Source organism: Thamnophis sirtalis, unplaced genomic scaffold, assembly GCF_051295495.1.
Source record: "Thamnophis sirtalis isolate CommonGarterSnake01/CBP01778 unplaced genomic scaffold, rThaSir2_p1.2 scaffold_3, whole genome shotgun sequence".
Lineage (NCBI taxonomy): Eukaryota > Metazoa > Chordata > Lepidosauria > Squamata > Natricidae > Thamnophis > Thamnophis sirtalis.
This window is the reverse complement of record NW_028261383.1, coordinates 64,062,901-64,184,796: the sequence shown is the minus strand read 5'-3', so window position 1 is coordinate 64,184,796 and position 121,896 is coordinate 64,062,901. Positions and strand designations below refer to the sequence as shown.

General features: G+C 39.7%; 3 protein-coding genes across 4 annotated transcripts; 1 reads left to right on the top strand and 2 right to left on the bottom strand.

Annotated features, from left to right (window-relative positions):
• Positions 1-294: 294 nt before the first annotated feature.
• Positions 295-1,536, bottom strand: H1-10 (H1.10 linker histone). Its single transcript, XM_014063712.2, has one exon. The coding sequence runs from the start codon at positions 1,354-1,356 to the stop codon at positions 679-681; it is 678 nt and encodes a 225-aa protein (XP_013919187.1). The 5' UTR covers positions 1,357-1,536; the 3' UTR covers positions 295-678.
• A 14,766-nt stretch (positions 1,537-16,302) lies between these two features.
• On the bottom strand, positions 16,303-37,799 carry RAB7A (RAB7A, member RAS oncogene family). 2 transcript variants are annotated; one of them, XM_087708986.1, is made up of 6 exons: positions 37,644-37,799; positions 23,111-23,199; positions 20,037-20,163; positions 18,162-18,380; positions 17,705-17,833; positions 16,303-17,248 (listed from the first exon to the last, which is right to left on the bottom strand). In XM_087708986.1, the coding sequence occupies exons 2-6, from the start codon at positions 23,161-23,163 to the stop codon at positions 17,153-17,155; spliced, it is 624 nt and encodes a 207-aa protein (XP_087565112.1). In that variant the 5' UTR covers positions 23,164-23,199; positions 37,644-37,799; the 3' UTR covers positions 16,303-17,152. The 2 variants fall into 2 exon arrangements, with proteins under 2 accessions (XP_087565112.1, XP_087565113.1); XM_087708987.1 differs by lacking the exon at positions 37,644-37,799 and adding an exon at positions 37,045-37,168.
• An 8,377-nt stretch (positions 37,800-46,176) lies between these two features.
• Positions 46,177-61,706, top strand: RPN1 (ribophorin I). The gene is made up of 10 exons (XM_014063706.2): positions 46,177-46,528; positions 48,835-48,899; positions 49,385-49,691; positions 50,453-50,662; positions 52,870-53,062; positions 54,876-54,975; positions 58,136-58,274; positions 58,491-58,610; positions 59,331-59,576; positions 60,871-61,706. Exons 1-10 carry the CDS (start codon positions 46,292-46,294, stop codon positions 61,051-61,053), a joined length of 1,800 nt encoding a protein of 599 aa, XP_013919181.2. The 5' UTR covers positions 46,177-46,291; the 3' UTR covers positions 61,054-61,706.
• Positions 61,707-121,896: the final 60,190 nt, after the last annotated feature.

Sequence of the window (121,896 nt, the reverse complement as noted above, 5' to 3'; positions counted from 1 at the left end):
AGTCTCCGAGGTAAAAATCAGCTACTCTGCTGGTCACTTGGTCCCATGCGACCGCACCCCCACCCCCGAATCCCGCATGCAAGCGCCGCCAGCACTTCAGGCCCAGGAACTGGGCGGACGCCGGTGCATCCAACAGGCTGTTGCCATGGCATCCCAGCCTTTAAAGAGGGGGCGATCGAGACTGCTGGTAGTTCAAACTTTAGAATCCACCAAGAGTGACCCCCTCACCTCCCACTTCAGTAAAATTGGGGGCTGATGAAGAGGGACAGAACCTCGCCCAGATATGGGGGGGGGAAGGAAGAAGAAAGTATTTACAACGACATCACGCTACTTTTGCAGAACACAAAAGCAGAAAAAGCAAGCTTCCAATGGCAACCATATTCCAATAAAAAAAGAAAAAGGGGGCGAGGTTGAAGGTAACAACCCCTTTCCAACGATCCAAAATGTCCCAATGATCTCGACGGGTCTGTGGTTGAAAGCGAAGTGCTAATTTACACAGGCTCGCCCTTCCGAGGGAAGAAATGACGCAGAAATAGGGCCAAAAAAAAGACAAAAAATTAAGAAAATATCAAAGCTGGAAACATGGCTCTGTGCTTGTGAGCTAAAAGTCAAGTGTCGTCGGGGCGAAAGACAACGGAGGCGGCATCTTCTTCCCTCCAAGTCGGAGGCCGGCCAGTCTCATTTCCTGCTCTTGAGAGCCTTGGGCTTCGCCGATTTTTTCACCTTCTTGGCGCTGGGGGAAGCCACGCTCTTCTTGGGGGCTTTCTTCGCTTTCACCTTCTCTTTCTTGGGGGTCCCGCCGCCCGCGCCTTTCTTGTGCGATTTCTTCTCCAGCTTCTTGGTCTTGGCGACGGGCTTCTTCTCAACCTTTCGCGAAGTGGATGCGACGACGACCACCTTCTTGTGGGATTTGGCGTGGGAGCCGCCGCCGCCACCGCCTCCTCCGGCGCCTCCTTCGCTTCCCCCCTCCAGCTTTTTCCTGTTGAGCTTGAAGGAGCCGTTGGCGCCGGTGCCTTTCACTTGGAGCAAAGTGTCGTTTTGCACCAGCGCCTTGATGGAGTATTTGAGGTAGGTCCGCCCGTTTTGCTGGTCGAACCAAGCCACTTTCTTGGCTTCGTTGTAGATTTTGGCCAGCGAGGAGCCATTACGCTCGCCCAGTTTGCGGATGGATTCCACCACTAGCTGACTGTACTTGCCAGGCTGGTTCTTTTTCTTATTGTTTTTCTTCTTCTTGGATGGAGACAGTGCCGACACGACACCTTTGGCTTTCCTGGCCGCCCCTTTCTTTTCCGGAGCCAGAGGCGCCTCTTCTGCTTCGGTCAGCGGCAGGTCAGCTTCTTCCAGTTCAACAGACATGCTGGAAAAAAAACGCGCTGGCTTTCAGTCCAAAAGTGTTGGGGACAAACTCGGCTTGATTCTCGGAGCTTTTTTCCCCTGCGGGGCTGCTCTCGGTAGCGGGGCGCCGGATCAGCAGAGACGAGAAACAATCAGAGCGACCGTGCACGGCTATGCTCAACACCGCCTGAGAAAAGCAATCTGCCTGGGCGGGCTTCGGCACCGCTCTTTATATGCGTCAGGAGCGGACCATGTTGAGAACAACAACAGGGAGCGAGAAGGCAAGCTCTGAATTGTGCTTTTTGTGGCCCCTTCGCCGAGCTCTCTTGCACGCGTCCGGGGCCGCAGGGACGAGATGCCGTTGCCATCTGCTGCTCCCGACGGTACCTGATCCAGCTGCCTGGGTGCCACAGTTTTCTGGACCCGGGAAAGGCTCTTCAGAGGCGATTTTAAAGGCGCACCCTATACTAGGGAAAGACAGAGGATAGGGGCGCCCTATATGGAGGGCTCTGCGCCTCCTAGAAAGAGCCCCAGCTCTCGGGGAGCGCGGGGCTCGGATAGGAAAGCGGGGCCTGCGGGTCTCTGTCCGGTCGGGGGGCGCTGACGAACCTCGGGGGGAGCGCTAGCCCGGGGTTAATTTGTTGTAACTAACACACTGGACGCCCTCACGTGGTCGGCTGCAGCAGCACGGAGCCGGCGAGCAGTTTTCAGGGGGGTCCCCGCCCGAACTGGAGGGGCCGTGACTCAAGATACTGCGGGGTTCAGAAAGGGCAGGATTTGGCCCGCCGGGGCCCCACAAATGGCAGCGGTCATCATGCCGTAACCCGAGTGCGGAACTGAGTAGAATCCCTACCCGCATCAAGTCCTGGTGAATTGGGTTTTTTGGGTCTAGAGTTTAAAAAAAAACCCAACCCAAATAATGTGGCAGGGAAAGGGACGCTGTTGGTATAAAACCTTTGAGGCCAGAGGGATAGAAAGTTGCAGCTTACACACTGGTGAAACGAGCGATGAGCGACCATCTTTCGGACAGAATTGGGAGAAGCCAAAAGGTGGTCAGCAGGGGCGCAAATTTCTCGCGCCGACTTTGGGATTCGGTCTGCATTGGGATGGGTGGCAGGACGGCAGCTCCTTTAAATTACTGGCGGTGACGGGGCTTGAACTTGGAGCAAGGTGGGCACACATGTTTAAATGCGTTTGCCCGCTCGCTTTTTTCAAATCACGAAAACTTTGGAAAGCAGCGCGGCGCTAGGGAGCGCAACGGGGGGGGAGGGTCACCCCTTCCTCTTCCCACCCTCCTTTCGGCTGAAGAAGGGAGGGAAGAGAAGCACCCCTTTAAGTCGCGGACGGCATGGGGAGATTGGCGGCGGGAAAGCGGGAGAGCCATCGTCGCTTAATGGCGGAGGAGAGCCGGATTTCCAGACACACCTTCCATTCCCCGGTTTCTGAGAAAACAGAATTTTGGAAAAGAAGGGCGACATTTCTGAGAGGACGCCTGTTATGCCTTCTTCTTTTGCCTAGCAACCGCCTTCCGAACCCCGCATTTTGGAGCCGGCTGCGGAAGGCGGGCGCGGGGAGTATTTGCTTGTGTTTTTGTGTGGTTTGAAATGAGAGCGGGGGAAAATCCCTGTAGGAGGCGGTGAGCGGGTTGCTCGCTTTAAAGCCGCTGCAGCTGGAGAACAGAGCGAGAGAGAGGAAGGGGGGAAAACGTGGAGAGAAGCAGAATTAAAGTGAAATGTCGCCGCTAAGAGAAAGAAGGTTCGTCTCTCCACGGATTCTTAAGGCTGCTCCTACTGCTGCTGCCTGCATCCCCATGGACTGGGGCCACCACAAAAATTGCCACCCTGCCAGTGGCGGATTAAGGCTCCTTGATGCCCTAAGCATTGACAAATCTTGGTGCCCCCCCCCTTTTGAACATAATGAAGGGGAATAGTAATAAGGATACAAACTTGTAGGTTTCAGTAGAAACATTTGTTTTCTCTAACACACCTATATTATGTCTTGTATTTGTAAGGTATCTGGCAAATGTCATATCCTTGCCATTTGAACTCTCATCAATCTGCACTCTATGGGCATAGAACTTATCCCGGAAAGGAGCTGTAAAACTGACAGTTTTGGTATGTCCCCCTTCTGCTTAAGAACCATCTCACCTTTGATCTGTGCCCTTCACAATAGGGGGTCAAATGGCCAATCCTGGGAACAGATGAAATAGATAATGCTGATAAGGCTAGTGAGGAGTATTGTAAAGCCATGATGTTTTATGATGCCTCTAACTGTATAAAAAGGAGCTACACTTTCTCTGAAGGGTAGTTCTTCCTGCATATCCTTGGGGTATGTTGGGAACAACTGACCATTATGTCTTTAAGCTTTGATCAAAGATTAAACGCCGATTGTTATTCAAGCCTCCTCATGTTTAAGTCTCATGTTTGGCTCATTGTGACTTGGATGTGTTCTCAAACTTCTATGGGTCTCATCTATACATACTGTACAAATCTGTCTTTTCCCTCTTTCTCAACTTCGTGATGCCCACTTTGGGCCTGATGCTCTAAGCATGTGCTTAGTCTGCTTAATGGTTAATATACCACTGCACCCCACGCTTGCTCTGCTCTCACTTAATGCTAAAAGGCCAAACGCGGAGCAGAGCGACGAGAGGAGTCTCATGATCGGGGACAGTCGGCGGGCCAACTGCGCCATCCCTCCCGCCTCTTCAACCCGTCGTACTCTCGCAGAGCCTCCCCGCGCCTGGATTTAAGAATGGAGTTTGCGCAGAAAAGAACTCGTGGTCGGTGAGCATCGCTGCAGCTGTTGATTTGGGACTCCGGTGGATTGAACCCAGAAGGTTGTTCACGATTTAAACGAGCAAGAATTGGGGCCCGAGAAATAGATTTTTTGTTATGCAGTTTGCTAGAAAGCGCCTTCTGTATTTGATAATCGCTGGAGATTCAGGTTTTTAAACACCGAAAGGAGTCAGAGCTGCTTGGTTCTAATCCGAAGATTAGAAACTTTTTCTAAGGGCTGAGATCCTGGGCTTTTCTTGCGTGGTCTTTGGCTGCTTAGATGGCTTCTCTCAAAACTTTGCAAAGAAATCAATTTCCCCCTCTCACCTGCATCTGACTTAGCCATTAGATCAGCTTTCCACACTCAGATGCTTGCAGACTCCCAGAATCCCAATAATGTGCTTAAACACATTCGTTTTAACCTTAATAGCACTTAGACTTCTATACCGCTTCACAGTGCTTTTACAACCCTCTCTAAGCGGTTTACAGAGTCAGCTTATGCTGTACTTAACTTCCTGTTAAAAGGAAGTTGAAAGCTTGTTGGTTTTGATGACCAAGTGTTCAGCAATTTTCTAGTAGCTATTTTGTACCTGTATGTTTTAGCAATATTAAGAAATTCTTTAGCAATTTTAATATCTTTTTTAATATCTTGCTCAGTAACAACCACAATACTTGTAAATCATTCACCCAGCTGAACTGAGAGATTAGGTTCTACATTGGAATACAGATAGTCCTTACTTTACAACAGTTCACTTTAGTGACTGTTCAAAGTTACAACAGCACTGAAAAGAGTGACATATGACCATTTTTCAAACTTATGACCGTTGCAGCATCTCCATGGTCATGTGATTTACATTCAGATGCTTCACAACTGATTCACATTTATGACAGTTGCAGTGAGCATCCCAGAATCAATTATGGTGTAACCAGAATAAGAACAATCTTTTGGGTGGAGCTTGATGTACTTCCTCTAGTCTTGCCAATTTTTGTGTGAAATGCATGCTGGGAGAGTATCAGCCAAGTTCCATTGCATGAATTGCCATTTTTCAGACAGCAAGCACTAAACATGACTTGGGGATGGCAGCCAATCAGAGATTTGGAAATGCCTTCAGCATGTCCTGTGATTGGCGCTGCTGCTTTTTCAACTGGTCTTAATTTCTAACTTTTTGAGGACTGAAAACCAGGAAAGGCATGAGAGGGAGCAAATATGTGACTCCTCACATAAATGCTGTGATTTATGTGCTTGTGTCAGATGTTAGTACATAAGCACGCAAGGCTGACATTTGCTTGACTACTTCAACATGTGTGCATCCTCATTTTGCCATCATTGTGGTTTCCTTTAGATACCTCTTCTGGGAATTATTCCACTTGGACAGGTTTTGGGCATTTGCATAACATGAATTGTCTGTTCTGAATTAATAATTCTTTTCTCCCTTATTGCTAACTGAGCTTTGGTGTACTTTTTTACATTATTATTTCATTACAAGAGAGAGACAGAAACCAATAGAATCTAGACCCCTAAATAAAATTAACAAATATAATCAGTAGGAAAATATAATTCCATAAAAATGTATTTTAAAATGAATAAATAATACAATAACAGTTGGAAGGGACCTTGGAGATCTTCCAGTCCAGTGATGGTGAACCGTTTTGTAAACGCAGGCCAAAGTTGTGTGTCTGTGTGCATGTGTGTGTGATAGCACGTGCATGGCCCACACCCACAATGCAATGTGCCCCACGCGCATGTGCGCGCGATTCCTCATGTGCAGGGGGGGGAGTTTTTGTCCTTCCCGGGCTTCAGGAAAACCTCGGAGCCTGGGGAGGGCAAAAAACCGGAGGTTCGGAAGTATTCCGTTTCCGGAGGCCCTTTTCACCCTCCCAAGGCTCTGGAGGCTTTCCTGAAGCCCAGGGAGGGCAAAAATGGCCTCCCCCGGCCCTCTGGAAGGCCAAAAATCAGCTGGTTGGTGCGCACATGTGTGCTGGAGCTGGCTCATGTGCCAGCAGATCTAGGTTTATGTTTCACCTGTGGCACATATGCCATAGGTTTGCTATTACGGTTCTAGTCCAAGCCCTTACTCAAGCAACAGGGCCTATACCATTCACTAATGGATACTCAATTTCTTCTTGAAAACCTTCAGTGATGGAGCACCCAGAATTTCTCAAGGCAAACCATTTCACTGATTGCACTTTTAGGAAATTTCTCTTAAATCTAGGTTGGAGCTCTCTTTAATGATCTTCCACTCATTAACGTCTTGTTCTGCCCTCAGGTGCTTTAGAGCAGTGGTCCCCAACCTTTTTATCGCCGCGGACCAGTCAGCCTTTGATAATTTTACCGTGGCCCGCTGAGCGCGTCGATGACCAGCGCTAGTAGCGTAGCCTTGTGCAGGCACAGTTCAGTATGGCTAGCGTAGATAGCGTAGCACAAACTGCGCCTACGCAAAGCTACGCTACTAGCGCTGTCTACACTAGCCCTACGTAGCTGCGCAGGCGCTCTTAGGTTTTTTTCAGGAATCGGCCGGCCGCTGCAGTGATCATGGCCCCCGGCCGCTGCAGCAATCATGGCCCCCGGCCGCTGCGCGGCCCGGTGCCAGGTACTCCACGGCCTGGCACCGGTCCGCGGACCGGGGGTTGGGGATCACTGCTTTAGAGAATAAGTTGACCCTTTCTTTTCTAACTGCCCCTCAATATTGGAAGACTGTTATCATGTCACCTCTGGTCCTTCTGTTTGTTAGACTAGATATATCAGTTCCCGCAACTGTTTATCATATGGCAGCGATGGCGAACCTTTTCTGGCTCGCGTGCCATAAGTGGGGGGAGCGCAGGGGGGTCGTGTATGGGTGTGCTGCACCCATAATGCAATGTGACACCCCCCAGTGCACATGTGTGCACTACAGGTGCTCCCCCCATTTTTTGCATGCTTTATTCGCCTTCTCCAGGCTCCAGAGGCTTTATGGGAACCTGGGGAGGGCGAAAATAGCTTCCCCCGCCCTCTGGAGGCTTCAGGGACCTTCAGGAGGCTTCCCTGAAGCCTCCGGAGCAGTCAAAACGACCCTCCGAGCAAAGCGGAAGTCACTTCCGGTTTGCTTAGAGGGTTGTTTTAAGCGCTCCGAAAGCTTCAAGGACCTTCAGGAGGCTCCCTGAAGCCTTCGGAGCAGTCAAAACGACCCTCCGCGGAGGTCTGTTCCTGAACTTCTAGTTTGCCCTTAGGGCCAGTTTTTTGCGCTCCAGAGTCTTCAGGGAAGCTCATGAAGCTTCCGGGGGGGGGGGTGTGTGCTCTTTTCGCCCTCCCCAGGCTCCTATAAAGCCTCTGGAGCCTGGGGAAGGTGAAAAATGGCTTTAAAAAAGGTTGAACTCAGCTGGCCAGCACACACATGCCCTGACAAATGGCTCTGTGTGCCACCTGTGGCACATGTGCCATAGGTTCGCCATCCCCGTCATATGGTTTAGTCTACAGTCCCATGCTCAAAAAATCCAAAGTTCTTCATAAACTAATGTATTTCAGGTTTTGAGTACACATGTTCAGCACTACACACTTCCTAAAATCATCTTATAATAACGTATTACATCAAAACAGGAAAACTATAGAACAAATTTGCACTGTGTCAGATTAAATTTTCAGCAATGAGAAGTTGACATCCAACCTTTTCTAAGCATAGGCTGATATATCCAACACACATAGAAAACATTTTGGGGGTATTCACATAGAAGACCTATTAATCCTGTATGACTCAAGTTTTGTACATAATGCAAATTCGGAATATTACAAATTCTTGTCTTGATAAGATAGAAGTTCAGCTTCATGTACACAGTCTTATTTCCCAGAGATATTAGATACATACAAATTCAAATTACTACTGATTGTTTAACAAACGTATGAAGCTATAATATCTTTGGAAAGAGTGTTCTGTGACCTGTAAAGAATTTCCAGATGTTATAAAGTGTCATGTCACTCACCAATCCCCTCTGATCACATGATCAACAATCTGGAATTTAGCAACCTATTTGTATTTACAACCATTTGCCAAATGCCCTTCAATCATGTGATCACGTGATCAAAAAAGAGCCATGGTGGCCAGTGGTTAGAATGCAGTATTGCAGTCTAATTTTGCCAACTGCCAACAATTCGATTCACACCAGCTCAAGGTTGACTCAGCCTTCTAGGTTGGTAAAATGAGGAGCCAGACTGGTGGGAGCAATATGCTGACTCTCTAAACCGTTCAAAGAGAGTTGTAGAGCACTGTGAAGTGGTATATAAGTGCTATTGCTACCACCATTTGCAACCTTCTCTGCTAGCTTCCCCAGAAAGTCAAGAAAGCTGGCAGGGAAGGTTGCAAGCTGCTGCTGCTGCTGCTGCCTGTTAAAGGAATCCCTCTTGTCTGGGAGTGGAGGGGAGGCAGCAAAAGGCAGCCTATGCTCTGGGGATAGAATATCTCAACTCCATATGGACTTGAAATTCCTTCCTGCCCGGACAGCTCTTTGAAAGGGCTGCCCTCCAGGAGGGATCTCGGCTGAGCTTTCAACCCACCAAAAAATTTCCTCTCCCCTCCATCCACTGAGTTGAGAATCCTTTCTTGGGCTGTAGGAATGGAATTAAACCCTGAAGGAATGTAATCATGTTCCTGCAGTCTGGTGAAAGATTTCCCTCAAGAGGGGAGGGGAAACCTCTTTGTCAGAGTGTAGAAAAACTTAAAATCCTGAAGATTTTAGCTGTATTCTTGCAATTTAATGAAGAATCCCGACCCGTGGACCCTCTCAGGGCCTCTCTCACCTCTACCTTCTAAAGCAGTGCACACTTCTTAAATGAAAACCACTTAATGACCCTGGGCATGTGATCTTGCAACTGCTTCACCCAACATCAGATTGTCGTAAGACAAATATTACCTGCAGTGTTATCTACATATTAAGTAAAAGCAAAGTGAAAATCTACATATTTTCTTTTTTACCCTCTTCTCCTGGATGCCACAAAAGTGTATGTTGTAGAAACTGGGACAATCTGTAGATTAAATTAGCACAAAGTAGATTTAAAACCTTAACATGGCACATAGTATACTTCCACAGTGTTTAATAATAAATAAGGCTGCATACACTTGATCTGGAACACCAAAAGATTTTTTTCAGATTGTTCTCCATAACTTCTTACGGTATTTATCACTAAATCATCAGTTATAATTAATCTGTTTACTGCAGAACAGAACTGCAGAACAGAACTGATGAATCAAAAGCCTGTTGATGGTGCTTTATTAAAAATGAGAAAGGAACACCATTTCCCAACTTCTTTGACATTAAAAAAAAATCTCTTACTCTGAGCAATATAAGAAAAAAGAAAAATGAACTGGGATTTTTTTTTAAATTAAAATTTGGCAATGGCAAATAATTTCTAGCCAAGAGTATTTGAAAAAGTATCTCATATAATCACTAAGGGCTCAGCCAGACTCAAGAACATATTTAGCTTTATATAACGGGTAGATGTTGGAAAAACATATAATATTTAGTTCTTGTGTATTCAGCACCTTTAACATTCTGTTATCAGAGAGGATCTTGAGCTTACAAATTTTGAGGAAGTGAATAAAAGTTCTTAGGACTACCAAAGTAGACACATATATATTAGATCCGCATGCCTTTTAGTTATGACTATCAGATGTGATATGTGGCTGGGTTCAAGCTGTTGTAAATTCCTCCTATCTACTGTATACAGTAGAGACAGTAAATTCCAGTTTCAAAGCAGGCTGAAAAAAGTGGAGTTTCAGATGTCTTCCAAGTTAAGATACAGTATTGAGATGACTTTGATTGGTATTGTGGATGATTTCAGGATGGTCTAGAATCAGGTCCTATTTGATCTCTCAGTGACCATCTATGCTCTGGTTAGTCACAAGGTTTTTTGAAAAGAAGGCACTTTCAGATCTGCCCCAAAACTTAGGCATTTAGGAAAGAAATACCTGTCAGGCACCTTATTTCAGCAGTTTCTTACCTTCATAGTTTGTAATGGGAGAGAAGCCTTCACTTTGCTTTATTAGTGAACGAAGTTCAACGCATGAGTAGAATAATTGTCCATGATTCCAAAAATGCTGCTTCTAAAGTACAGCTCTTTATTACATTCATGGATTGACATTATGCCCAACTCTTTACCTGAAAAGAATGTTTAAATCCTGTATTTGGAATGTGATACTTATAGAGGTAAAAGGACCCAAAAGCAGAACATGTATAGAGCAGTGATGGTGAACCTTTGTGGCACTGAATGCAAAAAAGGTCGCATGGAAACATTGCGTGTGTGCATGCGCTCATCAGGGCCACACTCCAGAAAAGCCGAACTTCTGGCTTCTAGCGTGCATGTGTGCATGACCTGATGATCATCTGGCCAGCGAGCATGCACACCAATTTTTGGCACTGCCTGATGTGTGAAGAGATCACACTCCAGAAAAGCTGAACTTCCAGGTTCTGGCGCGCATGCGCACACTAGTTTTTGGCACTGCCCCACGCGTGAAGGACACTGATAGTCACGCATGCATGCATGCCAGAAAGTCGGAAGACAAATAGGCAAGGCCACACGTGCTAGGCGACATGGCTTTGTGTGCCACTTTGGGCACGCATGCCATAGGTTCATCATCATGGGTATAGGGACTTCTATCAAGCCCCTAAATTTCAAGTGAACATATGTGGGGTTTTTTTCTATCATTCTGAACCTGCAGACATAGTTTTGCATACAAAGTAAATGCAATAAACATTTTGTAACCAGATGTTAATAACCCAAGCGCCAAATCGATCTGGCGAAATTAGTACAACCTTCCTTTAATTAAGCACAGTCATCCATCAGGACCCCCAAACTGCCTGTCATCTGGAATGGGCTTCTCCCTGAGATGTGAGAGGCCCCCCACCCTGCTAACGTTTTAAAAAAGGCCTAAAGACGGGGATCTTTACTAGGCCTTAGTAAGGATGATTCAAGCCTCCTTTTAAGCTTTGTTTCCACACAATTTGTTATTCTGCCATCTCTAGCCCTTTTTGTGCCTTGCTTTTGTTGTTTTCATGTTTTAAATCATTTGCAAACTGACCAGTGTCTCTGAAAATTCTGTGGAACATAAATTCAATAAATAATAAAATAACAGAACCCTACAATCTTCATCACTTCATATTTTGCTTAGTCAAGAAAAAACAGGAAGTTGTGACTCATGCAGACCAGGTTATAATATTTTTGAAACTTTTAAAAAAATCAAAGTACAGTATTCAAGGTATAATAAAGTATTCAAGAACCTTTGTTGTTTTGTTGGGCTCTGACTGAATGATAGACCTTGAATTCTGAGTATAAGATGCCCAATGAAAAAATATTCTTCTTGTAGTCCTGTGACATTTTCACACTAGGTCCATTAGAAAAGAAAACTATACAAGTAAACAAACTTAATGGTTACTAATCACTTGAGACTCCAAAGAGGAAAAGAACAATTTATCTTCTTGTATTGATTGGTAACATATTAGGGCACTAATGTATTGGATTCAAACAACTGTGCTATATTGAGGGCAAGTGGCCTGAAGGCTTTCTGCATAACCTTTAACCTCATGAATCCAGAGGGAACAGGGCTTATGCAATCATCAAATTTCCTGTACAGCAGAATTTATAGCTTTTCCTGCATTCATTTAATGAATAATGGCATGCTGCTTACATTTATTCCATTGATTTTACATACCCTGAATCAATAATGCTTATGGGGCGAAACCCTCTGTTGTCTCAGAGACTATTATAGACTTTTTAAAGCAATGTTAGATACTGAATGTTGTCTTCTCCCTTCCTGTGCAGCTTAAGTTATTCCAACTTTTTAATTATTTTTCTCTCATCTATGTAGTGGAATCTCCCTCGGCACATTCAATCATAGAAGTTAAGATATAGAAGGGATCACATAGTCCACGGCTGTCAAATTCATGGCGTCACATTGCCATCACGTGATGTTTCGTGACACTCGTTTCCTTCGCAGGTATGGGTGTGGCCTGCACATGATGCATGTGGCCCGTGGGCCGCCAGTTTGACACCCCTGACCTAGTCCAACCCTATCCAGTATAGCAACCGATTACTACAGCATCCTTGTCTGCTTATATACTTCCAGAAAAGGAGATACTACTTCTCAAGGCAGTTCCATTGTTTAATAGCTGGTATGATCAATGCCCAGATGAAATCTACTTCCTTGTCATTTAAACTCACTGCTTTTTCTCCTGGCTTTTGGAACAAAACTGAACATTTTTCTCCACCTCCTAGGTGACAGCCCTTCAGATATTTGAAGACAGCCAACATTTCTCCATATAACACTAATGTTGGGTGACCACATAGATACCTCTCAACAATTCCTCATGTTTTCCACCAGACCCTTTAAAATATTAACTGCTGAAGGTGATAAACATCCTTTCTAAAATACAGTGCCCCAATGCACCCCATTGCCGGCAATGTTTGAAAGCAGTCAGATCGAAACAGAATGAGTTCTGTTGATCTTGAGACTTAACTCCCCATTGAAGCAACATAGGGTAGTATTTGTATTTTTCACATGTCCATAAATGCTGATTCCCTATTCCCTATTTCTCAATTGAAATTCAACTTGGTTTCTGAACAGCTTCTGAAGATCTTGTTGAAACCTGGTCCTTTTCTATAAAGCACCTGCGTATTCACTCTCTCCCCCTTTATAGTTTGCAAAACCAACAATCATATTTTAAACTCTTCATTTATTAAATTCCCCAACAGAGACACAAATGCTCTATGCTGAAGATGATAGTGAGACTTACTACTGATGCTATAGCAGTAGTGCTTCCTCCTGCCCTAATGTGAAATTTATATACATACACTCATTATTCATACATGAAGAATAATTTTACACCTGTATTATCATATTCTTCTGTGGAATTTCTTGGCCTCCTAAAATGACAGATTGTAAGGTGAACAAAACAATTGCCAGTGAAAAGAAAAAGCCAAGCAAGTTTATGTTTAAGATATTATATTTCTCATGATTGCCTATAATTTAAATACAACTCTAAAAAGAAACAATGTTAATCAATAGTTTTGAATCACTATCACTATATCTCTCTTTAGGGGTTATCTAGTTTAAAGATAGATTGTGGTAGATTTTGTAACCCATGCTGAATTCTTCTCTGACTATGCTTCTGATGTGCAACTATTTTTTTCACACCAATTGCAATCAGGAAACCTTCCAAAGCGTAGAATATTATATAAAAAAGCCTTAATAGTTTTTGAAAAAGAAAACTTTCTATTCTCTTACACCTGAAAAAAATTCTCAATATATTGCAGCCTTTGGAGCCAACAAAATGCCTCAGTGAAAATAAGATGGTCTAGTCCTGTCCTTCATGAAAACGATGCTAAGGAATAAAAATAACTCAACAATTCTTCTGTGTCCTGTTTCTTCTCTTAGTGAGAACACTAATGTGAGTCGTCATCCTTCTGCACATCCTAAAAAGCTTGGCATAGAAAATTACAGTTTTCTGTCCAAATATGTATCTTGTCTGACATTTATAAATTGTGGATAAAAAGCTTTTCATAACAAGACAAAACTCCAGGTACCAAATGCTTTTCCGCATGATTCTGATCAAAACATGTTTAGCAGCAATGATCCATGTGGAAATCAGAGTATTTGTCAACAGGAAACCAAAGCCCAGACACTGACCATGCATTCAATCCATGCTAAAGACCCAGTCTTCACAATGATGGTTGATCATATACCTAGGACATGCTCCCACCAGAACCTATGAGCAACAGCGGCAGATTAAGAGTAACATTTCATAAAATACTATCTGACCTGAGCTAAATTACAGCTGCATTCATATGATTCTGCATAGGCAGAATCATATGCAAGACAAATGGAAGTTATTATTTTGGGAAGAACAAAAACAAACTAAACCACTTTAGATTTTATATACTTCAGTTTAGCTCAGTTCAATATGCAGAAAACATGCCAGGGGCTTTTGTAATGTGTGTCAAATTCTTAATTAGATACCTTAATTATCACAAGTTGGTATACATAATGTCGAGAACTTTTAGACATTTTAATATAAACCTCTAGTTAATTGGAAAAAGGAAAGCAAGGTTTCCAACATTCTGTACTACGCCCTTCTTTTGGAACAAAATTACATAAATATGAATTGCAAAAATAAAACTACAAACCCAAAGATAGAACAAGAAGAGAAGCACATGCACTTGAAGGGCCAATGTCTGCTTCATCATGATCCTTATTTCTTTCTTATTAAGTACTAGGTGGAGAGTTTTGGGAAGTGGGAGTAAGCAGTATTCCAGGAAGTGACTCTTACACAAACCAACTGCCATCCATCCCTCTTAAGCCACTTTCAGGACAACACAATCATGGCCTAATGAGATCCTGACAGGACTTGCCATACTACCTTAAGCAATAATATGACTCATGATTTATTCAATTTTAGCTTATCAGAATTGCTTAATAACTGCAACTTATTTGACAAGATAATTAAATGTTCTTCATGGAAGATATGAATTCCATCACTTTACAATTTAACTGGCACAATAAGTTTGATTATAATGTTTATGCAAGCAACATCCAATGCCCAAGTTGGCTTTGTTCATTTCAATGAATTATTCTGAGGAGCAGAGTACGCATCAACTTTACATATTCACCAAATTGAAGAGAGTGATAAAGCAAATAATCTGCCATTCACATTTAATAGCAGGAAATATAATGACCAATAACATTTGTTCAGGAATTTTTCTTTCTAGAACGCCAAGTTTTTCACTACCACAAAGCAGAAGCTACTACCTAAGGACAAAATAGAGTTATAATCTCAAAGAACTGAGAAACCAATAATTTTCATTTTGGTCTCTTTGTTAATTTGAAATTATACTCTATAAGCAACATTTCTTTAACCTCTTTTAAGAACTACCATATTTTTAAGTTAGCCATCTCCCCATTTTTAGAATTACAATTAGGATCTTCGGATGTTATCTTATGCGTCACCTGAAATTTTGGATACCACTGTTTGAAATGACATTTCCTATCATTCAAAGTCAGCTCTGTCTTGTAAAGTTAAGTCAAATCATATCCATATTGGTGCAATCTACTGACATTATCCTATTGCAGAGGTGTCAAATGCATTGTCACGGTGACATCATGTGACATGTTGGGAATTTGCTAAACCGGACTGGGCATGGCCAGCACGTGATGCATCCAGCCTGCAGGCCAGGAGTTTGACAGCCCTGTCCTACTGGAATTGCTTCTTCAGAGGCAATCTTTCTTTAGCTCACGTGCCTTCTGGAGACCTGCTTTAGAGAATTGTGGCTTCCCTAGTAGATTTTTAAGGAAACTGGAAATCCCCAAGAGTTAGAAATAGTTTCAAAATAGGAAGATCATGGCACTTATAATGTCTAATTCCGCTTGAGTGACATACAACAAACCAATTGTACTATTAGAAATGTGGTTTCCAATCTCTACAGATAATCCTGAAACTGTTAAAAAAATCCTTGTTACACCTGATGTTAGGAACAGACTTTCACTATTAGATATGAATTGGCCTCTCCCATTTTCATATTTGTTCTCCAAAACCTAAAAGCTTCTGGAGTAAATCTGGGAGCACATATTGGGTAAGTCTGAGTCAATGACGTTCATTGACTAGATGACTGACATAATTTAATATAACTCAACTGTGAATATGGTCTGTATACATTTCTGTCATATAGTTTCTCCCTTTTATCACTTGTTTCTTTCTCAAAATCTTGAGTGGAAAACCTATATTTGGCAACCGTTCTCTGGCAAACCATTATCATTATGTGAACACTGGATAAAAACATAAAATTGGTTCTGAAGCGCCAGCTTCCACAAGGAGAAACATAGAAACAGGGAGCAAGAATGTTTGTTCTTGTTAAGTTTATTGGCGTGTTCTTTACAGAAGAGTTCTGGCTACATACTAGAGTGTAGACTTCAGGTGGAGGGGGGTGGGGTATAGAAATGCTCCATTCAAGAAAACTACAAATGCAAGGATAAGTAAGAGGGCAGAACAAAATGGCCAGGATTTCATTAGAGGAAAGGGACGTTAAGAGGAGGAAGAGGAAAGGACACTTTGCAATTAAGAGTGACTGTCACTACCCAGATGGAGCTGTATCTACAAGAGTCGGATATTCCATGTTAAAATTCCTCTTTACACATTTGTAGAGTAACTGTGAAGGGGTTAAAAGGAAACAAAGCAATCATTTTGAAAACTGTATTTAATTTCTGAAGTCCAATAGTCCGGCACGCAAAATCATGCATTTGAAAATTTTCCACTACAAATAAGCCAGATAATATTTTTCAAGGAGATGAAGCTTTTTGGCTCGTAAATCAATAAAAATGTTTACATAATTCTTGCTTCTACTGTACAGAATACTGTCTCTATTTGGACTTGTGCTGCTAGCACGCTGCATTTCACAAGTGTCCTGTTCATTTCCTAAACAGCTTGTGTTTCAGTACTTAAACATGTAATTCAAGAATTTTACACTAATTTATACATTTAATCGGTTGCATATATTAACATGTACTATAAGATTCTTTTTTCCTAAAGAAGCCATTACATAATATGTGGATACTGTAAAAAGATCTGATTAGTTAAAAGTAACAAGCATTAACAGATACATACAAAACTCAACCTAGTGGGACTGAGTGCTGAGCTTGCAATGAACTATGAGTAATCACCCTTTCCAGTTGCCGCCTTCACGGGGAAACACAAGACAATTAAAGGGAAATCGTTACAGTGTATCTGTACACAGTTTCTTTCCAAGGGACATCTGGATGTAGCTTAAGTTCCAAATGTATAAGAGGTTCCTTTTTAATAACTAGAGGAGAAAGGTCTGCTACCATAAAAATGTAATGGGATGTATGATTACTGATGAAGTTGTGGGGAGGAATGAATGGGTTTACAAGTTGTTCACGATCAGGGGGCAATTTGGCCTCTGGAAATGGTATCTTTATTTCCCCCAGGAGAGGAGAAGGGCCATTTATGGTTGAAGGCCTAAGTGTGATATCGGTTTGTGAAGGACTGTGCTTAATCCCTCCAGCCCCACCTCAGCAGCTACAGCTCTCCGCAGAAGCCTTCGCTCGGTCGTTCTTGTCTAATTTGATAGGTTCCGGAAATTCATTGTAAAGCTCCACTTCAGTTTCCTACCAGGAAAGAAGACAGAGATCATCAACTACAGTTCAAAATTACTTTGCTCAAGTTGACCAGTTCCTGCTTTGGGAATAGGAGGCATGCAAGCTTAGTGTAATTTCCAAGGAATACATTGTCTCCAAACTATCCCTTAAAAAGAAACTCTAAGCCTTTCCTGCCATGGATGGCACTGAGTACTGGAAGCGAAAGGTAGCTCATTCGGCTATTTTTTTAAACAAATCAATCCTAATGACACTAAAGATCCCACAGAAGATTCCCCCCCCCCCAAAAAAAATAGAATGTTAAAATATTGCAAACAAGCTGGTTATTTGGAAAAGTAAACTGGATGACTGCTAATATATAAAAGACACAGCAATGGCTGTTACAGTCTATAGCCAGCCATCAGAAAGTTTGATCTTATAAGGGGGATATGAATTGATTGCCAATAGGAGGCACTAGGCAGGGCTCACCTGTTTAAGTGCATTTCGTGCAATTGTTTGGAAAGCTTGTTCCACATTAATGGCCTCCTTCGCACTGGTTTCAAAGTAAGGAATATTGTTTTTGCTGTAGCACCAGGCCTGTGCTCGTTTTGTGGTAACCTGGTAACACAGGAAGGTTATTTTAATTCAGTTAAGTTCATACATTCCTATTAATCAGCAACCCTTTGTTTATTACAAAGAACTCCACATTATTTCCTAAGCTGCAGAGGTCATGAGTGCTGAGAAATCTTTGCACACCCAAAGTTTCTTCCCAAAGCAATGTTATTCTATTTACATTCTCAAAAGCAGATATTTTATTCATGTACTTTGGTATCACATTTCGCAAAATATCCAGTCTGAAAATCTGGTTGTTAATTTGCAATCCATCCTTGGGTGGGTGGGTGGGGGCATCTGCTCTGGTTCTACTTCAATGTAGCATCCCACTTACTTGTCTATTTTCTAAGTCAATCTTGTTTCCCAGCACAACAAAAGGAAAGTTCTCAGGATCTCGTGGACTGGCTTGAATGAGAAATTCGTCTCGCCAGCTATCAAGAGTTTTAAATGTGTTGGGAGCCGTTACATCAAAAACCAGCACGCAGCAGTCCGCTCCCCTGTAGAAGGCAACTCCCAAAGACTGAAACCGTTCTTGCCCTGCTGTATCCCATATCTGCAAAGAGAAGAACACAGTAGCTTAATTGCAAATTGTCTGTTCAAATCAAAGAGAATCTGATGCTTTAAAATGTGGGATCAGCTATACTCCTCTCTTTATTTAGTGACCCTGTGTTCTTGCCTTTTGTCTTTGAAACACTCTCTGCATACCTAAGAACTCTGGGGAATAAATTGGATTCACAGTCAGATGAAGAGACCCCACATTAAAGAGGCTGTCAGCTTCCCTCTAGAAATGCAGGGGTGGAAAAGGAAGTTGGCTTTAGATCTACTCCTCTTTCTTTTATTTATAGAACCAATGTAAGGTTTTAATCATATCAGCCCAATTTCTTCACTACCACAAATAAGGAATGCCAAAGTAAACCCAGACCTCCTTTTGAGTACTGTGGTTCTGGGATAACTTATCTCCTCCCTTGGGGATGAGGAGCACTTGGGAAATTAAGTCTCTTTTGCTGCTGCTCCCACCATCCCTTTGTTACAAACTAGTTTCTTCCTTCCCCACTTGTTTTTACTATGGAATTCACAGTGGAAGAATGTCTCCCGAGCTATCTTTATAACCACTCTAGAATAGAATAGGACAAGATGTGTGATCTAATGAGATCTATTAATATTTGAACTGGAAATTCTGAAGACTAGCCTGATATTATCCATTACCGTGTTTCCCCAAAAATAAGACAGCGTCTTATTTTCTTTTGACCCCCAAAATAAACGCTTTGCCTTATTTTTAGGGAGGTCTTATTATTTTTGAGGTGCAGGAGGTGGCGAGCGTGGTCACCTCATGGCTGCTGCTGCATTGCAATATTTTTGGGGAAGGCTTATTTTAGCATATGTGTTCAAAAGCTCGACTGGGCTTATTATCTGGGGAGGTCTTATTTTCAGGGAAACAGGTAGGTACAGCAATAGTAAGATCCCATAATTAAAGATGAGTAGCAGAATTTGACAATCAATTCATTATCTTTATAATTATCAAATAACAGGAAACACGAACTATGTTAGATCTGAAATCTTTCTAAGATGGCCAGTTTATCAAATCAAGTCAATTCCCATATTGCAAGGTAACTTTAATCTGTAGCTTTTTTTGCATGCAGTTTAGTTTGACTGTAGTCAGCTTGCCATAAAAATAAAACAAAATGATGACACGAAAAGCATCCATAGGTAGTCATTAAAAACAAAGCCATTTAGTAAAAATTACGGCTATCATTAGAAAGACTTTGCTACCTGCATGTCCTCCTAAACAGGACTGTCTTTACCATTATTTTCTAAAATACATAAGGATCCATCCATCCTCAGAGGTAGGCTGGAATAGTAGGAGTCACTACTGAGATGGTCATGCCCTGGATGCTGACCCCTCTGATCTCTTCTCAGATGCGTATACTGGGAAAATGTTGTCTCTATCAGACCATTTGGGTGGGGAGAGGATGTCCCATAGTAATAAGCAAAAGCATATGTTTGTCCTAATTTCAAATTTATGAAGTTTGTGTTTCTGAAGGCCCCACACTATCTTGTTAAGATTTTTAAATTACAGCTGAACTTGCCCATCCTCTGCAAAATCTGGGGGAAAAAACCCGTAAGAAATGTTCTATATGTTGGCATACATTAAATAATGGAAAACAGAAATGGGGTCTTCTATAAGAAAATGCTAAAAGCACACTCTTACCTGCATTGTGACTAATCTGTCATCCACCATCACCTCCTTGGTCAGGAAGTCTGCTCCTATTGTAGCTTTGTATTGATTACTGAATTTCTTGTTAACATACTGATTCATAAGAGATGTCTTTCCCACCCTATGCAAACAGAAAATAATTCAAGCGATGGAAAACAATAGCACAAGCTCAGTAATAATATATTCAATCCAAATTTATAATCTTGGGCAGATAAAATGCTAGTTTGCATGCATCTCCTTTTGTTTTTTCATCTAAGTCCTTGACTTATGACTGACTGCTTAACAACTATTCAAAGTTACAACCAAGTTTACAAAAAGGAGACTTGTGACCTAGACCCAAAGTTCCAACAGTATGAATGCACTTTGGGCACTTGGCATCAGGGCTGCATTTATGGCCATCTGCAGCATCCCACAACCACATGGCACATTTTATGATGACTTTGCCAAAAACTGGCACTTATTTCCAGTTTTCAGCAAAACAGTGCCATAGTGAACAATGGGTTTGCTTAACTCATGCTGCAAAAATGTCATTAAAATGGCACACACCATTGCTATCATAACTTAACTACTGCATGCATCTTCATTTCTACAATTAATACAACCTATTTATATTTATGTTTTGAGGTCAACTCAACTGACAGTAAGCCTGCAACTGATTCATTTAGAAATTACTTATTGAACTAGGGTCAGGAATACATTATCCTGTACCTACAGAAGTCTCTGTTCCAGATATCCCATAATCTACATCAACAGATTGGAAGAATGCTTTTATGTGTTCTTTATGACAGCATGTTTCTATTTACCATTTCTAGAATACAGTAGAAATAAGTAACTGGTCATACCATGTTAATTATAAACTTTAATCACTCAATGGCTCAAAATTGATTTATGAATCAAGCTTAGTCTACAGTCTTCCAGATGTGTTGTAATAATACTATCACCCACATTGGTCAAAGGAATAAAATTATGAATTCTATTACTTGAATTCTGTAGCTACATCTGTTGATTGCAAGATTTACGAGAAGGAATAAAAGGATTCCTTCAGCTGCAGCTTTCCTATAACTGAAAGATAGCACTTTGCCACATACAGGTAGTCCCTAACTTACAACCGACCATTTAACAACTTTGCAAAGTTATAGTGGACATGGAATGTTTTATAGTCTGTAAAGCACTTCTGGTTATCATAAAGGATCTCACTTTTCCATCTCCTTGTGATTGCCATCACATATGTGAATATGTGACCACATTTTGGGTGTGTGGCAATCAGCTGGCATTTATGGCAGGTTGCCAAGTGAGCCATAATCATGTGTTTGCAACTTGCAATCTTCTCTGCTGGCTTCTTCAGAAGTCAATAGAGAAGCCAGCAGGGAAGATTACAAGCGAAGAAGATAAAAGGATTTGAGGTCTGTTCCAGCAGTGCTCTGAGGGATTTCCTGTCATTTCCATGTGGAAAGGGGAAATTCCTTGGTGGGCTTCAGCAATGGACCTTATTTAGCAATTATTCAAAGTTACAACAGCATTGAAAAAAGTGACATACAATTGGTTCTCGCACTTAGGACTGACTTAGCATCCCTAGAGTCATGTGATCAAAACTTGAGTGCTTGGCAATTGGCATGTATTTATGATGGTAACAGCATTCTGGGGTCATGTGATCTCCATTCATGACTTTCCCAGTTGGCTTCTAACAAATAAAATCAATGGGGGGAGGGGGGAGCTGGATTAATTTAATGATATGATTCACTTAACAAATGGGGTCATTCACATAACAACTGTGGCAAAAACGTTTTAAGATCAGGCATGACTCCAACTGTATCCACTGAGCAACCAAAGTTCTGGTCTCAATTGTGGCTGTATGTCAAAGACTATCCATATTATCATTTGATAAACTATTATGCCTTATTACAGTGGCTGCTGCTCAGATGGTATGCATATATCGATGAGATTAGGAAACCTCGATGCCTCCGATAAATAAGAATGATGTAAAATTACAGTATTTATTTCAAGACCATTTCACTTCCAAATGTTTTTTACATGGATGTTCATGATTGTGGGAACATTATCTGAATCTCTAGCTTAATGACATTAGATTCAAGTACGCAAGTGGGATTTCTTTTTACCAATCACAATAACTGAAAAAGTCTCAAAGATGCATTGAGTACTTCATACTGATCTGATCTTACTGATTATATATCATCTGATTAATGATCAAAGTACAACTGACTTACTGTTTCATAGTTTGTATACTATTTTACTAGCATACAAATATATTTGTATACTATATAATTAATATATTAATAGTATTATATTCCATATACTAGTATATTAATATTATTTTAATATCAGCATCTTTTATATTTTAACTGGCATGATCTTGTGACATACATTGCTGATTGAATTATGTGTTTTTAAACCTTTAATATGACCAATGTTTATTGTTTGTACTTTTGATGTATATTGGACAGATACACACTTCTTGTCATATGGGTAGCTACATAAATTTGATAATTATACCTAGATAACTATCTTTGAAAGGTAGCCAAGCATTGGATTTCAATTTTTTCTAGTCTGTCACATCTACTTCTTATGTAAAGCTTAAAAAAGGAAACAAAAAGCTAGCTTTTACTCCATGCACTATACTTTAAGCAATGAGAACTACTTTGCTAGAATCACAGACAAAATGCTTTGACAATTTATTCAGTGCTCCCAATCCCTGTTTACTGCTGGTTTCTTATCTTACCCGGAAATTATTTTTTAATATATTTTTTCACATTTTTGTTGCTTTAAGAATCGTATGCTCATACGCTTTGCATGATATGTACTTTGTTAGGCTAGATATTTATGCTATGTTCAGTGCCCTTCTTTTGCAAAACTTTGTAAGCTGAAAGATTTTCCATAATTCTTCATTACATTTCAATTGCAGCAAAGCTTACATTTCTATATTATCTTGGGTGTTTTGTATGGCTTAGTGCAACACAATTCTCTTTGCTGACCATTTTTAAGCAATGCTTAAACCCATGCTTGGACATTCCAAGCAGCACCTAGGAGAATATTATTATACTAATACTTACCCCGAATCTCCAAGAATGATGACTTTGAGTAATACTTTCTTTCTAGAAGTCATTATTACAGAATTCAGATGAATATTCAAGTGCACTTACTAGACAAAAAGAAATTACAATATAAACATCTTACTCTGCAATCCATTTGCTTTTACAGACAAGTCAAAATACAGGTAACATATTAATATTTCATATCTTTGCAAACTAGGTACTAGGTATATTGCTTTCTCAAAACAGATGTAAAGATGGAACCACTTCATTGCAAAAAAAAGCCTCTGTTTGGCTACTGATCAAATCCAGAGAATGCTTAGCTATTCAACTTAAGTGCCCCATAAAGTATAAAAGCAGGAAGGAAAGATTCCCCAGAAACTTCACTAATGCTGAATGCTAGCCATCTTAAAAGCATTCCAACATTTTCCTTTTTGGCTTAAACAGAAAAAATAGCCTTAGTTATCTTCTTAAAGCTGGTACGAAAAATTGTTTTAAGTTTCAGGTTAATAGTCTCAGAAATTCCTCTGTGAAAGAATGTTAGTCCTACCAGAGATTCAATTTGAGAGAAAAGTCCATAATTCTTATTTTTGTTAAGAAGTGCTTACTACAGCTTTGACACACACACACACACACACACACACAGCTTAATTCCAATATGAGAACAAGTGGAAAAGAGAATGAAGTACAGCAAAATTGTACATTAGGCATAACCTTTGAGGTTACATGAAACATTTGCTCTGCAACTGTCTAAGTATAATTATGCAATCTACTGTGAACTGAAATTCCAACCAAGTATAGAATAGCAGCTTCATTTAAAATGTCCAACAAGGCTATGATTATTAGGCTTGTAAATTGTGAAGACCTGTTAGTACCTATATTCTGCTGTGTAAGTTTCACAAATGTTGAACATTAAAGAAAATACCATTATGGATTGCAAGCTCCTTAATGTAGATATAATGCTGCAGGGAAACATTGCGTGCCAAAAAAAGGAAGTGTCCAAATGCAAAAGTAGCAGCTAGTTTAAAAAATATTAAGGCACAGTTGAATCATTTGTCTTTCAAGAAGAAACTAGAAGAACAAATCATAAGGTGAAATTTTAATGTAGGGCGCAGTGTTCCATTATTTCCCAAATTCTAGTACCGCATTTTTCTGAGTATAAGATGCACTTCCCCCCTAAAAATTTCAGTATGTCTTATAGACAGAATATGGGCCTATTTTTGGGTTCTTGAACCCTCTGCTCATCACCTTTTCTCCTTCCCTGGCCCCCAGAAGCACCCCGCAGTGCTCTGCATGGCCCATTTTTGCTAAAAATGGACCCATTTTTGGTCTCCTGAACCCTCCATACATCATGTTTTCGCTCTCCCCGCCCCTAGAAGCAATCTGCAGGCCAATAATGGGCCTGATTTCTGTCTGCAAAGTGCTTCTGGCAGCCGGGGTGGGTGAAAACGTGATGTGCAGAGGCCAAAAACTATTTGTTTGTTTGTTTTCTTCTGCTAAATCTAGGAGCATCTTATAGTCAAAAAATACGGTAAATCAAAGAGGACTTGATCATAGCAAACCATGCTAACAATTTGAGTCATTTGCATCATGACATCATCACACAAACGATAAATGCAGTACTGCAGTATTCAAATACTCTCTCTTTGAGGGATATGGGTGCTCATAAATATGAAATTTAAATAATAAATGAAATAAAGTTGCAATGACATTTAGTTCCCTTCCAAGAAAGTCCATTGCACTGAGTAAATCATGGTTTTATTGTACTGCTCTAAAAAATAAAACTAGCCCTTATTTTTAAAAGACCACCTAACATGGGATTCATTTCCTCCATGTTATCTTCAATGATGGGGATTCAATGTATTAAGATTCTGTTGATTCAAATAATTTTTCTTTCAGATGTTTGAATTATGAATACAACTTTGAAAGCCACAGCTCTCACGTAAACTTTTTGTTCATGACAGCACTGCTTTCCAAATGCCAATGGAGCTACTCAGTACCAGCAGAGCACAACTGCAATTATTAACACTTACATGATTAAATGCTACTACTATAACAACGCAAAATTAATTAACACCTACTTCAGTTAGCAACTACAAGGCTTAACCTTGGTTCAGAAAGCATTTAAACATACCCAGGGGGAAAATCTTTGTAATTTTAATACAAATTAGTCAAAGAACTTTCAATAGAATTCAGATATCAATCAGTAAAATTGAGGCATTCATTTATTTATTAGACAAACCCTGCAGTCTTGCCACCCTTACCACCTTCAAGGAAAAACATCCAGGATACAATAGTATAAGGATTATAAAAACAATAATAAATATTGAAAAATATTTTTAGAGAGTATCAATAACTTTATGGCATTATCTTCATTAATTAAAAAATCTTTCTGGAACAGCTTTTTAAAAAATTGCATCCCAAAGACAAAAAGGGTCAGAGCAGATCTCTGGTGGTAAAGTATTCAGCAAAAAAGGGACTTGGTTGTTTTCCTGCAGATGTTGCATTACCCAACTAGGTAACATCTGTGCTACTGATGATGATGCCTTGGAAATCATAATGACTAGCACTGATTATGTTATCTAGTTTGGGTACTGAAACCTCTGCAAGAAAACAATCAAGCTCAGAGACCACCAAGGGCTTCTCATTTCAACCTGAGCTGCAAAGATTCTCCTTTATTGGTAAACAAAGGGACTATTTGTGTGGAAATTATCTCCTAAATCTCCTCCTTCTAATCTGCCAAATTGGGAACTACTAACATTATTCATAAAACATTATGTAATGTTATCAAGTGTGCACTTTCCTATAAATTTTAACACATTTAACTGGTAAAAATTCCATGAAAAAATACCATTTTTAAAGATAAAATGAGGCCTTATCAATAGTGCCTTTGATATAATCTATGAAATTTGAAACATCTATAAAAAATTAGCACTCTATACCAGCAGCCAGTCATAGTTATTACAAATATAAAAAGTCCTTACATTAACAATTAGTTAATGTATACCATACTCTTGTCCATATCCTTTTGGAGTTATGGTTTATTTCTGACAAAATTGTATTTCATAGGAAGCTAATTACTCAAAGTTTCATCATTGTACTATTTTGAGAAAAACGGATACTGTAAATCAATATTTTCCAATTAGTAGCTTTCAGTATGTAGATTTCAACCCTCAAAATACTCAATCACAGTACCACAATTTAAAAGTGTTACATATTCCAAATTTGTTCAGTTTAGAAAAGACATTTGTGGCTATTTTAAGGTATGACTCCATTGTTGATTTATTTCTTCTAAGGCATACCAGTCTATATGTAAGTTCATTTTCCCAACTAAATAACTTTGCTAAATGCCTTAGCATACAACACTAAACTTTGGAGGGGGATTTTGAATTCCAGTCATGTGATGATATAGGGGATTTAATGAACTGTTTGCTATTTTGATAAAGATAACAAAGGTGAGAATAATTGAATTTTAGTATTTGCACATATGAAGTAAGCTTTATTGATAATTATATTTTTTTATTGCTGTATTTCTCTTTATTCCCTCAGGTTACCATAGGAACAATACTTGGCACAAGTCTGCACAATCAGATTACAACATGTGTGGGCTCAGAATGCTTAATCACATTCCTTCCTTCATGGAGAAAGCACTTCATAATTTCTTTTCGCTATAAGATCTTACTTTTATAGAAGTGTGATTTTAAACTCAAGGTTTGCTAGTTCCTCTGAAAGAGAGTATGAAGTTGAACAGTATTTATTCTATGGATTCTGAATGAAGACAGATCAAAGTGATTCCTTGGATGAGAATCATGATACCAACTGTATCTTCCTCAAACCAAGCAGTAAAGCAGGGGTGTCAAACTCAAGGTCCGTGGGCCAAATTTGGCCCACAGATGCTTAGTCTGGCTCATGGGGCCACCCTGGAAACAGCGAAGGGCTGGCCTATGGTGCTTGTGCCAGTGAAAACGCCCCCCCCCCCCCAAACTCTGTTTTCGCTGGCAGTGGGTTGCAGGAAGTTGTCGCAGCTGAAAATGGAGCTCAGAAGTCTGTTTTCTATGTCAGAGTGCTCAGGCCACCACAGGTGCTCCAAAAGGAAAGATGTTGAGCTGGCCATGCTCACCCTGGCCAAGCCCCCCCTGCCCCAAGGTCAAACACAATTCTGATGCGGCCCTCAATGAAATCAAGTTTGACACTCCTGCTGTAAGGACATTAATAAGCTTCCCACTGTAATTTAAAATAAGGTTTACCTGGGAATAGCCTTGGCAAGAATGATCATGATGGTTATTTCCAATTATTCTCTATAAAGAACTTATAAGAATCATTCTGTATAGTTTTCCATAGAAAGTTTAAGACTATCCTTAGTGCAACAATGAACAGTGAGCGAACCTTCCAGTCCAGAAACTTCCATATAATAGAAATAGCACTTAGACTTATATACCACTTCTCTCTAACCAATTAACAATCTCAGCATATTGGCCCCAACAATCTGGGTCCTCATTTTACCCACCTCGGATGGAAGGCTGAGTCAACCTTGAACCGGTGAAAATCGAATTGCCAGCAGCGGGTAGAATTAGCCTGCAATACTGCATTGTAACCACTGCGCCACCACAACTCATAAGGGCAGATGCACTCTCTTACATGTATCCACTTTTACTTCTTCAATAAACATTGATTTTTCTCAAACTATACCCTATCCATTACTTTTTTTCAAGCATTTGCACATCTAGAAATTGCTCCATTCATTTCCCCATTTCTACTTTTGATTATTTACCATATAACTTGCAATCATACACTCCATTTTTCCATCAAGCACAGCTCAGTCATAATTTTGGGATCCATGCTTGTTACGGCCATGTAATCTAACTTTCTGAGCATTAATTCTCAGCCAAAAATGCAGCATGGCTTACAAAGAACATTCGCATCTTTAAATATTTTAATAAATATGCTAAATAATCAATAGAATACATTCTTTTACTATTTATTCAGTATCAAACCATTAAAGCATTCTATTTATTCTCACACATTTACTTCCTCTTATATACCAATCTTATATTCAGCAGCCATCTTTTAATTCCATTGCCATGGGGGGAAAAATCCATAATTCCAATCTATTTCCTTTATTCCATATCTTCTCTTTTAACTTTAATTGTTCCTTACTTTCTCTAATTAATTTATTTAACAGCATAACAGAAGGGATCGTGGAGGTTTTCTAGTCCAACAACTACTCAAGCAGGAGACTTCTACCGACAAACGGCTGTCCAATCTCTTCTTAAAAACCTCCAGTTATGATGGAGCACCTACTTCAGTTAGCAACTATCATTTTCTCTACACACATATTTTCCTTTCACTCTTGGTTTTGCATCAATACTTCTTATCCACAGCTTCTTCTACTTTATCATTCTACCAAACATGCTAGTTCGTACTTCTCAGCATAACTCCATGTACTTTAATGCTTTTCTGTCATACAGTTCTTTCCCTCTGGTCCAATTAGCTTCCACCCACTCTTCTCTTACATTCACTTTTGATTCAATTTTGTTGGATGATTAATCTATCTTCTAATACCTTTTCCATTCCATCAAGTATGGATCAGACCTTAGAGGAACTGTTTTGTAATGGTTCTGATTTTTGTCCTATGTATACTCACGCAGCCCATGGTATTGGGGAAATGTTTGAATCTACATAGATTGTTGACGCCCATAAGTTTCTCCTTGTACAGTGTACAAAATCCATATAAAATTACTTAAAAATATTGATTTGGAGTAAATTGAGGATACCTAGCTCATTACTTCTTACTACAAAATCCAAAAGAAACATAACATTACTTTTATCTGAATACGGATGAGGAAAAGCAAACTGAAATCAAGTCAGAGAATATGGTGAAGCTGTTGATAAGGGGAAACCAGAATCAGGGATTGAGGTGGTCATTTTGAATTGCGCACCCCTGGAAAACAGATTTGCATCTGAGAGTGCTCCTTATCCCCAATATATTTACTATTTATTTACTATTAATTCTTATTGTTTGTAATTTTTATTGTTATGGCTTTATTTTCACAATTCAATCAATAGCAATAGCAGTTCAACTTATATACCGCTTCATAGGGCTTTTAGCCCTCTCTAAGCGGTTTACAGAGTCAGCATATTGTCCCCATAGTCTGGGTCCTCATTTCACCCAGCTCGGAAGGATGGAAGGCTGAGTCAACCTTGAGCCAGTGAGATTTGAACCGCCAAACTGCAGATAGCAGTCAGCTGAAGTGGCCTGTAGTACTGCACTCTAACCACTGCGCCACCTCGGCTCTAAATCAACCCACAGACACAACAACTCTACTTTAGCCTAGTATAATATGTTAAATGAACCCAACTATTAAGTTAGGTCAGTGTTTTTCAACCACTGTGCCGCGGCACACTAGTGTGCCGTGACATAGTGTAAGGTGTGCCGTGGGAAAATTACTTTATATATAGTCAATATAGGCACAGAATTAATTTTTTTAAACATTTTCTAATGGTGGTGTGCCTCGTGATTTTTTTCATGAAAAAAGTGTGCCTTTGCACAAAAAAGGTTGAAAAACACTGAGTTAGGTAAAGTGTGTCATTTGCTCATAGGCAGTATTATGTAATTTTTACTTAGTTCTACATTACAAAAATACTGGTTCTGAATTAGTCATACTTGTTGCAGTCATTGTTCCTGCTAAAAATATATTCTCCCATAAATTTCACAATATTTAGTAATTTTACTGGTTTTCCTTCAAGTCTTTTTCCCGCAGAAGACTTTAGGGAATTGAATAATCTTGCCAGGATTTAATTATTTGTCTAACAATAATGGAAAATCAGACTAATAGATTTGAGAAGACATGTTACATTTGACAGCACCCACTAAAAGCAACACTTAAAAAATCAGCTGCATCTTTACCTATATATCCTTGATGCTGGCAAAATACTCTTACAAAAAAGCACACCTTTAAGCAGCAACAAAGGTATCATCATCAGGCAGCCTTAAACGCAGCTGCTGCATCAATTTTTCATTTTTATTAAAAAAAACAGATCATAAACAAATATGCTTGCAGCAAGATATGCCAGGCTAGTTAAGTATTGTACTAAAAACTACTAAGTCTATGAAATAGCTGTATGAAAAGCTATGCTATTTCAATACAGGTAGTCTTCAACTTACAACCATTTGTTAGTGACCATTTGAAATTACAACAGCACTGATAAAGGTAACTTAAAATTTGTCCTCATGCTTACAATTGTAGCAGTATCCCCATGGTCACCTGATCAAAATTTGGTTGCTTGGCAACCAGCATGTATTTATGATAGCTGCAGTTCCTGGGGTCATTTGATCACCATTTGTGATCTACCCAGATGACTTCCAATGGAAAAATCAATGGGAAGTTATATTCAGTTAACAACCATGGCAAACAAAAGTAAATTTGAGTATGACTCACTTAACTTGCTTAGCAACAGAAATTCTGATCCCAATTGTGATTATAAGTGAGATCTACCTATACACTATTTGGTTATAACACCTACCCTAAGCTTTCACTACACAAATGTGCTTTATCTAGTAGAGCTCCCTGAACCAGCTCTCTATATGCTGAGTTTAAATATTTGAAAAACTCATCAGCAATGCTAATCTGAAAAGTAGGGAAATGTTAGCTGAGTGAAAATCTTTTCTGACTGGTGCATTTCAAAAGTGTTAATTACAACTTTCACAGTAGCTAAACATTTCTCCTATATTTTAGATATCTTAACTGCTGAGCATTAGTTTGCACAATGCTTAAGTCCTCAAATAGTAAATGTTCCAGTTCTAAGTAACACTAGCAAGAATTTAAGCTCTCTATACATTGCCCATACTTTTGCTTAAAGGGATGCTTACACTCATTAAATATTAATATTTAGAGAATGCAATTTGTCTGCTTGAAGCAATTTCACCATGCATCTCAAGTAGCTATGCTGGTAGCAGCTTCATTTTCCACTCTCCGTTTATAACTTAACCAAAACTGTGATCAAGAGCAGCCAAGAAAACTGAAATATAATTGGCATGAGTGCCAGCATTATTGCCTCTATTTGTCTAAAATCCGCTTCTGAATATCTCACTGCCTACCACAGCTATTTATGGTGTCAATATAAATAGAATCATATTCTAGAGTGAACTAAAAAAAGAGATATTAATTGGCACTTAACGCATTCAATTATCTTCCAAAGAATACCATCAGCACTCTTAAGCTTGCAATTTCCATATATTATAAATTGCAATTTCCATCTATTGAGTATGATCAAATATCAGACTATAGAAACCTGGAATGATCTAGATTAGAAAAACAAGAATAAAACATGAAAAGCTAATGGCAGACATAAACGAGTGCTTTCTTAAATAGAATACTGCAAGATTTCGACATTAATTCCCTCAAAAGAGATGCCTAACAGTATATAAGTGTATCTGAATTTAAAGGATCTGAATGGAGTACAAAAGTCTTCAGCTGAACCCTGGTAAGACTGGATGGTTCCTACAAAGATTATGCCATCTTTGGTGCTAGATGGCAAGGCACTGCCCCAGGCAGACCCAGCATGTAATCTGGGACTCCTCAAGATTCATGATTCCTGCTCAAAAAATATGTTGTAATTGTAGCTGGGAAAGTATTTGCATTGCATTCCATTACAACAGGCAGAGAAGGAATAGTAAGGGTTTTATTGATTGGTAGTTGTATTTGATGGGTACCAAGAGATGGCCTTCTCCGTTATGCCTTATGGAACAATATCCCCACCAAAGTTAGGATAGCTCTTTTTGTTATTGTTTAGGAATTCCATTAAGACCCCAGGCAATGGAAAATAGAGAAATTCTTGATGGCTCAACTATGATTGATATTCTTGCTCTCTGTGAAGTTTGTATATTTTAAATGTGTTGATAATTTAAATTAAAATTATGACATTTATAATTAGTTTTATCTGTTGTTTTATTCAATTGTTGTATCTACCCAGAGTCACTTTATGTGAGATAACTGGTCATATAAATGTGATTGATAAAGCCAATGTTTTTAGTAATGCTGGCAGAGGCTAAATGGTCTTGTTGTATTCGGGTCTTTTCCCGTGTAAGATTGAGATTGTCTTGGCAACGTTTTGGCGAGGTCTTACTCGCCATCTTCAGGCTGGGTTTTGGGCTTAAAACACCAGCCTGAGGATGGCGAGTGAGACCTCGCTGAAACGTTGCCAAGCAGTCTCAATCTTATATGGGAAAAGACCCAAATACAACGAGACCAGTATACTTACACCCGTGAAAATCTACAAACACACACACACACGGACACAATAGTGTAAATCCAATATTGCTCCAAATTTGATAGGGGATCTGACAAATCATAGTTTAGAACAGTGTTTTTCAACCTTTTTTGTGCAAAGGCACACTTTTTTCATGAAAAAAATCACAAGGCACACCACCATTAGAAAACGTTAAAAAATTTTAACTCTGTGCCTATATTGACTATATATAAAGTGTTTTTCCCACGGCACACCTTACACTATGTCACGGCACACTAGTGTGCCGCGGCACAGTGGTTGAAAAACACTGGTTTAGAACAGCTCTGTAAATACAACATGATAAACAACAATCAAAACAAATTGCATTACTTGGTGTAATGTGTTTCTCAGAGCTATTAGCTGGCAGCTGAGCAAGATACAGAAGTAACTTGTAAAGAAGAGAGCAATTAAAATAGCAATGTGGAAGAATTAAGTGAATGAGGGATTTGTCTAACACAAAATAGTTATCAGGCTAGAGACATCGTGAGACCATGAGTTTTAAGTATGAAACCAGTTATGTGACTTTGGACTCTCACTATTCTCATTCTACAGCCCTAGGAAACCACTTCTGAAAATGTTCTCAAGAAAACTGCAGGGACTTGTTCAGGCAGTTGCCAAGACTGACCTGAAGGCAGAGGTGGAGGCACATGAGCATTTGGGAAAGAAAAAACATGTTAACAGACAAGGCCACTACCAACTTTGCCTATTACTGTGGACTAGTCATAATTCACATTTTATGAAAGTTCAGTAATAGCATCTTTTAATTAAATAATATTGATGATTTCTCATCATACTTATGAAATTAGATGGGACTTAGGATTCCAATAATGTGTCACTGCCTATTTAATATTGCTTCTATATTAATGGTGAAAGGTCTAAAATTGATCTCAGCATGAATTGCACTGTTATTTGATATGAAATTGACACTGCTAAGTGATAGGAAAAGTATCATTCTGTCAACAAACACTGAGTTATCTACTTCTAAACAAAACTAATATAGCCTTTTCACATTATAGCTTTGTTTATAACTACTTGTTACTCCATTTATATGGTTACCTCAGGAATACTGTAATCACCTGTCTTCCATGCCTACTCATTCTATTGTCAGAGAGAATATACCAGTATAAGCTCTTCAAGTTCAACATTTATGAGTGAGTAGCAATGAAATTTAATTATGTACTTATCCTCAGATTTAAAAGAAATTACCCCACTTCTGACCAAATAAATAAACCTGGTTTTGCCATACATGCGTTTAACATAAATTATGTTTTCAGATGCCTTCAAGTTAGTGGGGGCTCCTGGTCATTGACTGGACTAGAAGTGGTTTGACATTGCCTTCTTCCTAAAACTGAGAGATAGCAGTATGGCCAAAGTTATCTAGCTGATTTGCTGCCACATATCTCTTGGTTTCAAGCATGATGCTTTAACCACTACACAAAAACCTGTCTCTTAGTGAGTAGTCCAGGAACATAGAACATTGCCTTACAACAAATCAGATTTGCAGTTCAATAGTGTCAATATTGATTGGAAACAATTCTCCATATTTTTTATATCTACAATATTTTGTTGCAAATCAGATGCCCCATCATTGTCCTCTTGTGTAATCTGTTGTAGACAATTCTTAAACCTATGAAAATATATTCATAAATAATATATGCAAAATCTCCATCAGAAAAAGCTTGAACTAATCTTATCAAGTAGTTAGACTCACAATAATGAGTTATAAAGTTTATAAATATCCATGGTGAGAAAAATCTGTTTTTGGTTCCTAGTAATCACACTCAACTTATTTTTTCTGAGGTGAACTCACAGTCAGAGTAATGTGATGGTTAAACCATCTGATTGATACCAGGTAAACTCAGATACTAATACATCCTTAGCCATGAAAACTACTGGATGATGTTGGGCAGCCAATCTAATAGGGTTGTTGTAGGGAGGGAAAAAGAAAGAGAAATGCTATGTATGCTATCCTAAGCTCTTGAATACAAATACAGGTTATTTGGCAAATAAAGGTCATTTTCCAATTACACAAAACACATTTTAGAACTATCCAACCATTGCAGTGCCATAAATTGACTGGTAACACTAGGATACTGCTCTAAGCTATGGGGGAGATGGCCAAAAGTACTATAACATCCAATCAATATATTTGTTTTGTAATAATTTTTAAGGATAACAAAGACATATTTAACATAAAAGTATGCTGTTGAGTTCAACACTTTTAATATGCCACTTTAACTTTTAAAATGAATTGGGGGGAAATTAAGAGTTTGAAAGTACAACCTAGTATACCTTAAGGGAGATACCAATACACATATTATATACTATTTTAAATAGAAGGTACTATAAGGTTGGCCTTTATTTATAGTCCAAGAACAAGTTCAAATATAGGCATAGTATCATAAGATTTTGCATAGTATCATAAGATTCTGTAATTGGTCTAGAAGCTACTATGGATTTGCTCACACTAACAACAGTTCTATAGCATTAGATGCAAGTCTCCTACAGATCCGCCACTACTCAAAACTTCACCTGTATGAAGCAACAACTAAGCTTTATATATTAGGATGTAAGGATATGTTTGTATTATTTGCCAACAATTTTCAGTACAATAAACCAACAATTCTCAAGCTATGGGTTAGGATCCTGAAAACAGGGGTGAGGCCAAGGGTATAATTTTTGAAAACATTGCACAGGTAGGATTGGAAATGCTGTCAAAATTTAATTCTGGGATTTGCTAATTTTTCATGGGCAAGCTCTAGAGGGCAGTATTGATACTACAAAATTTAATAACCTTGTTGAGTTTAAATTGAACTATTAAAGGAGTGTATTTATTCCCTGCCATTGTCTCATGGGTGTTTTTCTTCTTTTTCAAAAGGCAACTGGGTTGTTTTTCCTTGAGGAAAGAAGAAAACTTTTTGCTTCTCATCCAGGAAGCGTCACCATCTATCCTTCCATCACCACTGATGAAACTTCTTGGATGAGAAGCAAAATATTTTCTTCAAGGAAAAACCAGCCCAATTGCCTTTTGAAAAAAGCACCTGAGATAGCTATGACTTACATGACTGAGAATGTCCAGACATTCCTTGCCATTATTCATAGAAAGTTATCCAATTGAAATATCTACTTTGAATAATTGATGTCTTAAAATTTATTTCTTTTCAGTTATATTAACTGAATTTTAAGGCAAAGCATATGACAAACCTCGCCTTTACAGAAATTGATTACTACAGAGCCTATTTTCTATATCACAATTTCCAAAGCAATAGCTTGTATATACCAGTTTCTCTTAGAAACACTTGATGACATTTAATCCCTAGATAAATTGCACTTAACTACTCATGAACTAAATCATGTGCTTAATCAGCTGCTGCAATCACAAGGAAGGACAGCATATTTGCTCTTCCCAGCTAAGGAGGGAAAACATAGAACAGGATATATACATGGATTCCATTTAATATAGTTTAATTTTACTACCAGTAACTTAATAAAAAAATTTACTTTGAGAGACACACATTCTATAAATCATATCTAGGCTATACATTCATTTGAGCCCAGAAATATTTAGAACAGTTAAAGGTATTGCTTAGCTTTCATTGGGATATGCAATTATCACAGTAAAATCAATTTAGTGGCCCAATCCATTATTGTCATTTGCCTTAAATTGCCAGGCTTTAAATACCTAAATATGGCACACACTGCTTCTTCAGTATGAAGACATATTCATATGCAATAGCACCAAAGATAAGGTTAGCTCTCTTCAAGGGTATCAATGAGTAAAGTCTTGAAACCTAGTTTTACCCTGAGTCATTTGTTGTCTAGCATTCCGATTAAGTACTTACGGCAATACAGAAAGACACTGCTTTGTTTACCATCCTTAACTTAGTAAATCACATCATGTTTAGACAGTGAGATAACATTGTGAGCCCCAACCGATTTATCATTCACATACTCAAAGGAAACTCTTGTATTAGATTGAGCTCAACTGTCCTTGTACATAATCGCTCAATTGATTCCACTCTTGAATTTACTCTCAATAGTATTGTCTAAGGCAGTGGTTCCCAACCTTTTTTTTTGGCCATACCCCACCTAAGCATCTCTAAAATCCTGCCCTCCCCCATATAATTTTTGTTTTACTCAAAGTGAACTCTACTCACAAAGGAAGCCTAAAAGGCCATTAACTTGGTTTAAGCAAGGTTCAAATTGCTCCCCTGTGGGGCATGGGACCCACATTGGGAAGCACTGGTCTAAGACAACACAGAAAGGCTTCTTGCAGCACAACCTGGATTATATAAATCCTACAAAACCGCATTAAGGTTCAGGTAGAATGATCCTCTGATACTCGTATTAAGATGGCAGTATTAAATCGGGGGGAGGGAATTTCTATTTACTCAGAACAATACAGGCATTTTCAAGCTGGGAGATGGGGTGGGAAGAGCAGCAAGGTACGGGATACCTTGGTAAGTAGCTTTGGACATTTGAAAAAAATGCACAGAAAGCTCCCGCTTGTTTGAGTATCGAAGTTCGATATTCACCGAACAACAAATTGAAGCCGGGCCAAAGTCATGAATCCGTATTCTATTAAGTCTCCAATTGGGCACTAACAGGAAGCGTTATTGTTTAGCCAGCAAAGGCGGGCAAGGAGGAGGGCTCAGCAGCTCTCTCACCTTTCAGTTTTCCAGCGATGGGCCAGGAACCAGCTACGGTCAACCCAAAACCAGGCAACCCTTACAACGGACAGTGGGTTTTCCTCAAGTCCACGTTTCTTTGTTCCGGAGAAACGGAGGGGGGTGGAGAAAGAGACGGAAGGACAGGAGCCACCCCTCTCTCCAAGCTTCTTCATAGGGACATCCTACCGGCAGCCTCCTCGCCTTGCCAAACCTCCGCCCACCGCAGACGGATCGTTATTCAACGGCTGCCTCTTCCCCCCCAACCCCCCTTGAACTGGTCCTATGGAGAACTACCTCCCCCCCCGCCTCTCTCCCCAGCCCCAAAGCGAACAGGGCGGGGCCCCAGGCGGCCGCTCCCTCCTCCCGTCGCGAAGGCGGTCGAGGAAGGGGGAAAAAAATAAGGACAGCGACAAAGGAATTCTCCCCCCCCCGGATGCCCCCGACAGAGCCGCGCCCTTCTACTCCCCGTTCTCCAACCCAGTGGGCTAAGCGAGCGCCCCCCGCCCTCCCGCAAAGCCGTTAGGCCGCTCTCCAGGCAACAAGACCCCCCCCGCGTTGGTGCCGCTCCGGGGCCCCACCCGCGCCGTCAGACTCACCGTGTAAAAACAACGAAACCCGGCTTTATGGCAACTGTTCCTCCGCACCCCTCAGGACCTTCAACCCTCCGCTCCCTTCGGCTCCGCTTTAATGGGGCCAAACACCCTCCCCGCTTTCACTTCCGCCTCTTGCTCATCCCTTCCGGTCACGCGACCTGCCCGGCGTCTTGATTGCACTGACGTATAAAAAGGGCGGGGCCAAAGGTCGGACGGGCTTCGGGGAGCCTTTGGTTCTAATTTACGGCAGGCTCACGCTCTAGCCTAGCGTTTGGCAGCGGCTCTATGATACGCGTCATTGTGGACCCCCCCCCCCTTGCAAAATTCTGAAACGGGGTTTGTCAATGGTGTCCTGCTCCGGGTTCAGTTTATTAAGCAGCAAACATCTGCTTCCAGCATGAACCTTTTTAAAAAAACAACAACGTGAGCTTCGTTCAATGGGCGGGAACTTATTTTGGAGTAAACAGGTATCAGATTGCTTGACAAACAGATTACGAAATCCATTCGCTTCAAAGGGACTTTCCTCGATAGTCAATATTAACACTTTGCTGCCTACCTACTTCGTTCCCTGAGCTTGTTGTCCCAGCACTGTAACATTAATCAGTCCGTCTCTATTAAAGCAAGTCCGTCTCTATTAAAGCAAAATGTCACACCCGGAACATTGAAGTGTAAGGCAAGAGGAGTGGAGACAATGCAAGCATCTATGGGGAGAACAAAGATAGTATCCAGTACTCCATTCACTTATAGAAAAGTGAGAATTGGTATGTCAGGAGAAAGATAAAAATTGAATGCAGCAGAACTGAGATATTTAAGAAGTGTATGTGGCAATTCAAGAAGAGATGTGCAAAGTGTCATGAACATCGTGGAAGCAATAATAGTTTGTAAGGAAAGAAATACATGGAGAAATATAGCGCTTGGTGTGATGCTTGGAACAGTTAGCAGTAAAAGGAAATCAGGTCATTAAAGAAAACGGTGGCTGGACACCATCAAAGTTGACACCAGCCAGAGCATAAAACATCTGAAAAAAGGAAGATCGGAAGATGTGAAGCAGGGGTGGGTTGCTATTGGCATTAACTACCGGTTCGGCGCACAATTTTTTCCCCAGGATTGCCACTGCTAAGTGATGCTGTCTTGTGACATTGAGCTTTATAACTGCATTAATTAGCACCAGACATTCTGGACCTACTGCTGTCATAACTTTAGGATTTTGTGCATATCCTGAAAGGCAATTGCAGTCCAGATATCTATGTATTATACAGGAAATATGTATAAAGAAAAACTAATTTAAGTCACATTTATGTAAACTTTAGTCTACCCACCCTACCCTGCAGTTTACGCAAGAATCCAATCAAGTGAAGGTGGCTCCGTGCTGCCTAGGGCAAACTGTTCTGCTATTTTATTTTTATTCATTTATAGGCTTATAGGCTGCTCCAAATAACTGGCTCTTTTAGTTGGGATTTCTGCCTTGTCTTAGCATTCCAAAATCAGCAGGAGTGAAGCTGGTAACATGCCATCTTTGGAGAGTAGAACGAGTGCTACATGGAAAAGGCCTTTGCATACTTTACTGTTATTTAATGATAGCATTCCTTATGTTGAAATCCTCCTAGTTTACTTGCATATGAAATCCATATTGTAATGTTCCATCCAACAACAGGACTTTCTCAGTGTATATTATGCCTCTTTTATCTCTTGTTCAGAAGTTAATTAATAACTGCATCAATTCCATGCTTATGTTATCTATACCGTGAAATGAATACATAGTTATGAAAGAAACAAAGCCAGGAATTCTAGAATACATTAAGACTAAAATGTGGCTGGTTGTTTTGAGAATCATTGGATGTGTTTGCTAGCTAACTACATTGTAGCCTAGTATACTATGTGATTTCTGTATCAACAATACATCTTTAATTATGGTTAGCATGTTGTATAAACACAGCTATTGTGCAGAAATTGTGGGAATTTATAGGGTGCTTGATTTATGTCTGACTGAGGCCACTGAATTTATTAGGTCCGATTTCTGATAATTATTCATATCTGCACTTAATTATAATAAAGCAAAATTACATAAGGGGATTGATTAATTAAATATTAACAATAATTATAGTCTTTATGTTCCGATGAAATAAAATCCATCATTTAATTATTGCAATGATGAGACATTAATCAAAGACCAGTAGCATTTAGTAGTCCTGTATCTCTTCAAAACAAAAGCAATAAATTGGGCAGAATCTGCTAAAAAGAATATAAGGGGAAAAGCACACTACGGATACATTGCTACAACTAAATTTTATCATACAAATATTTTTTAAGGAAACTAAGCATGCAAAAGACAGATGAAAAACAAAAAGCATCAAAATGCAATGGATCACATTACCTTGACTAGTTCCTAAAAATATGAAAACAAATATGTAATTCCAAAGAAAATTCTGAGGCCTTGAATCCATAAAATTCAGCAAAAAATGTCTGATTATTATAAAGATTAAATCAGGAAGGAGAAAGCTGTGATTTTCCAGATGTTGCTGAAGTAAAATTCCTTTCATCACTGATGATACTAGATGGAGTTCATTGGAGAAGAATTCAACATCTAGAAAGCCCCTCACCTGCCTTAAACAAGGCAGTTTTAGAACATAAATATTTCCATATCCAGATTACGTGTAGAAAATTTCAAATACTAGTTTTCCGGATGAACTCTAGGTTGAATAACATTACAGATACCCGTAATTCTTAACACAAAAAGCAAAATATTTTTTTCCATATATACTTGACATTTATCGTAGAACTGCTGTATATTTTTGAAAACACTGCAGATAGGAAAGCTCTTTGTCAAAATTCATTACAAAATTAATACAAAACCCAGATTAGTAACCCATGGCAAATGTAATAATCTTTTCCTTTGCCAGGAAAAGCTATTAAATGACAGGCTAAATTGAACAATGACTTTACAAGGTTCAAGCGGTGAAAGATACACATTGTGCTTGTGTTGACTCTTGGCAACTGCCTGGACTAGTCCCTACTTGTGTGGTTATTTGGTTTGTTGGCTACTTGATTATTTTTTTGGCAAGATTTTGGAAGTAGTTTGCTATTGTCTCTTTGATAGGGCTGAGAGTGACGCACTGGTCTAAGGTCACTCATGCTTAAGATAGAACTAGAATTTATAGTTTCCTGGTTTCTAGCCTCGTGCCTTAGCTATTACACCAAACTGGCTCTGAGAAATACATTTTATACAGTTTAATATTCAAATGCAATGGTCAGTAAGTGAAGAGATAACATTCTTCTTACATTTATGAGGTAATTCTTATTTTTCAATGTGTTTTTGAATTGTGGCAGACATTCTGAAGTTCTTGAGATTTTAAACGACCAGAAAAATGTATGATGAATTCATTCAACAATTCTATTGGGTCTAATGAATGTAGAAATAAATAACACTAACAAATAATCCACTAAACATTTGTGATAATAAAACTTTGCTGTGGAAGATTAACATGGGAATTCCTCTGGAGATCAGCAGATCTGTGTACAGGTAGTCCTCGAGTTACAACCATTTGTTTAGTGACTGTTCAAAATTACAATGGCACTGAAGAAAGTGATATGACTATTTTTCATACTTATGACCATTGCAGCATTCCCATGGTTATGTGATCAAAATTTGGACATTTGACAACTGGCATGTATTTATGATGGTTGCAACGTCCTGGGGTCATGTGATCACCTTTTGCGACCTTCTGACAAGCAAAATCAAAGGGGAAGGCAGATTCACTTAACAACCAGGTTACTAAGAACTGTGCTGATTCAGTTAAGAACTCTGACAAAAAAGGTGGGGCAAAACTCACTTAATAACTGTCTTGCTTAGCAATGGAAATTTTGTGTTCAGCTGTAGTCATAAGATGAGGACTACCTGTATAACACTAATTTCCTTAAAGATAGAGGAAAATGGGTGAGCTATTGTAGCAAACTCATTAGGAAAATGACTAGCTTCAATCAACAAGTTAATACACTTTATTTAAATCCAATAAGATTACAGAGTTAATGAATCTTTTTGATAAATGTAAATTTTGAAGAAAGAAGTAAGGAAGGTGTTGCATAGAAGTATATTGGGAGATGTTTGAAGATATAACAAAGAAAACTGTGTTGAATCATATCAGAGAACGAGATAGCTTATGACTTCTTTGTATGAATGAGCAAAAGTCAGAGAATGTGACGTGCTGGGAAATAAATGCAGAGAGATAAAGTGTGAATTTCCAAAGGTAAGGAGAAAAAGATTATTAGGATCTAGAGGAGAGAATGTCCCTGAATAGATTTAAGGAGCCAACTCATATAATAAGAACTATGAAAGTGATAATTTAGACAAATTAGACAAAGATAATTTAGACAAATTAGACAAAGATAATTTAGACAAATTACTGGATGAATGTGAGTAGATGGATGATGTCATAACAAAAGAACTCAAAAAGAAATCCCACTATTCTCACATGACTTTCCTAACAATAATTAAAATTCCCTTTCCAAGGATACATGACAAACTCTCCACTCTAACCTTCCTTACAAGGACAAAAACCATCTACTGCAATGTTGAAACTTACTGATATTATGTCTAAATTAAGGCAACTTGAGGTTTATTAAGCTTTCTGATAATCTATGATAGGAGCACTAATCTAGATAAAAGAGCAGAATTTTGTATACTCCATATATATTTGGAAATATATTAGTTGCTTGAATGGAACAAATATCCTAAAATTTAAATTAATCCTATGATTTCCAGAACTGATAAATTAATGGGCATACGTTTTGTTTAACATATTTTGTATCACATCCAAAAACCACGAATTCTAAAAGGTTGTAATACTTCACAATTTGTTACTTACAATGCTTTTAATTGAAAGTGAAAGAAGCAATGTGTGGTATATACAGTATATGCAAAATAAATGTTGTTGAAAAAACAATATACTATTGAAAGAAAATTATCCAATTTTCATTAAATTTATTTCCAAGTTAAGGTGCTTATGACTACAGTTCCAGTAATACTCAATTCAAAATGTGCAGGCCATTTATTTTCCTAATTTTGAGTCAGAACAGATCTGACAAATTAAGAATTAACAGGTCACCGTAATCATAACAGTGCACAAAAACATTCTCAATTATTTTTATAAAAGGGATTATGCAGGCCCAATTGGTAAAAGCAAGCTCAGGACCATATTGGTTGGAAACATGCGAAAGAGGCCTGCAGTAGATAGACAATGGCTAGAATGATGAGTGGTCACGAGACCACGTAGAGCTTTAAAGAACCTCAATTACTTATAACATCAGCAAATTGTAATAAAGAATTCTTCTGCTGCATTAAACTATTTTTTATTGTGGTTTTAGTTTTGATGGCCTTGCCAGTTTTGTTGGCTGCTGCATTTGACCAAATGAAATATCTGTGGTGCCTTACAATCCCACAACAAAAAGGCATGCTTTCAGATGAATGGCTACTAGGGTTGTCAGCCAAAAAAATATTTTATGTAGTTATTCTAATGTAAAAGCTTTGTCTGAAAACTCCTAACTATAAGATATCACAAGATTCTTTGTGTCAGTAATCTTTACTACACTACATAGATTTTTATAATAATAAAGTCTAAGATAGCTAACCATTTTATTGCTCAAGTTTCCCAATTTATCTTTTATCTTTTAAATTTATCTTTTAAAAATAATTTATATCTATACATTGCAAAATATTTTATTTTTATAGTGTATATTTTTATATCAGCCTTGGGCTAGAATTAAAAATGAGGTGGGCATTTAATAGAGCTGTTGGAAATTATTAAATTCAGTAACAGACTGTTCTGTTGTTTCCTGGAGCAAGCTGCTTTCTTCCGGGTATGTAGGAGTGGCTCATAGTGTGTTTCAAAAATGGTGCAGCCCTGAAATCTGTGCATCAGTGCAGAGAGAAGAAAAGGGAAGAAAATAGAACATTTCACGGAACATTGGAATATTTTGTTACTGGGTCCTGAAGATTTGAATTATTGCTTTTTTAAAATCCCTATAAATTAACTCAGAATGAAAAAGTCCATGTAAAGACTAATCACAATTTTTGCTTTATTTGAGAATCAAAACTGTACCTAATAAATGTATCTCATAAAGCAAGTGCATTTTTAAAATGGCCTGCCCTGCTGATCTTAGCATCTGGAAAAGTTCATATAGTGCTGAGATAGGTGATCTTTAAGCTAATCAATCCCTGATTAATGGCTAAAGCCAACATCTGAAATCATAAATGGAAATCATTTGACAAGCAGTGCATATCCTTTAACATGGCTGTAGTATATGATGAATACACAAATTTGCAGTCGAGTCAGATTTCCTTCATTTTGTACTAAATACATCTCAAGAATAGGTTACAGACAAGCTAATTGCAGCAGTTAAACTGGGATGTAACCAAAACATATTGCCAAGTGCAAACGTTGCCCATCGATATACTACAAATTAGAGGCAGGTGGTATTCAAGAAGCATTCCCAAATTGCAGATTGATTGATTGATTCCTTCCTTCCTCTCCTCCCCTCCCCTCCCTTCCTACCTACCTCCAGAAGAGGCTGAACTCCAACTTAAGAACTGGTTTGTTTTTAACCAAAAATTCTTTATCATGTTTGACCTTAATTTCACCCTGCAGTATAACTTCAGTTGTATGCAAACTTTGAAACAAAAATCCATTATAATTACAGTAACATAATTTGCTATTTTATGATAAAAGGTTACCTAGAACATAATAGAGTTGGAAGAGATTTTGGAAGTCTTCTACTCCAACCCCCTGTTCAAGCAGGAGACCGTATACCATTTCAGACAAATGGTTGTCCAGTCTCTTTTTGAAAGCCACCAGCGATGGAGCACCCACAATTTCTGAAAGCAAGCTATTCCATTGGTTGATTGCTCTTACTATTAGGAAATTTTTCCTTAGTTCTAGGACTAGGTTGTTTCTCTCCTTGGTTAGTTTCCATCCATTGTTTCTTGTCTTGCCTTTTGTTTTGGAAAATAGTTTGACCCATTCATCTTATAGAAGCCCTTCAAATATTGAAACACTGCTATTATGCTTTCCCTAGTCCGTCTTTTCATTAGACTAGAAATACATAATCCCTGTAACCATTCTTCATATGTTTTAGCCTCTAGCTTCCTAATCATTCTTGTTGCACTTCTCTGCACTTTCCAGTGTATCAACATCTTTTTTTATATATATTGTGGTGATCAGAACTGGATACAGTATTCCAAGTGTGGTCTTACTAGGTTTTTGTAAAATGGTACCTGAACTTTACATGACCTTGATTCTGTTAATCTTTTAATGCAGCCTAGGATTGCGTTGGCTTTTTGGGTGGCTGCTGCACACTGTTGCCTCATATTTAAATGGTTGTCACTTACAACTACAAATTAAGCCCAACATTTTTATTTCTAAGGAAGACAGTTGTTAAGTGAATCTTGCCTCATTTTACAACCTTTGTCAGAGTTGTTAAGTAAATCATTGCAGTTGTTAAGTTAGTAACAGAGTTATTAAATGAATCTGCTGCATTTTCTCCAAGTCATTTGGGTTCTCAGCCAACAGCATGGCTGTTTCTATCTAATTTTCCTTCCATTCAGTTTTGTACAATTCATAGAGACTGCCTGGATAAATCCCTGCACTTTTCTTTGCAAGGTTTTTCAGAAGTGGTTTTCCATTGCTTCCTTTCTAGAGCTGAGAGAAAGTGACTAACCCAAGATCATCCAGTTGTCTTTGTGCCTAAGGGAGGACTAGAGTTCACTCTCATCTGATTTCTAGCTTGATGCCTTAACACTGGCTCTACATGTATACTAATTTCTCCAACCAAGGCATCCCTACCACAACAATTTCATTATTAAACAACCAAAGGGACAGCACATATCCTAGTCATACTTTCAGCAGAACACCAATTTGCTATAAATACCGTTTATTCTCACCTATGGTTTATTTCCATATATAATTGCACTGAGCACCCAATAGAAGCCTTCCAGTAAAATATCCTATCAAACTAATTCCCTTACTGTCTCTAATCAATAAACGTACAATAAGATGAATTTTTCAGATGCATACATTTTCAAGGACTTGTTCAAGCATCTGCTGCTCAACGTGGCTTTAATCAACTGAGGCTTTCACTAAATACATTTTAGCAATATTGTATGGCTAACGTATCTGTGCCACTCGCAACGTTCCTTGCTAACTATAAGGAGTACTGGAAAATCTGGGCTAAATTTATCTAAGCTAAGATACTGTTTCCTACATTCCCCCTCCCCCAAAACAAAAACTCGGAGCGTACTGACACACATTCACACCCGGGTGAGTTTATGAGATCTCAAAATCATTAGCGAAGGCGCGGACTGGCGACACGTGAAAACGGCTCTGACAGGTCGATCTTTCATTTGCCACCCGTCCCCCCGCCCCACCCTCCGTCCCCCCCCCCGTACCTCAACTACGTGACGTGAATACGATGCGCAGGTCAGGACATCGCGTTGTAGGCCGTGCCGTTTTCGAGAGCGGCGCGTTTGCTGGGTGTCGCCATCTTGTCTGTGGCTCGGCGTGGGGGGCGCCATCTTGTGCCCTTTGGATGAATGAACAGCGACGCGAAAGAGTGAGTCCATCCGGTTTGCTCCGCGGCTTCGTTCTTCAGCGTGGCCGACCATGGGGATCCACCTCGCCCACCTCTCGCTTCTTCTCTGCCTGGGCAGGGCGGCCCTGGCCGCTCCCGAGCTGGTCAACGAAGACGTAAAGCGGACCGTGGACCTCGGCACACACCTGGCCAAAGTGACGGCCGAGATTAGCCTTGGAAACTCCGCCGGGAGCTCGGCGTCTGCCACGTCTTTCCTCCTGGCTTTGGACCCCGGCTTGGAGAGCCACCTGGCCTACCTGGGGGCGCAGGTGAGCCAACCGCTGGGGCCGTCAAGCTCTCGGCCTGCTTCTGCCGCTCTTTGAACCCGGATGCCGCCCTCCCTCCCCCCTGCCAAAGCCTGTTACTTTTCTTTTTTTTTGTGATCGGGCTTTTCGTTTCCACGTTGACGGTTTTTAGGCGAATCTGTGCCTCTTCTTCCTTGTTTTCTTCTTCTGTTCTTCCGCTCTCTTCCCCAGCATTGCTCGGCTATTACTTCTCCTCTCCACCCTTCCTAATTCCAGTTTTTGGTGGAAAGGAGCGGTCTGGCCGGTCAAGTCCTTAAATCGGCGGTTGTTATGGCGATCGGGCGAATGCTTTGGCTGAATCAGTGGAATACAGGGAGATAAAGAGCGGCGATCTAGACACTCATGTCAGCCCCAGTTGTGGCATAACACCTTTTATACCATCTTTCGCCCAGTTTATGTTGGTTTGTGGGTTGTGAGTTGTAAACTGAGAATGCTTAATAATGGACATATAATTTCACTGAAATATAATTATTATTTCATCCAAAGTTGCTCTTGAGATGCCCTTTTGGACTTTTGCCAGCATGCCAGTTCAAATAATAATGCCCTTGTGTGGCCAGATTCGTCCCCTTTTCTTTGCTTCCTGTTACTCCTGTCTGTTGATTCTCTTCCAGAGTGCTGCTTGTAGTAAAAAGCTGGTGAGTACTGACACGTAAGCATAGACTATTTCCGAGAGCGGATGAGCAGCTAGTTTAAATTAGAGGGAGGTGTGGCTTTCAAAGCCTGTCCATGTCTCTTCAGCTTCTAGCAATTGTTTGTAGCATTTATTTTTCTCTATGCATCCTGGCTAACTCTGGTAAAGGAAAAGTTGGTTTGGATTCTCTTGAGATCCTCGATAGAAGTTGCTAAACACTTTGTTGCTGTATTATATATTAATTAAAAATTTTAACAGAAGCTTCACCTTGAAAAAACTACCAATACTATTTTGCATCGGTTCTACTGTTAGGAAGCAAATGCTCTTAAATGGTTTTATTGTGCAAGTTACTGTGATTTTAAAAATTAAATTTTGAGTCAGAAAGTCTACATAAAGTTAATTCACCTAGAGGAAAATGCTGTAATTGTTTCAATAATGGCATTTATCAATGCCAGTGTGAGACTTGAGCTGAGATCTGGGCTGTGGCAACCAAGTCCATTAAAAAAATAGGTTTGTGATTTACAGTTCTGCTCCTTGGGTTCAATGTCAATTTATAATTATAGGAGTTGTGTATAAGAGATCTTCTGCTAATTCGTATTTGCTGGATCATTTCTAAAATTGGACTGCATTATTAAATAAATTGAACAAACTCAGAAAAGTAGCCCTTCATTCTTGGCATAACCTTGGATAAACAGTATTTTCTAACTGACATTTCTGATAACATGGCTTATGTTTGCATAGAATATTATAAAATGATTTTTTAAAGGAGGAGAATCACTTTTATAACTTTGCCTCTTTATGGCATGTGATGAGGGAATTTGAATATTGCAATTCAATACATCAGGAAGGGAATACTAAATTATTTATTCCTTTTTTGGTCATGGAGAGTTTTTCTTTTACAGTAAACTCTTTGCCTTGTGGGTAAAAATGAAGTTTGAAAAATCTACTTTTTAAAGTAAATTTTAAGAAGCTTTGATTATTATTTTTATCAGTAAAAAGAAAATGTGTTTTTGGACTTCACAAGTCAGCTCAGCCTATTCTCAGCTCTTTCACAAGAATTCCAATAGGATAGGTTTTAAATGAAAACCTGTGCCATAAGTCTCTATTATTACTGTTTTAAAATTGGGTATCTGAATTCTGTTTTCTTTATTGACAGTGAATGCATAGATACAATCAAATCAATATTTGCTTAGAAAAAATCTCATTGAAGTTGAAGAATTAAAGAATATGTATTTTTGTAAGCACTAGCATTGTTGCTACCTTCTGCAAAATTCTAATTGGAAAGGAAACATCATTTTCTTTTTCCATAGATAGTTCCTAGAGAAAGGAAAGGGTTTTTTTTTTATTCCTAGTTGGATTTTTGAGGGAAATAGTTATGTATTTTTTACTGGTTTTCTACAATTCTTTTATTTCTGATTTCACCCAATTTCTGATGGGTGATGTTTTAAGTTTTAACAGTTATGACTCTTTTTTTTGTAACAATTTTTAATTATTAGCATGTGCCTCACATTGAAATGTGTTTTTGGTATCTCTACCGACTTGATCTTTCTTGGCAAATAGTATAGATGAATTCTATTGCCTTGTTTGGGAACTGTCAATGGTGACACCAACCAATATTTTATATAATTTTTCTGAACAGGTAAAAGCTGAAGAAGAGGAGGAAAATACCCTGGAGGTGAAGGAAACAAAAGTAAAAGGTAAAAGGTAAGTTTTGTCATGGGGAAATAAGGGCTGATATTTCTACTTCATTTTTTAAAGAGTACTTTTTAAAATGTAATCTTCAGTGTGACTTCAAAAAATGTCAGTTGTTTAATTAGATTGTATAAATAGGCTGATACCTCAATGTCAGTTTTTATAATTGGTTCTCTTTTGACTACTTGCACTATTTTTAGGGGAAAAAATAGTGTGCTAAAAAAAGTTTTCTAAAGTTGTAAGGCATAGTGATTCATAGAAATGCAGTCTGGTTAATATGTTCTTTATTTCACATTATTGTATTACCAATGAGTAGATTGCATTGGTTTTTAAATATATGTATTGATTTAAAACCATAAGAGCTAACCATTGAATTTTAACAGCGGAAATTGCCCAATCCCATGACCGATCAAGATTCCTGATAACAGTGAGCTCATTTAGAAGCAAGGAACGTAGAAATGGTCTGACTGATTTTCTACTTTTTTTCCCTTTTTTAGTGGCAAATTCTTCACTGTGAAATTGCCGGCTCCTTTGCCTCCAGGCGGAAAAATTCGTTTATCTATTGAAACAGTTTTCACACATGTCCTGCAACCCTATCCCACACACATCTCTCAGGCAGAGAAGCAGTTTGTGGTTTTTGAAGGTAATCATTATTTCTACTCTCCATATGTAACCAAGACCCAGACAACTCGTGTGAAACTGGCCTCAAGAAACATTGAAAACTACACCAAGTTAGGCAATCCCAGCCGCTCAGAGGATATGATTGAATATGGACCCTTCAAGGATGTACCCCCATACAGTGAGGTAAACTTTTACTTGTGACAAAGAATGAATTGAATTAAAAAAAAATTTTTTTTAAAGGAAGTCTTGTATTTAATGACTTAGCTGGTCGCTATAGTATCAAATAATTCTGCGTGGGTAAATAAAAGGAAATCTTTGCAAGTGACTTGCTAGATGGTGCGGGATAGAATGCTCTTTCAGTAGGGGATTTGTAAAAACTGGAACTTTTTATGATCTGTCATAAAAATAGTCCTCTGTTTACATCCATTTGTTTAGCAACAATTCAAAATTATGAGGGTGCTGAAAAAAAAGGAAGTACAGGCGTCCCTGAAGTTCCAGCCATTGCAGTGGTCATGTGATTATGCTCACTTACCTGACTTGTGATTACAATGTCACAGCTGCAGTCACATGATCACCATTTGCAACCTTCCCTGCCAGCTCCCTACAAGTCAGTGGGGAAGACAGCAGGGAAGGTTGCAAGTCACTTTGGTAAGTCACTCCTGCTCACTGCACATCGGCTGCCTTCATAGAGCTTCACAAGCCCTCCCAGCTTCCCATTGTATGTATGTTTGTGCTCCTTACCTGGGATTTCCACCTCTTGTTTAATGGCCTTATATGTCTTGGGATTACAACAGCAACTGGGACTATTGGAATTGCTGTCACTAAGCTATTTGGTCATAATGACAGTGCGCTTAAGGGTTCCTGTGACTTTACTAATTGGTCACATATAAGTAAAACGGCTACTGTTACAAATAAATACTCAATTTCTCTGTTATATTTTTCAGGATAGCCTTAAGATACATTATGAAAACAACAGTCCATTCCTGACTATCACCAGCATGATACGTGTCATTGAAGTGTCTCACTGGGGCAATATTGCAGTTGAAGAAACAGTTGACTTAAGGCATACAGGAGCTGTGCTCAAAGGACCTTTCTCCAGATACGACTATCAAAGACAGCCAGATAGTGGAATATCTTCTGTGAAATCTTTTAAGGTTTTTCATTATTTATTTTATTTCTTGTTGTATTGCTTTGTTTTAAACAATAGCATCATTGTGAAAATGAGTCACAATAAAGTAGCCACGAATGAGCCAACTACTGAAGGAGGAAAGAGGAGAACATTTGGAACAAGTAGTACTTCTCTGCTTTGAGAACATGAAATGTTACCAAGAATGTTTTCTTGCTTTCAGCTCCTTTTAAAGTCCTGATTCTATCTCTTCCATGATGCAATGTGGTAAAGCAGTTTTAATAAGTATCATATTACTTGTTAACAAGTAGTTAGTAAATAATATGCTCCTTATTAACTACTAGTATTACTATTATTTTTTCTGCTGCTCACTTGTGGCATCTATCTGAATCTCATTCTCTGGTTCATTTGTTTGAAATATATTTTTGTAAGCTCGTTGATCTGTTTATTTGCAGGTAAATCTCAGTGCTTATATTCTCATATTCTAAGTGCTTAGACTATAATGTTTGATGAGTGTTGAGGAGAATTTTTTAAGAAATAAAGAATACATCAGGGAAGTGAAGCACTTTTTGTTAGCATAAAGGTGCAGAGACGAGTAGGAGCCGATTCCAGAGCAAATGAACATTTCTGGAAGAGGATATATTTACTTTAATGATTTGTAAAGATGTGCTTCATATACTGTATGTTCTTGAGACTTCTGAAAGGATTTGCAAAACTTACATTATTTTTATTGTTTGCAGCTGATAATACCAGCTGTGACTATATCCAGATGGAGATAGCTTGGCTACATTTTATCTGTATTGTGTAAGCGTCCCTTGTGGATATGTGATACATGGAATTTTGGTTTAAAAAATGAAAACTGCAAGTTTTAAAAATTAAGCTATAAGGTTTCATTGAATTGACATTTTGATCATGCTGTACTTGTGCTATATTGAGGGCACTAGTTCAAAATTGGCTTATGTGTCCAGTTTATGATTTATCATATAAACAAAGAATGAGAAAACTTTCCTCCTTTCTCATCTTCCTGGAGAGCTGTATTCCCTCAATGAAAAGCGTTCAGGGACTATATGATATAGTAGACATAGCCAATTCCTCAAATGGGAAAATGTGTAAGGCCAGTCTTTCTTGCTCTTAACCTATTAAAGCCTGCTCTGTGTCGGTGCCCCAGTCGTGGAAGAATCTCCCTGAGTAGACTCACTTGATGCTTCTTGGCATCTGATAAATATTTCCTCCTTCAGGCTTTTAATGTTTTTTGAATTCACCACATTTTAACTTAATCTGAACGGCTGGTGTTATGCGTTTTAGAAGAAAAATACATGCTGCATTTTAGTTGTTTTACTTAATTTGCAAGTTATTAATAAATATTTGATAGACAGCTATATAAATATACCGTATTTTTTGGACCATAAGATGCACTTTTCCCCCTAAAAGAGGGGGAAAATTTGATTCTTACTGAATGTAGCCCCACTCATCCGCTGGCCTCCGCACGTCACATTTTAGACCTGTTCCAGGCTGCAGGGATTGCCACAGACCATCGCCCACTCTGTGGTTTGTGTTTTTGGCCTCTGTGCCTCGTGTTTTCAGCCTCTGAATGCTCCGTTTGAGACATGTTCAAGGCTGCAGGGATCACCAGAGCACATCACCACCAATTGCCACCTCCGCGCATTGTGTTTTCGGCCGTCACACACCCCGTTTTGGCCCCTACGTGTCGCGTTTTCGGGCGGTGATTGGCGGCAATGTGCTTTGGCGATCCCCGCAGTCTTGAATGGGTGTCAAACGGAATGGCAACCCAGAACAGCTGCTGCCTTGTCTGACCAGTTTCGTGCTTCACCTGCTGTACTCACTGGAGCACCTTGTGACGATCAGCTGGGTTTTGGAAGCTGTGTATCTATCCCAACCAGCACACACGCTCACAACCAACAAACCTGTTGCTAAAGTTCACCCCTGGGAACAGCTGATTGGGGGTATTCCGGGAGGCCGATCAGCTGCTTGTGCTGAATCAGGCTAATGTGCTGAAGTTGACCAGGCTGTGTGCTAAGGACGCTAGCCAGATGACTACCAATGGATGCTGGTAGGCAGAGGCAGATTTTTTTCTTATTATTATTTTCCTTCCCAAAAACTCAGGTGCGTCTTATACTCCGAAGCGTCTTATTCTCCAAAAAATACAGTAATAAATTAGATTAAATGTATTTTATAGTCTATCCTTATGGGTTTTACTAAAACTGTCTTTTGCAGACTATCCTTCCTGCTGCTGCTCAAGATGTGTATTACAGAGATGAAATTGGCAACATATCTACCAGTCATCTTCTTGTCTTGGATGACTCAGTGGAAATGGAGATTCGCCCTCGCTTCCCTTTGTTTGGTGGTTGGAAGACTCACTATATAATTGGCTACAACTTGCCCAGCTATGAATATCTCTTTAATCTTGGTAGGCAACCACTACCGGAAAATTGTTTATATATAATGAAACAGTCCAAGTATAAAATTATTCTATTTCTGTATTTATGATCAGATAGGGGCATACTTGAGATTTTCAAGAATTTGAGGAGGGTGGTTTCTTGATTTTTATTTTGCATATATATTTAAAAGATTTATCTTAAGTTTATTTTAATCATGGAAACAATATCTGAAAAGTAACTGAAAAAATTGCTTGCAGTCCTTTCAATTTTTAATGTTTCATCTACTGAAGTTTTTATTTCTCCAACTTTTTATTATTAAGAAAATTTGCATGGCCACCCAACTCAGTCAGGGCTACAGAAGTAAAACACCAAATACAAAAACCAGTAAACCTTTATCCCATGGTTGCAGTAAGGAAAACACTTGATAGACTCCACTCTGAGGAACCCACTCCCATTGGCAAAATCATGTCTTTGGGGCTTTTTAAGAAGGTATTAAGTGGGGAGGGGGGCAGTCTGATTTACATGGGAATAATGTTCCACAGGGAGGGAGACACCATAGTCTTTCTTGATCCTAGCACATGGGCCTCCTTAACAGAGGGAACTAGAACATCCATTTTTCCTCTTACATAATATACCCAGAATACTTATGTTTTAAGAAGGGGAAGGATTTATGTGTGTTTGATAGCTACTGTATTTTTCAAAGTATAAGACGCACCAAGGTTTTGAAGAGGCAATTCTTTTTTTAAAAAGTAGGTAGCTAGATAGACGGATAGAGAGGGAAAGAGAGAAATACTGTAGGGAGAGAGAGAGAGAGTAGTTAGGTAGGTAGGTAGATAAAGGGATAAAGAGTGTGAGAGAGAAAGAGAGAAAGAGAGAGAAATAGAGAAATACAGTAGATAGGTAGGGGGAGAGAGAGAGGGTGTAGGTAGGTAGGCAGAGGATAGATAGATAGAAAGAGAAAGAGACAGAGAAATACAGTAGATAGCTAAGGAGAGAGACAGAGAAATACAGTAGATAGGGAGAGAGAGAGAATAGTTATGTACGTAGATAGAGGGATAGAGAGAGAGAGAGAGAAATACAGTAAGGTAGGGAGAGAGAGTAGGTAGGTAGGTAGGTAGATATTTCCAGGTGTATATCCATTTACTGGACAAAGAAATCACTGACAATCTGCAGCACCTAAGACTTTGTTTCTGCTGGCACAGCACTTGATCAATCTAATTCATCAATCACTTTAAGCTTTCCAAAAGTGGGGGGGGGGGAGTTTTTGCACTCTGCAAACCTCCCAAAAACGCCTCCCCCCTTTTTAAAAAAAGCATGAATAGCCTTTAGGGGGCTTGCAGAGTGCTTCTGGGAGGTTCCCCCCCCCCAAAAAACAAGCAAAAAACAGCCTCTTTTTCACAAAAATGGGCCCTTTTTTGTCAAAAAAATTGCATGCATAGCCTTATGTAGGCTTATAGAGTGCTGCTGGCGCCGGGGGGGGGATGCCCCCCAGCCCCCAAGAGATGTCTGAAAACGTCCATAAAGCTATGCATAGCCATTTTGGTGAAGGGGGTGGGGCAAAAAATTCTGTATTTGATGTATAAGACACACCCAGATTTTCAGCCTCTTTTTTGAGAAAAAAAGGTGCGTCTTATACTCCGAAAAATACAGTATGTTGAATGCAGAATTGGCATATTTTATTGTGTGAATCTCTTAGGATTTGTCATTGAGTCTGGCTACGCATAATCAGTTCTAGTGGTGCTTAATGCCTTAATGTAAAAATGTCACATTGATGTTTTATACAACTAGATCTTGCCATTATAAGAAAAGTAAAAGTTTACAGTGCTTGTTACTCTTTTCAAGGTGATCAGTACGCCCTAAAGATGAGATTTATTGACCATGTTTTCGATGAACAAGTTACAGACTCATTAACTGTAAAGATTATTCTTCCAGAGGGTGCCAAGTAAGTACAACATGGTTGATGATCTGTCGATCTCTGCTGTTGGTTGGCTACTCATAAAATATAGTTCCTGTGGTATGCATGTGGGAAATCTTTTTAAATAAATCAGTCTAATTTCAGTACTGACAGTGCATTCAGAAAGTATTCAGACCCCCTTCAGTTTTGTCAATTTTATGCTGCAGCCTGATTCTACAGTTGTTGAAATTCATTTTTTTTCTCATTAATCTATTGTCAGTACATCATAATGACATAGTGAAAACAAATTTTTTGAAATGTCTATATATTTATTAAAAAGGGGGGAAATTGTAATATCACATTGGCATAAGCATTCAGACCTTTCACTTAGTACTGTGCTAAAGCATCTTTGGCAGCAATTACAGCCTCAAGTCTTTTGGGGTATGATGTGATAAGTTTTGCACACCTGGATTGGGCGATTTTCTGCCATTCTTCTTTGCAAATCCTCTCAAGCTAAGTCACGTTGGATGGCAACTGTAGGTGGACAGCCATTTTCAGGTCCCTCCAGAGATATTCAATAGGGTTCAAGTCAGGGCTCTGGCTGGGCCACTCTAGGACATGCACAGAGTTATCCCTAAGCCACTCCTGTGCTGTCCAGACTGTGCTTGGGATCGTTGTCATGTTGGAAAGTGAAATTTCAGCCCAGTCTGAGGTCCTGAGCACGGTGGAACGGTTTTCATCGAGGATATCCCTGTACTTTGCTCCATTCAGCTTTCGCTCAACCCTGACCCGTCTCCCAGTTTCTGCTGCTGAAAAACACCCCCACAGCATGTTGCCACCTCTACCATGCTTCACTATCTGGATGATATTGGGCAGGTGATGAGCAGTGCTTGATTTCTCCACATAAAGGGAAAAAAATAGATCCAGGAAACTATAGACCTATCAGCCTGACCTCAATACCAGGGAAGATCCTGGAAAAGATAATCAAGCAACGAATTAGCGAACACCTAGAAGTAAACAAAGTAATAGCCAAAAGCCAACATGGGTTTGTCAAAAACAGATCATGCCAGACTAATCTTATTGCATTCTTTGACAAAGTGACAAAATTAGTGGACCAGAGGAATGCCGTCGATATAGTTTACTTGGACTTCAGTAAGGCATTCGATAAGTTAGACCATAACCTACTACTAGATAAAGTAGAAGAATGTGGGTTGGACAGCATCACCACCAGATGGATTCGTAACTGGCTGACCAACCGCACTCAACGTGTAGTCCTCAATAGAACTGCATCTACATGGAGGGAAGTATGCAGTAGAGTACCCCAAGGCTCTGTTTTAGGCCCAGTACTCTTCAACATCTTCATCAATGATTTGGATGAGGGCATAAATGGGGAACTCATCAAATTTGCAGATGACACCAAGCTGGCAGGAATAGCCAACACTCCAGAAGACAGGCTTAAGATACAGAAGGATCTTGACAAACTTAAACATTGGGCACTATCTAATACAATGAAATTCAATGGTGAAAAGAGTAAGATTCTACATTTAGGCAAGAAAAACGAAATGCACAGGTACAGTATAGGTGGTACCTTCCTCAATAGTAGTAATTGTGAGAGGGATGTTGGAGTCCTAGTGGACAACCATTTAAATATGAGCCAGCAGTGTACAGCAGCTGCCAATAAAGCCAACACAGTTCTAGGCTACATAAACAGAGATAGAATCAAGATCACATGAAGTGTTAATACCACTTTATAATGCCTTGGTAAGGCCACACTTGGAATACTGCATTCAGTTTTGGTCACCACGATGTAGAAAAGATGTGGAGACTCTAGAAAGAGTGCAGAGAAGAGAAACAAAGATGATTAGGGGACTGGAGGCTAAAACATATGAGGAACAGTTGCAGGAACTGGGTATGTCTAGTTTAATGAAAAGAAGGACTAGGAGAGACATGATAGCAGTGTTCCAATATCTCGGGTTGCCACAAAGAAGAGGGAATCAAACTATTCTCCAAGGCACCTGAGGGTAGAACAAGAAGCAATGGGTGGAAACTAATCAAGGAGAGAAGCAATTTAGAACTGAGGAGAAATTTCCTGATAGAACAATTAATCAGTGGAACAGCTTGCCTCCAGAAGTTGTGAATGCCCCAACACTGGAAGTCCTTAAGAAGATGTTGGATAGCCATCTGTCTGGAATGGTATAGGGTTTCCTGCCAAGGCAGGGGGTTGGACTAGAAGACCTCCAAGGTCCCTTCCAACTCTGCTATTGTATTGTATTGTATATAATGTTTAGAATTGAGGCCAAACAGTTCAATCTTGGTTTCATTAGACCAGAGAATCTTGTTCCTCACAATCTGAGAGTCCTTCAGGTGCTTTTTTTATAAACTCCAGGCTTTCATGTGTACTGAACTGAGGAGAGACTTTTGTCTGGTCACTGCCATAAAGTCCAGATCAGTGATGGTTGTCTTTCTGGAACTCTGTCCCATCTCCACATAGGATCTTGGGAGGTCAGTCAGAATGATCATCAGGTTCTTGGTCACCCCTCTTACTAAGAGATTGGGTGACTAGCTTCTTCCAGCTTAGAATTATGGAGGTCACTGTGGTCTTAGGAAACTTCAGTGCAGAAATTTAATTGTAGCCTTCGCCAGATCTGTGCCTTGCAGTAATCCTGTCTCTGAGCTCTGCAGACAGTTCCTTTGACCTCATGGCATTTGCTCTCCTACTATATGCATTGTCGGATGTGAGGCCTTCTATAGAGAGAGGTGTGCCTTTACAAATCATGTCCAATTAATTAAATTTACCACAGGTCAACCCCAGTCAAGGTGTAGAAATATGTTAGCAACGATCAAGAGAAATTTGGGGGGGGGGGGCACCAAAACTAAATTTCAAGTGTTGTTGCAAAGGATCCGATACTTATGCCAACGTGATATTTCAATTTTTCTTTTTAATAAATTTACAGACATTTCTGAAATTCTGTTTTCACTTTGTCATTAAGGGGTATTGCGTGTAGATTAATGAGGAAAAATGTGTTTCAACAACTGTAAAATCAGACTGCAGCATAACAAAATTGACAAAAGTGAAGGGGGTCGGAATACTTTCTGAATGCACTGTACATGCAAACTACGACATAGGTTAATCATCTAATCCTAACTGTTACATATGTTTAGGTTTTTTTCCAGCATATCTGACATTTTTGAATCCTGTTTTCTGCAGAAATATTCATGTGGACAGTCCATATGATATCAGCCGGACTACTGATGAACTTCACTATACCTATCTTGATACATTCGGCCGTCCAGTCATTGTGGCACATAAGAGTAACCTAGTTGAGCAACATATTCAAGATATTGTGGTAAAAACAAATTCTTTACTTGGTTCATGTAAAGCAGTTAAAACAGTTTCTCATTCTTTAAGAATTGCTGTGAATTTAGTATTAAATGTGGCATTGGCAATAACAGAAAAACATTAGTGGATGATTAATTAAAAATACTGAGATAGTGTGGTTCTAAGCTAGGTAGAGAAACGTGCAATGCATTTTCCTTGTGCCTTATTACTTGTCTTTTTCCAGGTACACTATACCTTTAATAAAATCCTGATGTTGCAAGAACCTCTGCTGGTAGTTGGAGCATTCTACATCCTATTCTTTACAGTTATTCTGTATGTGAGGTTGGACTTCTCCATCACTAAGGTATTACAATATAGTTTTGAGAGAAGATGGAGTCACTATTTCATAGGATAATCTTTTATTTGGGTATTAGATTTTTGGCATTAATTTTGTTGTACCTAACCTTTCTTATATGCAAACTAAAAGTTAGCAGATAGGCTGTTACGTGTAAAGCTAATACTAAATTACTTAATATAGATAATTATTTGTCTAAATAAGTGAAATTAATCAGCCAACATCTATACTGCTGTAAATTCTGTCGATCTTCCATTTTTCAAAAGTCTGCCCAGATACAAAACTGGACAGTTTAATAGAAGCTCTTCAAGTTGTGTTGATTAAAAATATTTTAAAATCTAGTTTTGTTAACTTTGACTCAATTTTAGCACAATGTTGACCTATCAAGCACTTTCTCCTTAGAGATTCAACAGTCGTGTCCTTCCCACTCCCTTTTAACCTTCCAGAGAGCATGCAAAATCTGCCCCCCCCCCCCCAGTGCTGAAATCGGGTGAAATCATAATGGGAGGAGAATGTGATATAGTATTAGTATCAGTGCCAGGTTCTTCTGGTTTTTTTTCCCTTTCTTGGTTTTATTATTTTTTGTTTTGCATATATTGTTTTATTGTTTGGTCAGAATTTAGTTTTAAGATATACACATGTTTTAAATAAATGCATAAAACATGAAATGCAATGTAGGAATGTTTCATCTTAAAGTTTTTCCCATGTAAAAGCATTGTTGTCTTGCAGGATCCAGCAGCAGAAGCTAGGATGAAAGTTGCTTGCATTACAGAGCAAGTTCTAACTGGAGTGAATAAGAGACTATGTCTCTACCGCCTTTTTGATGAAGCCGTGAATAAGTACAAGCAGTCACGCGATATTTCTACATTGAATAGCGGCAAAAAATCTCTCGAAGTTGAACATAAAGCCTTAACAAATGAAATAGCCTCATTGCAATCAAAGTTGAAGATGGAAGGGTCTGACCTGTGTGACAAAGTAAGAGTCTGTTAATACTGAAATCCAATAATGAGTCTTAAGTTTTTGAAGTCCAAAGAAAAAGCTGAAATATCTAATTTTGACATAGCTACATGTGTTGCTTGATTTTATGAACTTTTTTGCAGCAGTTGTTAAGTGGATCGTGTAGTTGTTAAGCACAGCTGTCTTCCCTCATTGACATTGCTTCTTAGAAGCTGGCTGGGAGGGTAGCAGATGGCCATCACATGACCCCGGGGTCCTGCAACCGTTGTGCATACATGCCAATTATCCAGATTTTGGTCTCATGACCACTGGGATGCTGTGACTGTTGTAAGCATGAGAAACAGTTGAGTCACTTTTTTAGCACCATCATAGCTTCTAACAATCACTAAATGAATGGTCCTAAATCTAGGACCATCTATATTTTAACTAGTATCTTTAACTGACTTAAGATACTTTGACTTGACTATATCAATTCTAGCAAGGTCTCCCTTCAGTTAATAGCAATAGCACCTAGACGTATATACAGTCAGCGTATTGCCCCCAACAATCTGGGTCCTCATTTTACCAACCTCAGAAGGATAGAAGGCTTGGGCTGCTGAGAATCGAACTGCTGGCAGTCAGCAGAATTAGCCTGCAGTACTGCATTCTAACCACTGCGCCATGACGGCTCTTAAAGGAAATGTATGACACTAGCAGTATTGTAATGCCACCTGAACGATATCGAAATAATTTCTCTTGCTGCCTCATACTTTTTGGTTATACTTTCTTCAGCGCTGTCAGCGCTAGAAATGAAAGATTTTCTATAAGCTACACATATAGTTATAGGGAATTAAAATAGTTAAGTCAACATGAAATGAAATGCAACAAGTTCAGAAAGTGGTAATGGCGCTCATGTCTATTCGAAAAAGCATATAATTTCTTCCATCAACTGCGGGCAAATAAATACATGTTAAGTTTTCATACATTTAATGAAAAAAATCTTTAATGACAGCTTGCACCATAATGCACTTTTTTGTCAAAGTGCGAGTAAGTAAAGTCAGTCCTGCAGACACTTTTCAAGAAAAAAGGACAAAGTGTTGGCTCACTGCAGTTGGCAATGGCAAGGTGAATTTTGGGAGAATTTAGACCAGCATGTTTTCTGTCATTCATATTTGCTACTGACCAGAAAAGGAAACCTTAAATAGCATTGTACATAATAATTGAGAAACATGTTTTTATAAAAAAATTGTTTCTATTTTTTTAAAATAATATTGCTTTTAAAGTTGTGACTGTGTTGTTGCATTCCTAACATTCTGTCCCAAACTCTTTCAAGGTCAGTGAAATACAGAAACTGGATAGTCAAGTCAAGGAGCTGGTTGTGAAATCATCTTTGGAGGCCGAGCGTCTGGTTGTTGGCAAACTTAAGAAGGATACGTACATAGAGAATGAAAAGATCCATTCCAGCAGGCGTCAGGAGTTGATCAGCAAAATTGACAACATTCTCGATGCACTATAAATTAGGATTTAATGGGGTGATGTGAGGGAAGAATGCAAGGCAATTGTATGGGTATACTGAGCCATACTAATTTAGAAAGTAAGAGAGCAGTAAATAAGTATGCCTGGTGTTTAACATGGGGGTGGGGAGGCTTTTTTTTCCTTGTAAACCTGAATTTGGAATTTGAGGTTTGTTATTTTGGGGCATGTTTGCATTGCTATATGGAGGAGGTCAGATACTACGTTGGCTTACTACAACTTTTGCCCTCCCATAAAGTTCCAAGTGTTAATTATTATGACTTTCGAGTCTGTTGTAAAGTCCCCTAATCACCAGTAGAGAAACATGCACACAGGTCCTCTTCGGACACTGGATATCTCAGAAGACAATAAATGCAATTATTTTTTTTCAAAGGTTTGATGTCAAATCTTTTTCTCTTTGGTTTTTAATTTGGGGATGTAACTACGGATAAATAATTCAAAAGGGTTTTTGTAATACTTGTTGCACAGATTGCGATTTTTTTACATCTGAATTTTCTGAGCCTCTTGAATTTATAGCATCAGGGCAAGTGAAGAGTATAGATAAGATCAATTTGCTTATAAGCCTGTGCTTTTTTTCTCAAAACAGTTGGTTTCTTTGAGAAAACAAAACTGAAATAAAGACATACGGATGTTTTACTTCTGGTTTTATATTTCTTATTGGGGTACCTGAAAGTTTTTAGATTCTGGCACTGAACTGTAAATGTTATTTTCTTCTACTTTCCCTTATGGAAGAATTCCCAATTCTTAAGTTCCCAATTCTGTTTCCCTGAAAATAAGCCCTCCCCGAATAATAAGACCAATCGGGCTTTTGAGCGCATGCACTAAAATAAGCCCTCCCCAAAAATATTGCAACACAGCAACAGCCATGAGGTGATCACGCTCGCCCGCCTTCCGCACCTCAAAAATAATAAGACCTCCCTGAAAATAAGGCCAAGCGCTTATTTTGGGGGTCAAAAGAAAATGAGACCCTGTCTTATTTTGGGGAAACATGGTGCTAAATAATTCTTGGCTTGTTCAAAATTATCTAAACTTTATTGAAAGGCAGAATTTAAATGAAATACATATGGAAGAGAAGCTGTTCTGTCTTGTGTTCTCTTGACCAAAGTATTTTGAAAATGTGAAAATAGAAAATGTCATGGTTAACCCCAAAATCAGCCTCATGCCAATCAACAAAAGCCTGCAAACAGGCACAAACACAATATAGTAGCTGCTTTCCTCACAAGGAATTGAGAAGCATGCAGCTTCTGTTAGGGAATATAGAATCATTTCTTTATTTAAAATATTTATATACCTATTAAAAGGAATCTTGAAGTAATATGACAAGTAGAAATTCATGGTTCATTGTTGTCGAAGTGAAACTGTTCCTGAGAAGTACTTTGTAGAAAAATGTTATATGTTTAGAATTTTCACCTCTTGAGAATATTATTTGACAGATTAACTTGTCAATTGATTGGGATCCCACCTTGTACAGCAGATGGCACCATGGTTACCTCTGGCAAGGAAGACAATATTTCATTTGAAAGTCAATCTCTATTTGACACACATCATTAATCAATCTCTTAGCAAACTCCAGTCCAGAAAAAGTTTTAATGCAAAAAAAGAGTGCAAAGTTTTTATCTGATTTTTTATTATACAACTGGACTACAACACATAGCCCAATAGGTACATATCAAATCAAATCAAAACTTAATTATGGTTGAAGACCAGCATGACTATCTGACTCCATCTAGAAGAATAATTGTGTAATTCAACATGCCAAGGAATATCTGGGTGGCAAATGCATGTGAAGTGTTAAATATGTGTAATGAATTTCACAGTCCATGCTGCCTTAATAGTATTGGAACCCTGATACAGAATGTCCTTTATTAGATTTTTAACGCTTTCTCATTTCTAAACACTCTAAATTCAGTTATGTACTTACTTTAAAGAATGAAACCTAAGGCTATAGAGATTGAAAGCGAAATAAAAAGGGATAATCTTTTTGTCTCTTAACAATAAATACATAATCAGCAGCTAAGGCACAACCACAAGCACCTATCGACAGAGCCATCTTATGGATTCTGCCACACATTCATAAGCCCGGTGACATAGCAACATCTTCAAGCCCTTATAAAAAGGCCAACAGAGTTGGAGCTTATCTAAACTGGGGAGGATGTTCCAAACTGCTGTCATGACTGAAAAACCATCTCCTGGGTCCCGTAGAGAGGTGGTATTTGATGGGTTCAGATGAGGGAGAAAAGTTTGGCTTCTCTCTGCCGCAACATTCAAGTGGTTACCTCTCTCTTCCTTCTCAGGCTCATACAGTAAACACGAGAAGGAGGTGAGAAGCAGCCAGGTTAAATGCTAGAAGACTTGGCTGGCTGAACTTTTCTGTTGGTCCTGTGGGCGTGGTTCAGTGGGTTGCCATGAGTGGTGGCAAGTTGGCCACGCCCACTCAGTCACATGACCACCACCAAGCCACGCCCACAGAACCAGTAAGGGGGGGGAAATGAATTTCACCATTGGTCTTTTAAGATAATACTTTTAATAGGTGGGATTTGTAGCATCGTTTGGCCAGATCTGGGCAAATGCAACTGGAGAGAATTGGTCCATCAACTACTTGGTCCAATGCCATAAAAGGCTTTACAGCAGTGATAGTCAACCTGGTCCCTACCGCCCACTAGTGGGCGTTCCAGCTTTCATGGTGGGCGGTAGGAGTTTGCTGTAACTGCTTTATAAATTTTATAAAATAAAGTTACTTCCCTACTTTATAAATCACCATTATTGTGGAACCAGTGGGCGGTTAGAAAATTTTACTACTAAAAGAGATACAAAAGTGGGCGGTAGGTATAAAAAGGTTGACTTCCCCTACTTTACAGCAACAACATAGCTTCCTCATGACTCAAGTTATGTTTCTCATTTCTGCAAATGGATGTTTTCGTCAAGTTGTCATTCTCCAGTGCTTCAGGCTTTGCTTGAGCACCATCTGTGGCATCCCAGCTATTTAGGCACTAGATTTTGCAGGATCTCTCAACGTATCTTAAAATTCTTTGGGGGAAGAATGAGACTTGGGCACCATAGATCCAAGGCAAGCAAGGTTATATTTCCTTTGGCTGCTTTTAGGATTGTGTGAATCCAAGCTTCCTCTTGCAGCAGGAGGCCCAGGCAAAATATACATTGAAGGAAAACAGAATTTCTCTGTTACAATCTCCACAATTTTTTTATTTCAGTGAAAAATGTTAATAAGACATGTATTTATTCATAGGTTGGATAAGAACAGGCTGCTCAAAGGGTTTGTTGAGATATAGGAGCTGGAAGAGAAAGAAAGTAGAAAAAGAGGAGCTTATAGATAAAGGAATGCTTGAGACTTTCATAGCCAGCAGGAATTTGATTTGAAAGGCCTATGACAGGCTGCAAGTTGACAGTCAAGAGTTGCCCCACTTATATGACAAACACAGACTATCCCCATCTTCACATGGGTGAGATGCCTTGTGTAGGCATAAAATACCCGTGTCATTTTCTTTTATAATGACAGAAAATGTATGCCTTTTTTGTAAATGAGGAGACAATGGAAGGAAGAAGATGTGAAACTGGGCCTCTAAGGGGAAAAACGGGTGTCATTTTCCAGAGCTTCAAATTAACATTGGAATGATCAGGGAAAGGAAAATCAAGATATAATGAAGCAGGTGGGTTTGGTTCAAGAAAAATGCCATTTCTTTTGTAAAAATACATAATTTTGTTCTTACAAGGGATTTTCCTCCCTGTGTAGCATTAAGTTAAGTCTAAAATTCTTACTTCTCCTAAGAGAATAATTGACCATGCCATTTTAGCCTTTCATTCCCTCCTTCTAGCTAGATAGGATGATGTTGATGTTAATTACAATATTCTGAGAGTACATCAGAGCGGGGTTCCGGCTTCTGCTACTGCCGGTTGCGCTTCAGGTGTGGGTGTGGGTGCGCATGGGCAGTAGTAAAAAATGTTTCTGCGCATACGCAGAAGCAAAAAACAAGATGGTGGCACCTATAGCACTGTCGATAGAACCAGTTTGGGAGCATGGCAGGCGTAGTTACTACCTACTCAGCTGAACCGGTCCGAATCAGTAGGAACCCACCTCTGGTCTGCCTCCTCTCCTGCCTCCTGTGTTTGTGCATTGTCCACTAGCATTGTCCCTGAATAAGTCATACATTTTTGAAAGATGTATGAAAAATATTGTTTTAGAATTTGCAATACTGCTTTGGAGAGAGAAATAATCTCACTGGTATTGTAATACAACTCGTTCTGTACAGCTGATGATTCACTAAACCAAAAGCTTGCAGCATCTGGCAATCAGAATATAAAAGAAATCCACCACAGATTTCAGCTGGAGTGAAATGATGTGATTCACCAGGATTGGAGTATTACTTGCAGTAGTGAATGCAAGTTGTTGGCAGCTTTCATTCTCTGTTCAATAGGAACCTATCTATGTATGTGCATGTGTGTGTATTTGGGGCAGTTGCATGAAATCAAAGCTTGAAGCTTGCATTAAAGCAAATGTATTTAAAGATGTTACTTTAGTTACATTTTTATTAGTTTATCAAAATATAAAATACAGAAATACAAAGAAAAATGTGAATAATAGGAAAAAGAGGTAGGAGAAGGCAAAAAGGAAAAAGTGTAAGATAAAAATAAAGAAAAACATTGACTTCTGAGTCTTTTTGGCACAGTCGAATAAGGTAATAACATACAACCTCAACTTTTTACTTTTGCATAATAATATACTGAATACTAGCCATTTCTGTAACAACAAATCTATCTAATCAGCAAAACCCAAAATCAAAGTTTCATTTCCCCCCACCTCAAGCACTAAGTCCAGAAGCAGTTTCCAAACAGAAACAAAATTAATGGTATTCTTTTCTTTAATCAAATCGGTCAATTTAGCCATCTCTGCTAACTCCATCAACTTTGGCAGCCATTCTTCATTGTAGGAATCAATTTTAGCACACAGAGTATACATAACATAAGCATGCAAAACATCAAAGTTCCAAATTGCTTCTCAACTTCTCTCCTAATTAAGCTCAAAAGAAAAAGCTCTGGATTTATCTTTATATTCACTTTAAGAACCTTCTATATTAAGATGTGAATCCTCCTCCGATATTTCTTTGCTTTGTCACAAGTCCACCATAAATAAAAATATTATTTTTATTAATTTATTAAGATCATCCTCTTTCTATCTCGTGGCAGGATCTAAAATATAGATTTCACAGTCATAATACATGGACTATTTTTTACTCTTCTTGTTTTTGTTTTTCTCTTGTTATCTCTCTCTCTTTTTTTTCTCAAAAATTCAAAAGTCTGAATCCTTTTGATGACTATTTGGCTAGCATTAAAGGTAAGTATTGACCAGTGCAATTTTGCAGAAGTCTCTATGCACACATGTGATTTGTTTGTCCACTCAAGTTGCCAGTCATCTGCTGTGCTGGCTCATTTACTGTTTTGTGATTTGTAGGATTTTATCTGCTGAAACAAAAGGAAGGGAAAAGAGTCAGGAAAAGTACAATTTGTTTCATGCATCTTTGATGGTGAGAGATCATTTGTGATAGTTTGTCCACACCCACATAGGCAAAAGCCCGTACTTCACAGTTTTGTTTGGAAACATACAGTTTAACTTTCCCTTTTTGTGGCCTACTGGAACTGCTCTGAATTTTAACCCAGCAATTTTCTTTGTGTTTTTGCAAAAAAATAAACATATTTGGATTAAGGGTCCACCAGGCTTAATACACATCCTTCACTTGCTCTGAAAGAGGAAGAAATAAGCTGTTTTTCTTTTTTTTCATCCCTATGATGCAACTCTCCCAAATCCTTGAACCAAAGACATTTAGCTACCCCTTAAAAAAATGTCTACCTCTGTTATGTATGTATGTGACCAGACAGGTCTTGTCATCTAAAAAAGGATAGAAAACATTTTCGCTCTTTTTTCCTGCTTGCTATTTGTGAGCATAGATCTCCAAGAAATGTAAATCCCCACACCCACTTAAATCACTGTACTAAAAGACTTACATGACAAGGAAAGAGATGAATATTAGGATGGGCTGAGATAGTATATCTAGGCTGTCTGGTTTCCTTGAGTCTGCCTTTGTAACTTAATGGTACTGCATTGCAAGAAGCAACTAGAAACAGAAATCTTCTTTGAGTAAATCTGAATGGCTGTGAAATAACAGGACCAACTAACAATGGCCCATCATTCTCTTAAGAACAGACCCCCGTGGTTAAGGAGGCAGTCTAAATCATGGTACTGATTTCTCATGTATTGGAAATAATGGATTTTATTGTTGTTGTCTTTATACAAGAAAATAACATGCAGAAATGATGAATTTCAGGCTGTTGTAGAAGTCAGTTGAAAAGATCCCAGAAGGATCTTTTCTGGGATCCACGCCCATTTGCACCACTCAGGTGACCCTAATGAAACAGATAAACCTCCAGGTGACCTTAAAGACTCGCTAAAAGAATGCAAATGATCTGCTGTCTGCAAGGAGTATAAATCCTTCCATTCCCTACCATTCAATCAGAGCTGAAGAAGCTTCTTGGATGAGAAGTGAAATGTCTTCAAACAACAACAACAACAACAACAACAACAACAACAACAACAACCAGAGGCAAAATCCAATTGCCTCTTGAAAAAGCGCCTTTGGGACAACCGTGACCTGGATGACTGAGATCTCCATAGACATCCCAGAAGGAGCAAAGCATTTTCTGGTGTGTCAGTTCTTTAATGTAAAATGACTAATTTTATTGGAGGCTCAATATATGCAAAAGCATGCATGCAGGTACACTTTTTTTGCTTGCTTTGCCATGCTAAAAGTTTTTCTTTCGTGCCGATTTCCCAGAGAAATGATCCATAATGTGTAGTGGCTCATGCTCTACCACTAGGGGGACACATCAATGCTCCATTGTAATTTGGCCATGTTGGAGAACTCTCTAGCTTTTTTTACAACCCTGTTGATCAGAAGTCTCCCAAATTTCAACCCTTGCCATAACACCGCTTGGGGGACTCGTTGCTTCTTCTTCTGCACACCCAAGAGAAAAACAACAGTGAATAATAGTCAATGACAAGGCAGGGCATCTTTCCTCAGTCTCTGTTTTCACCACTGCCACCCCACATCCAATTTGTCTTCCAGGTTGACATCGGAGAAAACCCCAAATTGCTGCTCATGCCCTGCACAGTTTTACCACAGTATCCTGAAAAGCATCTGGTGTGGAGCTGATAGCACAGGGGGGTTCAGGCTGGAGCCCCAGCCGGAAGCCTAAGAGTTAGAAGCGGTTGGGGACCCACTGCCTCTGTCAGGACGTCAGACAGGAAACCTTATCATGGCTCTGATGTGAAGGCTCCCTGGATCTCTGCCTCTGTCTGTGCAGAGAGAGGCAAATGCACTGGCCTGCCTACCAAGGGACAGCAGAAGGTGACAACCACCAAGGAAAACGCTGAGGCCATCTTGCAGCTTCTCTTTGAATAAAGCCATTGGAGTCCCAGGAAAGCCCTTCAGGCAGCTAGAAGAAGAAGAAACACCTCCCTATCCAGGGCCTTCCCTCTTAATCTGAGATTTCTAGCAATGGGACTGTGTGAGGAAGCTGCCAGCACTGTGCAAACTCTTTTTCCATATACCCAGAATCAGTTTCTGCATATGTTATACACAGATGGTCCTGCAGGAGGCTTTCACTCACACACTGATATTTATACAAGGAAAACTTTGAAAGATCAAAGTTATAATCATAAAAATGATACAACCAGGAAATTCGTCGATCCATGTTTGTTTCTCCCTTTCATCCCCTGGAGAAGAATGTCAAGGAGATTAAGTTAGCCTCTCAATCTTGCTTGAAGAGCGCTAATTTGGACTATTGCTTGCATATTTATGAGAATGAATAAAAGATGTAAACGAGAAAAAGTGGGGGGGGAAAGGTCTAAGAATGGCTTCCCCTTTTTAGGACATTCTAGAACAGTGTTTCTCAACCTTAGCAACTTGAAGATGTCCGGACTTCAACTCCCAGAATTCCCCAGCCAGCATTCGCTGGCTGGGGAATTCTAGGAGTTGATGTCCGGACATCTTCAAGTTGCCAAGGTTGAGAAACACTGTTCTAGAAAATCCAGAAACTATCATGGCAGCTGGCATCGTAAGGATGATGGGAACAATTCCTACGGCTATCTGACCATTAGGAAAAAGAACAGAGTGATATGTATTGTAATTGATTTAGCAGGCACAGTGGCTAAATGTTTATTCTTTATGGAGTTTGAAGACAGGCATTGTGTGTGTGTGTGTGTGTGAGAGTTTTTGCATCAGAGTTGACTTCTGCCAACTCCCTGGACACGACCCTTCAGTTTTCTTGACAACATTTCGGAAGTGGTTTGCCATTGCCTAGGGCTGAGAGAGAATGACTAACCCAAGGTCACACGATTGATTTTCTGCCAAAGGTATAACTAGAATTCACACTCTCCCGGTTTCTAATCTGGTGGCTTTTATTAATTTATGTAAGTAGAATAGTACGCCTTAATATCAATTACTTTAAAAAAGTCAGTTCCCCCAAAATATCAACTATAATTTTTAGATTGTAAACTGCTATAGAAACAACAAATAAATATACCATTGGATATTGAATGAGCTATCCCAGAAATTTGTCCTATATAAGTGAGGAGCTTAGCTATGGAGAAAATGTAGTTTTTCAATGTGTTAAGTTACAAAAATCTCTCTAGCTCTTTATTCAATTAGAAGATAAATTAATCCTAATATAACAATAACATTCAGGTTTAATAACACAAGCATTACATTAATTGTATCTTAGTGAACCTATGAAAGCTTAGGTGACTGGTTTGAGGTTGAGGTTTATTAGATTTATATGCTGCCCTTCTCCCAAGGACTCAGCATTAAAAGAAACACATAATACAAAAGTAAAAAAAAATTAAATAGAATATTCCAAACCCAATTAAAATTGACAATGATATTTTTTTTTTAAAAAAATCCAAATTAAAATTAACAGTGATCAATAATTTATTTTGTTTTGTTCAGGCCAGGCTGGCTTGCTGGAAAAGCCAACTTTTTAGGGCGCGTAGGAAGGACCGGAGGTCGGGGATTATACGAAGCTCCGGGGGCAGCTCATTCCAGAGGGAAGGCACTCCCACAGAGAAGGCTCTCCCCCTGGGGGTCACTAGCCGACACTGTCTGGCCGACGATACCCTAAGGAGGCCAACTCTGTGGAATCGCACTGGATGATGGGAGGCTACCAGTGGCAGTAGGTGGTCTCGCAGGTACCCTGGGCCTAAGCCATGGAGCGCTTTAAAGGTCATAATTAGTACCTTGAATCGTACCTGGAAGACAACCGGCAACCAGTGCAGGCCACCTAAAAGGGGTGTAACATGGGAGCACCTAGGTGCCCCCATGATAACCCGCGCAGCCGCATTCTGGACCAGTTGAAGCTTCCGGGTGCTCTTCAAGGGCAGCCCCATGTAGAGAGCTGCATTACAGTAGTCCAGGCGAGAAAGGACAAGGGCATGAGTGACTGGTGTGTATTAGGAATCTCACAATCAAACTGTGTTGTATATTTAGAATTATATGCAGGAGATACAGACTGATTCAATGTATTGGTGAAAACAGAAAAAAATCTAGACACAACTAACTTATTAATAACTAAGAATAATATAATTATTAGTTATAATAACTAAAAACTAACTAATATTTATTAAATGTCCTTCATCACTTTCTCTTTCTAAAAGCAGAAATAAAAATTATGAAAATGGAAAATAAACCAATAAAATAAAAATCAAGGTAAAATTAAAATAAATCTCATTAACATTACTGTAGCTAATCACATCAGTGTAAAAGGAAGTTCAGTTTTATTGACATGCAAGTGATTCTAGATTAAACCATTCACACCTGAGTCTCCATAGTATGACCCACAGTCATTGCTGTGTTAGCCTTTGTGATTCCATGGGTCAGAATGATACATAAGATATGATGGGATAAGATGGGATGGGAGTGGATAGAAAAAAGCCACTAAGGAAATGCACCAAGTTGCCAAGGCTATCTTTAGAACCAAAATGAGAGATAAATGAGTTGACTTAGTTGATAGGAGGCTTACAATAGTTCTCCTCATTATGGAAATAGACTTCTAGATTAAAAAAAAATTAAAATCATATGCTTTGCATACCAAAACCCCAGAGTCTGTCCATAGCATCTCCCGGTAGAGTTATAAAAGACCTCTCTGCTAGAGATACTATGTCTACAACAATGAACAACATAGACCAAACATCTAATTCAAATTATAGTAGTGGTCCAAGACAAGCTAAGAAACTGCTTTCTCTGTTGTGATAACTGTCCTTTCCAGAGATGCGGATGCCCCCAATTCTTTGGCATTTCAGAAGGCTGTGAAGATATGGTTTTTCTCTCAAATGCTGGGACTGTATGTATGTATGTATGTATGTATGTATGTATGTATGTATGTATGTATGTATGTATATATGTGTGTGTGTGTGTGTGTGTGTGTGTGTGTGTTTATTTGTGCTGATAAATAAATAAAGGGAGACTAGTATAGATCTATTTCAAGCTATTTAGCTCTCATCAGCTAGCCATACCCTTACTGGGATTTGAACCTGGGCATTTTTACATACTAGGCAGACTTCTTAGCCATTAGGCCACAGGCTCTTATCCGTTATCAGCGAAGCCAGGGTGAAAGGTATCTATTAGATTTTTACAACCCCTGGTAAGCCCCAATTATGGGAGGAAGCTAACTGCTTCCATCATCTGTCAATCGGCTCGTCACAAGAGTCCATCACGACAGAAACCCAATGTTTTTTACTGTTGCCTTTGTTATATTTGTGGTTTTTTTTTATTTGTGCTGATAAATAAATAAAGGAAGACTAGTATAGATCTATTTCAAGCTATTTAGCTCTCATCAGCTAGCCATACCCTTACTGGGATTTGAACCTGGGCATTTTTACATACTAGGCAGACTTCTTAGCCATTAGGCCACAGGCTCTTATCTGTTATCAGCGGTATCACATATATATATATGTGTGTGTGTGTGTGTGTGTGTGTGTATTTATGTGTGTATGTATGCATGTGTATGTGTGTGTGTGTGTATACACACACACACACCTTATTTTCTTTTAGACTTGAAAATAAGCACTTGGGCTTATTTTCGAGGTGGTCTTACATTTTTTGAGGTGCAGCAGGGCAGACTCTGAGCTGGACCTGCCCTTGCCTCCATTCTGAACCTTCAGCATTCGGAATGGAGGCTTTTTGGCAAACAGGAGGAAAATGGGGAGAGAGATTTTTCTGCCTGCCATCCTTCCCTCAGTCTGTGCTGAGCTTGAGGAACCTTGTCTGAAACAATCAATCACAGTGGAAGATTGATTGGTTTTTAACATATAACTTGAAATAAATTTAACATTGTAAGTACTATTCTGTGAATATTAGCGATAATTAACTAAACCTTTAAGTTTTAAATGTATGGTTCTCGAATTTCCACAAATGCATTTTACAGGCACTCCATAGAAGAAGAAGCCCTTGTTACCTCGCCAAAAGTTCAGTGATAAACAACATTTTGATTCCAGTTTGCTGAAATTGAGTCTCATGTCCAGTCTTCATCTGGTTGCTTTCTGCAGTTCACTGTCAGGCCTGGAAACCATCTTTTGCATTGGGGCTTCAGGCCTGCCACATTTTCTGCTGTGGGAAAATGGGAGGGGGGATTATATGGAGTAGGGGTGATATATAGTCTAAATAACATTCCTTTCTCAGAGAGTCAAGGACACTTTGCCCTGCACCTGGAGTGGTGTGATTAAGTAACTTTAGAAGTTTTGAGAGTTAAGAATCAATTTTGTTTTTGTTTGCTGAATTATCATAAATATATTGTCAGTATTTATTTTGGTTTATATATGAATTAGTCACAGTGATGCTAGATTACTTCCACTGTGTCTATTAATGTTTGACCGTAATAGCATTCATGTCCTGTTTGTGGATTTCTGCTAGAAACTGCCCTTATTGTCTTAACTACATTTTTTGTCTGATCCATCAGAATTCATCACATCTCTCTTTGGTTTCCCAGATTGAGGTAAGGGTAAAGTGAGTCTTTCATCAGATTTGGTTGCTATGCCAACTGCCTCCCAATTCAAGATAGTAACTTCCTAGCTTGGTTATTTAACATACCCTACACAGGATTAATTATTGTAACATATCTAGGTGGGAGTGCCCTTATGTTTGATACAGAAGCTTTCTTTGAAATCTGAGATTATCTGAAGAAACTTGCCTATAGTTGTTGCAGACTAATCTAACTGTTTCTTGTATTTGAGCCTTCTTTGGGATCATCCTGCTTCTTTGGGAAGCACAGCATGCTGATGTCAGGTAGTCTAGTCTCTATGTCCATTATTTAAAACACCTTTGCAAATTGTTAAAACAACAATTGTTTACATTATTTTAAGTATCTTTGATTTTGGTATTGGTTTTGTGCATATTATAAACAGGAAAGAAACCTCAGTAATGCGTACTGCAGAGTTTCATAAATGAAATTATTGTCCTCATTGGACCTTTCAAACTAGCTAGTTTGCTGTACTGGTAGTCCCCAACATACAACCATTCTGTCAATGACTGTTGACCGGCATATGGTGGTACTGAACAAAGGGTGACTACAGCTGGTCCTTGGTGTTCTGACCATCTCAGCACTACCACAGACATACAATCATTACATAGAAGATTGGCAATCCATTCACACTTAAAATTGATTGCCAAGTATCCTGTGGTCATGTGATTGCCATTTGCAGCCTTTCCTCCCAGCTTCCCCAGAAAGTCAATGGGGAAGCCAGCAAGGAGGATTGCAAGTTGCTAGGGTAAGTCTCTCCCACTTGTTCATTCTTCCTAGGCCCCACGGTGCTCACACTGTGCTGGACATTTGTGAACCTCCATGCATCCTCCTTGACCCATGCCATGCCTTCTTGCACCCCCATGTACTCATCCACCCTTTCCCCCCACCTATTAGAGCAATTTACTTGCCTGTGGGCATGATACTTGCAACTTTCTGCTGACTTCCCCACTGACTTTGGTTATGGGAAGCTGGCAGGACGTTGCTTTACCTAACAACCATGGGATTCAATTAATGATGGCAACTGGGAGTTTAGGGATTGCCATCCCTAAGCAATGTAGTCACGTTTTATGACTTATTGCTTAGCAAAGGAAATTCTGGTCCCAATAACCATTGCAAATCAAGGATTACCTGAATTGGCTTGTGGTCTCACATCAGAGGTGGGTTGCTCCCAGTTCGGCTCAACTGATAGTGGAATTCAGGCCTGGGTCGCAGAGCCAGGCCTGCCATGCCTCTGAACCAGTTCCCTTGCTGCTGCTGGGCCGGCGCCATTTTGTTTTTTAGTGACTGTATGTGTGCAGTTAACTGTAAATTGTTCTGCACGTGCACAAAAAACAATTAACATTGAACAGCGCATGTGCCCTGTTGCGCGCGGGTTGCAAACTGGTCGTAAAACCAGCAGAAAATTGTCTTCACTTGATGATGTTTGAAAATTGTCTTCTCTTGACTGCAAAGTTCTAAGCTATGTGGAGACTGTGCAAAGTTTTGTAAATAAATACTGTATATACTCTGATATTTTCAAGCCCACCAAATTGCTCACAGGACTAGTTATCAGTTGTTATCTATAACTCTTCCAAACCAATTGTAATAAACTCACCACTCAGGTACTCTTTAGATCAGTGTTTCTCAACCTTGGCCACTTAAAGATGTCTGGACTTCAACTTCCAGAATTCCCCAGCCAGCGAATGCTGGCTGGGAAATTCTGGGAGTTGAAGTCCAGACATCTTCAAGTGGCCAAGGTTGAGAAACACTGCTTTAGATTGTTTATAAGAGTATGCAGTGACACATGAACAGTGAAGGACAAAAGTTATGTATTTGAGAATAGACCGTTCTTTTTTTAAAAAAAACAAAAACCATGAATTCCATCATCTTCCCTGCAATGATTTTGTGTCACCTTGCTCAGTTTGCTCAGTCATTTATTGTGAGGTATAACTAGACTGAACGTGCTCATCTAATTTTATCTCAGCAAATAATATGGTAGTGCCTGGACCTTCTTCAGTGAGGTTTGAAACAGAAATAGACCCAAATTACTCCACAACTACAGATGTATCCCCATTAATTTTCTTCCCAAAACGCATTCCAAGAGACAGTTTTGTCTGAGAAATATTTGCTGCTTCATCTGCTAAGCATGAGAATCTCTGGAGACCATTAGCCTTTGAAACAATATCCACATTTAAAATGTGGGCGCTTTATTTTAATAGCTCAGTGTTCGTTCTTATACACTTAGTACAACCCAGTTTCCATTAAAAAAAAAAATCTCACGCTCCAACGTGAACCTCTAAACGCTTTTAACATGTTACCTTAGATATGCTGTTCTTATCATGAAGAATGTTGCCATCTTTGTTAACAATAAAGGAAGGCTGAAATGACGGAAACTTGCAACAACTTTAATCACACCAACTCTCCAGATAGGGATCTCAGTTAGCCTGCATCCTGAGAACAGGGTATAAAGCCAATTTACCCAATTTTACAAAAAACAAGAAATCGTGTACGGTATTTAATATGCATGCATACAACAACTGAAAATATTCCAGCAACACTGGGAATTATCTACAAAACTCCAACCGAGGAATTAATCAGATGGAGAATAGAATAGAATAAAGTAGAGTAGAGTAGAATAGAATAAAATAGCATAGAATAGAATAGAATAGAATAGAATTCTTTATTAGCCAAGTATTATTGGACACACAAGGAATTTGTCTTTGTGCATATGCTCTCGGTGTACATAAAAGAAAAGATACATTTATCATGAACCATAAGGTACAACACTTAATGATAGTCATAGGGTACAAATACGCAATCAAATCATACTAGGAAGCAATCAATATAAATCATAAGGATAGAAGCAACAAAGTTACAGTCATACAATCATACGTGGGAGGAGATGGGTGATAGGAATGATGAGAAGATTAGTAATAATTCAGACTTAGTGATTATATTGCTATATGAAGATAAGACAGAGCATAATAAAAAGGAAAGGAGCTCCTTTTACAGCTAAACTCAGGACTAGGAAATTAGTGAATCAGCGCTGATGACTCAGCACTGATATGGATTGAATAATTATTTTGTTGGACATGCTGAAGATTAGAATTAGACATTGGAGCTCAACAGAGTTGGGTACCGAAGCTATTAGCAGAAGGAAAGAAGAAAAACAAATGTAGAAATGAAGATGTTAGAAGAGAGCCAGTTTGGTCTAGTGGTTAAGGCATCAGGCTAGAAACCAGCAGATGGTGAGTTCTAGTCCTGATTTATGCAGGAAAAGCTAGCTAGGTGACTTTGGACCAGTCATTCTCAGCCCCACTCGCCTCACAAGATTATTGTTATGGGGAAAATAGGAGGAGAAAGGAATATTGGGTATGTTTTCCACATTGAGTTATTTATAAAAATAATAAAGCAATAAATCCTGTAACAGATTTCTTTCTGGCATGTGCCGTACTAATCATATTTACATTGGTTTAGTATCAGTTGCAATGGATACACATTTGTTCTAAATGCTTGGTAACCATAAATTGGATCATCTCCTATCCATCTACTTTCTCAATTGTTGCACTGAGCGATCCTGTTTCAATTGGAGCATTGTAATCAGAACAGTAGGACTTGTAGTGACTGCTGGCAGCCACTAGGTGCTCCTCTAAGACAGAAAGTCAAACTGCAGCGCTATCTGTTTTCTTGAACTTTATAAGTTCAGAGCCAAATCTTTTATGCACCTTATTGATATTAATTGGGGGCATTTAATACAGAATAAATGCTGGTTGAAGACCAACTAGGGAAAGTGCTTTTCTATATATCACACTGTTAAGTTTAGAACTTGATGTTCACAGGATGTGGAGATGTAAAAGAATAAGTGTCAGGGTTCCAGTAACACCCCTAATAAAAGAAGATTCCAAGGCTTCAAGTTCCTCAAAATTCCACTTTATTAGAGATGTCATATTGGCACATCTGGGAAAACCTGAATCTGAAAGCTTCCAGGTTTTCCCCACCCACAAGAAAATTTAAGACTCTTGCCCTGCACCCACATGTCCATCACATGGTCCAATCAAAGCACCGTCCCAACTGGAGGTGCCTCCCAGTCACGCCACTCCAGGTGCAGATGTCCTTGATTCTCTGAGAAAGGAATGTTATTATGGCTAGATATCCCTGCGACCCCATGCAACCCCCCCTCCCAATTTCCCAAAGCACTAAATGTGGCAGCCCTGAAGAATTCAAGGAAAAGATATCCTCCAGGGCCGACAATAAGACTTTTAAAAACAAAGTGGACATGGTAAACACTTTGGAAGGTACTAATAAAAAAGAGAATTTGTAGCTCAAGGTTGAACTGATTGGAAAGTGCCAATCAGACAGCAGACAATAAGAGCTTCTACAGAAGACCATACTGTCCAGCTTCTTCCAGAACTCAGGCCAAGGAGGCTAAAGATACTAAACCCATTGTTATTCAATGCCTATGTGTTGTCAATAAGCATCTCAAGCGCATCAAGCAGAGATGGTATTCAGCCAGTTCTGACAGGTTCTGGAGAACCAGTAGCAGAAATTTTGAGTAGTTTAGGAAACCGGCAAATAGGCTGGCCCCGCCCCTGCTGTCTCCCAGCCTCCCAGCTGATCTTCTTTTGTTGCCTTGAACAGGAGAATGGAACTGGAAAGCAGGTTAGTGGGGTGGGGAGGGAATGGGGATTTTGCAGTAACCTTCCCCTGCCACGCCCACAAAGCCACGCCCACAAAGCCATAGCCACAGAACAGGTAGTAAAAATTTTTGAATCCTACCATTGGCATCAAGCTATCCATGGCTAGAGTCAGAGCGCCTTAGCTGTTTTAACCCCATTCTATTATCAGCAGCTCTAACAGTAACAGAGAGGCAAAACGAGGCCCACAGCAATTGAGTCAGATATTTATCAGCAAGAATATTTTAGACTTGGAGAATTACAGGTTGTGAAACTTTTTCGAGTGGCTTCCTAAAAAAGGAGGTTTAAAAAAGAAGAAGAGGAATGTTTAGATGGCATTACCATACACCAAATTGTATTAAAACCTGAATTATTTTCGTTAGGAATTATAAAAGGAAATTATGAAAAATATATTAGATACTTAATTCTACACATAATTTACGGCAGCGAGAATTACATTCGCTCAAAACTGGAAAAATAATTATACACCAACAGAAGAAAATGTAATAAAAAAAATATTGGAATGTGCAGAGATGGATAGGCTCACGAAAGAACTAAAAGAGAAAGAAGAATCTGAATACTACTTCATATGGGATTTATTGTACAATTGGCTAGAGGAAAGGGGAGGAAAGCAGGAAAGCAAAAAAGAAAGGAAGAAAGATCAACAAATCAATAAACTACAAAACTGGAAAATGATTAAAAGATAGAAATATGAGATAGACTATACCAAATAAATATTATACAAAATGACTTAAGTGTAGTAAAAACTGTTATATATGGAATTTGTAGAATATTATATACAGAATGAAAAAAATGTTTGAGATAATGTAATTGCACAAATATATAAAGTTTTAGTTATAAAAGATTTATTTCTATAGATAAAAGAATCACAACAGATATATAAAAAAATGTAATGTGCTGCAAAGATGTGAAGTTTGTACAAACAATTTTTTTTTTTAAAAAAAGTAGAACCGGAATGTTTAGATGGCATTTGCGGAGAATAGGAAACCTATTGTAAGGCGCTACTGTTTTCTGTTTCTAGTAGTTGCTCCTATCATATACAAGACTTTACATCCACAACAGTCCTTACGACACTGAAATCTGAGAAAGAAAAATTTTCAAATGGCGTCTTGGCCCACAAGTCTTGTTTTTCATTTCTTTCCTTTTTTTACAGAGGCATCACAATAAGCAAAATCTATTGGGTCAGAAAAGGTAGCAGAAAATAAACAAGTGTGGGTAACACTGGACAACAATGGCTGTGTCATACTTTCATGAGCTCTGGAAAAAAATATGTTTCCATATGAATGCTGAGACAGGAAATAAGAAGGCAAGCACTTTTCCCAGTGGACACTAATGAATGTCTCAGACAGGGCTGGCACAAGAACTCCTATCTGTTGTCTGTTTTGGGTTTGAAAAATACAGGCAAGAATCTGTCAGAAAAAAATGGGAAGGGATGAAAAGGAATCCATGCATGTTCTTTCTTTCTTTCTTTCTTCCTTCCTTCCTTCCTTCCTTCCTTCCTTCCTTCCTTCCTTCCTTTCTTTCTTTCTTTCTGTCTTTCTTTCTGTCTTTCTGTCTTTCTCTGTCTTTCTTTCTTTCTTTCTTTCTTCATCTTTCTTTCTTTCTTTCTTTCTTTCTTTCTTTCTTTCTTTCTTTCTTTCTTTCTTTCTTTTAAAAATAACCATTTGCTAAAAATTGGCAGTTGATGCTGAATAATATGTGTTAGGCAGTCCTTATTTAGCAACTGCATTGTTTAGCAACCATTTGCAGTCACAACAGCAATGAACATCTTTGCAACTAATCCTTGCGCTTACAACTTTGCAGGAAGCCGAAGTAAGATGGTAACTACAGTTGTGGTTTCACCTAGCTTCGCTTAACGACTGAGTTAAGTGTCCCAGTTTTTGGTGGACATCGGATGCTCCTCTAAAACATCAAAAGAACAAATATTAATGCAAATAAAGTATTCATTTAAAGGTTGAACCAACTGAGATAAGGGACTAACGTTTATCAGTAAATGAATGACTCAATGAAATTTGGATAGTGGGACTTTTAAAATGAGTTTTGTATTGTCTGGAAGCTGAGGTCAATCTCCTTTATTTCTCATTTAGTTTTGGAATTGTTGAAAATCCTGCCCCTCCCCCCTTTTAATAATCTATGACACGGGCGTCCAACTTGATTTCATTGAGGGCCACATCAGGGTTGTGATTGACCTTGGGGGGGGGGGCAGGGGGGCATGGCCAGCTCAACAACGCACATGTTGGGGGCGCCTATGTTGGCCTGAGGGCTCTGCCAGCAAAAACGGGTTCCCAAGCTCATTTTTGCTGGCAGAGGCATCACGGACCGGTTCTTCACTGTTTCCAGGGTGGCCTTGCGGGCCAGATCTAAGCACCCCGTGGGCCGAATCTGCTCCCCCCCCCCCAGGACTTGCATTTGACACCCCTGGTGTATGATGTAGATATAAGGCAAAATCAGAGAGCTGCTGATTTTGCTACCCTGTAGGCCTTGAGATGGCAGAAAAACATACAGGTATTTATTTATTTATTTATAAAATTTATATGCCGCCCAATCCCGAAGGACTCCGGGCGGCTATAAACTCTGCTGCCCTGGTGGCTGATTAGCAGCTGCCATAGGACCAGAACTGGAGATTAACACTATCCTTGCTGATGTTAAAGAAAGGTATTTTACCAGATTAACAGAATTGGAATTGGGGTCATCTAATCCAACCCCCCCATCAAGCAGGAGATTCTACACCATTTCTGACAGATGGCAATCCAGTCTCTTCTTGAAAGCTTCCACTGATGAAGCTCCCACAGCAAGCTGTTCCATTGGTTGGTTGCTCTCACTGTCAGAAAACTTATTTCCACGTTGAATCTCTCCTTGTTCAGTTTCCATCCATTATTCATTGTCTGCCCTTCAGGTGCCTTAGAAAATAGCTTGACTCCTTCCTCTCTGTGGCAGCCCCACAAACATTGGAACACTGCTATCATGTCACCCCTGGTCCTTCTCCTCACTAAACTAACCATGCCCTGTTCCTGCAACTGTTCATTGTATGTTTTAACCTCCAGTCCCCTAATCATCTTTGTTGCTCGTCCCTGCACTCTTTCTAGAGTCTCAACACCTTTTTTATAGTGTGGTGACCAAAACTGGATGCCATATTCAGGTGTGCTCTTACCAAGGCTTTATAGAGACTTGTGATTTCCTTGTTTTTTTTTTCTCTTTCCCCATCAAAGCTGCCTACCGGAAGAAGAATAACCACCAATCATTCTACCATTCTTCCCAAAATTCCTGTTTCTAAGCGAGATGTTTGCTAAGTGAGTTTTGCCTTGTTTTACAACATTTCGTGACACAATTGTTAAGTGAATAACTACAGTTGTGAAGTCAGCGGCATGGTTGTTAAGTGAAGCTTCCCCACTGATTTTTCTTCTGCCAGAAGGTCGCAAAAGGCGATCGCATGATCCCAGGACCCTGCAACCGTCATAAATATGAGTCAGCTGCCAAGTATCTGAATTTTAATAATGTGATCACGGGGCTGCTGCAATGCTTGTGAAAAATGATCATGTCACTTTTTTTCAGTTCCATTGTAACTTCAAATGGTCACTGAATGAACTATTGTAAGTCAGAACTACCTGTAAAGGCCATGGAAGGATGGTGCAGGAATATGAAACATTTGATAATCGTTAACCAGATATAGCTGTGCCAACAGTGACTGATCAAGGAGCCCATGACTGACCTCACAGCTGGCAACATCTTGCAAGTATGTAATAAATGCCCATGGAGGAACAAGAACATGTTATTCTCAGGCCTAACGGCAACAGTAATTGCCACGTATCTCATGCCTCCTTAGCCAGAATGGACTAGGGAAAATTGTGCACTTTCCCAATACTAATAACAATTAAAAGGATGGCCATGTGAATTCCCTTGTTGGCAACAAAAACAGAAAACCAACAGCATGCATGGTATGTCTGTTTCCTGGCTTCTACTGCTGAAGGATAGTGCTGAAGAAAGCACTAAACCAGGGTTTAAAAAGCAGAATTAGAGCTCTTTCAAAAGACTGCTAAACTCATGATTATAAATCCTGGCACGTACTTTGGAATGTGCCAGAGAGGCATTTCACAGGCAGGTGTCTCTGTAGAAGCCCAGAGGTTCTTGTACCCCAAGCCAAAATGGCTGTGTTGGCAGTTCCCAGGAACTGAAAGGATGTCTGTAGTAGTGTAAAAACCCAGTGGATCCCAACTACAGCTGAGATCCCAGCCCCAACAGGAAGAAGGAGAAGGGGGAGGAGGAGGAGGAGGAGGAGGAGGAGGAGGAGGAGGAGGAGGAGGAGGAGGAGGAGGAGGAGGAGGAGGAGGAGAAGAAGAAGAAGAAGAAGAAGAAGAAGAAGAAGAAGAAGAAGAAGAAGAAGAAGAAGAAGAAGAAGAAGAAGAAGAAGAAGAAGAAGAAGAAGCAGCAGCAGCAGCAGCAGCAACAGCACATTTGCTAAGAATGAACTGGAGAGGAGATAAATATATACTTGACAGTGGCAAAATAATTTCATGCTTTTGCCATAAAAGCAATATGGACATGTCCATAAAGGTACTCCAGCTGAGCTCAACTCATGAAACTGCCTAATCTTGCAAGGATCAGTGTATCAAAATCTAGCAAAAATTCAGAAAAGGCACCTGAAAAAGTTGAACCTGTTTTATGCTGCATAATATATTTTTTTCCCTTTACAACTGCTGGGTCTACTGAGTTGTTTTACTTTCTATGATTTTTGGGTCCTCAGTTAAGCTACTGTTAATTAATGGTCACGCCAAATCACCAGGAAAACCAGAAATAATTTTATCCAGTGGAAAAAAAAACCTTTGCAATATGCATGAAACACTGCTTGAGATCTAGGATTAGAAACAATCTATATTATTTTCATGAAAGTTTGAGAAACCTATCAATTTGGAGCTTTTAGGTTTCAGTTCCTGTTTATGGGATACTACTTCATGGCTTTATCTCAAGAGGAAAGCTAACTTATTCTGCTGTCCTGTGCAGCAACTTATGGTAGATACATGTGGCATCAGACATATTCACACATCTACTTCTTTAAAAGTTGTCAAACTATGGTATTCATTTTAACAGAATTATTTGTGTTTACCCAAAGCTAATGGCTTAAAGTGCACAAATATAGCTTCTCGTGGTGCTCACCATCCCAATTTCCAGGTGTGTCCAGATATTTGGATTGATTTGCTGCAGGATAATTCAGCATGGGTTCACCCTTAAGTTAATAAACCATCAATACTAAAGAGATTAATAAACAAGAAACCATGAAGAGCTTTAACAGTGATTACACCATACAATCAAAGTAACACCAATCAATCAAATCTTGCATCCAGAAAGTACATGTACTTTATAGATCAGGAGTTCTCAAACTGTGGGTCATGACCAACCAGGGGAAAAAAAATCCTTCAGACTGATCAAGCATTAGCAAAATGGGAGCACTATCAATTTTTTCTCTGTTTTTCCTGTGTAATCCCAATACAGTAGAACCTCTGGTCACGAACGCTTCTGACCACGAACAAATCGGGTTCTGACCGAAAAATTCACAATTTCTTTTCGCGGCCATTTCCCCCTTCTGCACCATTTTTTTTTTTGTAAGCACCAAATTTCCAAAATTAGGTTCAGGTCACGACCAAATCAGTTTGCGACCAAAATTATGGAACAAATTATGGCCATGACCAGATGTTCTACTATACAATTGGTTGAAATCCTGAAATTAATGAGAACTCACTGATATACAGAGTGAAGTTTAATTATGAAAAACCTGCTGTATTTAATTATTTCCCAATCCTGTATCTAATCAAATCATTTACTTTGTCCATGGAAGAAATCACATGTGGGGGCACCTGCAGTAATGGCCACTTGCTTCATAATGGCAGGCACAACCAGACAACTGCACCCTCCTCCTCTTTTTGAGTGCATGCGACACATGAGACCCATATTGGAAAGGGGCAGAGCTTTGATCACCTGGTTGCGCCTGCCATTTTGAAGCCAGGTCCATTGCTTCAGATGCTTCAGGTTGCCCAAATTCGTTTATCATTTTAGCAGGTTATAAAACTTAGAATTCCTGCCGTAGATTATTTTGGAAAGCAAAACGAAGGCAAGACATAACTGGAATGAAGTTTTGGATCTACCATTGATGATGGGATCACAGATAAAATATGATGTGGCATGTGAAGTTGATAAAAACACTCATGAATGCACCTATGAAGGAGAAGAAGAGCAAAATTCTGCTGAAAAACTTCATATATCCTTTCCTCTGTTTCTTCTTTCAGAACTCAAGAAGAGGGAGCTTGTGATGCTCGTTGAAGGGCCAGCAGCAGTAACTTCTAAATATGTTTTGGATTCTCATCACTTCCTTGTTTCCATCCCTTGATGACATTTTCCCTTCCTCTCTCTTCTTGTCAATTTGGACATTAATCTCTTGGGTTCAAGTCAGGTTCCTTTTTATCGCAATTCCGTTAGGGTCAGGTTGCGCTTTCCGGTGCTTTGGGGCCCTTCAGCATAGTCTCTGGGCAGAAGACTTCCAGGTTGCTTGGTGGAGGCCTTGCAGGCTCTACTGACACTCACAACCTTGGTTATTCCCCTACCCCACCCTCTCCCATATGGGCCTGAGCTTCTTACCACATCAGGATACAGAACAGAGCATGAATTCCGGCCTCAGACTCTGGTCAACCGCAAGCTCAGTGTATTTCACAAACTGTGCCTCTTAGGAGTGGGGGGAGGGCTGGGCCCTGATCACCGGCATATAACGAATTCTCAAAGGCATTCACTGGCAGCCAAGTGGATTTCAGAAATGAAAACACCACACACACTGATCATCCTTATCAAATCACCTGATTACAGTCTATGGATACTTTTTTCTTCTTCTTCTGCCCCTTTCCTAGCCCCTAGGACTTCTGGGACTAAAAGCTAATTGACAGGAGGTCCTGCCCAGGCTTTTTAAAGTTGTGATTTCCCCCCTCCTCAGCTCCAATTGCAGATGTGCTGTGTAAGTGTGGATAAAGGACATCATCACTGTCTCTAAACCACATGTCCCTCTTCCTGGGGACTTCCTGTTTTCCCACCGACCCAAATTCTAGCTCAGCATACAGGTACCAGTATCTGGCTTGCTAAGTAGCAGGCACCAACCACTTTCACAATGCAGTGGAATTAACTAACAACCCAGCAAAGGAGACCTTCTGTGGTGATATGAACTGCAACACGTTTACCTTGACTGAGCTCTAATTGAGATAGGTCCACTGGCCACGAGAAATGTTCATGAGAAAAGTAAACACAACTGCACTTTCCATTCCAGGCTGATGTGTAGATTGAAACACAAGAAGAAAGCATAAGAGTCTGTAGAGATTCTCAGTCATCCAGGTCATGGTTGTCCCAAGGCTGCTTTTTCAGGAGGCAACTGGCTTTTTTTTTCTTTTGAAGACGTTTTGCTTCTCATCTAAGAAGCTTCTTCAGCTCCCCACTATCCTGTCAGAGCTGAAGAAGTTTCTTGAATGAGAAGTGAAAAGTCTTCAAAAGAGGGGAAAAAAAATAAGAAAGTCCAGTTGCCTCCTGAAAAAGCAGCTTTGGGACAGCTTTCTGAAAGCATGTTTCTCTTAATTATGTGATGCAGTTCCCTGCTCAGAGAATCTACCGAAAGATACATAAATTGTGCATTTTAAGGTAAAACATACTTTACTTCAGGCGTACTTTAACAGAAAATATGTTCTGAAATACTGAATACGTTTAGAAATCCCTTGAAAATCATATATCTTAATGTAATGTTCCTTCCGCTTTTTTTAAAAAATGTGCAAATAAATCTAGAGAGATGGGACAGTTTATGAAGGAACTGATATGAACTTCAGGCATCCTTATTGACTAACGTTTTGTTTCATTTTGTTGTTTGGCTCTCAATCATTATTGCACACTTACTTCACATATATTACTTCTGTGCCAAGGAACTTTCTATCCAATATATTTCAGCTTAACTGGAAGACAATAAGGAATGTCTTACATATTATGTATTTAATACATATTAAAGTAGCCTATACAGTCCTCTTCTTCCAAAAGGAACTATAGGTGTGTGTCGTGCTCACTGAACTAGACCTTGTGGTGTGAAACTAGGAGTCATTATCACATATTGGTTACAACAGCAAAGTGAAAGCTATTGTGTTCGACACTTGGGGTTGTTTTCTTTTTTTATGGAAGGGTATACTTAAGATTGAATCTACAAGACCTGCTATGGAACCATTATAGTAGAGTTGTCTTAAGTACATGGAGAATTCAACCTGTATTCATTCAAGCCATCTATTCTTCATCAGTGAAGATGGAGAACAAGGTAACATGGTCAGAGGCAGCATAGTGTCTTTCTAAATCTTTCTCTCCGCACACGGCTTAAAAAGGGGATGTTTGATCTCTAGCCATTTTTTGCATCCTCCTCAATTATTTCAACACGTGGCTTATTGCACTGACTGCCCTTTCAGATTGGATTGACAATGAAACAGGAGTCTTTTTTTAAAAAAAAATGTTTACTCTGCTGTTCCCCGAGACACTCGGATCTGAGATTTGGAACAATTTGGTTGTTTCATTTTGATTCCTTTCCTAAGCTGGATACTTGCTTGATAATTTCAGACATGATTCAGACAAGGTAGGCTGTGGTTGGCCAGAGGGTAGGTGAAAAGATCCTTGACATGCTTAATTTATCTTGTCAACAAAACTATGTAAGGTTCAAATTGTTGCATGTGACTTAAAATAGGTATTCTCAAGGATTAATCATGGGGTTCCCTCCCCTAAAAACATGCTATCACTTTTGGGGACCCTCTAATCTGAATGCAAAGGAACCACTAGTTTAATAAGCCATACAATAAATGAGATTGCATATTTGTTCTACCCATTTGGCTAAATTGTAGACAGAGTTTTAAACCATGTTTACATTATGTAAAACATGGATGGAATTACACTATTCCTAAGGATCCCAGTGGCAAGCAGGAACTAAACTCAGATTTTTAGGGCCCAAATTCCCTGCATAACCGCAGGACTATATTCTTCCTCTTCTTCAGTGAAATGCAGATCTAGTAGGTTGAGTAAGAAGTAACCATGTTTGCATAATTGCTCTCCTTTTAATAGCAGGCAGGCCCCTTGGTAGCTAGCATGCTTAGAACTGATCATGGGCCAGCACCCTGTTCATAGATGGAAGATGCATTTGGGGGAGTTGGTGTAAAGTTCTACCTGAGGACATTATCTTAAGGATGTGGCTGGGGGAAAATAGGTTGCCAAGGCGGCCTTTTGTCCTGGGACACCTCTTACTTGTCTATCATCATTGCAGCTCCTCTTCTTTGAGGTTTGTCTTCATCAGATAAACCTGAATAGGAAACCTAGGGGGTGTGGAGTTACTTAATCCTACCAAATATTCCTCTTTCTAGGATCTGGAAAATTACTATAAAAGGCAGTAGCCAACTAATCCTCAGAGCTTGAGAGGAAAGACCTTTCCTTTGAAATCTTCCTCTGAGCATCTCTGGGGATGAGATGAAAGGCTTTGTCTTCTCCTTGTCATGTTCTCAAGTCTCCTGGGAATCTCTATTTTCACTCTGGAGAATCTACATAGGGGTGAATGGGTGGATTGAAGTCCATTATGGTAATGTATTTAGTTGGTCAAATGCCACCTTTCCTCATTTTTTGATATTTGTGTGGTTTTGTCCAGAAAAATCCTATACCAGGTGTGTCTTATATATTTGTGTAAAAGGAAAGATAACTATGGAGGTGCATTTTCAACTGTAACAGGAAAACGAGTCTATGATGATTCTAGTGCAGGAATAAGCAAATTTGTGTCATCCAGGTATTTTGGATTATGGTTCCCATGAATCTCTGTCAGCATTGATGAGTAGTCAATGCAGCCATAGCTCAAACATCTGAAAGGAAACATACTGCTTTTATTTGTTTTAAACATCCCGGAATTATTCTGAGAGTGAGATGGGCATTGTCTAAATTTGATAAATAAATAAATTAGCTGAACTTATTTGGGTGACCAACAGGAGATAAATGACTTGATTAGATTTTAAAAAGGGCACAAAACCAGCCCAACTTTATCAGGATGTTTTCTTCACCCAACTCCCCCTGCAATTCTTACCCTCAGGTTATTTGGCTTATGCAGCCCAGTTTCAACTCCAAGTTTATTTTTTGGTCTCAGAATTTGGCTGGAGAAAAAGTAAACAAAAAGCTTTGTGGAGAGAACCAGCGGGTGCCCATTTCTGCTCACAAGTGTTCTTTGCCTCTGTATTTGTTGAAAAGGAAAATATGTATGGTGTTGAAAACATTACGTTGTGCTGAAAATATTAATAATGTTCACTGGCAAGGGGAAGCCTCTAAGCCTGCCTAGAACTGGGTGGTTGCATACCAGGAGAGGAGCATAGCCTTCCAACCGAAAGTGGGCCTGGGATCAATGTTACATTTGAGCTGTAATGTTTGAGCCAGATATTTGGTCCTTTAGGAATGATTCTTCAGAGTCTTGTAAGCTGGGATAGCTCCAGATGTTGCCTTTAGTATTCAATGTCAGGGGTATCCCCAGTAAAAATGAGATTTTCCTCTGACCTTTGTCTTTATTTTTTGCTCAGGTCTGGTAAGGAACATGAATCCATGCTGGAGCACAGTCTTAGCACACAGAAGAACTTGGGCTCAGTCCCCAACATCTCCAAGTTGGGCTGGAGAAAAATTCTGCCTAAACTCCTAAAGGGTTCTTGTCAATCAATGACTTGAATGATTTGTGTGTGCCTCCAGTTCAGTGGTGGGTTTCAAAAAATTTTGGAACCTACTCTGTGGGTGTGGCCTCCTTTGTGGGAGTGGCTTGCCGGCCATGTGTTCTCTCTCTCTCTCTCTCTCTCTCTCTCTCTCTTTCCTTCCTTTTGTCTCTCTGTCCCTTTTTTCTTTTTTTCTTTCATCTCTCTCTCATTCTTTTTCTTTCTTTCTTTCTTTCTTTCTTTCTTTCTTCCTTTCTTTCTCTTTCTCTCTCTCTCTGTGTCAGTCTGTCTGTCTGTGTGTGTGTGTGTGTGTGTGTGTCTGTCAGTGTTGGGTTTCAAAAAATTTAGGAACCTCTTCTGTAGGTGTGGCCTGCTTTCCGGGTCCATTGGTGGAACCTCTTCTAACCAGTTCAGTAGATTTGATGAACCTGTTCTACCGAATAGGTGCGAACTGGTAGGAACCCACCTCTGCTCCAGTTTCATATTTTTCCAGATCTCAGAAAACTAGACTCTCTCCCACAGCGTCTTCCCTATGAATCAACCTCATTCCTCTTCAAATTTGAATGGATCCGAACTTCCTGACCTTGTGCAAGACTGTTAAAACTTGGCATCCCTTCAATTGTTAGGGGAGCCCAATACATAACCTGTTTCCCTGAAAATAAGATCTCCCCGGATAATAAGCCCAATCGGGCTTTTGAGCGTATGCGCTAAAATAAGCCCTCCCCCAAAAATGAGCCCTCCCCGAAAATATTGCAACACAGCAGCAGCCATGAGGTGACCACACTCACTGCCTCCTGCACCTCAAAAATAATAAGACTTCCCCGAAAATAAGGCCATGTGTTTATTTCAGGGGTCAAAAGAAAATAAGACCCTGTCTTATTTTCAGGGAAACATGGTATATGTGCATTTTTATACCCTGCCTAAAGTTAGGTACTTATTTTATTTATTAATCACTATTAATCATTACTTTATTAATCACATATATATGGTCACTCATCTCACAGGAAGCAAAATACTTTTAACATAGTACTTAAGTATTAAGATGATGCATAAGATGATTTACACAATACATAAGATGAGCAACTGTATAAATTTTCTAAATATTCTCTTGATATAAAAAACAAGCCAGAAAAACATGCCATCACATGCTGTTTTGTAGTATGGCGATGGCAAATCTATCACACGTGGGTCACAGGTGACACACTGTGCCATTTTTGATGACATGCCAGGCCTCTGGATCCTCTGGAAGTTGCATAAGAAGGCCTTGTTCTTCACGGTCTCTGAGCATCCAAAAATCACTTGAGGATTCTTGTGCAATTTTCTGAGGCTCCACGAGAACAGGGCCCTCTCGCTTGACTTCCAGAGAGCCTGAAGAGGAGGACCTAGAGAAGTGAGTCTAGAGGGGAGTTCTGAAGAGGCCTCTTTTGTCTGTGGCATGGTGTGTGTGTGTGTGTGTTTGTGTGTTTGTGTGTGTGTGTGTGAGAGAGAGAGAGCGAGAGAGAGAGAGGGAGGGAGGGAGGGAGGGAGGGAGGGAAAGGGAGGGAAAAGGAGGGAGGGAGAGTGAGAGGATGTCAAGGTAAATATTTTCTCAATTTTTGACCTACCAAGCCCAAATGTGTTGCTACAACTAACTGTTGTAGCATATATAAATTCTGAACTCTATTACTGTAATGCTGCAAGGCGGATTCTTTTTAATCAATTAGAAGGCAGAAGGCAGGGACTCCACTTTCTTCATCCTAAATAGATAATCTTCCTCTTCATCCCCCTCCCACTCTTTTTTTGGAAGAAGTTGATACGGGAAGGAGAGTTTAAAATGAGAGATGATGCTGAGGCAGCATCCCTTCCTTATTATAAAGCAGGGTAGCTGCTCTATAAAATGAAACTGAAAGATTGTTTATGTTTATACTAAGCAATGCATTAGTAAGGGAGAGGGAGGGAGGGAGAGAATGTCACCACTGCAGACTTTTGGCTGAACTGCCTCCATGTTAACTCCTTAAGGATTGACCTAACTAAGGCTTCGTTGTTACTATTGGAGTCCTTGGAGAGAGCAATGAGGACACCATTGATTTGGAATGTATTTTGGCAGCCTAGGGCTCTTCTGTACAGGTGCTGCATTTGGGGTTGTGGATTTCTGTGACCTGAGAGCCAGGCCAAGGGAGGAAAGCTGCCTATTTAGCTGGGAAGAGAGATGCAGGGGGCACCTTGATGCTTCTCTTCCAGAAGAGAAAGGAAAGTGAAGTGAGAAGTATTCAATTCCCAGCTTGGTCCTTTAACCCTCAAACTGTGGTAACTTAATATATGCAATCATAAACTATCCAACCACACTGTAACACAGCAGGTTCAATGCATTGCAGCCTGTATAGTTCATTTATTGTTTACTAGGTTTTGGGACCCCAGGAAATCAGATTAATTGACTAAGACACTATTCAGTTGGCCTGCAGTACATGCCTCATGCAACTCAGCCACAGAAGGCAAGTGCAATGAGGAAGGAAGGCCTGCAGGGAATAACAGTAAGGCCCTGAATCCCTGAGGCAACTTAAAAAAACGCTTCCTGGTACAATATATTCTTCAATATATTCTACCTGTCCGAACTGGTAGAAACCCACCTCTGCATAACATGTACTTGAACAAGTATGAGACCTGTGAGGTAGGTTGGGCTAAGAGAGAAGGACTGATCTAAAGTGACCCAGAGAGCTTCATGGCTGAAGGCAAAACCTAAGTCTTTCTGCCCCTTGTCCAACACTGTATCGCTGTATCACGTTAGTGTTTTGAGAAAGGGGGCTTGGACTACAGGCAAAGAAGGGTGTGTGTAAGTTAGTAGAGAGGGAGCCAAATGATATTAATGTGCTCAAGTTCCCTTTTGCCGCAGCGTGGCCCAATCAACTCTTGTTTTTGGGGTCTGGGGATCAAAACAAAGGTAAGAGTGTTGGTTATTTGGCCTCCTTGGTCCTTGTTAATAATTAACTATAATTTCAACTATGTAAATATCTATGAAAATAGACATTCTCTGGAGTGGAGAACTGGAGTAAAATACTATTATTACTCCTAGTATTAGCACTACTGAGATGGAAGAGGTAACCTGCTATGTTAAGAAAAGTAAACCACAAGTTACTGGAAGTTGAATAGGTCCTGGAAGCTATACAGAGCTTTGATTATAGGAGCATGTAGCTATTGGTGGTTAGTGAGAATATTTTTACACTGTAGGGGAAAACCCTCCCCTCCCTAAGCACCTACGGTCTAACCCGGCATAGATTCCTTTTCATAAACAGCAAGGTAAAGATCTGTTGCAAAAGTGCATGAAAATAATTGTTCAAGATTGGGGAAATTATTTGTTACACTTTTCATTCGCATTTATGGTTGCAATATCTTAATAAGCAGGTCCCCCCCCTTCGGTGGAGAAAAAGGAACACATCTGTGACAGGAAAGAAAACAAATGGGAGTTTATAAAAAAATGAACTTGAGAAAAATCTACCAAGCAGAATTGGGAATACAGTAACGCTGCTAAAATGGATGCTTTCAGAATGTCCTTTGCAGAATTTACTTCATGTAGAGCCTCTTATGTACCACTTGAGGGCGCACGTGACTAAATTATCTTGATTTTTCTCAGGTCAAAAACTTAGTGAGAAGTAAGCCTTGCCTGGTTGAGTCTTTTGTCACTTCGGAGTTCAAGTGCTAATTTCCCATCCTTTAGCTAGAAGGAAACTATATTGGAATGAAATTTTATGTCACCAATAGTGATCCCTAGCCTACCTGTATTGCCTCTTTTCCCAGTCACTGCTGGTCAGATGACTTCTCTCCAAGTTGATTAGACAATAAAACTTAATATATTTTATACATTTTGAAGCTGTCCTAAGATAGGGCCACCAGGTCAAGGCTGAAAAGAATCAAATATCCATTCCAGAGCAACAATGGATCTTTCCATTTCTCCTTGGAGTCATCTAGTGATTATCACAGCTTTTGCTATCCAGATCTAGGGACTACACCATTGTGTAGAGTCAGAAAAAGGTGGAAATGAAGACATAGATACATAGATATATTAAAGAAGAAAGAAAAGATGTGTGATCAGGCAATTTTTGTGCCAGGTAAAGTGCAAGAAGGGTACCCTTGGTTTTGAAGTAGAGGAAATGGTGATACAAGTAGCATCCCTCTATCAAAGAATATTTGTGTTATATGATCCTCATATTTAGTTTGGCCTATAATTAATCTTTCTAAAGGAAAACTAGTTTTTTTTAACTTGGATCCCTAACCTTTCTATTAAGTGTGCAGTGTTCCCCTGAGCATCAACAAAAAAATAACAAAGGATATACAAAGTTTTCTAGAGAAGTGTTAAGATCCTTTGTAAATCTGGAGAATGGCAGGAGGGGGGAGGGGGTGATACACATGGTTGTATTTTTCCACCAAGTAAAATCCGTGCAGTGATGTTTCTCATCCTTTGGAATAAGGAGCTTTTTTGATAAATAAAGCAACTTCTTGAGACTCATCCCTGGAAGATGAAGAATAGATACTAAATATTCAGGATTGGTTTATTTTTCTGTCTGTGTCTGTCTGTCTGTCTGTCTGTCTGTCTGCCTGCCTGCCTGCCTGCCTGCCTGCCTGCCTGCCTGCCTGCCTGCCTGCCTGCCTGCCTGCCTGCCTGCCTGCCTGCCTGCCTGCCTATCTATCTATCTATCTATCTATCTATCTATCTATCTATCTATCTATCTATCTATCTATCTATCTATCTATCTATCTATCTAATTATATTAAGGACGCAAGTGAAGGTTAGCGTGAGCAGAGCTAAGTTTAACTGGAGACATTACCACTGGTATCTTTTCATGTACTGAGTTTAATTACCTGCTTAATTACTGTGGCATTCCTTGTCCAACCTGAGGCACGATGCGTTGACAGGTAAAGAGGCTTAGAAAGATCATTTCTTGAATGAGGTGGAGCAGGAGGGTAGTCTTGAGCTCCAACAGCACTTTCATTTTACTTTAAAGTATTCTCAGTATGTGTTGCTTTGCATTATTGTTGTTATCGTTATTTATAATATGCTAAGTAAGGAGTTGTATAGAGAATCTTCACAAGAGGCCATCCAGCCTATGCTACACAAACATGTGGATTTAGTGAAGTGGATACTGAAGTTGTTAAGTGAATCATTGTACCTATTAAGTGAATCCACTTAATAGGTACAATCCATTGTACCTATTAAGTGAATCAATGACTTTGCTGGTTGGAAGATGGCTGGGATGATCGCAAATGGCAGTCACACTCTAGGACATTGCAGCCATTGTAAATACATGTGTCCAAATTTTGATCACATAACCGTGGGGATCGTGCGATGGTTGTAAATGTGAGGACCAGTTGTAAGTCACTTTTTCAATTCTGTTGTAACTTTGCATGTTTGCTAAACAAATCATTTTAAGTTGAGGATACTGTATTTTACAGTGGTATGTAGGCAAAATTGATAACCTGGACAATCATTGGAAATTGTGGTGGAATCTGGCACTGAGTTGCCGGCAGGAGGAGTGAAGAGGCAAATCAGTCTTGAGTCATTGAGATGCACAAAGAGGCCCAGAAGGAAGAATCCTCCCTAAATCATTACAGTGTTTATCTGATAGGTATGCAGAGTGTACTTTAGTCTGGCAAGATTCCTGTCTATGGGTCAATAGCAATAAACTAACTTCTTTGAGCAGTTCATCATATCTTGGCTCCTTGCACCTGACAGAAATGTATCCAGGGGAATTTAGAATAAAATTGGAGGAAAGTGGTCTGATGACTGGAGGAAGAACAAAAAAAAACTTTTTCAGACAGGCAACTGTAGTATTAATGAGGCTCAGTATAATGATCCTCCCTCACTGTAAAGCAGCTGATTTAGAGGCATCGAGGAGGCTGGAATTGCCTCTGATACAGATTGTTGTTAGAGGTCTGGGACAGAACACGGAAACATTTGGGGTAATGTTTATCTTGCCATTGCTGAAGTTAGTGCTGGTCTTCAACATCCTTCTTTGGTGGACAGGGATGCAACTTCTTTGCGTTCATTGTGGGATAAGGTTTCCAACTTGGAGTTCTCTAGCATTGTTAGGATTGCAATGTCCAAAATTTGCAGCCTTGCCAAGAGCTGTGCTATCTGGGAATTCAGGGAACCGTGGTTCTAACAAATCCAGAGAGCAACAGAAACTCACCCCTGACTCAATAGGATTCGCACCTAGTCCAGGTTTTCTGCCCGAGAAACAATGCTAGAGTTGAGTTCTTCCTTCTTGGATCTCTGCATGAGGCTCGGATTCCGGCTTGGCTTTTGGCAGCATTCCACGCAGGGCCTGGCTCACATCTGCTGAAGTTCTGGTCCCCTAATGAAAAGATAAATGGCAGGCTCCCAACCTACTTACAACAACAGCCCAGTGCTGGAAAGGAGCAAGTCAAGTGGCTGCACAATCAAAGAACAAAGCCTCCTCTTCTGTGCTGGCTTTCAGGTTGGCGATCGCTGCAAAGAGCTTTGTGTCAGTGGTGGTTGCCTTTGATGCGACTCAAATAGCCTTTTCTCTCTCTCTCTCTCTCCCGCTTCTAATGTTTCTGGCACTCCCAGCCCCGCAGCACATTTGAGGCAAAGAATGTACCCTGTCACCACGGCTGCTTCCCTTTATTTGAAGTGCCTCACAGAGCTATCTCCCAAATGACATGCTTCTTTCAGTGAGAATTATTTCCCCCCCCTGCTTCTATCTGTCAGTGTCCCCCCCACCCCTCCACCATACGCCTTTCGGCCTCCATGCTCCCTGTATGTCCAAGCAGGTGTGAAGACAGGCCGGCCCTTTGTGCAACGGCCTTTTCCTCTCCCTCCTTCCCCTGGCCCGCTTCCAAGGCTGTCACTTTTCTCTCTCCTCTGCCTTGTTTTTCAGCAGAGCACCGGGCTCCCTGCTCCTGTCACCTGGGCTGAGGCTGCCTGGCCAGTCAGCTAGGCCGGCCGTGGGCTTCCTCTAATCTTGCCTTCCACAAAGGCAGGCCTGTCACTCCAGAGGGTGAGGGAGGGACCTCAAAACCCAGGCGAGCCGTGTAACATCCTAAACTCCAGATAGGGGTTGATCCTGACCCTGGTTGGATAAGAGGCTTGGAAAGGCCTAGGGTGGCAAAAGGGAAAAGGGTACTCCACATTTGCTCCCAATCCAGCCAGAAAAATGTCTCCACTGTTTCATGACCGGAGAAAATTCTGGCTCAGGAAGAAAAGAGACCCCCCCAACGGTGCTATTGACTTCACCACCAAGAAACCCTCAGTGATGCTTACTCTTCATCAAAGTACATGAAGCATCTTTCAGAGATTTAATCCAAATCACCATTGGGCAACATGATGTAAAAAAGACTCTAGAAAGAATGAATGCAAAGAAGATCAACAAAGACAATTAGGGGACTGGAGGCTAAAACATATAAAGCAGTTTCTGGAACTGGGTATGTTTGATGAAAAGAAGGACTAGGAATGACATGATGGCAGTGTTCCAATATCTCAGGGGTTGCCGCAAAGAAGAGGGGGTCAAGCTATTCTCCAAAGCACCTGAGTGCAAGACAAGAAGCAATGGATGGAAACTAATTAAGGAGAGAAGCAACCTAGAACTAAGGAGAAATTTCCTGACAGTGAGAACAATTAATCAGTGGAACAACTTGCCTCCAGAAGTTGTAAATGCTCCAACATTGGAAGTTTTAAAGAAGAGATTGGATAACCATTTGTCTGAAATGATATAGGGTTTCCTGCCTGAGCAGGGGGTTGGTCTAGAAGATCTCTAAGGTCTCTTCCAAGTCTGTTAGTTTATTTCCATTTTGTGCTTCTTTGCAGGTCTCCAGTCAACACTGATGAGAGCAGCAGCAGCAGCGTCCGATCCGTCCCAACATAAAACGCCCAGATTTATGTCAGATTTTAAAAAAACATTTCTCCTTTCTAGTTAGCAAAAACAAGCCATAGATTAAGTATAACGACCCCCAAGATAATCGTTCTTATGTCCTGAAACAACAAGTAATCCCATCCTTGAACAATTTTATCCCGAAAATTTGTAAATAGCTGAATTTCACAGAATTTTTAAATTAATAATGCAAAACTTTTTTTTTTATTTCATTGACCCTTTATAAGACACTATGTTACACCTGTGCTGTTTCTTGTGAATATATTATACACTTTCCTTCAGAAAGAATCTCCTGTCTGGGAACTGCTCAGCATCCAATGATGCTCCTTGCCCATTTGCAGAAAAAAAAAACTTCAAAAGCTTATGTCTACCGTCTCCATTGAGAACAGGGAAATGCTTGCCCAGTGGAGAATGGGCATCAGAGAAAAAAAATGGCCCAGTCACAGAGCCTCTGCAGCTGAAGAGGAGCTCCAGAAAGAGATTCTCTCAGTTCAAAGGCTGGGATGTTGTCAATGGGGCATTCTCATTACTTCCAAGGCAGCCCCTACCACGTACCTGCTAGCAATCGGCTTTTAACAGCCTGCATACCTGGCACAGAAAGAACAAAAGGCCCGGAGATGCCAACGGGAGTGCATGTGGCATTTGGAGAATAGCTCCTTTTATCGGCATTCCTTTTCGTGGCCTTTCTTTATGTCTGCCCAGGATGGGACTATTTGAAGGTGTTGATCTTGCTGAATAGCTTCTTCTGATGTCTTTCCTGCTGCTGCTGGCTTATTCCTCTAACGTTTGGGCTTCCTTACCTACCACCTTGGCAGAATCAAAGGTTTTTAAATCTGGCAACCCTTGTTTGCTGGGTCTCAGGCACTTTGATCCTGAAAGGTTAAGTGCCTTAAACTGCCTCAGATAGAACATATAAACACGACTGGCCGCTTTGCCTGCTAAAGACTAAGCAAGTCAGATCTCATCAAGCTACACAGTTTGATAAATCTCTTATTTATTTGAAAGATGTTTGCCCGACTCTTCAGCCAAGAAGCGTTTCCACAGCAGTTTACAAAGATGGATAACGATTCTAATAAGACAGTCCCCTCCCTCAGGAAAAGAAGCGGGGGTACTTTGTCACAGAGTTTTTATAACAGCAACTTGTGATTCTCTTCAGAGAGAGAGTGCAGTCTGAATTCTGATGGAACATATTTCAACTCCCACGACATATTCCTGAAGTGGTTTTTTTTTTAAATATACTTTTTTATTTTCCATTTTCATAACATATAATCACATGTATACTATTACATAGCCAATATCCTATTGTATTATGTAATAATTCCATCAGTTCCTCTTGCCATCAACACCCCAAAAGATAACAACCCATTATTAGCTCTTCTGCTCTCTATACACCTCTTTCTTCTACCTCTCTCCTACCGCCTTTCTTCCCTCCATCATCCTTTTCTACTCTACTTCCCCTTCCTTTCTCCTTCTCCTCTCTCTTCATTCCACTCCTCCTTATGCTCTTCATCTTCCCCCCCTTACCCTCTCTCCTATCCCTCTCTTCCTATCTTTATTCTCTCCTTTCCCACTCTTCCTCTCATTCACTTGGTGTATTTCAGCTTCTGAGCAAACTCCATTCTATGTTGATGGTATTTATGCTTCCATATCAATATACTTAACATATCTTAGTTTTAAAGGAAAAATAAGAGAAGACAGTATACATGTGCAATCATATTACATTAAAATCTAACACCCCTCGTCAAGCCTAATATTCATTCCTCCCTCCCTCCCCCCTCCCCCTCAAACCCCCCAGCCTTCCCTCCCCCGACCTCCCAGAACCCATACACGGTATAAATCTTTAACAAAAACTGCCTAAATATATATTGGGAAAAAAGAATAAAAAATTGATAACAGCTTTACATTGAACTTAGCTCCTCCTTGCTAGGCTAACTTTAAACAATTTATATCATTCCTGATCTTAATCATAAGCTATCTGGAATTTCTATCTGGTTTTTTTTAACTCCATTAGGCTGATGGGTTCAAAACTGAAACACACATTTAGATGTGCATCTTCTCTTATTGGTTAAAACTACATTTTGTACAAATAATGGTTCCCAAGTTCAAAACAGCCTTAGCAAAATTTAATGTCCCCCCTCCCCGGTAGCTGTTCTTGAGGAAATTTCAACGTGTCCCACTTGAATAAAGGTTTTGCCCTTATGGGTAGCAGTTTAGAAACCTGGAGCTTTTGTGTGGAGCTTTTGACTGTGCTAAAATTTAAAAGAGACATGCACAGCATATGGAAGATGGGTAGACAACATGATGCCAGGTAGGTAATATTTTCTGGAAGGAAGTCAGAAAGACTAAAGCGCTAAAAGAATCAGAGTTAAAAGAGAGGTAAACATAAGAAAAAGAGCATGCCATTGCTTAATGATGGTAATTGGGACTGGAATTTGTGTCACTAAATGATATGGTTGCGACATTAAGTGGATCACAGAAAGTTATTAAGTGAGGACATCACGTGATTGCCACTTGACTTTACTTTTTGGAAACTGGCAGTGAAGGTTGAAATGGTGACCACATGACTGTGGGATGCTGTCACAATGCAATTATAACCCTGGCACTGAGTATCCAGATTGCGAACAAGTAACTATGGGGATGCTGCAACCATCAGAATTTTGAGGCCTGATTGTAAATATTTGTTTAATGCCATTGCAAGTTTGAATGATTGCTGAATGAGTGGTTATTAAATGAGGACCGCCTGATCTATTTCAGCAGGAAGAGGAAAAGAAGAGAAAAAAAGGGAAAAGGAACATTTGAGAAAGATGGTTGGATAATAACGGTTAACAGAGCTACTCATTTTCTATTTTGTTCCAGTCTTTGTCCTAAAAGAGAACTAAAATAACAATTGACACAAATAGGAGGAACAGCCCAAAAGAGATAATTGAGGAGCAACTGGTGACCATGAACAAGTTTCAATCTCCAGAACAAATTAAATATACGATATTGCCAAAAGTATTCGCTCACCCATCCACATAATCAGAAGCAGTTGTGAGCGAATACTTTTGGCAATATAGCGTACATCCAGAAAATTTCGAAACAGATGTAATCTCAAAACTGCTTCCTGTGATCTTTGAGAAACCATTTTAAAAATACATTTTTGTTGAATTTTCTAAAGGATATAAATAACAACCAAAAAATTTAAAGTTTAAAATTAAAGTTTGGTTCCAAAATGTTTAAAGTATGTGTTTAAAAGTACACTAACAATACAATCTAAAAATGAAGAAAGAAAAAAGAAAAAAGGGAACAAAATAATTGCAGTGCCAGAGGATTAGAGAAGGGCAATATTGCTCCTATCCTCAAGAAAAAGAACCAAAGAGGATCGAGGTAAGTAAAATCTGATCAGCTTGATACCAATTAGTAGGCCAAGCACTATATTAAGCCATTAGTGAAGGTTTAGGAAAGAAGGTATTGCTTGGCTAGAACCAGCAAAAGTCATGCCAAGTCAACTTTTTCTCACTTTTCACTAGAGTGGCCAGTTTAATGGTGTGGACATAAGTACCCCTACATTACAACAAAACAGTCTAATGAAATTCTAATAAAGGAAGTAGCAAAATGTGTATTAGCCTATGATAATATTGGATGGATGCAGAGTTGATTGACCAAGTTTATGAACAATTGTAACCCATGACTAAACTTCAAGGAATCCATGTCAAGCTGAATGGAAGTATTGAGCAATGAATCGTAGGGGTACTTCAGCATATTTATAAATAAATGTGGATAAGATACTAGAAAAAAAAGGAATATGAGAATATTGTCATTGAATTTACATACAATACAAAAGTAGTAGAGGTAGCAAATGCTTTAATGACGAACATCAAGATTCAGGATGATCTTCACAAGCTGGAAAAATGGATTAGAAACTAGCAAGATGAATTTCGACAAGGACACCCGCAAAGTCCTGTATTATGGTAGGAGAAATCAAAGCCATGAATATAGAATTGGGAGGGTAATATTTGGTGGAGAAGTACATGAACAAAAATCTAGGTGTCTTGGTAGATCAAACATGAGACAACCGTTTGATGAACCTGATATAAGAAAGAAAAAGAGAGCCAATCCACATGTGTTTAAACAGAAGTTCAAGAGTGTCAAGATCAAGATAATTCATTGTTTCTTTCTATTCCAACTTGCTCAGATTTCATCTAGAATATTGTGACTAATTTTAGGCACTGCATTTTTAAAAGGTTGTTGACAAACTGGAACATGTTTAGAGATGAGAGATTAGAACCTAAGATGAAAAAGTGACGGGAAGAATAAACCTTCAAGGAACAGCTGAAGAAGAGAAGGCTAGAGAGATGATAGATGTCTTCAAGTATCTGAAGGAACATCAGGTAGAAGGAAGGTGGGGCAGAATTGGTCAGAGTTTCTCCAAACCAAAAAGGACAAAAAATGTGCATGGACTTTAGAGATCATCTAGTCCAGGGGTGTCAAACTCAAGGCCTGGGGCAGGATTCAACCCGCGGGATGCTTAGATCTGGCTCACAGGGCTGCCCTTGAAACTGTGAAGGACTGGCCCACAGTGCCTCTGTCAGGGAAAACAGAGCTCGGAAAGGCTGCATGTGGCCCTCCAAGCTCCATTTTTGCTGGCAGAGGGTTGCAGGAGGCCATCGCAGTTGAAAATGGAGCTTGTGTTGAAAGAAATGTCCTTTTGGGTTCAGCTCCAAGTGGGGAAGAAGACACTGGAGACATGGAGGCTGCTTGGAAAGATGGTTTATTGTTGGACAGGGCCACATGGCTTGAGCCCTGAACAGAAAAGGTGATCACATGCTTCAATGTTGGTGAAGAAGAAGAGAAAAAGGGCTGAGGAAGGGGCTTGCTAGGCTTTTTATACCCTGTTTAGTCCCACCTCTTTGTTTCCTGTTCCTGTGTAAGAAATGTATTCTGATTGGTTGTCAGACTCCCATGGTGCCATGCAGGGGGCTACTCTCTAGGCTGTTTTGAATCCATGTATAGATGAGTTCTCAGATGCCATGTGGAGAGTTGAGTAATATCCCTTCCCCCTACAGCTGCAGTGGGGAAGTCTTTAGTAAAGTGGGCTAGCCTGGCCTTCTCAATAGCCTATTGACAAAGTGTGGATGGGCAGGAAGCTACAGGCAACTATTCTGTCTTTTAAAGCATGTTTCTTTCTTTTCACATCCAGAAAAATATTCTGCCTTTTCAATATTTCCCAGGATATTTTACTTCTTTGGGAGAGGCCTGGATGATAACTTCACACACTTGCAAGCTCATTTTCACTGGCAGAGCACTTGGGCCTCCACAGAAACCCCAGATATGAGTGACATTGAGCTGGCCACTCCACCCTGGCCCTCCAAGGTCAAACACAACCCTGATATGGTCCTCAATGAAATTGAATTTGACACCCCTGATCTAGTCCATAAATTATGTATGTATGTCTGGGTTTTTTTTCTTTTTATGTACTTTTTTCTTTGGATTAGATCAAGGGTGTCAAACTCAAGGCCCGGGACTAGATCCAGTCCATGGGGTGCTTAGATCTGGCCCATGGGCCCCCCCTGGAAACAGCGAAGGACCCTCCTGTGGTGCCACTTTATCACCGAAAATGGAGCTGAGGAGCCCATTTTCGCTGGCAGAGTGCATTGGCCACCACAGGTGCCCCTGACATGAGTAACATTGAGCTGGCCATGCCCACCTGGCCATGCCCCCCCACCCCTACTAGGTCAAACACAACCCTGATGTGGCCCTCAATGTAATCAAGTTTGACACCCCTAATCTAGTCCGTATATTATATATGTCTTTGTTTTTTCTTTTTGTGCATCCTAGAGATTAGGATGATTTCTAATGTCCTTCCAACTCATATTGATGCAAAAGTTATTGTTGAGACTAAGAGACTGAAATTTTTTCCCATACTCTCTTTTACACAAATACAGACTTACATGAGGATTTTAAAACAAAATAAATGTCCAATAAGGCACAAATACATTTGATTGGACTTGACCGTGGTATTTTTTTTTATCCACATGGGGGTGCCAGTACCTAATGTGAGACTCAGAAAGAAGGAGAGGAGAGGGAGTTTGCATGCACGAAGAGAGGAAAAAGATGATGTGCAATAAATTCACAGGGAGATTTCCTGCATTTTTCATACCCCTAGACGAAAAGATTCCTCAGGCCATATCTTGGCAATAGGACAAGTGGAGGATTTCTGCATCAGCCTTGGGAAATTTTTAGCTAGTGCATGAGATTCAGGAGGCAGGAAAGGTTAAAGATAGATTGATTATGTGCCATGAAATCAATTTTGACTCTTAGTGACCACATAGATTAAATTTCTGCATAACAATCTATCCCTAACCTCTTTTTTCATGTTTCCCAATGGTTTCCCATTCATTGCCTCTGTAACGGAGTCATTTCACCTTGCTTCTGGTTGTCCTCTTCTTCTTGTTCCTTCCATCTTTTCCCTGCATTTGAGGTTTTTCCAGAAAGCTGGGCCTTTGGATAATGTATCCAAAATAGGATAATTTGAGTCTTATCATTTGTGCCTTGAGTGGGGACTCTGGGTTGATTTGTTCAATGATCCATCAACTTGTTTTCTTATCTGTCCACCATATTCTCACGGATCTTCCCCAAACTCAAAGTTCAAAAGCCTATTAGTCTTTCTATTCTGTTTCTTTCAAGTCCAGCTTTCACTTCCATAAAGTGTCACAGGGTATATGATGTCATTCTAATCTTTATAGGTATGGACACATTACAGCATTTGAATATCTGTTCCAAAGCTTTCATAGCTGCACTACCAAGTGGTATTCTGCACAGTATTTCTGCATTTAGTATAGTTGGTTATCCTAAAAGACAGAAACTATGCACCACTGCAATATCTTTATTGCCAATTCTAAGGCTGGTTGTTTTACCTCTCTTCATTAATTAATTCATTGAGGCTAAAGAGGCAGCTAATCATATGGAAAAGTATGCCAGTCTTGTGGTGAATGTCCCACCAAGTGATTTTGAAAAGCTGAGTGATTCCAGCTCATTCTAAGGAGACATAGCAATAGCACTTAGACTTATATACTGCTCTGTAATGCTTTACAGTATTACTCTCTAAGGAGTTTACAGAGTCAGCATATTGCCCCCAATAATCTGGGTTCTCATTTTACCCACCTTGGGAGGATGGAAGGATGAGCCAATCTTGAGCCGCTGAGATTAGAACCGCTGAACTGCAGATAGCAGTCAGCTGAAGTGGCCTGCAGTACTGCACCCTTGGTTTGAACTGCCAAATTGCAGGCAGCCAGCAGTGAGCAGAAATAGCCTGCATTACTTCATTCTAACCACTGCGCCACAATGGCTCATCAGATGCAGCTTATGAAGACATGCAGGGCTGTCTTTTACCAATCCAGGGCACTTAAGTGTAATTGCCTAATAACTGATAGGGCATTTCCTGCACTGGGTCAGGTTAATGGTCTATGGTCCATGGAATCAAACTTCTTTGCCTGCCTAACCTTGAATTCCTTTCATTAAGAGTCTGCTGCTTTATAATCTCCATTTAGCAATAGCAATAGCAGTTAGACTTATATACCGCTTCATAGGGCTTTCAGCCCTCTCTAAGCGGTTTACAGAGTCAGCATATCGCCCCCAGAGTCTGGGTCCTCATTTCAGCCACCTCGGAAGGATGGAAGGCTGAGTCAACCTTGAGCCGGTGAGATTAGAACCGCTGAACTGCAGATAACAGTCAGCTGAAGTGGCCTGCAGTACTGCACCCTAACCACTGCGCCACCTCGGCTCTTATGGATCTGAGGAAGGATTGCTAAGGAGCATCATGATGCAAGCCCTTAAAAAAAACTTCACACCTTTTGGCACAAGAAACACCACTGGATGACTTCGTCAGGTCTCACTGCTTTAGCAGAGTAGGGAAGATACCCCTAGATGATTCACACCCTGGTCAGTGTCTCTTCACAGTTCTACCATTGGGCAGAAGACATCGAAACATAGCCAGCTGAACAAAGAGGTTTAAAAATAGTTTCTATCCTTGGTTCTTAAATACAACCACAATCACTCCACACACATGCAGAAACGTGTGACCAGTTTTTCTTTTTCTTTCTTTTTCTTTCTTTTTCTTTTTTCTTTCCTAATTACTTGCATAGGGATTATTCTTTATAGTATTTATGTTGTTTGTATTTGTTGTCACGGATTGCACCAGTGAGGATAAAACCAATTTCGTTGTATACATGATGTACAATGACAACAAAGGCTATACTACACTACCCTATATACTATTGTGACATACAGTATATGCCAACAGATAAATTATCCTTGTGGGTTTTGGGGGGAGGAGGTAGGCTTCCTAGTGGAAAAAAAAGCATTGAACAATTAATTGTACTTATGATTTTCTTAGGTCAGTACAATTATCTTATTTAAAAGATGATAACTGTGGGATCATTTCAAGAATAATCTCTGTTCTACAGACATTCATGATCTCTGAAAAATTGGAATCGTTTACTCCTCCGAGTTATTTTTGTTGTCAGTAGAACGTTTCTGTGCACATCAGAAAGGGCCACAGGGATGTGATAGTCTCCTCATATGCTAGACTCATGAATTGGGTTTACATTGGGATGATTAGCCGTTCTGTTGAAGACTTAGCAACAGCCTTTGCACAATCTGCCTGGTTTGATTATGAGTTAGTACTTTTAAGCTGAGCATATTATGGAATCCCAGGCCATGTGGTTTTTTTAACATGCCAGAGCATGCCCAAAGCACTTCTTTCCAATGATTAAAGCAACTGCATCTTTTCTTCAGGTTTATATGGCTATTTTGGAAACTGTCACAACAAGAGATTGATGAAGGATTATATAGGATATCAAAAAGTTTGTTCAGTAGTTATAAATAATTCATTACAGGTAGTCCTGGTTTAGCAACCACAATTGGAACTGTCAACTTAGGGGCTAAATGAAGCAGGTGAAATTGTAAATTGTACTTATTATGGTCTTATTTCAGCTTTCTTCTGCTGTGTAGACTTGCAAAAGTTGTAAACATGAGGATTGGACACAAAGTTCCTTTTCGATCACTGTCGGAACTATGAATGGTTGCTAAATGAGGCAGTCACTAAATGAAATTACCTGTGCATTACATGCAGAGGAAAAGCCCCTAACTCTATTTTGACCCTAAGGTAGTCAGCCAGATCCAATTGTGAGGCAGGCACCCTCATCTTGTCATCAATTCTCGTGTAGACTTCTATTTATTTTATGACACATTTCTTTTGTATACTTGTCCCTAACATACGTATAAATACATATCTTAATGCTTTGTTGCTCAGGGTCACATTACACTGAATTATAATATTAAAGGGCATCAGGGACTCCAACAACTTTATGCAGTTTTCAACTGATATAAGAAGTATGGTTTAAACTTAAAAGATCAAAGTCTTAACTGAGAACATCTATCTTAAAAGAATTTTTAACTGTTCAATACCTCAATAGTTCTGGTTGATGATTCAGTACATTCTGCCATCCCAGAGTATTGGGAAATTCAATAACTAAGATAAATGTATTCTGTAAACTGAGCCACGAATTGATTCTCCATGGATCTAGGTATTACACTCCCAGGCCACTGATACCCATTATATTCTTTCCCAATCTGATGTCCTCCTATTGCGTTGGATTTTGCCATTATCATTTTCAAACAGTATGACCAACAGTTGTACTGGATGGGACTATATGTATGGTAGTCCTAATTAACTACAAGTCAAGAACTGGAATAGAACATTTCTTTTTTCTACCCAGCCTTTGCTTTGTTATGGGAACATCTCTTTGGGAGGGGGCTATAACCAAAATCGTTTATATAGTGAGCCTATACACTGGAGACAAATTCCCTGTGTGTCAATCACTCTTGGCCAACAAAGAATTCTATTCTATTCTATTCTATTCTATTCTACTCTACTCTACTCTACTCTACTCTACTCTACTCTACTCTACTCTACTCTACTCTACTCTACTCTACTCTACTCTACTCTACTCTACTCTACTCTATAATTCTTGGTTGAGAGACACACAATGGAACTTTTTTGGGGACAACCATTGTCGAAGGAAGTATGGAATGATCTGAGTGGTACCTCCTTGCATGGTAAATATCAGATCCTCGGCAAAGTGGTCTTCTCCATAAGATGATGTGGAAATGGATATCAATGTTGTGTGGTTCCTCCCCCTCCTCTCTCCCCTCCCGAAAATAATTCAGAATTTCTGGAGGATTCAAAGATCCCAATTGTATTGTTTGATTTAAAAAAATGCAGACACCACAACACTTTTCAACACTGACTCATGAAATTCCAATAGCCCAGCACCTAAATGTTTTAGAGAAAAACTAAAAATGTATCATGTAACTTTTGAATGTCGATACCATTAATATATTGGAATCATAATCACAGATGCTATCTGAAGGCTAATAATGTGATTTGTATTATTTTCATCTTTAATATGTCTATTGGAACTTTATTAAATAATTGGGGGATTAAGCATGCAATAGGGGAAATTACATTTTACTGGGTCACAGGGCTCCCCTTTACTTATTCCATCTCTTTGCGAAATGATATGTAATCTAGTCTAACAAAGAGAAGAACTGGGGCGACATGATAGCAGTCTTTCAATATTTGGGGGGCTGTCACAAAGAAGAGGGGGTCAACCTAGTCTCCAAAACACCTGAGGCTGAGCATCATGCAACCTATGAAGCAAGAGGTATGGCACATATGGCATAGCCTGCTGTGAGAATCCATCCATTAAAAACAAATACGATGTACTGTAGAGTAAGTTGACTAACAAGGTAGTAATTTTTTCCCTTTATAGTTAAACTGATTGGTCAAACATCTACTAGACACTAGAAACTACAAAATATCAATTTCATAATTTTTCATTTAAGGGAGAAAAAGCGATTCACTTCCAAGTTCTTACTGAATGACACAGTTGCTGAGGAATTGTGTTCTCCTCCCAACAATGTGCAATGCTGAATTTCAAAAGAAAATGTGACCTCCTTACTTGCCCCAGGGCAGTTTAGTATACAGTCAGTAGAATCAAGCAGAAAAAGAGGGAGGTTGTGCATTTGAATACTTGCCTCAAAAGAAAAAAATCCTTATTTGTTGTTGTTAGTTGCAAAGTCGTGTCCTACCCATCATGACCCCATGGACAACATTCCTCCAGGCCTTCCTCTGGAGTCCTTTTAAGGTCACACCTACTGCTTCAGTGATTCCATCCAGCCACCTCATTCTCTGTCGTCCCCCTCTTTTCCCCCCAATCTTTCCCAGCATTAAGCTCTTTTCCAGTGAGTCCTTCTTTTTCATTAAGTGGCCAAAATATCCTTACTTACCCAATGGGGAAAAAATGCATGGTAGAAAGAAGGAAAACTGATGTTCTTCTCCCCTGATTTATGTTTAAAATCACATGAATGATATCAACATATAATTGGTAGGCACTTCATACAATCTCATCATTCATTCATTCAATTTAACAGTCACTAAATTACTATAATTCTTGAAAGATATACACATGTATACTTATTTGTCACCTTTGATGGTGTGCACACAGATGTGTAAGCCTTCTTTCCTCAAACGCTTTCAGGACAGATCTGTCTGGAGAACAAGCTTCTAGTTCATGATCGTAGGGACAGGCAGTGACAGCCTTCCATTCAGTCCTTTGGGGGAAACCGTAATTAATGTGCTGGAGCCTTAAGGCCAATTCTTTTTCACGTCACAAGAAATAGCAAAAGGCCCTCTTCACTTGAAATGGCTCAGGCTGCATTATCACTTGAACATGTTCTGTGCTGCCGTTGAAGCCAGTTTCATTGACTGATGCTGGTTGATATTGCATTGTTCTGAGTTACACGGCAATCCCGAGAATTGTACTGCATTTGATTGTATTGCATCCCATTGTCTGGCATTGTGTTCCATTGTGCTGAGTTGCAGGGTGTTGCAATCTATCATGTTCCCTATACGCACTGACAAGAGCATCTTTAATAATCTGTGTGGCCTTTCTGCTGCGCTGTTAGGTGGCATACAATCCACATTTTGGGCTGCCAGCTCATCTTCCACAGGTCTTTTGTTTAAGCCATAGAAGTCAATGGATCATTTTCCCCTGGGTGGTGGTGGTGATGATGGGAGTAAGCGTATATTTATTCGCTGGACTCTGGGATCACTTTATATGTACATTTTCAATATATACTTAAATGTTTCACATGCCTAAACATCTAACAATTTAAAAGGTGGATAAGAATGATGCATCTAAAATTGTCCTTGTTAGCTGAGTTAAGATACTGGATTTTGACTGGAAAGACCCAATTCAAGTCCCCACTCCCACCCATAGAAGGTCACTGATTCTCAGCCTGACCAACCTCACAAGGTTGTTACTGTGAGAGAAAAATAGGTTCTATATATGTTGCTCTGAGTTCCTAAAGTAAAATATATGATAGAAATCAATCAGCCAATCAGCCAATCAGCCAATCAGCCAATCAGCCAATCAGCCAATCAGCCAATCAGCAATCAGCCAAGCAACAAGCAAGCAAGCAAGCAAGCAAGCAAGCAAGCAACCAACCAACCAACCAACCAACCAACTGTAATTTGCAACAGGTCCATGTTGAAATATTGCTTAGTGACGTTCTGGAATTGGTTGTTCTGACTTACCTTGTTGGGATTTCAAAGAGTCATTAAAAATAGGTGCCCCCGGTAAACAAGACACCTAATTTTTTTTTCTTTATTCATTATTTATTTCTTCCCTTTTGGTGTAAGAGTATTGCCAAATTTAGGTGGTATGATCCTGTAGAAATTCATGGGCTACAAAAAAAAGAGACTGGGGGCTTCATTGTGACTTGCAATTCCCCATTCCCATTATTTAGAGGGAGTGTTAACACTTAATTTTTCTCCCAACCATTGTTTTCAGATGTCTAGCCTGCATATTCTGCAGTGGCTTCTTTTCTTCAAAATCCACATTCCGCATTCCAGTTTTGCTGTCTTGTCATTTGGATGCAAACGTTGGCTCATTAAGTGCTTCGTTTGCCTGCCTGCCTGTCTGACTGGCTTTTGCTCCTTCCACCCCCTTTGAAGGTATCAGACTACTGGAATCAAAGAGACATTTCAGTGACTCAGGCGTTTCCCATTGCCCTATTCCAGCATCCTCTACGCTTAACGCTGAGAGCTTTTCACGTCCTATTTGGAACTGATAGGAAGCCCTTTCATTGTTTCGCTACATGGATATTAACACTGATGAAGGAAATGCTCCATCTGATAAGAGGACCGTTGAAAAGAGCACCACTTCCAAATGAGCAAACTCAGAGACAGAGGATTCCTGCTGGACTCTCACCAGCATAACTACAGTGGCCTGCAAAACATTCTCCGCCGTTGTCCATCCATGTTGAATCCATGATGTTTTATGCCCTTCCTATGGTCCAGTCTAAATGAAGGAAGGTGGTTCTGTGTTGGGGTGTAGATCTGCGCATTCTGCCTTTTACGATGATATGAGCCTTATGAGATGATCCATAAAGTACTGTACATTCCTGCCTCCATCTGCTATCATGCTAGCAATATGGAACCAGGAGCTTCTCCACCTAGCAATACGACACAATATGGAACTATTACTCAGTGTTACTCAACTAGCTCCCTACTGTTTATACACTGATTATCCAACAGTTCTTCCAGTGGTCCTTTGCATAGAAATGACAGGACTGAACAGAGAACTTTCTAAATACAAAACACGCTGTGTTCAATCCCCACCCCATTCCGCAGTAGCCAAAAACAAAAACTGTGGCACGTAAACTGTGGTTTGCCTAGAATAGAGTCGATTTTTTGCTGTAAATAAGGGCAGTGCTTTTTAAAAATCTATGCTTATAGATCAATGGCAGGATTAGAAAAATGAGACATGTTAAATGTGAGACGTCCCCCGGAAGGCATGCAGATGTTTGACTGGTTCAGAATTAGCATATCACAACAGGGTTTTGTGCAGGATTTCGTTTCAGGTTGTGCATTTTTCCACAGCGTGAGTCACAATTTACTACTGCTGTAGTATGTTCCTAGTGCTGTTTATTTTTTTGGTCTCATGAAACTCCAAACAACCTGAAATAGTGTGCCAAACCAAGGGCCTTTGTTGTAGGCTTCCATCTGAAGATCTTTGGAAGGAACAAAGGTCTTTCCTCTTGAGCCCCCAAGCTGTAGAATCTGCTCCTTCTTCCTCCGCTCCTAAAATGTTCACCAAAACTATTATTTTGAAGCACCAGATAAACGCTGCATTCTTTTTCCCAGCTTTTGACAAGATACAAATGTGGATCTATTAGGGACCACTGTCTTTTCAGAGGCTGCTGTTTTATGGATGGGGCTTACCAAGTTGTTGCCTCCAGAGGCTTCCGCTGTTTGTATTTTATAAGGATATTGGATTTAAGCACCGCTGCATCATGTTGGATAAATATAGTGATTACATATATACATATATACTTTCTCTAGTAATGGGAAGTGTGTTTATGGGGCAATATCTTAAAAAGTGTGATCACATCTGGACCCACCTAATAGGAAAGATGATTGAACTCCTTGACTTCAGGAATCAAAAGTGTCAATTGCACAGCAATGCTAACTTTAGTACATTTTTAAGGGTAAACCATGGAGAACTGTGCACTCACTCTCCTCTACTTTTAAAAGTCACTCGAAGGAACTTTTAGGACTGATTTTATTCTGTAGTACCAGAATGGGGACAAGGGGCAAGGCAGGGGAGTATTTTGTTCCCATCCCCATATGAAAATCTGAAATCTGATGATGGTCAGAGTCAATCATCAAGGACAGAGGTCAAAATCATTCACTGAATCAGTAAATTACAAAGGCACAGGCATGCGGTGTTAGGGAAACTGGATCTGGTACAACTGAAGATCTAGTGTAATTTAAGAATTTCTGGCTTGACAAGCTGAAGCGTAAACATGAGTCTTTGTCTCAGGCAACCCCGACTTTCTTCATTTACACACATTTTTGCAGCAATTGTAGTCTTCTCTATAGGCAAGTAGTTTCTATAAGGAGGCTTCCCAATTTACCAGCCATTTTTCATCAATGATCGTAAAGCTTCTGGAAATCTTTAATAAACCTTGCTTGGAAGATAGGTGATGTGGAGGAAATACACACACACACACACACACACACACACACACACACACACACAAAAAACACACACACAGAGATTGAACATTTTAATGCTGAAGCACTCTGAAAAATCCAGGTCTTGCTCTGGCAGGGTGGACATGTGAGAGGAAGTGGCATTTGCAGTTTTTTCTGCTTGTGCATTGTGTTTTCCTTCTCCCACTTTTATTATGAATAAGTATAGCATCGTATTATATGGGTTCTATGAAAGGAGACATTTAGATTGGAGCTTCTTAACCATGTCCAGTTAGGATCCAGAATACATTTGGAGGGGTTACTGTTCATTCTTGAGTTAATCAAGATGTTCTTATTTATTACTTTACAGTTGCCAAACAAATAGATGTAGTCCCAAGTCAGATATTTCCCATCTCATGTCTGTGCAACAGGTATCTGTTTCTAAAGTGAAGAACTTTGCATATGCATTTTTAATTTCTTTTTCTAACCAATCAAGATTGTTTTGAATTTTATCTTTGACTTGGAGGTATTAACAGTTCCACACACACACAGTTGTGCCTTATGAAAATCTGATTAGAAAAATATTTTGAACCCATATTGGAGCTGATCTAATCCATCCTTAGCATTAGGGATATGGCAGATGGCAGTGGACTGTTGGATCCAGCATATCTGTGGTCATTTCTGGTATGAAGCCAATCCAACCATATTCATGTTAACAGAATAGCCCATGCCAAACATGCCCTCTGTGATCCGAGTTCTCGATCTAGCCTTGGAGAAGGAAAACTGAGGGATGTTATGGTTTCTGAGACATAGAATGATAGCTATGCTTTTTCCTGTTATTTTTCCAAAATAGAGGCTGAGGGCTAGCACCTGAGATCGGTTTCTGTACAGCTGCTTGGTTTTTTAGGACTGGAGCAGTCATGAAGCCACTTCAGAAAGTGATTACTTGCAAAGGAAGGAAGGAAAGAAAGAAGGGAGGAAGGAAAGGAGCAATGAGAGGGAATGATCATCTCCATGATTTTTGGAGATTTAGAAAAATCTGCTTGCCTTTTAGGTTCCTAAAAATTATTGATGTGATAGTTTATCCAGGCATTTATCTTGAATTTGCCAGATAAAAGCATTTTACAAAGAACTTACTCACATGTCAATATCCTATGTGTCCAGTGGTGGGATCCTGCCGGTTTAACACCAGTTCGGTGATCATGCGCAAAGCACATGCATGTGATTCATGCACACGTGTGCCTGATGAAGGCCTATGAAGCGGTATATAAGTCTACTGCTATTGCTATATAAGTCTACTGCTATTGATGTGCACTGTGCACGCAATTTAAAGAAAACTTACCTTCCGCGTTACTGCTGGGGAGTGACACAGCTAAGGTGTGGCAAATTAGCTGAGAAGATATAGGTCAGTAAAGTGCAGGGTTGCTCCCAGCTGATCGTTGGAGCTATCAGTTCACCCGAACTGGTCCAAACCGGTAGACACCCTCCTCTGCATGTGTCTTGGAAGCCAAATCTTTGCTGCTGGAAATGCTATATAGGTGCCTTCTCTAGCTTAAAGCCCTTGAAATACTGTAGGGATTAACTATTACCAGAATTCCATATCAGCATTGCTAATGTTTTCCAATGGCTGCAAATACTGCCAGTTGTCACCCCAACACAGTGGATGAAAAAGGCTACTTATACAGTGGGTGGAATCTGTGGCAGCTTTGGCCATTTGGAAAGAAGCATATTAAAAATGATACAGAATACTGTAATTGAAAATCCTTTATATTAAAAAGGAAGATGTAAAGCAAAGACCTAGGTAAAGCTTCTTAGTCAATTTTGAAAGTTTTAACTTGGTTTTCATAAGCAAAACGTATCCTTCCTGTGAAAAATGTTGCAGAGGGATAATTATATTTTCCACAAAGACAAGAGGTCATCCAGGTTTTTGCAGCCCATACCTGGTAGCCCTAATTTTGCACTACAGCTCCCAATGGGCACGCTAACTAAATAAAGATAAAGGTTCCCCTCGCATATATGTGCTAGTCGTTCCTGACTCTGAGGGGCGGTGCTCATCTCCATTTCAAAGCCGAAGAGCCAATGCTGTCCGAAGACGTCTCCATGGTCATGTGGCTGGTATGACTAAACGGCGAAGATGCACGGAACACTGTTACCTTCCCACCAAAGGTGGTTCCTATTTTTCTACTTGCATTTTTTAATGTGCTTTCAAACTGGTAGGTTGGCAGCTCACTCCATTTTGCACTCACTCCATTTTGTGGCGCTAGGGATTCGAACTGCCCAACTGCCGACCTTTCTGATCGAGAACGCCAGCATCTTAGCCACTGAGCCACCACTCAGTGGCAATGTCCTAAATCTAAATCCAATGCTTCTGGAGGTAACCAGTGTTGGATAAACTATTCTGTCTATGCGCAAGTGATCTTTGTTTATTTGTCATTCTTTCCAGAATCCTTACAAGCTCTTCAGAGCTTGTAAATGATCACATAACAGTCTCCACCCCCAAAATTTCCCTGGTTTGTGGACCAGGTTTGCCTACAGTCCTGAAAGTCTTTTCCTTTTTTACTATTTTAACCAATTAGCTGTCTATAAAAAGCTTGTTGGAGATGTTGCCATGACACCCTATCATTGCAGTTGCCACCCTCCCTACTGCAGATAAGAAGGAGATGGGGAGAGGTTGCAGTTGAGGAGAAGGGCAGGAAGAGGCTGTTGTGTAGTTGATGGCTAATGTTCTCCTATCCATTGTAACAGCTTGAACCTCTGGTATTAATTTCCAGTTTCCATGACCATTCACCATCCTTTTGCATCATGAAACTGGGAAAAGTTTCAGGGATCTTGTGCTAAAAATAGAATATTAACACACACACCCCTTTCAGAGTGCATATGTTGCCTGGGCTACTTTCTTTGAAAATATTCTCTTAGTGACTGATATAGTTTGGGAGAAATTACTTGCTCCTTCCTACTCAGGTAGAAGTCATATCTATATATTAATTCATATCTCCTGTTGGACATAATAGTGTGTTGGATTTTATTTCCACTTATGTGCAATATAGAATCATAAAATCATAAGGAGATCTTATGATCTCCTTATGACCAAGGTTGGATCCTTATACTATCCCAATTAATGGTTGTCCAGTCTATTTTTGAAAACCTCCAGTGATCTAATTAATATCCTTTTCACGCCTGATTTGTCATCTGCACTGGCAGTGGGCAGATCTCTGAGAGAAATGCTGTTGTAAGAGGAAGGGGTGGAATTAACAGGGACTTTTTGATATGCTTTTTCTAGTTGTTGATTTTTTTATTTCTTTTTAAAAAAATGAGTAAACTTTAATACAGCAAAATGTAAGAGGAAATATTGGAAATGCAACCAGTTAATTCTTAGATTCATAATCAATCCTTTCCTCTTTTCCTCCCTTTATTACATTAGTATAAGAAGGTGGTAAATTAAGACTATTTAATGCTTGATTAGGCCAAGACTGAGTAATGAGCTTTATGGATTAGCAAGAATTTGAGCCTGTGATTGTTTATGCCTGTACCTAATGCAAGTTATTCCAAAACAACAAATGATAGTTACCTAGGCATAAGGTTCTGTTAACAGATTTGCTCTGCAAAAATCCAACCAACCATAGTTGGCTGGCAAAGAGCTACGGCAAGAAAACTTGTAACTCTTTGCTAGCATCTTGTGGCCACCCACACTCACTTCATTTTGTTCTCTAACACATTGTGTAACTGCAATCCACGCATAACAGAAACTTGCAGGGAGAGAAAGGACTGTTCTACCTGAATGGACTGGAAAATTTATTTTTTGATTTAGGAAGTACAAACAATACACTGGAAATATTTGACCAGTGGGCAAGAGCCATAATAATAATATACAAAAATGGATATCTTTCTATGTGATGCGAAAGCAAATTTCACTCAAAGTTTTAAATTTGAAATATTTGAGGTTTGGTTCATGTCAAATACAAAATATTCATCTGAATGCCAAAAAGTCATTTCCTTCATTCTAGACATGTATCAAGCTTGAATGACTTCAGGTTTTTTTTAATAGTTATTTAAACTGGTCAGAAGCTTTGAAACATTTCAAGCTTCAAACATTTCAACTGTAGAACAAGAGCATGCTTGAAAAATGAAGAGGAGGTCCAAACCAGTAAGATAATGTGAAATTTCCCACAGTGAAATACCGGTAGTTTCTGTGGTTAGCACTATGTCTTTGGTTTTTGTACACAATTTGATGTGTGCAAAATTCAAAACAATAATTTTGAACTCAGAATGAATATCCTGGTTTGAACATTCCAGAAATGTGTTGTGCATGAAACAGCTCTATGTTGAGTTCAAACAGGTGGCTTGAGAGCCAAGCAGGCCATTCTGAGTTCAGAATATTTCTGAAATGATCAGAAGAGTCCTGAAACATTGCTAGTAAGGTAGAAGCAGTTACTATGAACTTAGAACAGAATAATTGGGAGTTAAGTGGAAAATTTCAGTCTAAAAAATGATTTTTTGCGCACCAATACATGTAGTCCTTAACTTACAACCACAACTGAGCCCAAAATTTCAATTACTAAGTGAACCATTTGTTAAGTGAGTTTTGCTCCATTTTACCACCTTTCTTGCCACAATTGTTAACCACTGCAGTTGTTAAATTAGTAACCTGGTTGTTAAAAGAATCTGGCTTCTCCATTGACCTGGTTTGTCAGAAGTCCCAAAAGAGGATCACATACACCAAGACAGTGCAACCATCATAAAAATGAGTTAGTTGCCATGTATATGAATTTTGATCCCCTGACTATGGGGATGCTGCAATGGTTTTAAGTATGAAATGTGCCTTTTTTCCAGAGCTGTTATAGCTTTGAACAATCACTAATTGAACTGTTGTAAGTTGGATTACCTGCATGGATGCAGGAGTTGTAGAGTTTTCAGTCTCTAGGAGTTGTCCTGTATCAAAGTACTATAGTGCCCCAGAACATTCAATACCTTTTCAAGTTGTACTTGTGACTCTAAACAGCAAGAGCACTTAGCCTTATTTACAGCTTCACAGTATTTTACAGCTCTCTCTAAGCAGTTTACAGAGTCAGCCTACTGCCCCCAAAAATCTGGATCTTCATTTTACCCACCTCGGAAGGATGGAAGGCCAAGTCAGCCTTGAGGCTGGCGAGATTTGAACTGCCAATTTGCAGTCAGCTGGCAGTCATCAGAAGTAACCTGCTCTCACCACAGAGCCACTTAGTATCATAAATACTATGAGTGCCTTTTAAACTGCTTGTAATATACCTAAATTAGCTATGAATATTGGCAGGCCAATTATGGCCACTACACACAGGCATTAGGAGTTCATGGCATCAAAGCATGGTGGGTTCCTACTGGTTCAGACCGGTTCGGTTTGGCGGCTTGGGTCACTGGAACAGGCAGCAACCCAGGTCTGCCATGCCCCCAAACCAGCCGTAGGCACCACCATCTTGTTTTTTGCTTCTGCGCATGTGCGGGACAATTTTTTTTGTACTGCGCATGCACGCACGTGGCATGCCCATGGCAGTAGTGACTGCCGGAACCCACCCCTGCATCAAAGCCAACCCTGTTCTATTAACTCCATGGGAATAGGGCAAGTCATCATAAGCCATAGTGTAAAGCAGGATCTCTTATCTATTAAGGAAACAAGAAGAAAGCAATTGTCACACAATTGCCGCACAATTCTTCAGCTCCATGAGAATGCTAAGTCCATGTAATATAGATATGAGTCACATTCTGCCAGACTCATTTTTCTATTTAGGGGCTGCAAGATCTTTATGTAAGATCCCTAGGTACACAAAGCTCTCATTTCACCCCTGCCCCCAACTCCAGCTAGCAATTACCATCTGGCACTTAGAGTTTCCTTTTCACCAGCTTTTCCCATTGTTCTGGAGCCAGAGTTCAACTCTCCGTCTCAAGGTCACTCCGCCTCAGCCATTGGACGGCAGTTGTTTCTCCTAGGAATGGCTGGCAGAGAACAAGAAACCTCTTGCTCTGGCCCTGATATTTATGGAACTAACTTAGACCCTGGATCCTGCAAACTCAGAGATTGTTTTTCCCATGGGAGAAAAATGCAGAGCACTTGAGAGACACGAATCAGGAAGTATGAATTTCAGCTGAAAACCTGGAGTGTTTGGAGTAAGCAACTTTTTAGGGGCTTTGAACCATGTGCCAAAGACTGCCCTTCCAAAATGCAATAGTTGAGTCCAGGAAAAATACCCAAATCCTATCTAATTTCATTACAATTTAAAAATTAGTAAGGATTACTTTTTAGTTGTACATTTAATATTCTACCAAAAATAATAACAATAACAATTTGGAAATAAGTTTGGAACTCACTGAAACTTTTATCCAAGTATTTTACCCTTCTGAATTTTTATCTCTATAAGAAACTCTATGTAACAGCTTCTTGCTAGGGGGATAAAATTAGGGGTGAGATCTTCATGTTCAGCATCTTGAGCTATTGGAGAAAAAATGGCACATATATACAGCTTAAAAAAATAGATAACACCAACCTCAGTTTTTTATTTATCCATAGAAAGAAACTTCGAAAGCAATAGCTTTTAGTCCCTTTGACGCCGTATCAGAAGAATGGCAAAGAACAGACATACATTTCTGAAATTTCACTGTATACAAATGAAGCCTCGACTGAGTATGGTCTCTCAGGTCCCTTGGTACCACTTTCCTTGTATTTGAGGCTGGTAGATGCTGATTGCTCTAGTGGATCTAGACCTTCTTTAGGTAGACTACTGATCTCTACTGATATATGTCTTGCAATACAAATTAGTTTTAGATACAGAATATTGAGAAAGAAAGAAAGAGGTTGGTAGAGGAATCTCACCACTTTGTCTTCTGATAAATAAATGTTTTATGGCTCAGCATGTATGGTGAGGGATGCGGTGGCTCAGTGGCTAAGATGCTGAGCTTGTTGATCAGGAAAGTCAGCAGTTTGGCAGTTTGAATCCCTAGTGCTGCGTAACGGAGTGAGCTCCCATTACTTGTCCCAGCTTCTGCCAACCAAGCAGTTCGAAAGCACATTAAAAATGCAAATAGAAAAATAGGAATCACCTTTGGTGGGAAGATAACAATGTTCCGTGCACCTTCAGTGTTTAGTCATGCCAGTCACATGACCACAGAGACATCTTCGGACAGCACTGGCTTTTCAGCTTGAAACAGAGATGAGCACTGCCCCCTAGAGTAGGGAACGACTAGCACATATATGCGAGGGGAACCTTTACCGTTATTTATGTCAAGGATCCTATTTTGTAAAATGTTGCAACTTGTCTTAATCAATTTAAAGTTGTTCACAAGCCTAAGAAAATTATTTTTCTCAGGTCAGAGGACACGATTCAGTAATCTGAGAATCTCTCAAATATTATTAGTATGAGAACGGAATGTATATGCAATAAATAATTCAGAGGAACAGCTCAAAGGCCTATTTGAGAAATTATTTGAGGGCCTAGGAAGACATTGCACTGAAAATGTGTAATAAGATTATCATTGGTTGGTTGGTTGTTTATCTTAATAGCCACACTTTATGGAGAAATTTATGTAACACCCTAGAGGTAGCGAGATGACTAATTTCTTTCCTTATATTTTTTCCTCAGCAATCATCCTTCTCTGTGTTTCTATATATTGATGCAAGCACACATACGACAAAAGCATCCTTTTGCTTCATGCTAAGACCAGCACCATCTTGCCGATCTTTAGAATTTTTCAAGCCACGAAAGTATAAAAAAAAAGTCATAAAATTACAAAGTCATTTTGGGTTCAAAAGACCCCAGAATACAGTAGATGCTTTGCCCATCTTCACATAAGACCGAAAGAAAACACTAAGTACCTGGGAGGTATATCATTGCATTGGGATTGCCAAAATATAGTGGAAGCACTGGATTAGTGTTTAAGGATTCGACTTCATTGGCCCTTCAAACATTTGGAGGCAATCGGGCAGTAGCTGAGTTCTTCATCTGCAAAATGAAATATGTTTTAAAATCTCATATAGCTGAAATACAATCCAGACTGTTATCCAGAATCACTTTGTCTTCCTGCAACTTAAGGAACTTAGTCTGTCTGTCTTGTTCTGAACAATAAAGAGCAAGTCTTGATTTTCTTCTGAGTTCCAGCCTTCCGACAGAGGGCCATACTTCTGCAAGTTGTTGCTCAATCCTACAGTTGAGCAGTTCCCACAGTGTCTCTGAAGTTCTCTGGACATGAGCAGATCTATGTTCACTTCAGTATGGAAAGGAAATTGCACTCTCTATTGATCTCTGCTAATTGGTCCAAGGGGTGGTTGGGACCTGATCCCAGCTTCCTCCTTCCATGATGCAAGGTTTGTGCAAATGGGAGTTCTCTGTCACTATTACAGCAGGGAAAACAGACCTGTAGGCATGATGCAATGATTGGCAAGCTGTGGACTGGGCTATGAAAGTACATTTTACTTCCTGTGCAGGTCTGAACCCATATTCCATATTTAGTGGGCATGCTTTTATTCAGCTCCACATTGCTATTCTTTGCATCTCAGAACCTTTCTTGAAACAATGGCCCAGAATTTGTCAAAGTTTTTGAGTCAGGTTCTATCCAATAGAAAATATAGTGGAACTATTACTTCCCAGGACGTGGAATAATAGAACTAAAAGGGACCTTGGAGGTCTTCTAATCCAACCTCCTGCTCAAGCAAGAAACTCTATAGCATTCCAAACAAGTGGCTGTCCAGTCTCTTCTTAAAAGCCTCCAGTGACGGAGCACCCACAGCTTCTGAAGGCAAGCTGTTCCACTAATTAGTTGTTCCACTATGCTTCTATTGAAATATTCAGATGACATCGAAAAGTTATGGAAAGAACTTAATAAAATACATTTGCGGTCTGGTATAAAAGCCATTCTAACCACTAAGCAGCTTCTAAGATGTTCTCAAGAACATCTGTTGGGTTTCCTTTGAAGCTAGCTGGTGGATTATTATTAATAGGAAAGACTAAGTATTTGAATACTCTTCTATAATAAATGTTCCACTTACCTGTTTCTAGATTATGTTATATTTAGTCCTATGTTCCACTGCAGGATTCTGTAGGCCAACAACACACCCAGGTCTCATGGAAAGTTCACCGCCTGGGCCGCTGAAAGGAAATTCAGAGGTAACTACCTCTTTTTCCTAAGTCTGAATAACAAGCCATAGGGTGAGTTGATGCAGAAACCTTTCTACTGTCCCAAACTATTACCTAAGGCAATATTTTTTGCTATCTTTGCATCTGAAAAGTAAGAGATTTATAGAATCTTAGAATCTACAAATTCAGGAAGGATAGTTCATTATTATTTGGTTGGTAATTGATTCTACTTTTGAAAGGCCTAAATTTTTAGGTTGTTTTCCTTTTATAATTGTCTCCCTATAATTTAAATCCATTATTAAATGTCCTACATTGCTGGAATTGGAGAGATCAGGTCTTCTCCACGTTCTTCTGTGAGACTTGAAATGCATTACTGTTTTTAATCCTTCGTCATCTGTTCTCAAAGCTAAACAGTAATCAGTATTCTCAATTTCCAATCCCTGATCCTCTAAATTGCTGACCATTCCATTTTCCCTGAATCTTAAAAGATAATCCTTAAAACAGAACTTAGTACTTTGGAATGGGGTCAGGCTGATGAAGAACATTTATTGAAACCATTACTTCCTGTGATTTGAAAGCTCTACTTTTTCTTTGTTTTCATTTCTCTTTGTAAGATAAATTCTCCTCAGCAGGATTGTTACATGCTCAGATTCTTTGAGGAAAGGCAGCAATGAAATAGAACTACCTTCCCTATGCTCTTGACCTTAGCTTGACTTAATTTCACAATCCCTCAATTTATCACAGTCTCTTCCTCATATAAAGTTCAACATCTGAAGGGACTACCAGGTTGGAGCTGGCTGAAGGCTTGGATTGAATTATATGGCTTGGGGACAAAGCATGAAAGAAGCATATTAAATTAAAATAATTTTGAAGGTAGGACTGGACATTGTACTCTCTGGATTAGGCCAGGGGTTTCCTGTGATTAGCCTACAAGCAAAAAGGGCTTCCCCTACCATTAGGGAGCAAAATGGCTACTCCAGGAAGTTGATGTCATGTCTTGTGGCAACTTCTTTACCATCATATATTTATTTCTAGAGTGCTGGATAGTTGTTTGTAGGGTTGCCTCATCTCCTTATGACCTTCCTCAGCCAACACATTACATAGACTGGGGGAATTCACCATCTGCTATCATACCTCAGGACGTAGGTGTCCTGAATAATGCTTGATAAGCTCCTCTCCCTGTGATGTACCATGTATTGACTGTCCAGCAGGGGTTTCGACCTAATTTAGTGCTTCTAAAATGTGGTACCTGCTGATTTCCCAAGAGGTATACAAACATCCGATGGATGAATATTTGACAAGGTAAAATTGCAAC

Coding starts and splice junctions, on each gene's coding strand:
- H1-10 (XM_014063712.2), bottom strand. CDS start 1,356: ATGTCTGTTGAACTGGAAGAAGCTGACCTGCCGCTGACCGAAGCAGAA.
- RPN1 (XM_014063706.2), top strand. CDS start 46,292: ATGGGGATCCACCTCGCCCACCTCTCGCTTCTTCTCTGCCTGGGCAGG. Junction 46,529..48,834: donor TGGCCTACCTGGGGGCGCAG/GTGAGCCAACCG, acceptor TTTTCTGAACAG/GTAAAAGCTGAAGAAGAGGA. Junction 58,611..59,330: donor TGGACTTCTCCATCACTAAG/GTATTACAATAT, acceptor GTTGTCTTGCAG/GATCCAGCAGCAGAAGCTAG.
- RAB7A (XM_087708986.1), bottom strand. CDS start 23,163: ATGACTTCTAGAAAGAAAGTATTACTCAAAGTCATCATTCTTGGAGAT. Junction 17,834..18,161: donor TTGACTTAGAAAATAGACAA/GTAAGTGGGATG, acceptor CTGTGTTACCAG/GTTACCACAAAACGAGCACA. Junction 17,249..17,704: donor CACGAAATGCACTTAAACAG/GTGAGCCCTGCC, acceptor CTTTCCTGGTAG/GAAACTGAAGTGGAGCTTTA.